The sequence below is a fragment of the Typopeltis vanoorti genome, chromosome 6 (genome assembly GCF_054136105.1).
Source record: "Typopeltis vanoorti isolate ZY-2024b chromosome 6, IOZ_Tvanoo_1.0, whole genome shotgun sequence".
Classification (NCBI taxonomy): Eukaryota; Metazoa; Arthropoda; class Arachnida; order Uropygi; family Thelyphonidae; genus Typopeltis; species Typopeltis vanoorti.
The window spans coordinates 129,433,153-129,577,331 of record NC_143554.1 but is presented as its reverse complement, the minus strand read 5'-3'; positions in this window follow the sequence as shown (position 1 = coordinate 129,577,331).

The window sequence follows — 144,179 nt, the reverse complement described above, 5'->3', positions numbered from 1 at the left end:
CACTCATTCACTACTCTAAAAGTAAAGAACCCAGCTCTAACACCTTTACTAACCACACTTTTGCCCAGTTTCCATGGATGTCCCCTAGTCCTCCCACAACCAGCCCTGTTCTCAAAAATATCTTCTGAATTAATTTTATAGAAACCCTTCAGTAATTTGAATGTCTCAATCATATCTCCCCTCCTCCGCCTATCAACCAATTTTTGCAACCCACAAATCCTCAACCTGTTCTCATACGGTTCATTCCACAGACCTGCTATCATCTTGGTCACTCGCCTCTGGATCCTCTCCACCTCCTCCCCATCAAGAAGAAACCTAGGTGACCAAATCTGAGCACAGTAGTCTAGATGGGGTCTTATCAAGGCTCGATAGAGAGGAACAATAACCTTCTTGTCTCTGCTTGTCAACGTATTCTTCACCAACCAAGTGATTTGATGAGCTGTTTTGGTCACTTTTGCAATGTGTCCCCTAAATTTCAATTCCTTATCTACCAACACTCCTAAATCTCGTGCCTCATCAATTTCCTGGAGCACGGTTCCACCAATGCAGTAAACTGCCGCCAATCTTTTCACCCCAAAATGCATAACCTTACATTTTGCCACATTAAACTGACATCCATTCTCCTTAGCCCAGACCTCCAATCTATCCAAATTATCCTGCAAAATTTTGACGTCATCTGCATTCACTATTGCCCTACGCAACTTCGCATCATCCGCAAACAAATGAACTGTTCCTCTCAGATCATTTCCTATATCATTTATGAACAAATTAAACAGCAGTGGTCCAAGAACAGATCCTTGTGGCACACCACTAGTCACAGGCCGTCTTGTGGACTCTACTCCCGAGTAAACCACTCTCTGATATCTCTCCGTCAACCACCCTCCTATCCATCTCACCAACCCTATGTCCATTCCCATATGCTGCAATTTACTGATTAGAATTCCATGTGGAATCCTGTCAAAGGCCTTGGCAAGGTCCAGTAGAATCATCGTAAACCCATTACCCTTATCCAGTTCAGCCGTCACTGTGTTATAATACGTGAGCAAGTTACTGAGGCATGACCTACCCTTCACAAAACCATGCTGTCACCGATACAGTATCCCTTTTTCTTCTATCCAATCTTGTATTTTCCTCTTGACTATTTTCTCTAAGACCTTGACAATGATTCCTGATATGCTAATCGGTCGGTAATTTACAACAGCAGTCTTGGAACCACCTTTATGCAGTGGAACTATTTTCCCCTCTTTCCACCCGCTCGGGACTAACCCAGACCCGAGACTCAAATTAAACAAAATGGTCAAGGGTACTGACAATTCTTTAGCTGCTTCTCGTACAACACGAGCTGGTATACCATCCAATCCCACAGATGTATTGACATTGAGGTTATGCAATAGACTACTCACCTCCACTTCATTAACCACAATTCCCGTATAATCTACTGGTTTATTCGTTTCTGCAATGTCACCACCTGGATAATATACTTTTGCAAAGTGCTCACTCAGTAACTCAACTATCTCAACTGATTCAGTTACCTCCCTACCATCGGCATTCTTTAAAATCAATCTGCCATGTACATTTTCCTTTTACTTGCTACATATCTAAAAAACTGTTTAGGATTCTCTTTAGCCTGCATGGCCAATGTTCTTTCGTAATCCTTTTTTGCTTTTCTTACCACACTCGTCACCCTTCTGGCCTGCGCTTTATACCGTTCATGTGCCTGCCGGTCACCCTTCTCCTTAAATTCCCTCCATAGTTGTTTCTTTTTTTGCAACTCAAGCTTAATGGTGTTATCCATCCATTTAACCCCTACTTGATTTATTATTCGGACTCTAGGTATACAGTCAGCCATTGCTTCATGCAAGCACTTCTTAACTACCTCCCATGCACTATCAACTTCTAGTCCTTGCAGTTGTACGTGCCATGGCACTGAACCAATCAAACTCCTAAGCTTGTCATACTTTCCCGCCCGATAATTCCATATGTACCCTGTCTTAATTGAAAATTCTACACCTTTAGCCAGCTCCCAAGTTAAGACCCTATGATCACTCTCACCGATTGGCGGCAATGTGGTCATATTTGTTACAGCCAAATCCTCAGATGTAATTTCTAGGTCAAGCACTCTCTGACCGCTAGTATTTTCCACTACATGCTGTCGCAGATAGTTATCCCTTAATAACCGCATAAAATCCAGTTCCTTCCTCCCGTGTGTCCTCTCCTCACTCCAATCAATGCGACCATAGTTGAAATCTCCCATAATAATCACCCTCCTTCCACCCATTTCTTCTATTTGCTTGTGCATACTGTCACCACCATCTTTTCCATCACCTGGTCTACAGCAGCACCCAATTGTATATTTAGTTCTGCTAGCCACAATCTCACACCAAATGGCCTCAAATGTGCTCTTTTCTCTATCCTGCAATTCAACTTCTATTCTCCTTGGCTGGAGCTCATCAGCTATCATCAACAATACTCCTCCCCCCATTTTATTCTCTCTGTCATTCCTGAACACACTATACCCATCACATTCAATCCCACTAGTTATATCATCTACAGTCAGCCATGTTTCACTAATACCTATAACCTGTGGTCTGGAAGTGCCAACCATGGCCAAAAACTCTTCCTTCTTGTTCCTAATACTCCTAGTATTAGTGTACATGAATTTAAGACCCCCATTAGCCCCAACCCTACCTTGATGCCTTATATTAACTATCCCACTCAAATATTCAAATACAAAAGACCAAAAGCCATTTTAATTTCCTGTAGCGATGCATAATCTCCATGCCCATTCAGGGCGAGCAAACTGCTCATAAAATTCTACCCTCACTGTAGCCGTAACAGACAGCGGGGAATACAAAAAAACTTCTTGCTTCACCCCTAAAGACATTAATGTCAATTATCAGTCAATATTGTGTTATTTCTGTTTGGAATGTAGTAATGTAAGTAAATAACACATCGTGTTTAGGTTTTAAATCTTTCGTACATTGTGGACTCCGGAAAAGTAAATAAAAATAGAACCCTTCATTTCACCTGTTCTTCAAAATTCGTTGGGACTAAGTCGCTAGCCCATTCCATCTCTGGGAATAATATAATTTTTTTCGATAAGTTTGTTAATATTACAAACTTATCGAAAGAAAAATATATATTATCAACAGTTAAAATAATAACATTTATTTTTAATACATTAATATTTATATAAATAACTTTTTTAAATATATTGTCGATTTTATTATTAGCTCCATAATGAATAAATGCGAATACAACAGAACCTTGTGTTAAATTAGGGAATTAAATGCTTGAAAAGCATCTACAGAAGTGCAATGGAACCTCAACAGGTTTGTTAACACAGAAATGAACTCCTCGAAATAACGGCAGAAATGAAAAATTCAAACAGACATTTTTAGTAGGGAGTTACACACGACACTCTAACAACAAAAAAAGTTAAGATTATAAATTAATAACTTAAATTAAAATTAAAAAGTTAAATGAAATTACAAAGGTTCAAATTACCATGAATTTAAACAAATCCTAATTTTAATCCTAAATTTAAAACAAATCCTAATTTTTGTTATGAAATAATTTTGCAAATTTAATGTTTAAGAAACTTTTATTACTATTTTTTTTTAATATTTAAGATTACGTGTTTGTTCTGGGTGAGAGTTACTAACTCCATAATCGTTTATGCATGTTGTTCTTATAAATAAATTCCAGCTTAGTGATTGGTTGGTACCTTTTTAGGACTTTCAGGGTAACAAATGTCAATGCTGTAGCTAATGAAGTTTTAACTGAGGCTCGGCTATTGCCGTTACCCAGCCATGACTAGAGCTTTTTAGCTCAACAGCATTCCATCCACACAGATTGTCTTCATTCAGATGACGGGATAAAGAGTCAAGGACTCAGTCCATCGCCCACTTCTTTTAAGAACTTAAAAAAATTATAGAAATATTGTTGTAAGGAAATTGTCCCATTCAGATGGCATCAAATCACTGCCTTGTGGTTTATTTACTTTATAATTCAGGCCTAGTTAACGTTCAGAAGGAAAGCAACAGTGAAAAAATCATCGTAGCACTTATGTTGCTCAGCCTCATAAACAAATAATAACAGATAAAACACTTCATACGTCGTTAATCTTTGGAAACGAAGCCTGCAGGACATTTCTCCACCTTCAACCCACTAAAGGGGAGAAGACTGTGTTTTGGGGTAGGGAAAGTCTCGCTTCACTTATACTCCAAATTTACTAACATGATCAGAACTACACGGATGGCAACGTGTACGAGATATTTAGGATTATTTTTCTGTCTTGTTTTGAGAAAACTGACTGCACTGGTCCACGTGCAGTGATGGTATTATTTCACACACACACACACACACACACACACACACACAAACTTGAATTTCCTTAAATACAATGTTTCAAATTAAAGTGTTCCTATTCACACCAATCTGTAGAGGGAACCAGTAGACGGAACATTTAGTGGTTACCCTAATGAGATCATGGACAACAGCATGTGCTGTGACCTTTAGCAAATATTAGGCAACTTGTTGCCTAATATTTGCTAAAGTTCCCACACCGTTGCGCAAAGTTCCCACACCGTTGTGTATGGCAAATCCAATTGCCTTGCTACGGCAAGGTCACTGATGAACTTACAGAATTCTTATTTGACTGGTCAACAACTGCAGTTAAAGCATCTTCGGAATTTCGGTTTTACGAGCTCTTCCTGGTTGGATTGTGAAACCACCTGCGTCTTCAAATCGACGAACCATGCCAAGACCTTTTCGCAAGGTCTTTAGACCAAGTTGAATGGCTGTAGCCAGTCTCACTTCTTTAATTTATATCACTTTATGACTCAAGGGTTGTATAAAATTCACTGTATTTTCTTACTCACAGCGCCATATTTCCGATATCAGTCATTTTTTGAACTTTTACCCCTTTTCTTGACGAAGTCCACGTAACATTCGCTGAATCATAGTGGAGTTTTTAAATTAATAAATGTTTTACTCGATACCGACAATGCCGTTTGTTTGGAAAGACCCTGAATTCGCATCCGGACTGCGAAACGACGAACAGTACAACATGGGTCACTCAGGTTCATACGGAGACCTTTCTGCTTAACACCCATTTCATAATACATATTAGAAGATATGAGTTAAATAAACTTATTTCATATCTGCACATTTGTTATTCGACGTATCAACCAGATACCTTACAGAATTCAAGGCGATTAACACATCTTATTAAAAGGGAACTTATTTCACTTCTGTACCCTGCTTCATTAAGAGAACTTCGGAGATAAAAAAAAAAAAAAAGAAAATGATGCCGACAATCACAAAAAAGATACACTAAAAGCATTTTATACATTAAAGCTATACGTCTCATACCAATAATAAACTTATTCTTTTTTTTTTTTATTTTTATATTTATTTCCATACTTGCTACGAACGTTATTTCTCGAAATGTCAATATTTTCAATAAATGTCGCACCAGAGTCTAGATGACTATTCGGTTTCTGCAATGACCTTTGATTCGTAAATCCTGGGTTCGAATATATATATATATATATATATATATATACACTTTTCCCCCCTTAATTTTATATATAATTATGTTATTTGTTAAAACATAAAATTATAACCACCACGTATGATAAATGATAGGTTTTATAAAGACACCATGGAAGAGCGCGGGGGTAAAATTAATAATTCTTATTTAATATTATTTATGATTTGTATCACTGTTATATAGTTCAAACATTTTAAACGAAGGGTGCTCTGTTTCCAAAAATCACTTCGCTGTTCACAGCGGTATTAGAATCTCCGTGTTCGATCACATTTAGCGTCTGCCAATGCCGATCCTCTGCAATTTGCTACGCATAGTTTGGTGAGATATGAGTCAGATGCAGCCATCATTATATGCTTCACTCAACTGCTGCAAAGAGGAATTTCTGTAAAAGCCTTCTAGACGACGGCGATCTCGTTCTTAACTGAATTAGGAACACAGTTACACCTCTTGGATAAGTAATGTTGGCTATTTATTCCACTGATTAAACACCTGGAATATCACACAATTAGAGAAACCAATCAGCTCTGCTCTTTTCAAAATCAAAGCTCAAGTCTAACGGGTATTCACAATAAGCCCTTTATCGAACCCCGAAAGATTCTTTGTTTTTCCCATTGTGGTCAACACTATTGACAAGTACTGACTCGAAGCATTCTTAAATAATTGTCTGGAACACGTGGTAACATACGGGCTCCCTTTAGTAATGTATATGTATGCATAAAGCTTTGTAATACAGTAGCAGGTACGTGAATATTCTCTATTGTGACGTCACCATATTGTGGAGATTGTGACGAAACAATCGGCTAATTTCCAACTGCTATATATAGCATCGAAAATCCTTGTGCTTTGCCTTCACTCACTGTCACAATCAGTGAGTGGATGGTCACAAGAACGATTTCCTGAAAGCTTTGCGAGTACTCGCATTCAGGATGATGAAGCAGCTTCGTTTTCGCAGTTCACCGTGCGTGGTCAATCTTTTTAATGCTATATTTTTGATCATCAGTGATCGTATTCATAACAACAGTCAGGATCAGGATTCATTTGCATCACATTTAGTCGAACAGGTTTGTTAAGAGTGCTTGAGTGGTATTAAGCCGGTATTTTTCATTAGCCTAAGGAGGATTCTAAGAACGGCATCTACAATGTAACATGAATGACAACCAAAATCCGCAAGTGCGCTTGCTGGTACAGCTGTTCTCGAGGGTTTTTATCTCTTGTTTTAATTCATTAAGGTATGGCGAGTTGGGTAGGTTTTCGTGGGGTCACGATCGGGAAAGGACAGGTCAAAGAAAATATGAACGAGTATATTCATATTAGGCAATTGCAACTTTGTTCATTTATTATCGACTTTTCCTCGTTGAATTCCATTGAGTGATCAGAAAAGACGTTTGAACGAGATAAGAGACTGTTTCGGTCAGTTCTTGGAGGTTGTTCGTTCATTGTGTCACGGTGCAATCAGAATGTCTTTCTTGGAGTCATCGGCCATGATTTCCAAAGTAGAAGAACATTCAAGCGAAGAATCTCTTATGATGCTGTCCGTGATTGTTTTCGTTGATCGGAATGTCTTTCGCACGGCCTTGACTGTTCAATTGAAAGGACGTTCAGACGAAGCCACTTACTTCTTTACAGTATGCAAGCTTCGTGGATGTTCGCATTAATTTTGGTGCGACCGGAATATCTTTCTCGAAGTCAGGGCCCTGATTTTTCAGATGAAAGTCATTCCCGTACGAAACGGCTTCTTTCATACTGTACAAGCGGTGAGTTGCTCGTGATTCACTGTTCTGGTGCAATCGGAATGCCTTTATGAAAGTGAAGGCCGTGACTGCTCAGTTTAGAAGTTCGAAATATTTTATACGACGCAAGCGTTCTTGTTATCTTTCTTTATTTTATAATGCAACCGGAATGTCTCTTGGAGTCAAGGGCCCTGATATTCCTAGCTTGTTTTTTTTATTATGCAATCGGTCTGTTCACGATCGTGATATTTTTCATTAATTTCTTCAAGTTACGTATGACAGAGTTTTCCTGATGTTTAGTTGAGAGGAGAATCAAAGAAAAACATGCCTTTTTCAAAACTGATATTTGCAATTCCATTCTTTCGTTTACAATACTCGGCCAGTATTGTATTACGGATACGGATGAGAATTACAATCTCAGTGTTGTCAAGGTACAAAACACTTCCTTAATTCTTTGTGGAGAATCCTGTACTTGGCTGTTAATTCTACAGATATCATTATGTCAGTGACATGTATGGGAGGGTTTGAGGGTTGAGGAGGGCTATTTCATTGACCAACGAGTAGGATTTACGATTACCCGTTACCGTAACATTGATAATGTAGTTAGAGTTTAAAAGGTGAATACCTCTAATAAAGCGATTAAAAATTATTTATGTGCTGAATCGTTCAAAAGTCAAAGAGTTGTTCTTTATTTGATGTTTTTAAGTGAATGATTTTATTATTATTCAAAGTAATTAAATAGAAGGTAAACCAGAGGCGGTGAGAGATTGAATTTTGTTGGAAAATTATTTACTATCTTTGAACCTCTTTATTGTGTATAATCTTTATGATTCGACGATAGTTGTCTTCAAAAAAAAAAAAGTGAAATTGTTCAAAAATAAGTATCAGTTGAATCAATCAGCAAGTCTATTCTAGAATTTGAAGGCATCAGTTTACGATATGCTGTTTTGATTCGTCGCCAGAAAAGTTACTATGCTGGTTTTCTACATACTGAGTGAAAGATTGGAATGGTCCATCTAAGTTTCCAGCATGCTCAAAGAAAGGATCCGTTTCTATTTTGTGTGCTGGTAATAAATCATAAACCAAACAAGTATTCTTTGTGACACCAGTGATGATTCTAGTAAGTTTTTGTCATATTTTATGTATTTATTTGCATATTGAGTGAAAATAACTTAATAAATAACAATAATGTATTAATAATTACCTAAATAATAATAAAAATATAATAAACAACGATAATTAAATCATATTAAGTAAAATAAGTAAATTTTAATGGTGTAAAAATTCTGTATCGTGTATAAATCTATTTGTAGATTTATACAAATAGATTTTTTTGTAGATCACTCTTAACGCTGCTACTCATCCATTTAACGCTACCTTGTTTATCTTCCTAACCATGAAAATACAGTCTTTTTTAAAACATCCGTTGACTATTACCGCACATTGCTGGCATCCCTCCCCTGCAAATTCTTATGCTATGGGACGTCTGCACGCTGCCTTCGAAGCTTGGTATAATCATCTGCACTGTATACCTCTTAAGAGAAAAATGCACAAAGTTTGCAACCTCGCAAGTCCATACCACGTGGATCATTCTCACCAATCGGAGGAAATGTGGCCACCATGCTTCCAGATCTTCTGAACCAACGACCAGACTCAACATCTTCACGCCACCCATCCATTTAGCCACATGTTGTTTCAAGTAATTATCTCTGAGGTGTGTATACATTCAATTCCCCTCTTACCACGTGATCTTTTCTCTTACTGGTCGATATCTCCATAGTTAAAATCCTCCATAATAATTACTCGACTTTCATTCATTGCGCTAATTTGCTGGTGCACGTCTTCCACATCACCCCTAGTACTATTAGAGCAACCAACTGTATATTTGGCTCATTTGACCACTATTTCACACCATATTGCCAGTGATAACCATGCTGACCTAGTTAGCCGTAGAAAATAATAAGAAAAATTCTTATTATTATCATTGAAAGAACTTAATAAATTCATAAATATTTTAAGATTTGAAAAAATTCTTATGTATAATTATTTTTTATATAATTTTTATTCGTGAATAGGTTAATGTTGCCAGTCATAAAAATAATTTGATCAATTTGAATTGCTTTAAATTCCTATGTAATAATGATGATGCGTAGTAATGATGTTGCGCAATGTGACTAACGAATAAGAACTTTTAAGAATGTTTAGAATGCATTATTTCTCTCAAGTACTGAAAACCTTTATTTAGAAATAAATTTTACATTTTAAAGATGGCCAAGAAAAACCATCCAAGTCAAATGGCGTGTGCAAAAATGTGAAAGAATAAAATTTAAACAAAAATCGAATAAAAGCGCGAGAACTGAAAGATGGCCGGTATTGTAGTTGTAAGTATTGAGTATACACGTCAATTTCATAAAATATTCTAGGAAACAGTAAATATTTTTATGACAAAATATGTATTTTTAAAACTAAATTAAAATGATTTAAAATTAATATTATAACCTAAATAATACCAATACCAACTTCTACAAACTATTTTGGTAGGAAGAATTGATGGCAAAGGAACTAGAGGAAGAAAAAGAATATCATGGTTTGACAACATCAAGACGTGGACAGGAAAGAGCAGTGCACAACTGCTCAGATTAGCACAAGGCCGCAGTTTGTTCGCCAAGATGGTCGCTGACCTTCGATAGAAGATAGCACAATAAGAAGAAGAACCTAAATAATAATCATAAACAAAAGAAATAAATTACTACACCATTAAAATTAATTAATTAGTACAGATGAAATAATGTTAGAGCGATTGCTGTCATTGTGTTCGGTTAACTTGGATTATACCAGCTGCACCAACAAAACGGAACTATCACTGCAGTCACAATAGACGAGGACACGGAGGCAGTAGATATGGAAATCAACAATGCAGAAACCACACAACAGAGGCCAGCCAGCTCTGAAGAAGTAAATATTAAAAAATCGAAACAAGGAAGTCCAGTACAAGTTGGAAATATAAAGTCAACTTCAGAACCCACAAAGTTCCCTCACGCAAAGGCCAATGCACCTATATTGCATCTCTTAAAAGATTTCCCCGAGGAGGAGGCGAGACTACGAAAAGCAATAGAAATATTCGGAGACATTCAACTGATACTCACAGGACAAAACGGGCCAAGAGTCGTCAGCGCAGAATGGAACGACGTGTTTGTCGATAATATAGATGAAATCACTCCTGAAAAGATCATTGGTCTTATCGATGCAGAGGACGACGTGGGACTAGCACTGCACAGAGGCCTCTACATGCTAAACCATGTCCGTGGAGAAGACAAATTAGCAGATCTCATCATTAAAACACACAACAATATACAGCAGGAGGATTTAAACCTCGCTTAACAAGTCAGTCGACTCCTAGTATCGATCTGCCAGAGGGGAAAAAAAAAAAAATCTGGTTTGTTTTTTCTTCTTTTTGTCCTCTTTCAGATTAGAATTTTTGTTGTAAAAAAGGTCTGTCTATTCCACACAGGAGGGGGTATCCTGAGAACCTGGGCTGCGAAGGCTTACACCGAGGCGGTGCAGCTCCTTGTGGGCTGCATCACCCAGGCCAGGCTCTGCCCCCGCTCTTCTCAGTATTAAACTGGTCATTCAGGTTGAAATTTCAGAATTTACCTAGTTTCTTACAAATTGTTATATGTAATTTTTAAAGTTATTTACTAGTTCCTCTTTTTCATGTGGTGCTTCTTTCATTTGTTTTTCCACACTTTCCTCGGGCAGGCACCTGAAGAGGTGACTGACCGGGGAAAGCTGAAAAGAACGGATGGAGGGAGATAATGTCGGAGATCTGCTTGGTGCTGACATTTAAGTCAGGCCAAGTAGATCGACTGAGGCCTCTTTTAACTATCTACTACTATCCACTCTATCTTTTCTCCTCCTCTCTCACTATCAAGCTGACTCTCAGCACAACTTTTTTTTTTAAATCTAAAGAGGCCAGTGATGAAAGGCATGAACTCCCATTCTACCTCCATGGAGCAAGGTCATGAAAATAGTTACGGAGGCCAATCAAGTAGGCCAAAATAATGACGCATTTAGCAATAAACTGATGTCGGTGGTTCACTCCCTGCCGGCGCTTACATGGTTGAAGCTGGTTTCAGTCATGTTAATTCCATTTTAACAAAACAAAGAAATAAGCTAGATATAGAATTCCAAAACTTACTAATTTTGAACTCAACATTTCTACTCTTGTCAAGAGTCACGAAGCACACCCTTCACATTGACAACATTAGTAAATTGTATACTAAGTTAATAAAAGTATTATTTTCATTATTTAAATGAAGGGGATATTAAATCCCACATTATTTCAAAGCCGAATAAGAAGCTCAAAGATCGGAATCAAAGAGTTTCATGCCGAATCTGGGATTTAATATCGCTTTCATTTAAATAATGTTACGTTGCCGAAGTGAAGCCTATTGGCTGTTTCATTTAAGTCTTATTTTCATATATATAAGGAAGATTGTATTATTGTTATTTTGTTATCTAAATTAAATTTTATATTTTATACATTATTTATCCCTCCTATCAGATATGTAATATTAAGAAGGACGTCAAAAACAAAAACGTATCCCTTTGACGTTAAGCCAACAATCTAAAAAATAAGCGTCTTTTTTTTTTGCTTGTGCTATTACAATTACGATAGTAAAATAGATGGGTCAATAAAAAGTCAAGAAACTCTTGAAGGGGTCGACGGTCAAAGAAGTTTGGCGACCCCTGCTTTAGACTCTGCCTAGTTGAATTTTATATAAGGTTTTTCGGGAAGCTCACATTGCACTGGAACGACCACAGTTCGAGACCTACTATCTCCCCCCTCTGTATGAAATATGCAGAGGTCTAATGGCCGGCAGGCGCCACCCGCAATGAGGACCAGTGGACGAATGGTATTTTAGGGAAGTAGGTCTCTGCACTGTGTCCAAGTAAGTTCCCGAAACTCTTTTTTCCTTGTTTTTAGGATAGTCACCTATAACAAACTAACTTTTTGCTGGTAGACGCTTACTCTAAGCTGTCTACAGGATTAGCTAGTAGACTCAGTCTACAGGATTACTCGGGAAACCCGAGAAACCACTATTTTCTCTCAGGTCAAACTATGGACTCTCCATACGATGAGCTCGATTTTAAGCAGCTATTGGCAATCTTCAAACATGTAGGAGGCCTACTACAAAGGAAATGGCCAGGAAAGGTGGCAATCCACCAAATAGAAGAGGTTGAAACAGAGGACTGTCAATCCCATGACCCTCTCCCCAGCACTTCTCAAGATAACACCAGAGAGATTATGTCACTGGTCAACAATCAGCCCCTAATGGACTCAGATAACTCTACAGACTATCAGGTTGTCAGCAGAAAGAAGCGTAAGAAGGGGTCGCCAGAAGCAGATCCTGAAATAATACATCAACCCTTGGAAAGAACAACTCCAATGGACTTAGCAGCACAACCTGATGAAAGAATAGAGACCGACACCAGGGCACAACCCAAAGAGAGGATTCCACTAGTAATTTTAAGAACAAAAGAAAAATGTTCTTTCATTACAGCGACGATGAAGAACGCAAACATTAAATTTCCATCAGCCAAGAGTACAGATGAAGGAATCCGGATTCAACTAGAAAGAATTTTGGACTACCGCCAGCTCACCAGACTTATAGATGAACTGAAAGTCCCATACCACACGTTTCAGCCTAAAAGTGAAAAAATTTAAAGGTGGTAATCAGAGGTCTGGCTGAGACCATACCAGCCGAAGAAATAGCTACTGACCTCAGATCACAAGGCCTTGAGCCGATTAAGATATCGCGCATGTACCGAGCAGACAAGCGCCCCATGCCTCTGGTCTTAGTCGAGATCAGTAAAGCCCATAGAGAAATTAACAACCTTAAAATAGTTTGCCGCTTAGTCATCAAGATCGAACCTCTCAGAAGAAAGGCTTCAGCTGGTCAATGCCATCACTGCCAAAAGTATGGGCATGCGCAGAAACTTTGTAGGGCGGAATACAAATGTGTGAAGTGTGGAAATAATCATCTCTTGCACACATGTGCAAAACCAAGAACCACTCTTGCTAAGTGTGCCAATTGTGCCGGCCCACATCCAGCTAATTACAAGGGCTGTTCACTCACCCATCTAACCTAACAAGGACTAGGGAGGCAGTAACCCCGCTCACTCAGAAGCGAGTCACACACCTTAAATCGGAAATTAAAGTGCAGAATATTGCTCTGTAGTTTCCTCATGCAACAAATCGGCAGAAACCACACCAAGCAGCCAAACCTTTGCTGCAATGCTTGCTGCCACTTTGGAAGAAATGCTATCAGCTTTTAGCAAATCAAATCCAAACCAGGCTGACGCAAACAGATTTCTCAAAAATACCCAAGTCATATTCTCGATGATTAATGGATAATTCGGCCATCACAATAAATTCTATACAGGTTGCATTCTGGAATGCTAATGGACTCAGAAACAACATTATATAACTCCAAGAATTTGCTACCCACTACAAAATTGATATCCTGTTAGTTAATGAGGCCCATCTGCGGCCCTGTGATAATCCCAAGCTAAGAAATTACTCGTTATTAGAAATGATAGACCTAATGCCACAGGTGGAGGTACTGCAATCTTTATCAAGAAAAGCATCCGTTATAATGAGATAAAAAAGATTCCTACAACTAATCTGGAAAAAACTGGCATAGAAATTTACACCATTAATACAGGCAACTTAAAAATATATTCTGTTTATAACCCTCCAGGCAGAACTCTGCTATCCTCTGATCTTTCTCAGCTGCTTGACCCTACGGAAGCAACAATAGTAGTAGGTGATCTAAACTCAAAACAACCCTTATGGAATAGCAGGTGTACCAATTACAATGGAAAAATCCTTTCAAATTTTGTTAAGCTGAGAAATATTATCATCGCAGGCCCGATTGAACCAACACACTATGGAACACATGGCAGGCCCGATGTATTAGATATAGCCATATTCAAAAACACATCTCATCAATTCCAGCTGCAAGTACTTAACGACCTCAGTTCGGACCACAACCCAGTACTTTTAAAAATGGGAGAGGATCCGGAACTTATTCCCAGTCAGTCATTTACTAACTTCACAAAATTCAAGGCTACAATCAACACTATCATGGATTCAGTGCCGAATATCTCCACCTGTGAAGAAATTGACGCAGCAGTCAACAACCTGGAAAGAAAAATTCAAACTAGCTTAACTGCAGCCTCTTCTATTTCCACTTAAGCTCAACTAAACCTACTTCCAGAAGAAATCCTTGCTCTAATCAAAAATAAAAATAAAATCAGATGTCGCTTTCATAACACGCTATCTCCTCAAGATCGCCAAGAGCTGAACAGAGCATCAAACTTATTTCGCTATGCACTAAAAGATCACAGAAATCTACAATGGGAAAGAAAATTTTGTTCCCTGAAAAATTGAAGATAACTCCTTGTGGAAGTTGGCAAAGGCTATCTGTACGTACCGTTCCAATATTCACTCCATTCACGGAGAAAGCGGTATAGTTTATAGAGACGATGAAAAGGCAGAAGCCCTCGCTGAAGCTCTTCAGCTTCAGTGCAGTCCTAATTATGCGCATGCGGATTTGATCTTCATAGAGAAAATTCACTGTCGAGTCCGTACTGCGTTCCAGCAGCCTAACAACTGTGAAAATATCTGTCCCACCTCACCTAAAGAGGTCTACTCAATCATTAAGAAGCTTAGCAACAAAAAAGCCCCTGGCCCAGATGAAATTAACAAGAAAGCAATCAAGGCCCTTCCGCACAAAGCTGTCATGCACTTGGTAGCAATCATAAATGCAGTACTCCGACTAAACTATTTTCCAACCGATGGAAACAAGCAGATATAATCCTCATTCATAAGCCGGAAAAGAGCCTCAGTTACCACAAATTTACAGACCCATCAGTCTCCTTTCATGCTTGGGAAAGATTGCGGAAAACATCATCCTCAATCGACTTCAGGATGTCGTGAACAATAACAACACAATACCGAAAGAGCAGTTTGGGTTTCGAACCGGTCACAGTACTATACAACAAGTTCGAATTTATCACTACTGGATTCAATTGGCGACAACATACAGGAGCTGTTTTTTCTGGATCTAGCAAAAGCCTTTGAAAGGTTTGGCACAAAGGCCTCATCTATAAATTATTTATGGCCAAAGTTCCGCTCTACCTTATCAAACTTATCGACTCCTTTCTAAAAAACCGGAAATTTCAGGTGAAGTTGAGAGGACTCAAATCCTCTTTGAAAAGAATCGCTGCAGGTGTTCCTCAAGGCTCGTTGCTCTCCCAGCTGCTTTTTAACATCTTCGTTGCTGACGCTCCTAACACGACATCAACCACCACAGTTTGCTATGCGGATGACATAGCAATTTGGAGTAGATCTCTCAGGTCGAACTTAGCTACACAGCGCTTGCAGATCGCAGCAACAAATCTAGAAAAATGGCTCAGGAAATGGAGAATAGCTGTGAATGCCTACAAAAGTACTGCCATTCTCTTCACAAGACGGAAGGCATCCCACTACGGAGAAGTCCAACTTTTCAACACAACTATTCCATGGAAATCCAGCACCAAATATTTAGGTATTCAACTAGATAACCGTCTCAACTTCAACTCTCACATCGATTATGCCTGCAGCAAGTCAAACTCCGCAATTATGCAACTTTACTCTCTTCTCAACCGAAGAAGCCGTATCAGCACTGAAAACAAACTACGAATCTATAAAGCAATCATCAGACCCACATTGACTTATGGATCACCGACTTGGGGTCACATCTTCCCTGGCAACATCAAAAAGCTACAGATCATCCAGAACAAATGTCTCCGTATGATATTCAATACCCCATGGTTTGTCAGGAATACTCTTCTCCACCGAGACGCTGCCATTCCTGATATTCAGATGTTTCTCCGTGATACTGCCATTACATATTTCACCAAAGCAGCTAGTCATCCCAATCAACTCATTCGAGAGTCATCTAACTACGATGAAAAGGATAGGTTTTCATCAAGCGTCCGAAAGCGGCTCTGCTCATCGGTACAGACGCTCCCACACTGTCCTAAAATGGGTGAGCCAGGTGCTCGATAAATTCTCATTAATTTAAGCCACTTTCATAGAGATGAAGGGATGATAATCCATGGGATTAAGGTCCATCAAGCCACAGAAGTTATCAGTTATCACATCATATTAAGGGACAGAAGAAAGTCTTTTTTAGGACTTCCAGGGTAACTAATGGCAATGCTGTAGCCAATGAAGTTTTAGCTGAGGCTCGGCTATTGCCGTTACCCAGCCATGACTCTAGCTTTTACCTCAATAACACCACATCCACACAGATTTTCTTCATTCAGATGATGGAATAAAGAGTCAAGGACTCAGTCCATCGCCCAGTTCTTTTAAGAACATCATATTACAAATTACAAACGGTTAGTGTTGCTTTTCTGAATATTAGAACAAATAATCTTTAACTAGATCAACAGCAATATGGATAAGATACGTCCTTCTCATTTATTTTACCATGAATGCGAAACGAAATGCATGTTAAATTGTAATACCGTTGATGTTGCATTAAAATATGTAATGAAAAGGAAGAGCGATAATTTCATTTCTGCCAGACGTACTTGTGGCTAGGAAATCGTTTTAAACATTCTTTTTTTTTTAGAAATTCTCCTGCTTTTTCTCATGTAGGCCATCATTGTCACTCCACAACAACCTTCTCCTACGTTGCAAATATATTTATGTTATTATCTCGAAGAACGTCTCAAAATTTCTGGATAAGAATGTCATGTGTATTTTGAATATGTAGATGAGAAAGGGACAGAAAATTACGTGTGGAATAATGGAGAGTAACGAGTTACAGTACACACGCTTCAAATTATATTAACAGGCATAGGCCTATGATCGAACTTCTCATTGAAGTCATCGCCGGTTACCAAAAAAAAGGGAATGGTAGCATGGAAATGGCTTTGCGAAGAGATGAGATGCACAGCGTTCAGATCTGACATCTATCGTTCGGATCGCTTTGCCATAAGGCTCTTCATGTTGTGTTCTGTATGGAGATTTTGACAATGTCATGCATAGTAATATCTGATATTTATGACAAACAATGCTTAAACTTATCAGCACAATAATGCTCTGAGTAATAAAGTAGACCTTGAACACGAATTTTTAGAAATGGACTCTCCTCCACAGTTTGCTGAAATGAATCCAATAGAGCATCATGTCCAGCACCCTTCAGGAAGCTAACAACATTTATTTGTTTGTATAAATTATTAAGATATACATTTTAAAACTTCGGAAAATACTCTGCATACAATACAATGAAGCATTTCATCAATGGGAGACGATTTTCACAATCATTACGGTGTAATGATTTAAAATTGAGAGAGTTATTCGAATTGGAGATGCTAAGAAAAGTGGCACTTATTATCTACCTATACAAGATGAGTAATTCGACGACACTGTCTAGTATGTTTAATTTTGTTCTAAATCATTTGTTATTCTACCGATATTGGCTGAAATTTTTATTAATAAATTTTATTTTTTATATTATTTTATTGGAATTTAAAGTCTACTTAATACTTTTTTTATTAAGACTAAATATCTCTTAAAAACACTTAATATTTATACGAATATCTAAAACACCTTGTACTATCAGAAATAATTTTATTATAAATAAGCGATCACATATTATTGGTTTACGTGCATTCCTTGAAACGTTGTACCGATACTTTATTATACGTAATAATTTGGAGTATTTTATAACCTCCATTTTTATAAGTGAACGATAGTTGGTTGATGTTATATTATATGTAACAGGTGGGTATTTTTCACTATCTGGAAATTTAGGAGTCTAAGTAATAATTTAATAAACAAAAAATCTTTATGATTTTTATTATTTTGCCCCGCCAACAAAAGTTCTTTTCCCCAGTCAACTTATAGTACATTCGTACCGTTTGTGCTGTAGATGACGAAAGTTTTGGATTTGTTTGATCTTGATCGAGAATTTTTGTGCTTCATCTGTTTAGACATTGCAAAGTGGAATTTAATTTCCACACTGCATCCTAATGTAATGACTAGTGGGTCACTCTATGAATGCAGAATATTACAACATAAAATCTCATCCATGTTTACTCTTTATTATAAACATGTCATAAATGTTATAGATCTGCGCAGAATACAGGTTAACGAACATCTTAATTAAATAAAAAATTAAAATTTAAAGAACTGCCGTCCCTGGAATCTTCTGGGCATCAGGGATCTGCTAATTTAATCAACAGCCAAAAAAAAAAAAAAAAAACGATTAATGGAAAAAATCATGACATTACTAATTACTTATTGTATATCATTTTGTCGCTGTATTGACAATAGTTCAGATATATATCACTGCGCACACACACACACACAATAAATCTCTTATATCTTTGTTCTTGTTCTGTAAACATAAGTTGAATATGGGTGTTCTAACTTTTCGAAATGGCTAGCCCACCAGTTATTCTTTTCTTTTCATCAATAGTTGAGTTCATAACCACCTACGATTTGAAGACTTAGGGGAGAAACTATGTCAAACAAATGCCGCCCGTATTATTTCAAATTCCTATAAAAAAATATACTTTTTTTAATAATAATAATAATTTTTATTTTTATTTTTTATTTAATAGTAATAGTAATTTATTGATTGCTAAAATATTTACACGTACAATAGACATCTTGAGTGACATTGCAACTTATAATTTTACAGAATTCAGCTCTAAGTGCTGCATTTTCTACATTGATCTCAACAAAAATTTTTAATAGTATTGTTTTGCCTCTATATTATGTATTTACAACACATTTTCTTCTAATGTGTTGTGAGCGAAAAGTACCACGAGATGGCGATACCTAACCCTAACACAATATTTAATGAGTTTTCCTTGCGTTTACAGGACCAAAAACCTGAGTTTCCAGGAGAAAAAAACCTGCTTTCCCGTGCCAGAGATCGACTAACTCGGGAACCAGCTGAAAAAACGCTTAGAAAAATTTCCTCTAGTCATTGACTAGGTTCGAAACAAATTCTTCCTTCATGCAGTCAAACTCCGTGGTGTGCAAACGCCACATCCACTGAGCTACACAGGCTTAAACACAATGGCAGTGGTGGAATAATAATAATAATAATAATAATAATAATAATAATAATAATAATAATAATAATAATAATAATAATAATAATAATAATAATAATAATTTTTATTTTTTTAAAATTTTTTTTATTATTTCTGAGATAAATTACATACATTATATGAAGACCATTATGCATAACAAATTCTTTCTCGTACATAAAGTTTTTTTATATAATAATAATAACAATAACTGTTTACAACATTTATTATTATAATATTCATAATGATTATTACAGATGTTTCTTTGCAATTTTACACTCTATATATACAATATCAATGGATATAATCACTCTATATTGCATACTTTTGTTACAGTTATTACATACATTTGATTACATGCGATACATTACTTACATTTGTTTACATATGACACTTACATTACATACATTTGTTTACATATAATACATACATTTACATACTTTGGTTTACATGTGATACGTCCATTGCATGCACTTGGTTACATATGATACATCTTGGATGAGAACTAATTTCTCTATTTAGTTTAGTCTAGAACTAAACCAATTATAATAATAATAATAATTTTTTTATTATTATTTCTTAGATAAATTACATGCATTATATGAAGACAATTATGCATTATACTTTCTCGCACATGAAGTTTTTTTTAAATAATAACAATAACAATAACTGTTTTACAACATATATTATTATAATATTCATAATGATGATTTTTACAGATGTTTCTTTGCAATTTTACACTCTTCAATATCATGGATATAATCACTCTATATTGCATACAGTTATTACATACATTTGTTTACATATGATACTTACTTTACATACATATAATACATACATTACATAGTTTGGCTTACATGTGATACATCTTGGATGAGAACTAATTTCTCTGCTTTCATCCTCGAAGCTTATATGTAAGCTTATCTAAGGATGACACCAGTTGGTTATTATTTATTGGTTTTGTTTTCTGTGTTGGGAAGCTATGAAATCTATGATTGATAAGTTCGCGCGCGCACACTCACACAAACACGCACGCACGCACTCTCGCACGCACACACACACAATAACTGGAATGTATTGATGCGTCGCTGAACTGGAAGCCAGAGCGAATATTTTGTGTTTCATTAATTTGTATGGTATTTTGAGTGCATGTTTCTTGTTCATAGTATGTCCTTAGAGCTCTTTTCAGGCTATTGTAGTTTGTAAGGTTTCTGTATTCAAAAAGTAATTTGTTTATCATGTCTGGGATGTAGAAGTTTCGCGTGGCCTTTCCGTAGCGATTATTGTATTTAAATGTGATATAATTAGTAGTCTGACGTCTTGTTATACGGTATGTATTTCTGACTGTCCTGTAGTTGGCATCGAAATAATGTTTCAGCAAAGCTGCATAGTGACATAGATGTTTTGCTGTCAGTATTTTGTGTTCTGACATTGCAATGTATTAAGGTCGTTATTTTCTCTTTGTTCCCAAAAGATCAGTTTTATCATTTTGTACTGTAGCGACATTAATCTATTTAATTTGTAGAGTGCACTGAAAGCATATGTTGTTATAGCGTATCTTAGTATATTTTGGCATAGTGCTTTGTATATTAGTGTTTTTAGGCGTATTGGAACTATGTCTTTTAACCTGCAGAGTTTGCCACTTATTGTTCGGAGTTTGTTGTGTAGATGGTTTATGTGGCTATTCTAGTTCATATCTGCATCGAGGTAAATTCCAAGGTATCGTATTGTTTCAACCTGAGTGATTGTGGTGGTTTTGCTGTTCTGTGTGTTTTTTTATGTTGGAAGGTGGATGGTGGATGGTTATATATTTGTTATAAACTGGTCGAGTCAGTGGATTTCTGAATATCATTAATTTTGTCTTTTCTGAGTTTAGGTGTATGGAGTTTTTCTTGAGCCAATCTATGATCAGATTTATGTCATGTTGCATATTTGTTTGGGCTATGGTTGCGTTATTATGGATAGATATTATTGCTGTATCGTCTGCGTATTGGAATATCTTACCTTTGAGTGGTAACTGATTAATATCGTGCGTGTAAATGTTGAATAGAGTTGGGGAGAGTACAGCTCCCTGTGGTATTCCACAGGTTATTGGTAGCTCTCTACTTCGGTTTGACCCGATAAGTGTGATATGCTTTCTATTTTGGAGGTAGTTTGTAAACCACCTGTGAAGAGGTCCTTCTATTCCAACATGCCTCAGCTTTTCTAACAAGGTTTGATGTGTAAGCTTTGATGTGATGTGAATGCTTTAGTTAGATCAATAAAGACTACCATGGCAATTTTGTTTTTGTTAAAGGCGGTATTAATTACGTCTGTGAAGTCTTCCAAGAGAGATATTGTTCCCTTATTTTTCTGAAAACCATATCGTGTTTTGGGGATAATATGAAACATATCAGTGTATGCTGTGAGTTTCTTCAGTATGATCCGCTCCATAATTTGATTGATAATTGTTAATGTTGCTATGGGTCTGTAATTGCTGATTAAATTTCTTTTTTCATGTTTGTATATGGGTGTGATTATGACGGTCTTTAGCATACTTGGGATCTGTCCTGCTTTAAATATTTTATTTATTAATTTTAGTAGGATAGGACTTAAACTAGTTGCATGTTGCTTTATGTCTTTAGGTCTGATACCATCAATTCCTGGGCCTTTGTTTGGTTTGATTTGATGTATTGCAGAGAGAGAGAAGTTCTGCTTCTTTTATTGTTGGGAACCATAATGTCTTTTTTGATCGCGGTCCAAGTGGAGGGTCTCGTTTTGTGATTGGGGGAATATTTCTGTGCAGTGAATGCTAGTTGTTGGATAGGTTTTGCGTCTTTCATGAAGCTGTGTTTTATGGTTTCGGAAGCGGTGGTGTTGGGAGCAAAATCTAGCATCTCATTGATCAGATGCTAGGTTTGTTTCATGTTGTTTTGTGCAGAGGTTAGTTTGTCCCTGTAGTAACTTCTTTTTGCATTTCTGATTTGTGTTGTAAGGCGATTCCTTGTCATCTTATATTCAGTTTTTAAAGCTGTGTTATTTGGATATCGCTTTGATTCTTTCCAAAAAGCGTCCTTTCTGTGTATTGTGTGTTTCTAGGATTAAGTTTTGTGTTATCCAAGGATTTTGTGTTGTTTTATATATATTTCTTATATATTTCTTCCAGTGTGAGTTTAATGTTATTGTATAAGATATCTGCTGAATCTGATGCCAGGTGTTCCCAGTCCGTTTTTCTTATTTCGTAGTTGAATATTTCTTCGTCTATTATTGTTTACTGTCGCTTTTCTTCTGTGGGACATTGCATGGATATTGTCTTGGTGTGCAGGTTTAGAGCAGTGAAGTAATGGTCTGCTACTTTGCACTTTATGACTGATGCAGTGTAACTGTTTGGTGGTGCTCGGACGTTTATATGATCTAGACAGGAGGCAGTGATATTATTTCCGAATATTTCTTCTCTAATACATGATGTTATTGTTGGTATTAGATTATACATGGATAGCGTGTCTAGGTATTGTACAGTGTTGTTCTGGTTTTCGTTTGCAATATTTATGTTTATGTCGCCAATTATCATCAGGTATTCGGTTGAGCATATTTCTTGGCTTGAAAGCCAGCAATTGAGTTCGTGCAAGAATTTTATCATGTTTAGGTTTGGTGACCTGTAATAGCATTTAGTATTATGGGATGCTGTCAATTGGTGGTATTAGTGATTTCGAGGCAAAGGGTTTCAGCATGCTCAAACTCATAGGCCATTTCTTTTGCTATTAATTTTTGTGTGATAAATATTAATATTCCACCACCTCTTTTTGTTTGACGGCATGATCTATGTTGTTGGAAGTCTGGAATTTGGAAAGCAGGTTTACAAATAATAATAATAATATTTTTTTGTATAATTTTTTATTTTTTTATTTTATTTTATTTTATTTTTTTAAGTTTCAGAAAGAATGATTATACATACAAATTTCTACATTTGCTTATAAGGATTACTTGTAGATAAGTGAGGTTATTTAATCCCATCTACTTCGAAGTTTGGGTTAGCTTTTATGAAGAGAGTGGGATTTAGCCTTCACTCTTTGTGTTGTTGCTACTGTTTATGTATAGGATGTAGGCATTGGATGCTAGTGATTTGTGATGTGTATATTAGTGTTAATGGTTTCTTAACTTTGTTGGTATATTTTCCAGAGTTCACTTTTTAATGTTCTGTAGTTATCTACGTGTTTTAACTTTCTTGATAGGTTGTTGAGTTGCGTCTGTATCTGATGTGATCTCACAAAAGAACCGTATATGTTGTTGAAGGGTGTAGGGATGTAGAGAGTTGTTGTAGGTCGTGTTATACGATATGTGTCTAAGTCAGTACAACATAAGTCGTGTTATACGATAGTTGTTTCGATAGATGATGTTTGAGTAATTCCTTGTTAATGCCATGTGGTGTTTTTTCAGGTTTTTAATGCTCAGAATTCTGTGTATCGCCATGTGCTTGTCGGATATTGGTTGTTACGTGTAAGGTGTCCAGATCACTGTTGACACGATTTTCCTGTGTAGTGTTTCTAATTTTGTTAGGTGGCTGTTTTATGTATTTGTATAGACTGTTATTCCGTATCTGAGTAGGGATTCGCATATACCGTGATATAGAAGTTCTTTTATGTTGGGTGGAATAATGTCTTTAACTTGGAAGAGTTTTGCTGCGATGATCCGGAGTTTGGTGTGCAGTATTCTATATGTTTTGTCCATTTAAGGTGGGAATCTATATAGAGAGACCAAGGCATTTTGCATGTGTTAAAAGTTTGATTTCAGAACATTGGCAGGTGTTTTTGTTGTTAATGCAGTATGTGTGACAGTGTATCGATAGTGAATCGGAGCATATGATTCTTGGGTTGTGTTTTGGTGCCGTTGATTAGAATTGTGTTTTGGTGGAAGTATGTTTTGATTTCATTTAGGTCTTGTTGTGCTTTGCAGAAAGCTGTGTTAATGTCTGTGTAGATTGCTAGTAGTGCAGTGTCATCTGTGTATCGAAATATTTGACTTCTTATGGATATGTTATGAACATCGTTAATGTATATGTTGAATAGAGTGGGTGATAATATGGCACCTTGAGGTACACCGTGTTTTACTTTTATACTCCGACTGTGACATGTACCTATTTTTGTTACTTTTGTTCTGTTTGAGAGGTAGTTCTTGAACCATGTATGCAGTGTTCCTCTTATACCTATTTAGTATAGTTTGGTGAGTAGTATGTCATGTTCAAGTGTGTCAAATGCTTTGGTTAGGTCTAGCAGTATAAAGACGGCGTACTTGTTTCTGTCGAGAGCTTTGTTTATTGTGTTGTCGATGTCTTCTAATAAAGTAATGGTACTTTTTGTTTTCTGAAAGCCGTATTGGTTTTGTGAGATGATGTTGTACTTCTGTAAATAGTTCTGTAGTCTGGTGTGTATTATTATTATTTTTTTTTTTGGATTTTTGATATGACTGGTAGTGCAACTATTAGTCTATAGTTCTGAGTATCGTTTCTTTTGCCGTGTTTGTATATTGGCGTAATTACTGCAGTTTTTAGTTGTTGTGGAATAATGCCTGTGTCGAATATTATGTTCACGAGTTTCAAAAGTATTGGATTTATTTGTTCAAAGTGTGTTATAAGGTCTGTGAGTCTTATTTTGTCTATTCCTGGAGTGGTCTTTGGTTTTAGTTTTAGGAGTGCTTCTTTCAGTTCCTGTTTTGTTATGGGTGGAAAATACATCGTTTGTTGTTGACTTTGTGTTGGTAGTTTTTTGTTGATCGTTGGTTGTTTGCCTTTTTTGAGTTGTGTGATGTTGTTTGTGAAAGCATAGTTGAATGGGTCTGCTAGTTCCTCTTGGTTTGCGTCCTGACCGAAGCTTTTTGCGATAAAATCTTGTGCTGAAGTTTTCTTTTTTCGGGTCACTAATTCGTTGAGTGTAGCCCATGTTTGCTTAATGTTGTTGTTATATTCCATGAATTTTTGGAAGTGGAAGTAGTAGCGTCTACTAGCGTCGGAAACCATTTTGGTGGAAAGCAAAATGGTTTCCACCCCAGGAAAACATTTTGTTTTCCTGGAGACCACTCCAGGAAAACAACAAAACTCAACAACGAATTTTTGTTGTTAGTTTATTTCTTGTGTTTTTGTATAAGGTTTGTAAATGTGTGTTACTGGGTGACTTTTTAAGTTTTTTTCCATTGATTTTCTTTTTCAATAATAGTATTTAGTATGTCGTCATTTATCCATGGATTGTTATCTGTTTGTCGCCTCGTTTGTGTAGGTTTTGTTGCTTTTTTGTATATTTCTGTGAACTTTAGTTTAAAATTCTCGTATAATGTTACAGGATCGTTTAATTTAAATAGGGGATTCCGGTCTGTATTTTTTACTTGGTTATCGACAATGCTCTTTAGTATGACCGAGTTTTGTCGACTTTTGTGGTGGTGGGAGAGGTGATAGGAAACGTAATAAAACGAAGTTGAGACAAAGCAGTGATCGGCAATTTTTACGTTAATTACTGATGATGTATATGTATGGATGGGAGCCCGTATATTGATATGATCAATGCATGATTGTGTTAGTGAGTTATTGAGTATTTCTTCTCTTGTTGGGGAGTTAATGGTAGAGTTTATGTTGTACTGACTTAGTATATCAAGATATGTGTTAGTGGTTGAAGAAGCGTGGTCAAGAGTGTTTATGTTAATATCTCCTATTAGGATGAGCCTGTGTCTTGTACGCGGTTCGATGCCGCTTAGCCATGTTTCTAACTCGTGAAGAAAACTGAGTGGATTATTATCTGGAGTTCTGTATATTGTGTTTATTGTGTATTTGATACTATTCTGGCTATTTGTGAGTTCCAAAATTAGTGTTTCCGCATGTTCGAAGTGAGTTGGTTTTTCTGTCACATTGTATTTTTCTTTGATAAATGCCACAATGCCACCTCCTCTTTTGTTTGGTCTGCATAAGTTGTAGGTTTGATAATTATTTATGTTGTATGCGTAAATTTCTGTGTCGTTTATTGCAACTTCGGTCAATATTAGCGCATTTATATTTATCATGGTATAATTGAGCTGTGTGATCAATGTAAGCCAGTGTTTTTTTTTATACTTCTTATGTTTATGTGTATGATTGTGTTGTAAATACATAATATAAAGGCAAAAAAAGTATTATTTAAAAAATTAATTAAAATCCAATGTAGGAATTGCAGCGCTTAGTGCTGAACCCTGTAAAATTATAAGATGCAATGTCACACAAGATATTTATTATATGTATAAATATTTTAGCAATCAATAAAATATTTATATTAATATTAGGAAAGCAAAAGGAGCTTGTGAAACAGACCGAATGGCGATGTCAACAGTCCCGTGAGAAAACGAAGAACAAAGACCAGATACCAAAGAAAAGTAGCTACATGTTCAACACACATTCTTCTAATATTAACAACGAAGATTATACAGACTTTTTTGTATAATTTTTTATTTTTTTATTTTATTTTTATTTTATTTTATTTTTTTTAAGTTTGAGAAAGAATGATTATACATACAAATTTCTGCATTTGCTTATAAGGATTACTTGTAGATGAGTGAGGCAAGTTAATCCCACCTACTTCGACGCTTGGGATAGCTTTTGTGACGAGAGTGGGATTTAGCATTCACTATTTGTGTTGTTGCTACTGTTTATGTATGGGATGTGGGCAATGGATGCTAGTGATTTGTGATGTGTATATTAGTGTTAATGGTTTCTTAACTTTGTTGGTATATTTTCCAGAGTTCGTTTTTTAATGTTCTTTAGTTATCTACGTGTTTTAACTTTTTTGGTAGATGGTTTAGTTGCGTGGGTATCTGATGTGATCTTACAAAAGATCCGTATGAGTTGTTGAAGGGTGTGGGGATGTAGAGAGTTGTTGTAGGTCGTGTTATACAATATGTGTCTCTGTTGTTTCGATAGATGATGTTGAAATAATTCCTTGTTAATGTCATGTAGTGTTTCAGGTTTTTAATGCTCAGAATTCTGTGTATCACCATGTGCTTTTCGGATATTGGTTGTTGCGTGTAAGGTGTCCAGATCACTGTTGACACGATTTTCCTGTGTAGTGTTTCTAATTTTGTTAGGTGGCTGTTTGATGTATTTATATAGATTGTAATTCCGTATCTGAGTAGGGATTCGCAGATACCGTGATATACGAGTTTTTTTTATATATTGGGTGGAATAATGTCTTTAACTTGGAAGAGTTTTGCTGCGATGATCCGGAGTTTGGTGTGTAGGTATTCTATATGTTTTGTCGACTTAAGGTGGGAATCTATATACAGACCGAGGTATTTTACATGTGTTGCATCTGTTTGATTTCGCAAAATTGGCAGGTATTTTTGTTGTTAATGCAGCGGTATGTGTGACAATGTATCGATAATGATGCGGGGCGTATGATTCTTGGGTTGTTTATTATCAACATCCGTGTTTTGGTGCCGTTGATTAGAATTGCGTTTTGTTGGAAGTATGTTGTGATTTCGTTTAGGTCATGTTGGGCCTTGCAGAAAGCTGTGTTAATGTCTGTGTGGATTGCTAGTAGTGCAGTGTCATCTGCGTATTGAAATATTTGACTTCTTATGGATATGTTATGAACATCGTTAATGTATATGTTGAATAGAGTGGGTGATAATATGGCACCTTGAGGTACACCGTGTTTTACTTTTATACTCCGACTGTGACATGTAGCTATTTTTGTTACTTGTGTTCTGTTTGAGAGGTAGTTCTTGAACCATGTATGCAGTGTTCCTCTTATACCTATTGAGTATAGTTTGGTGAGTAGTATGTCATGTTAAAGTGTGTCAAATGCTCTGGTTAGGTCCAGCAGTATAAGGACGGCGTACTTGTTTTTATCGAGAGCTTTGTTTATTGTGTCGTCGATGTCTTCTAATAAAGTAATGGTGCTTTTTGTTTTTTTAAAGCCGCATTGGTTTTGTGAGATGATGTTGTACTTCTGTAAATAGTTCTGTAGTCTGGTGTGTGTTATTTTTCTGAGTATCATTTCTTTTGCCGTGTTTGTATATTGGCGTAATTACTGCAGTTTTTAGTTGTTGTGGAATAATGCCTGTGTCGAATATTATGTTCACGAGTTTCAAAAGTATTGGATTTATTTGTTCAAAGTGTGTTATAAGGTCTGTGAGTCTTATTTTGTCTATTCCTGGAGTGGTCTTTGGTTTTAGTTTTAGGAGTGCTTCTTTCAGTTCCTGTTTTGTTATGGGTGGAAAATACATCGTTTGTTCTTGACTTTGTGTTGGTAGTTGTTTTTGGATCGTTGGTAGTTTGTCTTTTTTGTGTTGTGTGATGTTGTTTGTGAAAGCATGGTTGAATGAGTCTGCTAGTTCCTCTTGGTTTGTGTCCTGACCGAAGTTTTTTGCAATAAAATCTTGTGCTGAAGTTTTCTTTTTTCGGGTTACTAATTCGTTGAGTGTAGCCCATGTTTGCTTAATGTTGTCGTTATATTCCATGAATTTTTGGAAGTAGTAGCGTCTTTTTGCCCTACAAATTTTTGTTGTTAGTTTATTTCTTGTGTTTTTGTATAAGGTTTGTAAATGTATGTTACTGGGTGACTTTTTAAGTTTTTTCCGTGGATTTTCTTTCTCAGTAATAGTATTTAGTATGTCGTCATTTATCCACGGATTGTTGTCTGTTTGTCGCCTTGTTTGTGTAGGTTTTGTTGCTTTTTTGTATATTTCTGTGAACTTTAGTTTAAAATTCTCGTATAATGTTACAGGATCGTTTATTTTAAGTAGGGAATTCCAGTCTGTATTTTGTTACTTGGTTATCTACAATACTCTTAATATGATCGAGTTTTGTCGACTTTTGTGGTGGCGGAGGGGGTGATAGGAAACGTAATAAAACTAAGTTGAGACAAAGTAGTGATCGGCAATTTTTACGTTAATTACTGATGATGTATATGTATGGATGGGAGCCCGTATATTGATATGATCAATGCATGATTGTGTTAGTGAGTTATTGAGTATTTCTTCTCTTGTTGGGGAGTTAATGGTAGAGTTTATGTTGTACTGACTTAGTATATCAAGATATGTTAGTGGTTGAAGAAGCGTGGTCAAGAGTATTTATGTTAATGTCTCCTATTAGGATGAGCCTGTGTGTTGTAATAATAATAATAATAATAATAATTTTTTTCCACGTTTAAACATTTTATTATGTCTCAGATAAATTACAAATATGGATACAGTAATAATTATAATACATTACAATGGTGAATAACTGATACTTGCAAGTTAAAAATATTTTTAAATAAAATAATAATATTTTTTTTTCCCGTATAATGTATTATATTCTTTCTTTGGGAGGCATTTCTGATTTCTTGCTCGAAGCTTAGCAGAGCTTATCTGAGGAAGATAATAGATGATAGATGGCGGTGGTTTCATGGTTATGTTTCTATACTGGTCGCGAGTCGAGTGTTGAATTTATTGTTTGTTGGTACGTGCTTGGAAGACTTCAACTGCTATTACAGTTTAACATTTTTTTTTTTTTTTTTGCAAGTAGGGTTGGATTTAGACATGGTGTGTTTGTTTCTTTGTGTTCTTGTAGTGATGGTTTTTGAGAGGGGGGGTTGTCATAGGTGTGTGTGTGTGTGTGTGTGTGTGTGCGCGCGCGCGCGCGCGCGCGCGTGCCTGACGGAGGGAAGAGAGAGAAACAGGAGTTTCTCTAATTTTCATTCTCGCTATAATATTTATATAGCGCCTGTTTCAGCTCTCTGTATGTTCCTAGGTTTCTGTCGTCGAACGGCAGTTTTGTTTATCATGTCAGGTACGTAGAAGTTTCGGGTGTCTTTGCCGTGGTGAGTCTTGTACTTATATGTTATATAGTTTGTTGACTGTTAGTCTTGTTATTTGATATGTTGTTCTGGTTACTCTATAGGTTGGGCTGTAGTAAGGTTTTAACATGACTGTATAGTGGCATACGTGTTTCACCTTAAATATTTTATGTTTGTCCGTGCTTCCTGCATAAGTATGGGTTGTTCCCAGAATATCAGTTTTATCATTTTATCTTGCAACCATTGTAACCTGTTTAAGTCAGTAGTTTGCGCAGAATGCGTATGATGTGATTGCATATCTTAAAATGTTTTCACATCATGCTTTATAGATTGGTATTTTTATGTGTGTTGGGGCAATGTATTTAATCTGTATAGTTTGCTTGCTATTATCCTAAGGTTGGTATGCAGGCAGTTTGTATGGCTTTTCCAACTTTGATCACAATCGAAGTGAAGTCCGAGATAGCGTGTTGTTTTTACCTGTGTGATGGTTGTGGTTTTAGGTCTTGCGCTTCGTGTATAGGAGAATGAATGTCGGATAGTGAGATATTTAGTTTCTATGGTCAGGGTGTGGGGGTTTTTTGAATATCATTAGCTTTGTTTTTCCAGGGTTTATATATATGCCGTTTTCGGTTAACCAGCTAGTGATTTGATTGATGTCGTGTTGCATATTTGTGTAAGATATTTGTATTGTAAATGGATACTATGGACGTGTCTTCTGCGTACTGGAAGATTTTACTTTTTACAGGAGGGTGGTTTATGTCGTGTGTGTATATGTTAAATAGAATGGGAGATAGGACAGCTCCTTGTGGTACTCCACAAGATACACGTACCTCTTTGCTGTACGCTGATCCTATACGTGTGGTGTGCTTTCTGTTTTACATGTATGCTTTAAACCATTGGAGTATACGACTTCCAATTCCGATATACGTTAGTTTCGTTGACAAGATTTTGTGTGTTAGTGTGTCAAAAGCTTTCTTTAGGTCAATGAATACCACTAATGATGTTCTGTTTTTATCCAATGCAGCGTTTATTAGGTCTGTAAAATCTTCCAGGAGTGTTGGTGTTTCCTTTATTTTTTTTGAAAGCGATATTGTGTTTTGAGTATGATTTGAAATTTTTCAACATATGTGGAGAGTTTGTAATGCACAATGCGCTCCATGATTTGGTTGATTACAGACAACGTGGCGATGGGTCTGTAATGACTTATAATGTTTCTTTTTCAATGTTTGTGTATGAGTGTGATTAATGCAGTCTTCAGTGTTTCAGGTAGGTGTCCCGTTTCGAAGATTTTGGAAGTAGGTTGGTTGAGTGTTTCTTGATGTCTTTTGGTCTGATTCCGTCTATCCCCGGTCCTTTGTTAGGGTTAATTTGTTGAATTGTCAGTGATAGTTCTTCTTTTGTTTCTGTGGGGAACCACATTGACTGGGTTGCAGGTGGTCCTAGTGGAGAATTTTAACTTGTGTGAGGAAAGGTTGTTTCTTGTAGTTTTTGGATGTCAGGTGCCAGGTTTCCTTTACGTCATTCTGAGCTGTTGTTAATTTGTTGCTGTTGCCTTTCTAATCTGTGTTGTTAGGAAATTTTGTTTTCTTTTGTATTCAGCTTTGAATGCGATATTGTTTGGAGACTTCTTACGTTGTTTCCATAGGGCATCTTTTCTTTGTATGTCTGTTAATATGTTGTCTGTTATCCATGAATTATGTTCATTTGGTAGCATATTTTTATTTTTGTTAATGCTTTGTTATATATTTTGTTAAATGTAAGTTTAAGATTATTATATACAGCTTCGGAAGAGTCTAAAAATGCCATCTGCATCCAGTCTGTTTTTCGATTTCATCGTTTACTATTGTTTCGTTTAGAATACTATAATACTGTTCTGTAGTCTCGGTGAGTTTTGTGGATTTTGGTTCAGTGCGTAACATTATTTAACAATACTGTGAAATAATGGTCTGCCAGTTTGCTTGTTATGACGGCTGCTGTGTGGCTGTTTGGAGGGGCCCTTATATTTATATGATGAATGCAAGATGAGGTTGCTTTTTTTTTTTCGATTATCTCTTCTCGTATATCTCTTATACGACTGTATGGATGGGGTTATGTTATATGCCGATAAGAGGTCGAGGTATTGTTTTGTGTTGTTATTTATGTTCCTAATGTTTATACTCATATCGCCTTTTATTATGAAGTATTCTGATGCGCCTTCTTTCGTGGTTGAAAGCCATCTGTTTAGTTCATCTAGAAAATTTGTGGTGCTTAATTTGGGTGGTCAATATATTGCGTTTAATATCAAGGAGTTTTCTTCTTTGATGTTTATATTTCGATGCATACGTTTACTGCGTATTCTAATTTATAGTTTATTTCTGTTAGTTCTAGTTTGTTTGGTAAATATTATTATACACTGCCTCGATTTTTTGTGTTGTTGGAAGTGTGGTATTTGGTAGGTGGTTCCCTCTTCGTTTGTAGTAGATACTTCAGTCAGTATTAAAATGTGTTCTATATCTTCTTTCAGATAAGCTTTCAGGGTCAGTCAGTATTTTTGAATGCTTCTGATGTTGATGTGGAGAATAGATTGCCCTTTTTTTTTGGGTGGGGGGAGGGAGGGATAGTCACTTGTTTCCATTCTGCTATTGATTTCAGAATGTGGCCATTATCATGTTCCGGGGTGAATACGTCTGCTTGATGATCTCCATTCATGTTGGTTGGTGTGCTGTTCCTTCTTTACTAGTTGTCAATATTCCTTTCAATGTGGCAGCCTGTTGAGGTTTTCTACGGATTTTAATGCGATTGGTTTTGCGTCTTTTGTCTTTCTAAGGAATATTTTGCTGTCTCTTATCCATATAAACTGGTATTGTTTTTCTCTTTTTACTTTCTCTGCTTGGTAGAATAGTTTCTGATAATATGGTGTTAAGTATTCGGACAAGTGTATTGGGGTGTTGTCGTGGTCTCCTTTCAGATCCTTGACTACTGGTATTTTAATCCTGCTAGTTATTATCAGTGTAGTTTTTATTGGGCTGTTGGTGAGTCGCACTACGACGGGAGAATGATGGAAATTACTTTCTCTTTTCCTTTTTTGTGGTAAACGATGTACTTACTGACTGGATGTCTTTTGATTCAATGGGAGAGCCAATTTTTTGGCTTAGTTGTATTACGGTGTCTCTTATATGTTCCGTAGCAATTTCTGGGAGACCATCTATGATCAGATAATTTTTGTACTGCTGTTGGTTTAAGAGATCGTACTGTTGCTTTAAAGAGTTTAGTTCTTGTCGTAGTTCCATTGTCTCTTTAATTAAATTATGCTGTCTTTCCGTTAGCTCTTTAACGCAGTTTTTAATTTCTCTAACGGTCTGTAATACACCTTCTACCGAGTTATTATTAAATTTAATAAATTCCTCATATTGGTTGAATTTTTCTGTAATTTGTGCGGTATGTTTTTGAAATAGTTCTCCAACAAAATCGATTAAACAGTCTTTTAAATTTTGTAATCTATTTTCAAATAATGCATTTAAAGTTGGCTCACCTGGGTTTCCGTTGTTGTTTTCTTTGTTTTTAATTCCCTCAGTTGTTGATAGCTGTTTACATTGTTTTCTGCATTCGTTGTTTTCCACCTGAGATCGAAGGCGACATTCCTTTGTTATCTCTGCAATGGGGACACTTCCACTCTTCACGATTCTTGTTTGAAATTTCGCGGCCAGGTAGCCTTTGACAATCCTGAACATAGAAAAAGCATGTTTCTCTGGCAGTTTCTAGATATTATGTTGTTTTCTTCTCCCGTTAAGTCTTCATGGCATTTGTAGCACTTCATATTTCTTGTTTGACGATCTTGCTGTAATTTCTAATATGGCGACTTACTTTGTTCTTTTCTCTCGTTGTTGACCAGCTTATAATTCGAACACTTATAATTTACTCATTACTTAACAGATACTTACAGTTTTTGCATCAGTATGTTCTTCTTGAAGAACAGAATTCAATGATGTCCTTTAAATTTTAATTCACAAGAAAAAATTCTCCTTTGCAACTTAAAATATGCGAGCATCGAAATAGCGTGCTTGCGACAAATAATAATAATAATAATAATAATAATAATAATAATAATAATAATAATAATAATAATAATAATAATAATAATAATAAACCATATCATTTCTACAATGAGGGATGCTGGTCACACATCCCGCAATACCAACCTGAAGTCCATAAAAAATGTCAACTGCTTGGCTTTTGATCGACAAATCAACCACCACCTCCGGCCCCTTCATACGTCGTGTACACAGCGTGCACTTTTAATCCCCCGGAGAACCTCACCACAACCTCCAATCACCATATCTCAACGGAGATGCACGGTACCCCCTCTGCCGCCTCATTCTGCACACTTCGTATCCCAATGTGTGACCCACAACACGATGAACCACCATTGCAGATTTACTTGGTGGCCTACTACATGTCTTGCAATTCCTCAGCTGAAGCTAAGTAAAACATATAGTAGGCAATAATAATAATAATAATTTTTTTTAATTTTTTTTATTTATTTTTTTTATAATAATAATAATAATAATAATAATAATAATAATAATAATAATAATCCATATTATAGTAGGCAATAATAATAATAATAATAATAATAATAATAATAATTCATATCATTTCTACAATGAGGGATGCTGGTCACACATCCCGCAATACCAACCTGAAGTCCATAAAAATGCCAACTTCTTGGCATTTGAACGGCAAATCAGCCACCACCTGCGGCCCCTTCATACGTCGTGTACACAGCGTGCACTTTTATCCCCCGGAGAACCTCACCACAACCTCCAATCACCATATCTCAACGGAGATGCACGGTACCCCCTCTGCCGCCTCATTCTGCACACTTCGTATCCCAATGTGTGACCCACAACACGATGAACCACCATTGCAGATTTACTTGGTGGCCTACTACATGTCTTGCTATTCCTCAGCTGAAGCTAAGTAAAACATATAGTAGGCAATAATAATAATAATAATTTTTTTTAATTTTTTTTATTTATTTTTTTATAATAATAATAATAATAATAATAATAATAATAATAATAATAATAATAATAATAATAATAATCCATATTATAGTAGGCAATAATAATAATAATAATAATAATAATAATAATAATAATAATAATAATAATAATAATAATAATAATAATCCATATCATTTCTACAATGAGCGATGCTGGTCACACATCCCGCAATACCAACCTGAAGTCCATAAAAATGCCAACTTCTTGGCATTTGAACGGCAAATCAGCCACCACCTGCGGCCCCTTCATACGTCGTGTACACAGCGTGCACTTTTAATCCCCCGGAGAACCTCACCACAACCTCCAATCACCATATCTCAACGGAGATGCACGGTACCCCCTCTGCCGCCTCATTCTGCACACTTCGTATCCCAATGTGTGACCCACAACACGATGAACCACCATTGCAGATTTACTTGGTGGCCTACTACATGTCTTGCTATTCCTCAGCTGAAGCTAAGTAAAACATATAGTAGGCAATAATAATAATAATAATAATAATTATAAAAATAACAACAACAACAACAACAACAACAACAACAACAATAATAATAATAATAATCCATATTATTTCTACAATGAGGAATGCTGGTCACACATCCCGCAATACCAACCTGAAGTCCAATAAAAATGTCAACTGCTTGGCATTTGAACGACAAATCAACCACCACCTGCGGCCCCTTCATACGTCGTGTACACAGCGTGCACTTTTAATCCCCCGGAGAACCTCGCCACAACCTCCAATCACCAAATCTCAACGGAGATGCACGGTACCCCCTCTGCCGCCTCATTCTGCACACTTCCTATCCCAATGTGTGACCCACAACACGATGAACCACCATTGCAGATTTACTTGGTGGACTACTACATGTCTTGCTATTCCTCAGCTGAAGCTAAGTAAAACATATAGTAGGAAATAATAATAATAATAATTTTTTTTAATTTTTTTTATTTATTTTTTTATAATAATAATAATAATAATAATAATAATAATAATAATAATAATAATCCATATTATAGTAGGCAATAATAATAATAATAATAATAATAATAATTCATATCATTTCTACAATGAGGGATGCTGGTCACACATCCCGCAATACCAACCTGAAGTCCATAAAAATGCCAACTTCTTGGCATTTGAACGGCAAATCAGCCACCACCTGCGGCCCCTTCATACGTCGTGTACACAGCGTGCACTTTTAATCCCCCGGAGAACCTCACCACAACCTCCAATCACCATATCTCAACGGAGATGCACGGTACCCCCTCTGCCGCCTCATTCTGCACACTTCGTATCCCAATGTGTGACCCACAACACGATGAACCACCATTGCAGATTTACTTGGTGGCCTACTACATGTCTTGCTATTCCTCAGCTGAAGCTAAGTAAAACATATAGTAGGCAATAATAATAATAATAATTTTTTTTAATTTTTTTTATTTATTTTTTTATAATAATAATAATAATAATAATAATAATAATAATAATAATAATAATAATAATAATAATAATAATAATCCATATTATAGTAGGCAATAATAATAATAATAATAATAATAATAATAATAATAATAATAATCCATATCATTTCTACAATGAGCGATGCTGGTCACACATCCCGCAATACCAACCTGAAGTCCATAAAAATGCCAACTTCTTGGCATTTGAACGGCAAATCAGCCACCACCTGCGGCCCCTTCATACGTCGTGTACACAGCGTGCACTTTTAATCCCCCGGAGAACCTCACCACAACCTCCAATCACCATATCTCAACGGAGATGCACGGTACCCCCTCTGCCGCCTCATTCTGCACACTTCGTATCCCAATGTGTGACCCACAACACGATGAACCACCATTGCAGATTTACTTGGTGGCCTACTACATGTCTTGCTATTCCTCAGCTGAAGCTAAGTAAAACATATAGTAGGCAATAATAATAATAATTTTTTTTAATTTTTTTTATTTATTTTTTTTATAATAATAATAATAATAATAATAATAATAATAATAATAATAATAATAATAATAATAATAATAATAATCCATATTATAGTAGGCAATAATAATAATAATAATAATAATAATAATAATAATAATAATAATAATAATAATAATAATAATAATAATAATAATAATAATAATAATAATCCATATTATTTCTACAATGAGGAATGCTGGTCACAATTGCTAACCTAACCTAACCTAACCTAACCAACCTGAAGTCCAATAAAAATGTCAACTGCTTGGCATTTGAACGACAAATCAACCACCACCTGCGGCCCCTTCATACGTCGTGTACACAGCGTGCACTTTTAATCCCCCGGAGAACCTCGCCACAACCTCCAATCACCAAATCTCAACGGAGATGCACGGTACCCCCTCTGCCGCCTCATTCTGCACACTTCGTATCCCAATGTGTGACCCACAACACGATGAACCACCATTGCAGATTTACTTGGTGGACTACTACATGTCTTGCTATTCCTCAGCTGAAGCTAAGTAAAACATATAGTAGGCAATAATAATAATAATAATTTTTTTTAATTTTTTTTATTTATTTTTTTTATAATAATAATAATAATAATAATAATAATAATAATAATAATAATCCATATTATAGTAGGCAATAATAATAATAATAATAATAATAATAATAATAATAATAATAATAATAATAATAATAATAATAATAATAATAATAATAATAATCCATATCATTTCTACAATGAGCGATGCTGGTCACACATCCCGCAATACCAACCTGAAGTCCATAAAAATGCCAACTTCTTGGCATTTGAACGGCAAATCAGCCACCACCTGCGGCCCCTTCATACGTCGTGTACACAGCGTGCACTTTTAATCCCCCGGAGAACCTCACCACAACCTCCAATCACCATATCTCAACGGAGATGCACGGTACCCCCTCTGCCGCCTCATTCTGCACACTTCGTATCCCAATGTGTGACCCACAACACGATGAACCACCATTGCAGATTTACTTGGTGGCCTACTACATGTCTTGCTATTCCTCAGCTGAAGCTAAGTAAAACATATAGTAGGCAATAATAATAATAATTTTTTTTAATTTTTTTTATTTATTTTTTTTATAATAATAATAATAATAATAATAATAATAATAATCCATATTATAGTAGGCAATAATAATAATAATAATAATAATAATAATAATAATAATAATAATAATAATAATAATAATAATAATCCATATCATTTCTACAATGAGGAATGCTGGTCACACATCCCGCAATACCAACCTGAAGTCCAATAAAAATGTCAACTGCTTGGCATTTGAACGACAAATCAACCACCACCTGCGGCCCCTTCATACGTCGTGCACACAGCGTGCACTTTTAACCCCCCGGAGAACCTCGCCACAACCTCCAATCACCATATCTCAACGGAGATGCACGGTACCCCCTCTGCCGCCTCATTCTGCACACTTCGTATCCCAATGTGTGACCCACAACACGATGAACCACCATTGCAGATTTACTTGGTGGACTACTACATGTCTTGCTATTCCTCAGCTGAAGCTAAGTAAAACATATAGTAGGCAATAATAATAATAATAATTTTTTTTAATTTTTTTTATTTATTTTTTTTATAATAATAATAATAATAATAATAATAATAATAATAATAATAATAATAATAATAATAATAATAATAATAATAATAATAATAATAATCCATATTATAGTAGGCAATAATAATAATAATAATAATAATAATAATAATAATAATAATAATAATAATAATAATAATAATAATAATAATAATAATCCATATCATTTCTACAATGAGCGATGCTGGTCACACATCCAGCAATACCAAACTGAAGTCCATAAAAATGCCAACTTCTTGGCATTAGAACGGCAAATCAGCCACCACCTGCGGCCCCTTCATACGTCGTGTACACAGCGTGCACTTTTAATCCCCCGGAGAACCTCACCACAACCTCCAATCACCATATCTCAACGGAGATGCACGGTACCCCCTCTGCCGCCTCATTCTGCACACTTCGTATCCCAATGTGTGACCCACAACACGATGAACCACCATTGCAGATTTACTTGGTGGCCTACTACATGTCTTGCTATTCCTCAGCTGAAGCTAAGTAAAACATATAGTAGGCAATAATAATAATAATAATAATAATTATAAAAATAACAACAACAACAACAACAATAACAACAATAATAATAATAATAATAATAATCCATATTATTTCTACAATGAGGAATGCTGGTCACACATCCCGCAATACCAACCTGAAGTCCAATAAAAATGTCAACTGCTTGGCATTTGAACGACAAATCAACCACCACCTGCGGCCCCTTCATACGTCGTGTACACAGCGTGCACTTTTAATCCCCCGGAGAACCTCGCCACAACCTCCAATCACCATATCTCAACGGAGATGCACGGTACCCCCTCTGCCGCCTCATTCTGCACACTTCGTATCCCAATGTGTGACCCACAACACGATGAACCACCATTGCAGATTTACTTGGTGGACTACTACATGTCTTGCTATTCCTCAGCTGAAGCTAAGTAAAACATATAGTAGGCAATAATAATAATAATAATTTTTTTAAATTTTTTTTATTTATTTTTTTTATAATAATAATAATAATAATAATAATAATAATAATAATAATAATAATAATAATAATAATAATAATAATCCATATTATAGTAGGCAATAATAATAATAATAATAATAATAATAATAATAATAATAATAATAATAATAATAATAATAATAATAATAATAATAATCCATATCATTTCTACAATGAGCGATGCTGGTCACACATCCAGCAATACCAACCTGAAGTCCATAAAAATGCCAACTTCTTGGCATTTGAACGGCAAATCAGCCACCACCTGCGGCCCCTTCATACGTCGTGTACACAGCGTGCACTTTTAATCCCCCGGAGAACCTCACCACAACCTCCAATCACCATATCTCAACGGAGATGCACGGTACCCCCTCTGCCGCCTCATTCTGCACACTTCGTATCCCAATGTGTGACCCACAACACGATGAACCACCATTGCAGATTTACTTGGTGGCCTACTACATGTCTTGCTATTCCTCAGCTGAAGCTAAGTAAAACATATAGTAGGCAATAATAATAATAATAATAATAATTATAAAAATAACAACAACAACAACAACAATAACAACAATAATAATAATAATAATAATCCATATTATTTCTACAATGAGGAATGCTGGTCACACATCCCGCAATACCAACCTGAAGTCCAATAAAAATGTCAACTGCTTGGCATTTGAACGACAAATCAACCACCACCTGCGGCCCCTTCATACGTCGTGTACACAGCGTGCACTTTTAATCCCCCGGAGAACCTCGCCACAACCTCCAATCACCATATCTCAACGGAGATGCACGGTACCCCCTCTGCCGCCTCATTCTGCACACTTCGTATCCCAATGTGTGACCCACAACACGATGAACCACCATTGCAGATTTACTTGGTGGCCTATTACATATCTTGCTATTCCTCAGCTGAAGCTTAGTAAAACATGTTGTAGGCCAACACATTAATTTGGAATGATGATCTGAACATAGATACCGAACATATATTACATATCTTGCTATTCCTCAGCTGAAGCTTAGTAGAACATGTAGTAGGCCAACACATTAATTTGGAATGATGATCTGAACATAGATACCGAACATATATTTTTTTTATCATAGCGTATTATTTATAAGATAGATTTAGTGGCGTCACAATTATTGTTGCAATCTTTCTGTGTGCGGTGACAATTAGATTTTTAGTCTTCCATTGAAATTCTTGATTCACCAGTAATGCTAAAAATGTAAATATTTCATTATTACGCCACTTTGACTTTATTGTCAGTACAGTACAGTTCTGTCGGTTTGGAACAATTTTGCATAATAATATAAAAATTATTTTAAACTCAGTGAGCTATTCAAGCTCGTATAGTTTGCTGTATATTTCATTTTTTAATTATATATATATATATTTATTTAAACAAAATAAAGTCAGGAAAGATTAGCTGATTTAAAAAGTGCTATGTCACAGAAAGGGGATAGACGTGGATCACCGGATCTGTTTAAATTAGGACAATGTAGTAAAGCTTCACACGTTTCTTTATAAAGCTTCTATAAGGAAACGACTTTTATGAATAGCTATTGTCTTGTTCCGACGAACTGTATATTTAGTATTGATAGCATGTTCTGAAAGTTCAGGCTCAAGGCATTTGAATATAAGACGTGTTCTAGACGAATCTTTTGACTAGCATGGTGATGAAATTCAGCATGGATATAACTGTCTGTATGAGTCTTTTTCCAAAAGACTGAAAAATGTCAGTCTAGTTGACGAACAATTAAAAGATCTAAAAAGGTTAATTGCTTACATGAAGGCACACTTGCTTACCTGTATGAAGATTTAGAGAGGTCATTATATCCATGCACTCTCTCATCACCGTGGTAGTCAAAAGGTTGGAACTATGAAATCATTAGTACATCGTATCCATTCTTAATGTCCATTAGAAGAACTTTTGCGCAAAGACTTACAACATATTAATTCCACTGTTTATCTAATGGTTTTAGGGATTCTTTTTTCAAAACAGCTTGTAAGATTTATGGTATCTCTACCTCAAACATGAATGAGTGTGATATTCTCCGAGATTAAAGACTGTGTTTGAGGAAAGTATTTCACTCCAAACAATATTACGAACGTGAGTATAAGTAAAACTAGGGAAATTAAATTTTGGATAAAATTGTGTTCATTCTCGATTGCTGGGATTCGGTGAGGCTGAAGAAATATGGTTATTATTAATCGAGCAAAGATCAAAAAGCGATCTTTGCTAACAAACACTTATTAAAATTACCTCAGAGGAGTTCGAGTTAGGAGGCCAATTTTATGGCTATCAATGACGTATGTTCACGAGACCAAATGTCTGTTTATCCCAACAGAAACCTTCTATAACCATCTGAGAATGGTCAACTGAGCTTGAGTCGAAAAAAAAAACAAAAAGCCTGGAAAATATTCTTCACTTACCACAGGGAACAGGAAATAAAGGTTTCCTAAACAAAGGAAATTTAGCAGTTCGTTCGACCAGAGGACCGAGGTGTTCTTTTGAAAAGATTATTACACATCGCCGTTGCAGTAATCATGACAGTAATCACAGCCGTTATGACTAAATGTTCGCAGATCGACATCAGATTTGTCGGCATCAACTACGTAAATACAGGAAATGGAATTTTCAAGATGTTTGTTGCGCTAGTTTTATCCATGCATTTTCAGACATTTATCTTTTATTTTAGGAGAGAGAGAGAGAGAGAGAGACGGATCTGTGTAGGAATAGTTTGTGAGCTTTAAGTTCACCCTTTGGAGGATGTGGGATTAAATATAGCAGAGGATAGTAGAATTGCCTCAGATGTTTTGTCCTTGAAGTGATTAAATTCATTGTAGGCAGCAGTTATTTGGGTTCATGGCTGCATTTAAAAAGAACCTTACTGCTAGAGAGTGAAGAAAAGAAGAGAATATTGGTATATCCCAGTGAATCTGATTATTCCGGATGAACCATGGGGCATCTAGAGCATCATCCGTAAGCATTAGTTTTGTATTCGTTGTAGTCTCAGTGTGTTAGATTTAAAAGTGTGGCTCCACGTAGGCGAGGCATAAGTCTGATAAAGTAATAGTTCATGTCTTGTATTGTTTGCTACGTTGCTTTGGACACTTTCGTACAGATGAGTTTACTGTGACTGTTGAATCGTAGCCCTTTATCTAATTATATTGCAAGATATTTAGTTTCTGTTTGCCATAGGATTTTAGTAATAAAGAGTTGGATTTTAGCATTAAAGACTTACTCCAATCAGCGAACCATTTTTACAGCGTGACAATACTGTCTTCTAGTCTTCTGGTTAGCAGGTAAGGACAGAAAGAGCTTGCTTATTGCAGTATCGTCTGTCAATAGAGCTATGATGGTCGTCATATGAAATTTGTGAGATATCTGCCACGTAGACGAGAACAAAAGCGAAACCAGAATGAGCATTGTGGAACTCCAGATAAAATATTGCGTTTGGTAGAAATTATTCCACTGATCTTTACCTGCATTTTTCTGTCACAGCAGTATGATTTAATTAGACGCTTTAAATTTATTGGTATATTGGATTTGATAAGTTTGTTAAGAAATCTTTGGTGCCAGATTTGCCTTTGCAATGTTCAGTAATACGTCACCAGTGTGCTATTTCCCAGTTGTATTCTGTAGTAATATATTCAACAAGTCGATGGATGACGATTAATTTATCTGTTGATTCTTGATTGCAAGAATCAACAGATAAATTAATCTAGATAGGATGATTTTTTTTTCACCAAGTTTTCCTAGATTGAATAGTAAGCTGATGGATCGGTAGGTTTGAGGAAACTGCAGGTCTTTCTCAGGTTGGAATATTGGAATCATGTCAGCAATTTTCCACGTTGCAGGAAAATAATGCAATCTTAATATTGCGTTTATGATGTTGACAAGATGCACAATAGCTCTGCGTGGGAAGAGTTTGGTTTTGTTTGTGACGTCATCTGGATCTGGTTCTTTTTTTGTGGCTGAGATGTTTGATGATCTTAATTAATTCTGGTGGAGAAGTAGGTTCAATCAGTTCTGAGTTGTTTCGAGGTTATCTTAAAGTGCGTCTTCTACATGTTGGTGAACCTTGTAGAAGAGGATGATATTCATATTTTCATACTTGATGAGAGCTCCGGCTTTCTTTGTATCTGTGCGTGTGCTATACCGTGCTTGTCTGCACAGGGAGAGAGAGAGAGAGAGAGAGAGAGAGAGAGAGAGAGAGATTTTTTTGCCATTCTTGATTTCTGTGGTTTCTGAGAGTTTCTCTTACTTGCTTATTCAATTTGATAAGGAGTTTTTTTTTATCTTAGTGAGCATGTGTGTTGTCATATCTTTTCCTGGCTTTGTTCTTTTCCCTGATTAGATTTATATCTTCCAGGAGACGGTTGGGCTTATAAGTAGTTGTAGTCTTGGTGACTGCTGCTAATGCTTTGTTAATTTGACTTCTTAGGTTGGCTGTTGCTTCGTCTGTCTCCTCCGTTTTTTTTTTTTTTTTTTTTGTATGGTGGGTACTGGACCAATGTGTTCGGGGAATACTTTGGATAATTTTTCCCAAGCTATGAAGAAGTGGGGGGAAGATTATTTATAAGTGCCTAGTTGTCTGACGACAGCTCATTAATCGTTTGCAGCTGATACTGATATTTCGTAGGATACGAATATCTAGAACATTCGCACTGCCAAAAGGACCATGGTGAGTAGGTTCTGTCGGACCTGCTACCACAGCATAATTGAACCTCCTGTAATCGTTCAGTATACAAGCTTTTCTATTAGTCATTTTGCTGTTCCATACTAAATGTTTTACATTTCAATCCCCTCCCCTCTAATGATGGTGAAATCTATGATGGCGTCTAAATCCGCCATGAGTAACATTTTAATCGGTAAGTTATAGGCTGCATAGATTTGAAGTTTTTCTGCATTGTTGGTGTAAACTTCAATGCCTATTATCTCTAGACGTTTGGTTTGCGGATTTGTTATGACATTATGTTTAAGGTAGTTTTTAATATAGATGGTAGTACCACCATCTCTGGAAACGCGTCTATCATTTTTAATGCATAGGGTATCCCTCGTAATTTCGGATTGTTTTTTGGCCGCAGATTTGTTTCATTAATTAAAATTACATCTGGGATGTATCTGAGTGCAAATTCTTGCAATTCTAGGATATTTTTGATCAGTCGTTGGCATTGACAATTGACAATTCTGGATCTAAGGGTGAAGCTAGAGGCTTTTTATACACCCCGCTATCTCATAGGGACACAGTGAGGGAAACGTTTATGAGATATATGCTCGCCTTGGGAGGGGCATGGAGCTTACATTTCTATATTAGAAATTAAAATGGCTTTTGGTCTTTTTGTGTCTAGAGATCAGTCTCGTTGCAATTTGCAGCTTGCTGTACTAGTTCGTTGGTGTGTGTAGACGTTTCTGGCAAATACTTTGTTGCTAGAGATTGAAGGAAAGAGTTAAATAAGAGATGAAGTTGAATATCTCTGACAAACCACGGAGCATTTAGAATCACACGTAGACACTTGTTTTGTACTCATTGCAATTTGATAAATATTAGTATTGGGTTGTGACTCCAGGACCGTTGCCTTTTTTTTTTTTTTTTGAGATGGACTGAGTCCTTGACTCTTTATCCCTTCATCTGATTGAGAAAAATGTGTGGATGGGGTGTTATTGAGCTAAAAGCTCTAGTCATGGCTAGGTAGTGGCAATAGCCGAGCCTCAGTTAAAACTTCATTGACTACAGCATTGCCATTTGTTACCCTGAGAATTCATTAGCCTCCGAACCTCTTTTGGCATTCTAATAAAATCTAATAATCTAATAAGAACTGGGCGATGTACTGAGTCCATCGCCCAGTTCTGAATGAAGAATATCTGTGTGGATGGGGTGTTATTGAGCTTAAAGCTCTAGTCATGGCTGGGTAACGGCAATAGCCGAGCCTCAGTTAAAGCTTCATTGGCTACAGCATTGCTATCCGCTACCTTGGAAGTCCTAAAAAGGACTCTTTGGCATTCCAACCTTGATGATCTATAAATAAAATACTCATTGCTTTAAAAATAGTGGTGTGGTTATTTAATTTTAGAAATCAAGAATATCTTTAAAATTTTTTTAAAATTTTGGAAATATTTTGTTAGTATATTAAGATTTGAATCATATTTTATGAAAATACTGAAGTTATAGACAATTAAAATACTATACTTGAAGCGTTTTACGTCAGAATGATGGAATTATATTTTGAGAGTTATTCTCATATGGCTTTTGTCACAATGGATTGTCTTCTTGTTCTGAAGTACTGAACACGCATTTCTGCATCTCAGATGAACAGAAGCAAAGGCATATTCAGCGTTGTCAAGATGTAATTGAATAACAGTAATTGAATTAACAAAATTGAATAAACAAATTATGAGCCTTTCTTTCAAAAGATAAAACCAAGTATTTTTAAAACTGCGTTTAAAATGATTTAATAATGAAAATAGTCAATGTGAATTTCATTGTCAGATCAGAGTAATTAAGACACCTTTCAGAATATTTAATAATGTTTTTACTTCCCTTGACTGCTTCGTACTGCAATAGCATTCAGTCTGAAAACATAGGAATATTCCTAAATAACAAATAATAAAATAATATATATATTTAAAAATAAATAATAAACGAGAGAGAATTGAAAATTCTCTCTCTCGTTATTGAAAATTAAAAACATAAGCCAGGATTCAAATGATAATTCAGTTTCTATGTTATTTTCTATTTAGAAAAACCTTTAACCATCGACTTCTTAAAAAAATTAACAAGAAGTGTTGGATGTTTTCCTTCTTTTTAATATATTCTTATTTAAAAACAAGTCTCTTCATCTAATGAAAGCAATTCTTTTGTTTTGTGCTAATTGAAGTAGAGGTTGATTAGATAGTTACAGTGGTGACAAATCTTTTTATGTGTGCAGGTGCCAAAAGTTTATAAATTGAGTTGCTGTCGTGCCAGGCACTTTTTTGGTAGGGAAAAAGTTAATATAAATTTAATTAATTTATTTATTTATAATATTATATTATATTTTATAAATAATTATAATTTTATAAATAATATTTTATTTTATTTATAATATTTATATATAAATTTATAATATTATTCAGTGTAAAATTGATTATTGTATTATTAAATTGATTTCAATGATGTTGGTTTGAAAAAAAAAAAGGAAAAACGAAAACGGTAGTGAGAAAAATATTTATGCATTGCCACTCGCCATAGAAGTTAGCTGAGCAGGGGAAGCAGCAGAAGGATGTCAACTTGTCAGTGAAAAGCTTACCGTATTTATTCCAATATAAGCTAGACCTATAATGTCAAAATATTTGACATCTAGGTCTAGCTACTCACTGATGAGACCTCAAAAAAGTTTGAAACCGATCTGGGTGGTGACCTCTCCTCATAATGTAAAGCAGTATTACATCTCATAGGAGCCGTGTGGTTTTATATTATGAGAAAATATCAAAAATAGTGAGGGATCTTGCTCCACCTTTGCATCGAGTTGCCTTGGTGTGGTACTACCAAGTGGTCACTTACGCTTGGGTTCTCCGATAGTTCGTCGGCATGAAACGCTTATAGATCGTAGTTTTCGATCTTAGAGTTTCGCATACTGGCTGAAAAACAATAAGGGACTTTTATCCCCTTAATTTATCAACTTCGCCAGAAAAAAACAGCCGTTTGGCTTTTCATCTTAGGATAGTCCTTTATTTCACTGCTCTGTCTGTCCTTTACATTTTTTTTTTCTAAAATGGACATTTTGTCCTTTATTTTGTGAATTGAAATAGTAAATTGAATATTAATGCCAACATATTTCAAGATGCAATTCATAAATTTTACCCAAACCCGCATTGATTATTTAAATAACTGGGACAGTTGTTTCGTGGAAATGGAAGTATTTGAATGGGTTCTACTACGAGAAATCCCCCTTCTGTAGGCGAACTTCGAAGAAAGTGTTTCGTTCACTTCCAGTCACTGGAACTTAAACATAAATGACGGCGAACTATTTCATGAAGTTTCATGTAATAAAAGTTATGTCATCGGTGAAAAGATCGAAGAATGGCGACAAAATGACGAGTTCTGCCGACGTAGATGGGTTGAAAATTTTAAATAATTCGTAGATAAACATGTATCTTTTAAAAACATTTTAAAATCGTTTGAATTTTGCGTATATCTCCCTGGATCTAATGTCCCCATTGAACGAGTATTTTCATTAGTGAACAATATGTGGACCAGTGAAAAAAACAATTAAAAATCGAAACATTGAAAGTACGCATTTATACCACATAGAACTTTGACATGAATTGTATACAGTTTTATGAATTTTAAAACACAAACCTGGTTTATTTTAAAAAAAGATCATTCTTGTGAAAAGTATAAAAATTAAATTTTTTTTAAAATAATAATATGATCGTTTAAAATGCTACGTATACGCTTATATTTTACAATAAACGTTATAAAGTGTTTTAGTTTTAATGAATCAAATAAACGCAACCTGTTCGTTTTTTATTTATTATGAAACAATCGCTGATTTGTCCTTTATTTTCTCCAAAACAAATATGGTCACTGTACATATAATGCGTGTATGAGTTCACCTGCGAGCTCAACCCAAACAAGCAGGAATAAAATTCAACCAAGGGTGGAAGTTGAGTTGTACCCGCTGGTAATGAGAAGTTCCGTCGGAACAATAAACGACATCCCGTTGTGAATGTGTTAAAACTAAGAAATATGTAGCGATTGTTGTTATAACAGTTTCAGATGTTATGGAATTCGGTTGAAGAGAATTAGCAATGGCTGAAGAAGATCCTTCAGCTCCTCACGTCGGCGACGGGAATCGAACCCAGGACACTCCTTTCGCAGGCATATCGTTGCGAAGCGCAAAGACGCTAGGCTAACCACGCGGACTTCGGGTGATGTGATTTTGTGTTAATACCGCACCAATCATATGCACGTCTTCATAGCTGCGCTCTCGTGTAAAACAAAATTGAACTTGTACGTATTGTAATAATTTTAAAAAAGTTGATTTTATAAGCGTATAAAAGGATATCACCTGTAAATTGTTGACGTGCCAGCAAAATTCTCGACGTGCCACCTCTGGCACACGTGCCATAGGTTTGCCATCTATGAGATGGTACATGTAATAACTTTTCTGAGTGATTTATTGTTCAAACGTGAGTGGTCTGAAACGTTCTCGGCCTGGAACATAAATGACAACACTATCGTCAAGCTTTTCTTTTCTACGTTGGTACATCTGTCATAAGCATCCATGTGAAACTGTAAGTCATTCTATCAAGTAGTTTGTTTTATACAGCTGTCTGAAGCAAAAGTATTGTCTGTATCCCTTGAAATGGATAAAATTGAGAATCGTGCGGTTATAAAATTCTTTATAAAAGAAGGTTTAACGCCAAACGAAATTCATTCGAAGTGTATAAAAGTTTATGGGCACTTTTCCCCTTCGTTTTCGACAATTAAGGAATGGGGCTGCCGAGTTTATGCGTGGCTGTACCAGCCTTGAAGATGATCCACGTTGAGGACGTCCAAAAGGTGTAACAACACCAGGAATCATTGATCAAGTGGACGATATGATATTGGATGACTGGCGAGTCAACGTGCGTGAAATTGCTGAGACTAGAGGCATTTCAAAAGAACATGTAGGGTATATTTTTCATGAAGAATTGCGGATGAAAAATCTTTGCGCAAGATGGGTGCCACGCAGATCAAAAATGCACTCGCATAAAAATCTCTGAAGAGTGCTTGGACCATTTTAACAAGATTAAAACTGATTTTGTGCATCGAGTTATTACTATGGATGAGACTTGGATTCGCCATTACACACCAGAATCCAAACAGCAGTCAAAACAGTGGACAGAAGCCGGTTGTTCAGCCCCAAAGTAGACAAAGTAGGTTCCACCAGCAGGAAAGGTCATGGCATCTGTGTTGTGGGATGCTGAAGGCATTTTTCTTATTAATTATCTTGAAAAGGGTAAAACAATAATCGGGGAATATTATTCTGATCTTTTAACTAACTTTTGACTAGACGAAAAAATGAAATTCGTCAGAAAATTCCCGGTTTGCAGAAGAAGAAATCATCTTTAACAGGACAATGCACGTGCCCACAAAGGCGTTTTTAGTCAGTGGGAAAATTAAGGGATCTGCAGTATGAATTGTTGGACCAAACATCCACTCTATTCCCCATATTTGGTTCCCTCTGACGTCTATCTCTTCCCATAACTAAAATTCGTTCCACTGGTCAGCGTTTTTCTTCGAATCAAGAGGTGATTGCAGCTGTAGGGAAGGGGTAATGGCGCTGGAGCATCGCTGGAATAAATGTATTAGTCTTACGGGAGATTATGTTGAAAAATAAAAATAATTTTGAAATTATAAATTCGTCTTTTCATTGTTAGGCCGAGAACTTTTCAGATAACCCTCGTATATCGTTGTGGTTATTTAGTACTGTTTTTATGGATATAAAATGAATGAAAAAAGAAGAATTGAAAGACCAAGAAAGCGATGGCATGAGACCGGAAGAGACCAATTCGCCTAAAGTCCATCAGGAAGAAGAAGTAGAAGAACATTAAAATTAAATTCAATTAACATTACATGCAATGAATAAAATATTATCATAAGATAATTAAAGTCATAAAATAATATGACACTGATTGTTTGCGATTAATAATGTGGTCATTCCAGCTAAATCAAAATAAAAAAAGTTTACGATTTTTAATCGTCCAAAAGAAGTAATGCACTGCTTACATCAATGTTTTTGCATGTCAGCTATCGGCGTGTTTCGGTTTTGAAATCTCCGAAAATTCGTACGATTTCTAATCGAGTTTAATAGAAAAAAGCATGGCGAAACGATATGTGGGAAACTCCCACCATCTAGTGTTTCTGATCTTCAGAAGTGAGAAGTTATGTTCAAAACATTTTCTGAGTTGCGTGGTTGAAAATCGTAATGTGTTAGTGACACTACACGTTTCCATAATTTAGTGTTCAAAACAAAACACACAAAAACTCAGAAAAATATTTTGATAAATGTATTAAAATTACTCATCTTAATCAGGTTGAATTAAAGAAAAATCATGAAAACTGAAAGAGAATACCAAATACTTGAAAATCCCTTTATTTCCAATTCAAAATTGACATTTACTTCAATATATACAAATTTTAAATAGTAGACACATTTGTAATAACAGACATATTTCTTGACATAAAAATAGTTAAGTATGCAAAAAATCTTCCTTTCTATTTTCGCTTCCGTTTAGTAAAGCAACAATAATCTAATACAATTACTAAGTAGGAAAAGATTACAATATTCTGACTATGACTAGTATTAGCATTTTGATAAAGCGTGCACCTATTGGATTATTTCAGTTTTCATTGTTACGTCATTCAAATACAGTAATGTTTCAGCTACTGAAATTACTTGTGGAGAGATCAAACACATTTTTATCTTATATCATTTTCGGCTTACAATAAGAATTAGTAAAATTAACTTCAATCTTCATGAAGGGATTGAAAAGTTGAGAAGCGTAAGGAAGGAAATTATTGCAGATGAAATTGGCAAACTTATAAATAACTATCAAGAAGATAATCATACGTATTATTATGCAGAAAGATGATAATAGACTGAAAGAAAATCAGGACTATAGAAATAACTGTCAACTTCTCCCATTATGACATATTATGAATAACCGCTCGCGCGCGTGCGTGTGTGATATGTAGGGGGCTACCCCTACATAGCATTCTTATTCTTACCTGATATTTGGGCTTATAGGTATATTCCGCAACATTTCTGTCCATTTGAAAAGTAACATCCACACAGTTGATGCACTAAAAGAAAAACAAACCGTTTTTCAGTATATAAATTATAAGATAAAAGAATTTTATTTTCTGCAAGTTTACTATAGTTTTTAGATACAACAGGTATCTTTGGGAAAAAGTAGTGAATATATTCAGAAATGATTGGAAAACTGGAAAAATAATTTCCATATATATGGAAACTCGTTGGAGAAAAGCTTAGAAAAATATTTTCTATCGGCAATTGGAATCTTTTTTTTTTCAATAATTGTGAATGGAATATGTTTTATGCCTTTCTCCAACCAGTTTCCAGATTAGTTGATCTCTGACATATTCAACCAGGTTTTCCTTACTGAAATTCGAATTTTTAATCCTCTCGTTTCAAGCAAGTTGACAAAGGAACTCACACTATTATAGACAATAATACTAGCATATTATCATTATTATTATTATTATTATTATTATTATTATTATTATTATTATTATTATTATTATTATTATTATATAAAAAGAGATAAAAATATTCAAAAACATTCTAATACTTCTACGTGTTGTAGAAGAGTTTTGAATCCGATCCAGATTTGTCGGTGATTGTTCAGATAGTGCTAGTAATGTGCACTCCTTAGTTTGGTCTCGTTCGATGGACTTCAGTAATAATTATATCGCTGCTCTACTGCAGTGTTAATTTTTTGCTATCAGGCATGTGCTAATTTCCATATTTTAAATCAGTCAAGCCCGATATGTTTGTGGATACGCTTAAAGAAAATTCTATGAATAAGAAATATTTTTAAGAAGCAATCCAAGTTAAATTTATTGGCTTGAAGCATTCGTAAATCTATTGGTTTAGACGAAGCCCTTTGGTTGGAAAGATGTCGCGGTTAGAATCCCGTTTTGTGACGTGAAAGTCGTTTATCAGGACTTTTCAGTTAAAGGTGAGCTAACTGGTCTTACACGGAGTTGGAGGGGTTTCTCTTGAAGCTCAATTTTACTGAGAATACACACATCAGCTCCTTGAATACACATCTACATATATCTACAGACACAAAACTATTTGCTCTTAGAGGATGCAGCAGACGTATGGCACGCTGACTGCATTAATGTCCGAAAACAGGTAATTAGGACACTCAACCCGTCTCAGACGAGAAATGGATGGGCCCTCTCTCGAGATTATATGAAATATGAATTCCAATTCACTCCTCATTTCACATTATCAACTAATTTCAGAAGCATCAATCGGCCAAACTGAAGATTGGGCACCTCCAATTCAATTCACTCTAAAGCAAGGCTAACGCATAAAGATATGTTAGCCTTGATATCGAAACTTTATAATTCGAGCGAAGAAATTTATGAATCTTCCAAGTACGATTATGCTGTTTTAGAGATGATATCTGCTTTAGTCTGTCTGCTGATGGATGATCATAAAACTTAATATTGACTTTCGAGTATTGAAACGTAGAAGGCCCGTTTATCCCTGTGGAATTGGCGTTGCATCCATGGATCTAAGTCGTTCGAAGAAAGGCCATCCGATTCAATTTGGTGATTAGAGGAACCAAAGCCCTCCTTCAATTGGTTCAAGAAGTAGCCAATCTTTCGCAAGGGCAAGTAAGATTTAAATTTTCTCACTAGTAAAAGCGTATTTTAATCTCAAAACCAACTAGAGAAAATCGACCTTAGAACTCATATGTCAGTCAGTGTGTAGCTAACAAAACGGCGAGAGTCGCCTTGTAATATTTACAGACCTAATATTTTAATTTCTTTTCTGCAAAAAAGGGAACAAAATACGAGAAATTAAAACAAATCTTTATTAAAGAGAGAGAAGATTACTTTCCATCGCATCTTAAATGGTGCTTTACCATTAGTGCTAATACGTTCTTCGTTGTATACAGAGAATAACTGGCTCAGAAAACAATGCTTCTCGTGAGCGAATATCTCGTCGATTAAGCAAGAAAAATAACATTCCTGTAAGAAAGATACAAGCTTAAAATGAATACATTTACTCAATATATGTCTTTTAACTTGCTTTCATAGACGGAAATAAAATCAACGCAATTCCGACCAATAAGAACTAAATTTTATTTCAAAAAGTCTATACTAACAGTCGACCTACATGATCTCCGGGAGCTGCATAGAGTTCTGATAAATTTTAGATCTAACAAAATCCACTTTATATATATATATATATATATATATATATATATATATATATAAACTAATGGCACGTGATTATACTGGTAACGCATGAGATGTGATATTTTCGTGTCAGCAATTTTCTTTTATGGCATCTGTTATAGTAGCTGTTTTTATGTTGTTTTATCCGTTTTGTAATATTGTTCTTTTGAGTTTTAACTCTGTATCAACCATTATCTTAATACTCTTTATTTCCTCCACCTTCTCTAATAACGACATTGCTAATGTTATAATCATCTTTACATTGCCTAGTTCCAAAGTGCAAAAACACTACATTCATTGATGTTGAACTGCAATACTCAGCCGTCTGTTCCACAAGCCAGTCTGTTCAATTCGTTCTGAAGCAACACTCCCTTAGCATTATTTATGATATCTTTGCACAGTTTTGCTTTATTCGCAAACAGATATACAAAGAAACGTCTGCAATATCTTTACAAACATAGACGTTAAACTGCAATGGATCTAGCATAAAACCCTGTTGGAATGCAGTGGTAACTCTATTCAGAACCTTCTTATGGTCTACACAATCCTCTTTCTAACTAGTCTTTCCGAAATTTATGAGCAATTCCGGAAATACAATCTGTAATTTATTTGCTTCCACCCCTATGTAATAGAAATCGTTCCATCTTTATTCTTGAGATCTTTTTGAGATATTTCTAGACGCAAGAGATTCTCATTAAACAACCAAGTCAATGACAATGCCAGTTCCGTAGCATATTCTTAAACACTTTGTCAAACCCCATCCAGTCGAGTTTCCTTATTCACATCAAGAATACTAATTCGTCCTTAGTCACATTTACGCAAGTATGACTCAGGATGGTAGCAGAATGATCCTCCCTAACCTTTCTCTTAAAGAGAAATGAACTTTTCTTGCTAGAATCCACCTGGCCGTACTTCTCGCTTGCACTTCATACATTTCATATAGCTGTCCACCTCTCCGTAACTGCTTAATTTCTCTATTCATCTATTTGACAACTATCTGTTAACCAGTTTAGATTTAAGTGCACAGTACGTTATTGCCATCATCATATAAATCATCTCACACACAATATTTTTCTCGTTTCCTTCGAGTTTGTAACTCACATTAATCCGTTTAAAATTAACTAGTTAAAGTTTATTAATTAATCTTCAAGTAACTGATACGATACGAAATTTTGCAGAAAACAACATTTTACTCATAACAATAGCTGACATTACAGAAACAAAGCTATACACGCGAGTCATATTAACCAAATTATCCATTTTATTTATATCTTTTGAAGGATTTTAATACAGTAATTAAATATAATTTTTGCAACACTCCCCAAATAAATAATTAATAATAAGGAATTCTTATATGAATGTTTATTTGTATGAATAAAAACGTTTAAATTTGCACGAAATATCAAGAAATATTGAAGAGTTAGCTTACCTGAAAGGTCAAGGGTGTGATTCTTCCTCTGGGATTATTCAAAATAAAATAATCTGTACAGTTTGTTTCGTAAGGAGGAGGAAGAAGTTTTCGGGTCGTCTATAAAAGGATAAAATGCCTCTCAGTACACGATATAAATAAGCAAACTTTAACTAATACTAAAAAGAAATTGTCTAGGAAGTAGTCACACTCACTGGTTTAAGAAAGGCCTTGTAAATGCGGCCTGCAAGAAGAAAGTCTGTAAGTGCAAATGGATCAGGCAAACTATACAGAGAATGAACTTCCACATCAATGCTAATCCTCTTCATAAAAGATGCATGCTCATATTCAAGTTGATGTATCTTTATTTTGAAGAAATCGTTGCTCTCTACAAAATAGAAAACAGTATACTTATTATCAGATCATTGTCCATCCGTTAGCCTAGTAGCAATGTACTTCGCAACCATATGCGTGGGGAAGGAGTGTCCTAGGTTCGATTCCTGTCGACGACGCGAGGAGCTTAAGGATCTTCCTCAGCCATAGCCAAGTTAGCTGGTCTTGGGTGTGGACAGCAGGGTTTTTACCCCAGTTTATCTGGGGATTTTCATCCCGCAAGCAGGCAAACCGTCTCCTTGAACACACACGGATACAGTCAGTAAATACTTAAGACAATCCCTCCAGTTATAGCTCTGAATTGTCAGCTATGCCTATCCCGAGCCCGAATAAAAATAGGGGAGACTGAGGTGGTGCCACCACGTAAAAGGGGCTAATGAATGAATTAGATCATTGGGATGCGATCCGATAACTGTCAACATTTATTTAATAGGGAATATATGTCTCTATAATGATAATAATAATATACAATTATTACAATTAATATTATATTATATATATATACAATATATAATATATAATACAATACTTAACAGCCTCTAGGAGCATTCCAAAGTTCAAGAACTTTTACAAAGTTCAGTCTTAAAGTGCTGTGTGTATAGTCCATTTTCTACAAAGATCAGGTTTTCTTTTTTTGTTTTTTGTTTTTTTAATTTACTCTTTTTATGAATCTGATCTGTGAGTTATTTTATTTTATTTAATTAGTAATTTAGGAATTTAATCAAATGTGTCATAACATATATATCAAAGATTATCAATGATTCACAATTTCTACAATGACAAAGCTTTTGTTATCATCCATATAAAAAGCTGAAATATCTTTATCTTAGTTGGCTGTCAGCTGTTTCATCGAACATAATTAGACTTCTAATTACCGTGTAAATTAGATCATACAACATGATATGTAGGGTAGTGTCTATCATGAATACAACATTCTAGACACTACAAGTGCATGATATTAACAGTTGAGACGGAGTAATCCTACTTTGAGGCTAGAGTTAGTTTTTCTGAAAACAGTGGAATTAACATGACTTACTCATGTATTTTGTGTGTGTGTGTGTGTGTGTGTGTGTGTGTGTGTGTGTGTGTGTGTGTGTGTGTGTGTGTGTGTGTGTGTGTGTGTGTGTGTGTGTGTGTGTGTGTGTGTGTGTGTGTGTGTGTGTGTGTGTTAGCGTTTTTTGCTGTGCTTGTTGCTGTGTTTTATGTAATATGAATGTCAACCTTTGCTATAGGTTGTTACAACTTCCATTGTTTTGGTTTTAATGTTCTGAAACCGTTTCGCTGTTATAGATTATATGGCAGGCTGTCGAGTAGTGTGGGCATGAGGGCTATGTCTGTCTGTCACAGCCGTGCCGTTTGTTATAGAGCCTAATTGTGTAGAGTTGTGTTTGGTCGTATAACGCGAGAAGTATCTCTGTTCTTACAGAAAGCGTGAAATATATTATGGAAATAATGTCTTAGTAACAGTACGTAGCAACTTCGATTCTCTATGCTCAGGATTTTATATTCTGCAGCAATGGTGCCTAGTTTGTTCGGAAGGTATTCTATATACAGAGTGTTTCAAAATTCCACGTACAAACTTTGAGGGGAGGTAGAGAACATCAAAATCAACCATATTCACATAGGAAAGCATGACCGGAAACGCTACCCGAAAGTGATAGGTGGCGCTGTTCGCTAGCGTTCCATGTGAGCAATTGAGGCTTCCTCATTCAAGCTTTCGACGTCGTACGAAGAATATGCGTCGTTTTACGAACGCTGAGATGGCAGACATGCACCTCGTTTACCACATTATGTATCCAACTACTATTGAACTGTTCAGTTACGCCTAATAAAGTTTTTTTTACACTACTTACTTCCTTGTGTTATTTCTGTATCTTTGTGTCACTGATAGTACCTTCCGGTGGCGTTTCCGGTCATGCTTTCCTATGTGAATAGGGTTGATTTTGATGTTCTTTACCTCCCCTCAAAGTTTGTACGTGAAATTTTGAACCACTCTGTATATTTATTCCATTTAAAGTGACTGTCTATGTATAGACCAGGTATTAAGCATGTGTTACGGGTTGGATTTCAGAAAAGTTAATGTATGATTCTTGTTTTTTGTTTATGATTAGCATTTAAATTTTAGTGTTATTTTAGTGTTATAACTGAATTGTGGCAGAATAGGCCATTTGTAGTTTGAAGAGAGCAGTATGAATGACTTTATGGGCTGTTAGTATGAATGAGTTTTTGATCTGTATCGTATACGTATTGCTATATATTTGGCGTGTATGGCCAAGTCGTAAATATCGTTTATGTATGTTAGAGAGTGTTGGTTGATAACATTGCTGCTTGTAGGAGTGCGTTGCATCTGTATTGTGTTCTGTCTGTGAGATTAAATTAAATTAAAAAAAAAGAAATTAAAAAGTTTCGCATATACCTCGCACACGAACAAAGTTTAAAACTTTAAGGAAATAGATAATGAGTGATGTTTTGACAGTTTCATATATTTGGAATTCGGTTGAAGCATTTCAGCTTCAACAATGTTGAGGTCACAAACCGTAAGCCGAGCTTCGATCACGAGATTGATGAAGAGGAAGAGTATTTCCCTTCGTCGAAGGACAACCCTTTATCCAAAGAATGCCGAAAGATAAAGGATAAAGTGATAAAGTGATCTAGGATAAAATGATGGATTTTCATCGCTATATGATTCAACTTAGGAAGAGCAATAACTATATGTTATCACAAACAGCCAATGCCGATCAAACATTCCTCTATTTTGACATGCCTCGAACAACAATAACAGAAAAAAGTGTGAAAAAAAAAAGCTTGATAATGCGCACAACTGGAAGTGAAAAACAGCGATGCCCCATCATGCTTTCAATTACTGCAGATAGAAGAAAGTTGCCGCCTTTCGTAATATTCAAAAGGAAAACAATGCCGAAGGTGAAATTTCTCCCTGGAATTCATGTAAAAGTTCAAGAAAAACAACGGACTAACGCTACGATGGTTCAATATTGGATTACAACAGTTTGGGACAAACTGACAGGCGTTTTATTTCGACAATAAAACTATATAAAAGAAAAAATAATAATAATCGACAAATGACTGACACTTTTTTAAAAATTTTACTTTTTATGTTGAAGATTTAGCTTAATGAGATATTTGAAAAACATGAGAGACTTTTGTCGTAAAAATGATTGTCTCATTTAAGAGTTGATGGTGTTTAAATAATTCAAAATGCATTAATCCAATCGAATACCTACTGTTTCATTTTTATATAGTTCGCTGCAGTACAGAGAATCATAGTATTTGCACAAAACTTCCTTGTGTAGCATCTATCCGAATGATTGGCGCAATACAGCTGACTTGAGACTCTATAAAAATGCATTCGAATTAGCTTTAAAACCATTTTAAAGTTTACATCACAAATGCAAATCCAAATAATTACAATTCAAATTTTATGAAAATTTAATTATTCAAAATCAACCTCGATAAGTCAATGTACACATCAGCCATAATGCTATCTCGTGTAGTGACACAATTCTCATAATATCAAGCATGGTGATCACGAGGGCTAAAAAATGGGTGAACAAGGTCATGTCTGCAGGTATTAGGTTAATAAAAACTGGTTGTTACACCACTTTTCTTTGTAAGTCAAATCATATGCCCGTTTGGTCAAGAGGAATCTTTTGTGGGGGTCTCTCCATAAGCATTTGTTCACTGGGAAATTTTTCGCACGTCTCGAGACTTTCATCAGTAATTTCAATAATGGCGTTGCCATTTGGTTGAAAATATCGGTTCGAATTCCACGAGAAACTTTATTGGGGTTTTTCAAGTGAAGGTCAGTTAACCGTTGGCTTATACGTTGTTAGCAGGGTTTTTCATCCAAAGGGAAAAAAAAAAAAAAAAGACAAACCAGTCAGAACACGGATTAGTTATTTCTGCCGTAAGCCCAACCAACACTAAACCACGAAACTAACAAATAATTTCTTATTTATTAGCTACTATCTGAAAAATAAGTGCATAAAAATTTTGTAACAGATTTCCATAATGAAGCATTCTAATCCATTTGGCTGCAATTTCGATAATAGTTTTATTGTTTTAAAAGATGTAGTCATATTGCTTATTGAACAATGGTATATTAACCTATTTTATGCTGCTTTCCTATGAAATGTCACACATTATTTTAATTACATTTCATTTCTAAATTTAAAAAATGTTTTATTTTCACATTTCCATAGATAAGCGTTAATATCATTGTGAATTTTCGTATATTTAGCCAATTTCTATGTCACACATCCTCTGTTCAAAAAAGAAATCGAACTTTTCGACAATAGAAGAAACTAGTGGCGCCACCTGTTGTATCTTTTTGTTGTCGAAAGCTGCAACTCTCATTAGTGTTGTATCAACTGTTTATGACATTTGTTTCATTAGAAGCCGAGTTATAGTGACAAGTGGGACAGTGTGTTTTGACGAACGGTCGGGAAATGAGTTTCAAACAGAGAGCTACGATTAACTTTTGTGTTAAACTTGGTAAAAGTTTACCGAAACGAATTAATTGCTTCCAAAAGCATACGGTGATGAATGCTTATCCCGTGCTCAAGTTGACGAGTGGTTTAAGCGATTTCGAAGTGGTTGTGAGACGCTTGAGGACGACGAAAAGCCGGGCCGTCCAAAAACTGGACTGAGCAAAGTCCACTTTTTGGACGGACATCCAAAAGATGCGTGATTTCATCAACTCGAAATCGTCAATCAGATTGATTGAAGATGAATTGGAGATTCGAAAAGCAACTGTGCACAACATTTTGACCGAGAGTTTGGGCCTTAGTAAATTGAATTCGCGATTTGTTCTCCACAAGTTGACAGACGACCAAAAAATGTATCGAATTGAACACTGCAAGGACCTCAATTAAAACCACTCGTGAGGACTCAAACTCCCTTGAAACGATCGAAACGTGGTGTTTTGAGTATGAGCCCGAAACAAAGCTCCAGAGTGCTGAGTGGAGACCACCAAAAGAGGGGCATTCGAAAAAAAGTCCCTTGGAGAAGTCAAAAGTAAAGACAATGCTGATTTGTTTCTACGATTCCAAGGGCATTGGTGACAGAGCAGTAATAAGTTCTTCATGTGATATCTCATTCTCCTATTCCTCTCCATCCTGATCACTAGAGTGAATGTACTGTTTTATAAAACCCGGCCAGTCAGATTCAACCTTGCGTATTATGAGTTTCAGTACCTCTAGGGACTGCTCCTTATTAAGGATCTAGATCTGGTCTTTGATGTTTTCCATATCAAAATGGCAATTTACTGCCAGCAGAAATTGTGAGAGCAGTATGAATAATCCCGCAGGGCTAGGGGCCTGCCAGCAAAGTATTCTGTCGAACTAGATGGACTACTAGCAGTATATAATCCCGCAGGGTTTGAAGCCCGCCAGCAAAATTCCTGTAGACTGAGTTGGTCTACTAGCAAATTTAGTCTTGTTGCGACCTACTATGTGGGGAAAGGAGTATCAGTATCTCCATTGGCCACAGTTTGGAAACCTATAAAACCTTAAATCCACCACTGGTCCTCATTGCGGGTGGAGGGCCTGCCGGCCATTTCACCTCCTGCACGTTTCGTGCAGGGGGGAGACAGTAGGAATCAAACTGTGTCAGCGCTAGTGCAATGTGAGATTACTGAGAAACCTTGTATGCAGTGTAATCATGCTCAGTCTAATAATATAATATAATACGTCCGTTCTTATCAAAAGCCCGTCAATCCATTAATCAATCAATCATTCCCGTGTTAGCATAGTCCTTATAAGGACTGGCTTAAAGGGGCAAAGCAAGAATGCTTTTCATCTTCCCCGTTATCTGTAGCGGACAGTGTAGGGATAAGGTGTTATTAAGCAATTAAAGCTCTGATCATGGCAGGAGGGTAACAGCAATAGCCGAGCCTCACTGAGAACTTCATTAGCTATAGCATTGCCATCGATTACCCTCCAAGGGTATTAATTCTCTCTCTGAAACCCCGTGTTGGCCTTATAGTCCTTATAAGGACTGGCTTAAAGGGGCGAAGCAAGAATGCTTTTCATCTTCCCCGTTATCTGTAGAGGACAATGTAGGGATAAGGTGTTATTGAGCTATTAAAGCTCTGATCATGGCAGGAGGGTAACAGCACTAGCTGAGCCTCAGAACTTCATTGGCTAAGCCCTTATAAGGACTGGCTTAAAGGGGCGAAGCAAGAATGCTTTCATCTTCCCCGTTATCTATAGAGGACAGTGTATGCATAACGTGTTATGCATACACTGTTGATGAAAATTGATGGAATCAATCGGTCGATTGATTCCATCAATTTTCAACCTTCAATTTTCAATTTTCATTGGCTAAGCATAAAATGTTCTAAAACTTCATTAAAAATTATAGTAATTTAAAAAGGGTGTTTAAATTAATTTTAAAAATTAATTTTATTACTCAATAAATTTTAATATTTCTTCAAGAGTGATATTATTGTAATATTTTATGATATATTTTAGAATCAATAATTTGTAATTTTGAAATTCCATTATTAATTTTAATTGATATGTTTGATTTCGAACCGACGCAATTTTATCTTAAAAATCATTTTCGTTTACGATTAACTGCTCTCGGTTATTTGGTTATTGAAATGGATAATTCATGGATTAAAAGACGATAAGCTAACAACGAAGCAGTTCCATTTTAGTGTTTATTTTATTTTATTTACAATTATTTGTGTAATTATATTTAACGTAAGGAAATAAATAAACTGTAAATTGAATGCAATTTTTTATATTTAAAAAGATATCGTATGTGTAATACAAAAAACTCTTTGCATAAGTTATCCAAATTTACAAATAAAACAACCATTCTAATTAAATCGGTTGTGAGACTTTTTTATAACAATCGTGAGCCTGCTTTTGTATATTACTACAAGAAAGAAAGAAAGAAGAGGGAAGGTCGAAGACAATGCAGCTCAATGTAGAAACAACATTCATTCATACATATACAGTATATAAAAAAGACATGGTGCAGAAACGAGGAGGTTCCTGAAAAAGGGAATCATTGAAAGAGGGGATGCAGTCATCTATAAAGCTATCTTATGAATACAAAGAACGTTTTGGTGTACCACTGTTTGTAGCCGGTATAAATTGGAGGAATATGATGCTCCCAAATGAGAGCAACTGTGTGTAGGGTGGTGAAATAGATGCGAGGGGAATGACACGGTTTGAGAGAGGCGTTGTCATAGGATGCCATGTTGCAGGTCTATCGGCAAATTGGGCCATTTCAAGTGAACAGTCGGTAACACCAGACTAACATGAAAGCGCAGGGAGTCAACTTCAAGTGCTATCCGCAGTGGACGACTCACCACATTCAACGAACGTCACTGCAGGGTGCTACAAAGGATAATGTGCAAAAATCGTTTGAGGTGGATACGTTGAATGCGAAATTCCGGGTATCAACAGGAACACGAATCAGCACAAAAAAATTCAGAACTGAGACTCACAGCATGGGTATCCATGGCAGGACAGCAACATACAAGTCTCACATCACCAGAACCAACATGCATCTTCGTCTTTTGTGGTGCAAAGAGCGTGCATAGTGACACGTGGATGCTTGGTAAGCTGTGTTATGGAGCTACCAATCACATTCTGACCTCTACCAAGCAGATGGATGAGTATTGTGTGGCAGATGCCCGGCGAAAGTCCCAAAGAGACTTTCGCCGGGCATCTGTTTCTGTTGATGATGGGGGGGGGGGATGATGAGGAATTGTCCACTTATCAAAAATTTAATTTCTAACGTGATAAGCATGTATGCTACACGATGGTCGGATAGCTATGTATTACGTCACAGTGCTGAGTATGTTTCAAAGGGTTGGGAGCAAGTTCCTTAGTTGTTCGTTTTGTCAGCTGTTGGTCCAAGAACCTGTGGGAGAGCTTCCCCCCTAGACAGTTATCTTTCAAGGAAGTTGGCGTCATAGGCTATTGGGATTTTATTTCAGAATGATTATTTCCATTGGAGATATCAAGTGAGCCAGCATACCCTTTCACTTTTTATATTCCACTTATTTTTATATTTCACTTATTATATTTTTATGTTATTATTTTAGTTCGTAGTAATTCATTGTTTATTATTATTGTTATTTATTCAGTTCATCATTTTCAATATACAAATAAAAATGTGAGAAAAACGTTTCTGGTGATGAATCGAACAGCGTATCGTAAACTGTCTTCAAATTATTAGAATAGACTTTTTCGGTTGATATTTATTTACTTTTGAACCATTTCGCTTTTTTAAAGACAACTATTGTCGAATCATAAAAATAGGTAACCTGTATAAGTTAGCGGATGTGGCGTTTGCACCCCACTACGCTTGGTTTCAAATCTAGTCGAGTAGATGAAATTTTTCTAAGCATTTTTTCGAACGGTTTCCAAGTTAGTCGATCTCTGACAAGGGCAAGAGGGATTTTTCTCCCGGAAACTCGGATTTTTCGACAGTATAACCACACTATTTCAGACATTAAATATATTTTGTTAGGGACCACGAGATGGCGGTACTTGTTGAGCCGTCTCATCACTGCGTATCGCTTAATTAGAGATAGCCTTGGGACAGCTATTTCTGATTGGGTACCAGTGGAGACTGAACTGCCCACTTAGTTTCCAAAAGTTAGTAGGCAAGGCTAAAACAGCCTTGCCTACTCCCTATACAGGAATAAAGGCTAGATGATTTTTTAATAAAAAAAAAAAGGTTCAAAGATCAGTAAATAATTTTTTAACAAATTACAGTCTCTCAATTCGGATTTGCTTCCTATTTAACTACTTTGAATAATAGTGATAATAAAAAAATCAACATAAAAATCAAAAATTAAACTTTCACTATTGAAAGAGTCAGTACGGAAATAATTTTCAATCGCTTTATTAGAGGTATTAACCGTTTAAACTCATTGAACCGAGAGTAGGATTTACGATTACCTATACAGGTAATCGTAAATCCTACTCTCGGTTCAATGAAATAGCCCTCCTCAACCCTCCCATACATGTCACTGACATAATGATTTTCAATTTGTAGAATTAACAGCCAAGTAGGGATTCTCTACAAACAATTAAGTGTTTTGTCCCTTGACAGCACTGAGATTGTAACTCTCATCCGTATCCGTAATACAATACTGGCCGAGTATTGTAAACGAAAGAATGGAATTGCAAATATCAGTTTTGAAAAAGGCTTATGACACTCAAAAACATTGACCCGTAAATTCAATATAACCTGCGTGATGTTTTTCTTTGATTCTCCTCTCAACTAAACATCAGGAAAACTCTGTCATAAGTAACTTGAAGAAATGAATGAAAAATATCTCGATCGTGAACAGATCGATTGCATAATAAAAAAAAACAAGCTGGGAATATCAGGGCCCTTGACTCCAAGAGACATTCCGGTTGCATTATAAAATAAAGAAAGATAACAAGAACGCTTGCGTCGTATAAAATATTTCCAACTTCCTCTAAACTGAGAAAGATATTCCACTCCGAGAAAGATATTCCGGTCGCAACAGAATTTATGAGAACAAACGCGAAGCTTGCATAACGTAAAGAAGTAAGTTGCTTCGTCTGGAAGAACGACCTTGCGAAAGACATTCCGATCAACGAAAACAATCACGAACAGCATCATGGGGGATTCTTCGCTTGAATGTTCTTCTACATTGGAAATCATGGCCGATGACTCCAAGAAAGACATTCTGATTGCACTGACACAATGAACGAACAACCTCCAAGAACTGACCGAAACAGTCTCTTATCTCGTTCGAACGTCTTTTCTGATCACTCAATGGAATTCAAAGAAGAAAAGTCGATAATAAAAAAAAAAAAAAAATTAAGTTGCAATTGCCTAATATGAAAATACTCGTTCATATTTTCTTTGACCTGTCCTTTCCCAATCGTGACTCCACGAAAACCTACCTAATTCGTTATACCTTAATGAACTAGAACAAAAGATAAAAACATCTTACATGGTAGATGCCGTTCTAAGAATCCTCCTTAGGCTAATGAAAAGTACCGGCTTAATACCACTCAAGCACTCTTAGAACAAACCTGTTGGACTAAATGATGCAAATGATTCCTGATCCTGACTGTTGTTATGAATACGATCACTGAAGATCGAAAATATAGCATAAAAAACAAGATTGACCGCGCACGGTGAACTACGAAAACGAAGCTGCTTCAGCATCCTAAATGCGAGTACTCCCAAAAGATTCAGGAAATCGTCTTGTTCTGGTGACCATCCTCTCACTGACTGTAACAGTGAGTGAAGGCAAAGCACAAGGATTTTCGATGGCTATATATAGCAGTTGGAAATTAGCCGATTGTTTCTTCACAACCTCTACAATATGCTGACGTCACAATAGAGAATATTCACATACCAGCTACTGTATTACAAAGCTTTATGCATACGTATACATTACTAAGGGAGCGCGTATGTTACCACATGTTCTAGGCAATTAATTAAGAATGCTTGGAGTCAGTATTCGTCATGGGAAAACAATGGATCTTTCGGAGTTCGATAAAGGGTTTATTGGGGGTACGGGGACTACGATTTTATCCGTTTACATAATGTTGCAATGAAAATTTTTCAAATGTTAATCGGATGCAAACACTCTGATATTCAGACATAATCGTAAGCATTAGATTTAACACGAGAAAATTAATTAAAATTAATTAATCCTTAAAATTTTGATATCGGTCACACAGCCATCCTCTTATCCAAAATGATAATTTATATTCCAATTTCATATCGTCCACTTTTTCAACAGCCATCAATGTTTGATCGTGTCAAACACACACACACACACACACACACACACACACACACACACACACACACACACACACACACACACACACAATTAAAAAAAAAACTTTTCAATGTAGATTCAAAATGGACCAATAAATGTTAAGTTTCTCAGGTAGCGCCCATTTTCATTATCACTCTATAGAAGTCCCCCTCAAAGATAGATTGAGATCTTTGAGGAAAGAATATTTAATATGGACTAAGATCTTTGATACGTGTCTACCATTTATTGAAATTAGATCATAGGCATTTTGAATCGATTGTATACGAATTCGTTCTCATGCTGCAGCATAGACGCTACAGAACGTATTGTATAGATGCTAAAGAGCGATGCTTTACTTCACAAGTACATATTCAGTACGCTATCGTTGGGATTTACAAGGAATTGAAGTCATTTTTGATATCCAGGTTGTTCAAGATTCTTCGGATGTCTTTCTGACAGAAGGTCACAGGAGACAGGCAACACATTGTTCTGGGTAAAGAAAGAAGTGATTTGTTTTGGTGTCTTTTTTTCAGGGGTTAGATGCGTCGGAATTATTGTATTAGGAAACTGCCGCTTCATATCTCACCAATTTAGTCTTACATAAATTTCCTTTAAATATTGGCCTAGAAATATCAGTCATTATCCATATATATGTGCAATGTATCAAGATATATGAGCAATTTTGTTTTTAGCGATCACAGCAATGCTATTTCTTATTGTGGCATCTATAAAACCCATCTAATCACCATGTCTACTTAAAAGCACCACCGAACGCCATTGTACGTTTCCATTGTAATACCACAAAAAGAAAGATTAATAAAGAAATTCTAAACAATATCAAAACTGTAGCCTAATGAAATAAATTTGCATGGTTTAGAGTTAACATATCAATGTAACTTTTAAATAATACAATATCGTATGCCTATATTATATGAAAAAGATTCTAGACAATTTCTTTCATTCTGTTTGGAGAAATCGTTTAAAAAATCTTGAATTGTACATTGCTCGAAAGCGTTTTTTTTTTTTTTTGTAATATGTTTTTATTTTTTTAAATAAGCAAAAACAATATAATAATAATAATAATAATAATAATAATAATAATAATAATAATAATAATAAACACAGCATATGACAGCGGTGAAACTACACCAGCCTTACTTGTAGTAAAAATGGCCAATTTGATATTCAATTCAATGCAAAAATGACACAAAAAATTAATTTAAAAATAAATGAAATGTAATATTTCCAATTTTTTCTCAACATTTTTATAAAATTCTTATTGAATTATTTATAAAATTGAGTTAATTTTTTTTATTTACAATTTTCTTTAAATAATTTTAAAAAACTATACAAAAATAATTTTTTTTAAACAAAATTATAATCATATCTAACCAATTGTAGTCTTACATAAATTTCCTTTAAATGTTGGCCTAGAAATAAAGAGATGCGGTGATTAATACCCTTGGAGGGTAAAGGATGGCAATGCCGTAGCTAATGAAGTTCTAACTGTGACTCAGCTATTGGTGTTACCCTCCTGCCATGATCAGAGCTTTAATAGCTCAATAACACATTATCCCTACACTGTCCTCTACAGATAACGGAGAAGGTGAAAAGCATTTTTCTTCGCCCCTTTAAGCAGTCCTTATAAGGATAAGGACAGTTACATCATGGAATCCACCGTGAGATGAGGTCTGACGATCCCATACGCTCCAACCTTGTTGGAGTGTGTGCCCCTGGAGAAGAAAATGATTACTTTTACAAAAAGTTAAAAGGAATACATGAAAAATTAAATAATCAGACTTTAAATATTAAATTAAATAATAATGCTAGAAACTACACATGGAACTTGAAAAAGTTCCATGTGTAGTCTCCAGCATAGGCATTCCGGACTATGTAAAAATAAAACAAAACTTATAAAAAATCCTTAACTCCCACATTATACATCAACACATCAGCTATTTTGATATGTGAAAGGTTTACGAGGTCTCTTGGGTGAGAGACACTTAAAATGTTCCCTGATCGCAGTTATTTATAACTTAAGAAGTAAAGGTTGGTCAGATGGTAGGTTGTTGAGTAATCCACCGTGAGATGCGGTTATTAATATACCCTGGGAGGCTAATGGATGGCAATGGTGTAGCCAATAAAGTTCTAACTGAGGCTCGGCTATTGCTGTTACCCTCCTTCCATGACCAGAGCTTTAATAGCTCAATATAACACCATATCCCTACACTGTCCTCTACAGATAACGGGGAAGATGAAAAGCATTCTTGCTTCGCCCCTCTAAGCCAGTCCTTATAAGGTTGTTATGAATTTTTGGATGATTATAGAATCACATAGATATTTCCTTATCACGATAAGGAAATCTCAAATCAAATATATTAGAGTATTTTTCCAGGGTAATCTCTGTCTATTCTTTTTTTAACCTTTAACAAGGAAGGGAGACTGGCTCTTAACTGTCGACAAACAGAACCAGTTTCAAGCAATTCTCTACGAGAAATTTGGTGACTTCGGTACAATGATCTTGGAGGTTTTAGAAAATGAAGAAGGGCACCTAATTGCATTTTCGTTTGTATTAATAACTGAAAAAAATAATTAATATGGTTATAAAGATTATAATAGATATGAAAAATTTTAAAAGACCAATGAAGGAATGCTGTTTGATACCTTTTTCAGGCCGAACATCATAATACATCAGAATACGGTGATTAAGACAGGCAGTCGAACTTGAACTTCCCAGTTATGAGTTTACATTTACGATCTATAGTTATTATTGAGACTGAAAAGTGTCGCAAGTATATAATGATGACAGATAAGCCAATTGAGAGAGAGAGAAGACGCAAGGAATTTTCTGGGTCTTGATTAGACTATTTGAATTTTTAGAATTATATACATTGCAAATACATTATCATGTCTGTGATTTCTAGAAAACTTCAGTAGAATTGCCATTGGATCAAAATTCCTGTATGCTACCAAGGTATTATCTATCATTTGGTTCATCGCTGTAGTGTAGTAGTAGAGACTTATTTTAGATATCACAATGTTGCTGTGCAGTGCAGACACAGCACAGTGTCTGCCTAATCAGTGTCTGTTGCTGTGCAGACACTGATTAGGCAGGTGGTGACAAGCAATCTCCATCCAGATTTTCAGAAATATTAGCCATTGCTAACATTTTAAAAAAGTCCTGAGTGCCTCGTTGTTAGTTCTAAGTGTGTCTGGAACGGTCCACAGATAATTGAAAATTAATAGTATCACAAGTATGTGGTACGTATAGTATGCACCGTGAGCCATATCAAGTTTGCGAGCTATGGCACGAGCGCTTGGACCAGTACTGGTCCCTGTATCGTCGAACACCGCAGTAGCAACGTCTGTTACTGTCTCTTCTTGCACTGCTTTCCGTCCTCTGCCAAGTCTAACTCCAAGTGATCCAGTTTCCTCAAACTTCTTAATCATAGCTCTCAGTGCTACAGCTGGCATAGGACCTGTACGCAGGTTATGAAACCTTCTAAATTCCCGAAGGGCAGCTACGGCATTGCACTGTTTAAGGTAAAACAACTTAACAAGTAAAGCACGCTGAAGCAAGGTAGGACACACATTGAGCACAAATCGTCAGTCATTCGAATAACTGCCTGAACGTTCCCAATCCCTCTTTTAAGTGGAATTGGTGGCGTTGCTGTCATGTACGCACAGTAAAATTTACATAATCTTTTTACCTGCGTTTACTGCAAATAATAGACTGCTTTCGGCTCCGCCAACACCAAAATTTCCCCTATCGGCGACTTTTGGTACTAAATATTTTTTTCGCAGAATTCATCTCCCCATGCCTTCGAAAGTCTCAATATAAAATGTGGTCTCATTCCGTGTATTAATTTTAGCTAAAGATGCCTCCAAAGAGGGAAAGTTAATTTATGGCTACCCTGTATATTCATATATCGAGAAAAATTGGGGGTGCTGCCGTTCCACAATTCCTATGCACGAGCCACCCCTGATTAACAGTGCGTTATCAAGAAGAGTAGAATCTTCAATGAAAGCTCTCTCTCTCTCTCTCTCTCTCTCTCTCTCTCTCTCTCTCTCTCTCTCTCTCTCTCTCTCTCTCTCTCTCTCTCTCTCTCTCCTAAATGTATAGAAGGTCATACCACTTTATCTCCTTCTGGGGTGCAAATGCTGATAGTTTATTAGCAGAAAAAATATTGAAAAATATCAAAGTATTAACATACTGTCGGTGTCACGCCGATTGATGAACAAAATGCTAAAGATTTATCATTATCAGATACATTTACCACATAAATAATAGCAAAAATGGCGCGCACGCGCGTGTGTGTGTCGAAAAGTACGTTGGGATTCTGAAATTGAGAAAGTTTGTTGCCATCATTGGGATATGAAAAGATAGTCTAGCAATTAACATCATTTCTAACATTAAACGAATCTTCGGAATAGGCTAGCAGATGATGGAAAGCTGCATCAGGGAAGAAAATGATCCTCCCCGTTAAAGGAAAAAACGAAAACGCAGTTAGCCAAAGCACTCTTGTCTTCTAAGAACATCTAAATTTCAACTGAATATTGAGGAGTTTGTGTCTATCTTTAAATACAACAAGAACGTGAAGAGGATGTAATTGAGAAAGTTGTATAAGAATAAATATTCATTAATAGAATAGGAGATAATGAGATGAGATTCGAAATGTGCTTAGTTTCCATCATTTGTCCACTTATGCTGAATGCTAATGTTTAGCTAAATTCAGGAATTTGAAGGTATTTTCACTTTCTATGTAATTATCTAACTGGCTCAAACGAAGTGAGATTGCATTCATTGTTTCAATGCACAGATGGTCATTCACTTATCAGCTCAATTTATTGCCTTTAAGGAGAGGAGAAATAAGTAATTGGATTCCAGATGTATCGAGAATAATGCGGAATACCGTACCTAAAGACTAGATAGAAAGCGAATGTACTATCCATTTGGTCAATAAGGCCGACACGCTGATCATATTTAAGCATTAAGGTACATTTTTAATTAAAATCATGATATGATACCTTCAACAATAACATAATATAGGAATTATTTTGAAAAAGAAAAACATTGCTGACATGAGCTGTTAAATTTATCAAAATATCTTTATCAAGAGTCAAAATCTTGGTAATTTAATATGGAAGTACTAACTTCCGTACAAGACTTAATCAAAACTGAAAATGACAACCAATATCTAAACATGGAAATAAAGTCCTTAAAAGGACTGGCTTAAAGGGGCGAAGCAAGAATGCTTTTCATAATCCCAGTTATCTGAAGAGGAAGTGTAGGGATAAGGTGTTATTGAGCAATTAAAGCTCTGATCATGGCAGGAGGGTAACAGCAATAGCCGAGCCTCAGTTAGAACTTCATTGGCTACAGCATTGTCATCCATTACCCTCCCAGGGTAACAATTCAATTCCGTCTCTAAATTTCATCCCTAAGATCGAATAAATTAGACTTAAGACTTCAATGGCTACAGCATTGCCATTCGTTACCCTTATGTGTAAGTAAAGCCGGCTCTAAAAATTCGGACGATTCCTAGGCCACTCAATCGTGGGCGAAAGACCGTCCATCTCAGCGTTGATTCGACTCAGTGATGGCCTTCCCCCCTCCACCACCACCGAGCAGAACCGCTCAAATTACGAAGAAAAGCATTCACCGACAAAGTCCCTCACCGGGCCGTGTCGGAGAACACTTTCCCCGGAGACTCAAATTGCTCCCTTAAGGCAAAAACCTTAAGAGAGCGAACTCATAATAGCCCGCCACCGGTTTCAACCTTTTTTAAGGTTTCATGAGTGAGTAGGTAGACCTGGAAGATCCATTCGTTACCCTGAAAGTCCTAAAGAGAATACACATCCATATCCAAAAGATATAAATAAAGGAGACACACCCATATCCTAAAGACATCGAATGAATTATATTATACGAGTATATTAAATTTATTAATGAATATTATCATTTAATTTTAATGGTGTAGGGAAATTATAACCATTATAAGATGATTCTCTAATTTGATTTAATTTTTTATAAAATTATTTTATATATTATTTTATAATTTATCTTTTTTTTTAATTTTGTGCTGGTAACTCATTAAAAAAATAAAATGAACAGAAAAAATTAAACGAACAAGTCCTCGTATACCTCTTAACACGTTTCCCAATAATATCGATACTTATGCTATGAGTATATCTGCTGTACTCGTATATGTGTGAGTCCGAAATGTGAAGCTGTTATGATAGAGATTTTTTCTGCTGGTTTCTGAAGAAAATACCTACTTGATATTTCTCTCAAATGGGTATTCTACTGGGAGAAATAAGCGGTTCCTAATTCAAACAATAAATGGATGGCATTGCAGAGAAATAAGGTAGTTGCAGCCAACAGATAAAGCGTTTTACTACGAAAATTATTAACCTGAGAGAAAGACTGGTCGAATTTTACGATTGGATCACCATTGTATGTGCGAGTGTTTATTTTAATTTCTGTTGAGTTTATGAAGTGGATAACGTATTACACATATCTTTTCTACTAAGAAAAAACAGCAAGAAAAAAAAAATTCCCTAACCTGACTTGCCTAACTTGGTTGATCGGATTCTCAAAACGAATGAAAAGCTCAGCAAATTGAGCCATAATTGCCGTATCGTCTTGGTTCTAAGCAGTTCGCTTTTCTGTTGCAAATCTATCAATCATGATATACAGAAGAGAACAGAAACCGTCGTATCTATACATTCGCAACTGAAATGGCCCCCTGGTTGGCCGAGTCGTTAGCAGATCAGTTCTCCAGTCAAGAGGCTGCGGGTTCGTATCTCGCTTAGGCATGGATATTTGTTATAGTCTTCCATCTTCATACATTCATTCAACCAAGTATATGTACACTCTCCCAATATGGATTGGGTTACCATGGGTGAAGTAGACCCAACCCTCCCGCAATGGAAGAGGCCTTCATCCTGTATTGGGTAGAAAAATAGGCCGTTCATCATCATCATTACTAGATCTAAAATCTCCACCAGCACTAAATTATAGGTTAACCCTTATAGGAGAAGATGTGATCATTAATTATCTTAATAAATTTACATTTTCAGACCTATTTAATTATATAAATGTAAACTTGGTTATCTATATCCAAGTGTGAGCAAACAAAGTTTGCGCCTGAAAGTATCTTCAGGACTGGGGTAAGGTGGTACAACACCAGGACACTCCTTGCAAAGGTAGAGTAAGCTACCAACACTCCTATTTTAGTATCTCCCATAATGCAAAACACATCTCCTTGCGGATATGTCTAATGTTATGCATTAAGGGAAGGGCCACAACCCAGACTAGTTTCAACCTTTATTGAGGTCTCTTCAGTGGGAGCCAGGCCCAAGTGGAGATACCAGGCAGAAGCATTAGCAGGTCATCTCTACCTATAGGAGTTGCCAAATGGTGTGCCACCCTTTTTTAATAAATTACTCTGGATTTAGAGAAAGATGTTGAAAGTTTATTTTTCACGTGGTTAAAGTATAATCAATTTAGTTTAATCCTTTATCCAAGTGTGAGCAAACAAAGCTAATGCTAATGCTTCTGCCTGGTATCTCCACTTGGGTCTGGCTCCCACTGAAGAGACCTCAATAAAGGTTGAAACTAGTCTGGATTGTGGCCCTTCCCTTAATGCATAACATTAGACATATCCGCAAGGAGATGTGTTTTGCATTATGGGAGATACTAAGATAGGAGTGTTGGTATCTTGCTCCACCTTTGCAAGGAGTGCCCTGGTGTTGTACCACCTTACCCCAAGATACTTCCTGAAGATACTTTCAGGCGCAAACTTTGTTTGCTCACACTTGGATAAAGGATTAAACTAAATTTATTATACTCTAACCAAGTGAAAAATAAACTTTCAATAAACTTGGTTATCCTCTTCGTGTTCCATAGCATATAAAGTCAAGATCCATTTTCTTAAGTTGCCTCCGTCTTTTTGCAACTAATTATGTCACTCTATCACTCCCAACCAGCGAGTTGAATGATGAATACCATTTTGAATTCAGTAATTTCTTGCTTATCATAAAAACAGTTTCCATCATCTACTACAAGCTTCCAACAGACATTTGATACTCTGGGTGAACAAGCTTGGGGGAGCTCGTAGAAGAGAGACGTGAGCAAAAAAATAGAGTATGCCAGGATATGCATGCAACCATTTAGTAAGGAGAGAGGGGGGAGAGGGGGGGGAGAGAGGGGGGAGAGGGGGGGAGAGAGGGGGGAGAGGGGGGAGAGAGGGGGGAGGGGGAGTGAGAGAGCGATACGATTATTAAAAAGTAACAACTGCTCTCTCTACAAAGCGTTTAGGAAACATTTAGGACGTATATCCTCTGACAAGGAACATCTATAAAGCACGGGTATGGGATTTCGAAGAGATTGAACGCATTTATTTGATGAAAAACAATACCTGAAACAGGAGATATTTTTGTGTTTTATAATCTTGTAATAGTTTTGCTTCTGAATTACGATATTTTTCAAACAGAAAAAAAGAAGAAAAATCTGCTATCTTTTCAAGTGATCTGAGTTTAGAATAATTCTCCTGGTCATGTGCATTTTTTTTCAGTTTAAATCCATTGTCATCAAAAGACCACTCATCAAAAATGTCGTAGCCAGCATATACAGGGTGTTCGGGATAAATTTGACATATTTATAATTAATTATATTTTTCCGTAAATTTGACATATTTATAATTAATTATATTTTTCCGTAAGTTACATGTATTAACACACACTTCTCTTCATTTAAAAGTTTGGACCCTTCTTCATTCATATACAAGATGTCAGAAAGGATGGATAGCTGGAACCCACCTGAATCATGGAAGAGAATAACTTGTATCATGATGATTCGTGCCCGCCATCAAAATAAGGATATTACGACTGCTGCCCAATGCTCCCTGAATACAGTAAAAACAATCAGGCATGAACTAGAGACTTGCAATGGTGACTACGAGGATGTAGCAAGAAGAAAGATCCCTAGCAGACGATCTGATTGCGTTCGTACAGCAGAATTCCTCGCAAATCTGCAGGAACAGGTGTTGAAGAACCCTGGCATTGGAATTCGGGCTTTGTTCGTGGAGTTGCTAACTGTAGTCAAGCCCTGGATAACAAGGGTAGCCAATGGTAGGCCGTATGTATGGCAGCAGGATTCGGCCCCTTGCCACACCTCTGGGAAAAGTCAAAAATGGTTGTCTGAAAATTTCTACGACTTCACCAGTCCAAATGTTTGGCCTCCAAACTCCCCAGACCTTAACCCCATGGATTATTTTGTATGGGGCGCTGTTGAAAAAGACACCAATCGCACTTCCAGTAATACAAAAGCCCAGTTAATGGATAAAATTAAAACAGTTTTTGCGGCCCTTCCCAGGGAGACTGTAGCATCAGCTTGTTCGAGGTTCCGAAGCAGAATTGAAGCTGTGATCGATGCTAATGGTGGTTATTTTGAGTAAATCTTGTTGATAGTATTGTAATTAACTCTGCCTGTAATGTTTTTTTGTCAATTCATTAAATTTAATAGATACAAAGAAGATTTTCTTTTTCCTTACGAAACTGTCAAATTTATCCCGAACACCCTGTACAATTAATTCTGTGACTAATGTTCGGTAGAGAAGTGCATAACTGTTCAAAAATGAGTCAGATCTTTATTATGCAAATCAATACAATTCACTCTAATAATAGAGAATTAAAACTCAGCGAGAAAAGAGAGATGTGTTGAAATATTTGGTTGCAAAATTATTCATTTACCAATTGGTAACTAAGTATTCTACGTGATAATAATCTCTAACTGCGATGAGTATTAGCCAATCATAGTCTATGTTAAATAATTTTCATCCCAGATAAAGAGCTGTTCCATTTAATATCCATACTTTTAAATACGAATTTAATATGCGGATTCATATCTCCTCACATCTCTTTATGAATGTGCTTCGCGGCAACTCCTTTGATCCACAAGACGCACAACATCAAGTTGATCGACTGTATACACTTCGAGCACGATCGCCATTGTAGATTGTAGAAACCAGCTACAAAACATGTGTATGTGCAGCCATTACATTTACTATCGTCATCATAATCCTAAATTGTGCTGCCATCTAGTGATGCATATTAAAATCAATTCACTCCCAATTGATTTGTTCTGATGGTATATCGAGATACTTCAGATCACTAATAAACAAAATCGTGGCCTTACACTTAGATGAAATTCATCTACTCTCTATAGATTGGCTGAATCATCTTATAAATGAACAATGAAGATGTCAACCAGGATGAAGAATTACCAAAAGTAAAATAGCAAGAAAAAGTGGTTTTTGTTATTGAAGTTTAAAATTACAACTGAAGCAATTGAGGATACGAGGCTAGGGTGTATTTTAATTGTGTGCATTCTTCTAGCGCGTGTGCTTTTGCATAATAAAAACTCGATTTTTTTTATTTTATTTTTTTTATCTACGGATAAGCCAAGTTTGATTCTGGAGAAGATCAGCTTGATGGATCTCAGAAAGAAATCGAGTTCTTTTGCTTAATACGAAAATGGTCTTCAAGCAAAATTGCATCTTCATTATAGAGGACATGAAAGAATGCTAACATCGTAAGATAAGATTTTTAATCGAGATTCTTTTACAACGTAATTGGTTAAACGGGATATATGAGGGAGCCCACAGTTATTCTTTCAATCTGTGAAGAGAAGTTTTCTTGTAGTAAAAATCGACAGACTAAATACTAGGAGGTAAATTTTTGATGACTTGAAAAAAAAAAAAATATTTTTTAGCAACCACTTCGAAGTTTCATTCCAAAGAAGTTGGTAAGAAATAATGTTTAGATATGTTTTATTCGAAATCAAGGCAGCAACAACAAGGCTTTGGGGAAAGTGTATCATGCATGTTAACTGCATGTGTTCTGAGGTAAAAAATAAAAATAAAATAACTGTCACCCCTGTATGCGACTGGCTAACCCACTATCAAATGAAAGAATTCTTACATCTTAGCATCTTAGAAGGAATCTGAACTTAGGTCTTTCTAACGAAATGACCATTTCGTTGCAGAATGAGCCATGAAGAGTTATGTTGCCTCCCCCTTTTTTTTCAGCTTGGATTCATGCTACTTATTTCCTATTTGATTACGGTTGTTAGATCCTCTCCAATTTTTTAACTTCAAAATACAGTTTATGATTGCATAATTTCTACCCGTACAATAAAAAAAAATTCAATATTCAAAGACTACACACAGATACATTATGTGGAAAACTATATCTGCCTTATAAGGACTGGCTTAAAGGGGCGAAGCAAGAAGGCTTTTCATCTTCCCCGTTATCTGCAGAGGACAGTGTACGGATAAGGTGTTATTGAGCTATTAAAGCTCTGATCATGGCAGGATGGTAACAGCAATAGCCGACCCTCAGTTAGAACTTCATTGGCTACAGCATTGCCATCCATTACCCTCCAAGGGTATTGGATTGAATGAATCAATCACCGCATCTCACGGTCGATTGATTCCCCATCTCTTATCCTTATAAGGACTGGCTTAAAGGGGCGAAGCAAGAATGCTTTTCATATACTCCGTTATCTGTAGAGGACAGTGTAGGGATAAGGTGTTATTGAGCAATTAAAGCTCTGATCATGGCAGGAGGGTAACAGCAATAGCCGAGCCTCAGTTATAACTTCATTGGCTACAGCATTGCCATCATTACCCTCCAAGGGTATTGGATTGAATGAATCAATCACCGCATCTCACCTTCCCCATCTCTAATCAAACAGAAAAGTTTATATATATATATAGAAGTAAACTATTATAGGTGTGAGTGTAAACTAATTATTAAGAAAAAGAATAAAATATCTTTCTAATACTATTGCATTGAAATAAAAGAAAAATAAACATATTCATTATTATTTTATATGAAAAATTACATAAAATTTAATTAAAATAAAAAAATTTTTGCAAAAATAATTTAAAATAATTAGTTGGACTAGAATATGTGCATTTTAGTGCTCTTCATTAAAGCTTGTGCTGACATACAACAGCCGTATAAAGTCTTCAGCGGTAATTTAAAAACATAATGTCCAACGATGCCAACTCAAACAAACGAATGACAGTGTGTATTGATTTTGACTGAATGTTCAGTTTAAGAAAGAAAAAAATGCTCATACTATTCCGCCGTGCTAGATGTTCAAGAACACGTAAAGAGTAGAAAAAAGCTTGCAATCCCCAATTCTCCTCTGAGCAGAGAACATAAACCGATTCTATGTTCAACCACTAAAACCGCGTAGCTCAGTTGGTAAAGACTATGCAATAAAAGAACAATGTTCAAATGCTCTCCAGGGAGCAAAGAACATTTATAAAATTTACAAGGGAAGATGAGTCAACGGAATTCATACAGAGGCAGCAAAGTTGTCCTTCCAAGAAAACCTGCTGAAAGAACTCACACGAAATTTCGTTGGTCGTAATATATAGTAGACCAACTATATATTGTTAAATAGTTGGTCTTAAAAGCACAAAAAGACCAAGAAAGAATTAGGAAGGTACAGGAGTATCTGATCGAATCAAAAAGGACAGTAAGAAAACAGTCGGAATTGTTCCAGTCGTAAGTTCATTCAAGTTATCAATGTTCTGGCCCGATTTCAATGCGTTTGGTCAGAATTCTATGTCTAAGATTAGTGGCATTTGTTACAGATGAGGATATCCCGTCTTACGGTATGAAGAAGTCTGATGCAACGAACTAAAGCAAACGAAAGGAAAGAAGACGATGAAACACTTTATTCTATTGATATGAAGCTGTACTACAAAGGGATGAGAACAACGGCTGTTCGTCTTAATTTTATTTTGCATGGAGATTGAAAGTGGAGGAAATAGAAATAATTATATCTAGTTCAGCTTACGATGATTATGAAAATATCTATAGAAAGAAAAGAACGTCTACAAGGATGTGAAGGGAATTCGAGTGAGTCATTGGCTGGGAAGAGTGGTGATATGTGTGAGACAAAGGCGAGGTTTGCCTATGAAACACATTTACTTCTTCTGGATGTCAATAAACATATTTTAGAGAAGGTATGATGACTTATCTGAGAAAGGTATTCTAAGATAAAGATATTTCATGAACCAATATTTGATCTATTGTAAATCGTACACGGCAGCGTCAGAAACCTCTTTCATATGGACAGCCGAACAAAAAAGCGCTCTTAAGGAAATAGCATACATCAGAATCTTCTTTATTTTAACCTGATCTTTATGGAGAAAAGCTAAACCGGATGAACAGTCTTTATAGTACAACAAATTCCTAAAAGACATCGTAATGTTTTTCTAATAGCGCTAAACATCCTAAACATAAAATAAAACAAAATACCAGATGCCCATATATTGCGATCCACCGTGTTAACTAGAAAATGAAATTACAGAACAAGAAATGGAGCTTTTATGGGAACTGTAGAAGTTGAAGGAAACACTGGATTTTCCTGTTTATAGTTAGAAAGCACACAATGTGGTTGTCTGTGATCTGGAAATTTCTTTTCGGATTGTTGAAATGTACAATCTCTCGACATGTTCAAGCATTGTATGTGAAGAAATTTTATTTTTATCTAAAGAGAGAGGGGGGGGGGAATTAAGATCGAATTCATAATCCCTTTACCTTCTGTTTCACTGCGATTTCATTTTCTTCTTTTTTGATCATTTATGTGTGCTCTGCATTTTAAAGGGTTTGTAGACCTATCTATCAGTTTGTAAACTGACAGAGGATAGTAAAAGCCACGTGACTGAATTCTCAGATGATTATTTGGGGAAAGATTCTAACAATAACTTAAATTGATTAGAGAATGTGCATTTATTAATCGTGTGGGAAAAGTCCACCCTTCTTCTATTCACCCTGTCTATTCACTTATCCTTCACTGAATGCAATTCAAGGAATTATGGGTGAATGTGTGGCCACGATGTTACTTCCACAAAGAAACAGCAGGAAAATCAAAATATCTTTCTAAGTAAGATATACATCTTACTTAGAAAGATATTTAGAAAGGTATAGGAACGTATAGCGTTGACGATGACGTTTTTAGAACCACTTGCAGTGTTTATAGAAGCACAAGGACATTTTTTCCTTTAATTCAACTTGAAATTACACAGTTTCTTTTATTATGCCAAAACATGGGATATTTGGAATTACAGGATATTTATTACCTGAATTTTCGATCTGGAAAATTACCTGCAATCGCCATCTGGTGTCGAGGCTATCAGGCGAAAAGACATACTGTCAGAGTGCTCGTGAACGATTTGTGATTTCTGTTGATTTATTAAGTGTTTTCTTAGATTTAACTGTGTATTTTTAGTATATTATTGTAGTGTAGTTCTTTTGTGCAGTTATTGTACTAAAGCATCTTATAATATAATTTCAGAAATATTATTAGTTTTAACTACCTTTTAAAAATGTTGCCGAAAACTCGTCGTAACAAGGAAGTGACTAAAGCTAAAGTTGTTTCTACTCGGGAGAGCGTTTGTCCTGATGAACAAAAGTACTGCTACAGTGATGTTAATAATTTATTTGAGGATACGTTGACATCAGAAATAGATCGATTAAAAGAAATCATTAGAAAAATCGACCAGGGAATTGGAAAAGGTGAGAAAACGTTTGACTAAACTTAGGCAGGATAAGAAAAAGGATGAGAACAAGAACAAGCAGGAAAATACTGAACTTGGTAATCAAAATATTAATAACAACAAGGTAAGTCAGTTAAAATCTAAGAAAAAAGAGTTGGTATGGTATGGTGACTCAATTTTAAAATTTGCACTTGCCGAGGGTCACCACTTCTAATTTCCTGGCAGCGAAAATTAAAAATATGACAAACGTAATTGAAAACCAAAAAAGAAAAGTGAAAGAAATGGTAGTGCTGGTAGGTACTCATAATTTTAATGGTGACAAATATAGCATGAGAGAAGATATGAAAGATCTGTTGGAATAAGCGAGAAAGAAATGTGAGAGAGTAAAAATTTTAGGATTACTACCAGCATATGATACTCCTGATTTAAGAATTCGCAAGATAAGAAAGAAGAGGAATTTATTGAATTGTTGCGAGACAACTTTTCTCAAGCTGCATTTGAAAGAGGGAACTGGAAGCCAAAAGTGTAAGAAGGGATCTCTGTCCATAATATGGCTATTTTACCACCAATTGGTGACAGTGATCATGCTGTACCTTCTTGGGAAACATCTACTTGTATTGAAGGTCCGATTAAATCAGGTTACATGCTGAACTACAAACCTGGAAATTATGATCAACTTAGGAGAATACTATCTTTGGTCCACTGATATCAGTCACTGAAAGGGAAAAATATCAGCAATGGGAATCTTTGAAAAAGTTCTTGAATGAGGCGGTATTTGAATGTATCCCTAGTGTTCGAAGAATAAATAAGTTGAGAGTGAAATTGATGTACAGCCTTAAAGAACATCGTGAGAATAAGAGTAAGAGGTGTTATGAAATATATAAGGCCTGAAAAGTAACGAGTATTGTGATGAAAACTAAAACGGAGTAGAAATTGCCATGCAAGCTAAAGTCAATCCAAAAGAATTTTATCGTTATGTCGCAAGAAAAAGAAAGAAGGAATGTGGAAGAATAACTTTATTGAATGCAGACGGTACTCAAGTGTCAGTTAATTAGCGCTCACTTTGATAAGATATATCAACCAGGTGTATGTAGCATGGTGCTACTTCTTCGTTGGATGAAGAGTTAGTGGTTCATGAAAATGAGGTTGAAGAACTCTTGCATAACCTGGATAAGAATTTGTCAATAGGGACAGATGGAATATCAGCCCGTTTGTTAAAAGAATGTTCAGCTGAATTGGCTAAGCCTTTCACACATTTATGTAACTTGAGTCTCAGCTCAGGAATGATACTACAGGAATGGAAGGAATGTATGATAGTTCCATTGCACAAGGGTGGTGCAAAAACTGATGTGTCTAACTTCCGACCTATTAGTATCTCTGGTTTGATAGTGAAGATTTTAGAGAAGTTGGTAAGAACTCATAGAGAAATGGTTAGACAATCATTCTATACTCTGCATGGAACAACATGGGTTTACTAAAGGAAATCATGTTTTAACAATTTGCTCATATTTTATAACAATGTTACGGACGAGTTGAATAAAGGGAATGGATACACTATGAGAATGTTGGATTTTGTCTAAAGCATTTGATAGGATACCACACGATAGGCTGTTGCGTAAACTGGAGAATATGGGATTGGAATATAATCTATTGACTTGGATCAGGGATTGGTTGACAGACAGATATCAAAAGTGGTATACAGTGAGTGTGAATCTGCCAAATTTATGGTAACCAGTGGTGTACCTTAGTGTTCAGTCCTTGGGCCATTATTGTTCAATCTTTACATTAATGACTTCAAGCAGGGTCCATCATCAGATTTACAATTGTTTGCTGATGATGCGAAGATAGGTAGGGAAATCAGGGATGCTACTGATATTCAGCAATTACAAAATGATTTGAATAGACTGGAAATCTGGGCAAACGAAAATGGCTGTCAGTTTAATGGTAGTAAGTGTAAATTTATGCACTATGGCGTGATTAGAGTTCCAGCGGCATATTATATTAGCGGGGTTATGCTACAAGAAACTGAAGACGCAAGGGATCTTGTTGTATTGGTGGATAAGAATTTAAAGTTCAAAGGTCGCACAGCAAAAGTTGCAAATACAACACAGAGGATAATTGCGATGTTCAAGCGAACCTCGACATGTAAGGATAACAAAGTGATTTTGCCTCTTTATAAGGCTTTGATAAGACGACATCTGGATTACTGTGCGCAGATTTGTCTCCCGGCTTCCAAGTGGATAAATAAGCTGTGGAAAGGGTGCAAAGAAGAGTTACTAAGATTATTTCCAGATTATGGGATTTAGATTATGAGGACAGATTGCGAGTATCTGGAGTGCAGACTTCCGTTAACACGAGAAAGAGGGGTGATATGATAGAGGTCTATAAACTTTTGAATGGGTGTTATAGCATTTCAAATGATGAAATGTTTCGTTATATGGAAGGTGGGGATGGAACACGGGGGCATCAAGATGGAAGTTAAGTTTGTTGACAGTCAAGAAAGGGGTAAGAGCTAGGTTTTTCTTCCAGAGAAGAATGAGTGAGTGAGTGTAATAATTTGCCCTTAGGACAGTGAGTGCTTGTAGTGTGAATGAATTTAAGGGAAGGTATGAGAGCTGGATTGGCTGATTTACAGCCTCTCTCTCAATGAGTGCTTGACACCCTGCAGGTCCCAGATAATAATAATATTAATAATAATTTTATATTTACATGCAGTACGTTATGTGTTATATTAACACATTTTTAAATACTTTGCTCGTGTGTGTTGTTGAAATCCTAGTTTAAAATTGTTGCACGATCGGTGGAAGAAAACGATAGCTTTCGTGTACCGATCCAGAAGATAATCTTCTCATTTTTCGTGTAGATATTTTCCTAATAGACCGTTGTTGTGGCGCTGTGAAACATATATCGACTGTGAGAATGTCGTTTTAGCATTTATGATTCGTTGCATAGAAATATCACCATTTCAAACGGAGTTCACAACATTGAATTTCTGATTTCACCATATAACTGAGGTAGTTAAAAGTTCTCTTTAGCTTACTTTTAGACCACCCATGAAAGACCGTGAAAGAGTGTTTCATATTATTTGACTAAATGCATTTACGAATATGAAAATATGAAATATATAAAACGACTGAATTATTTCAACAAAATGTGTAAAACGAACAGCTATTATGAACATTGTACATTATATTAAGAAATGATGGCCTTAAAAATTCATTTCACTTTCATCAAAAACTAGGTGGAGCCACAATTTACCAAAAATGCATCTCTAGCGTATTGCACAGTTATAAACATGCAGAAGTATTTCTCATTTATTTAGCTAATGAACATGCGAATTAATTGATGAATTGAAGGTACGTATGGGTGTGAAATGAATGCATTAATGAACTGAAATATATGGGTCGTCAGTTACAGAAACAAACTATCTTACCCAGGCATCAATGTTACCTCGAAGTATAATAGAGTTCTTATTAGATAAAATACGTATGTTGTTTTATATAGATGGCTAGTATATACCGAGCATAATTACCCTATTTTGACGTAGCATTTTCATTTAAGTAATGGATTAATCTTTCAGATAATTTTAGTTATACACAGATTGTGCTTTATAGAAAACCTTTCAATTCGCACAGCCATTATTATGACTTTCAAATACTGCGTGTGTATGTGTGGTGAAGCTGTCAAAATGACAGCTTCAATTAATAACATAATATTCCAGTTAATAACATCAGACAACTCATGACTCGTGTATTTCTTTTGTCCTGCTATTCTAGAAGCAATTATTACATCATGTTTTCAACACATGTTTGTCTCTAGAATGCGGCAGTGATGCAGAAGATCTGTTGCGTCAGAGTGTCTCGGAAACAGGTACCAGCAATCAATGTGACAAATCTCTTTTTGGAAACCACTAAACGTTTGGTTTGATGGTTCATTACCAGGAGAAACACTATGTACACATACATAATTGGAAGCCTTTATGCACATGTACCTAAACGTCACGTAACCAGCGTATATGCAAAAGTTGGTTATGTGAGTGACCACGTGTTCTAGGCAATTATTTAAGAATATCGTTGGAGAGTAATGATCAGTAGTGTTGATCACAAAGGCAAAAAACAAAGGATCTTTCGGAGTTCGATAGAGGACTTTTTTGTGGGTACTCGTCTGGCTGGAGTCGCTGGCTTGTGGTTTCGTAACATTCTTAAGGAACAGAAGACAAGAAGGCTGGTGAGTTCAGTTCTCCAGAGTGCGTGCTAGTAAAGTAAAGTTTAGCCAGCATGGTGTAGGCCAGTCCCGATTCGCTGTGGAATTGAAACTATTGAGGAACAGGAATGCCATATCAATTATCCGATCAGCTGTAAAGGTCTGGATTCCAATCTCTTGTAAGACGCGAAAACGTTTATCTTTTATGATAAGAACTTTTCAACTGAATGTGAGTTAGCTTACCTTTGTACGATAGAGAAAGTGTTTTCTTGCAGAAATAGGTCTTCTTACCTGGAAAAATCAACTAATTGAGTCCGATGAATATCGCAGAGAGAGAGACATAATATATTGTCCTCATTCTATTACATGGTTAGTAAATTTAACTAACACACAGCTTACCAACTCTTTCAAGGGGCACGAGATCGATAGAAAAAAAGGAACACTTTCCGGTTTCTTTGTATTTAGTAGGAAAAGTTTCATTTACAGGAAAATTACTGGAAGAAGGAACCTTACACTAATCCCCATACTTACGATAATCTCATGATTTTCAGTGAAGATCAGTTTTTCTTCTTATGTTGCCTCACGTTTCTATCCTATCCTAGCACAAACAAATCACATTCATAGCTTCCTCAACCTTAAAAAAAAAAAAAAAAACATTTTTCACAACACCTAAAGAAAATAAAATCGAGTCTCACATTAGAATATCGTTTCATTCATCTTTGGATTGGTGTTCATAAACTTTCTTGAGCAGTTCATGATATCAGAAGAAGGCAATCCTAATAGTGATCGCTCTATCGCAAATTCTCCTCAGTCAATTTCTCAGACACTCTTATTGACCGGGAAGGAAGAGGAGATGAGATTTCGGGTGATAACTCCGTCGAGAAAAAAAAAACAATTAAAGAAAAATATAAAAGAAAGAAACGGCAGTTACTTCTAAGATGGACAAAGTATTGAACACAAAATTTCGAGAAAAAGAGAGAGATAAATTATTATTATTACATCACACTTCCGGGGAGTCCAAAGACTCATCGAGGGAGGGCACCTACTCTACAACTCCAAGTCTCACTACTCCACCAATCTTCATCATCTAACACCAACGCTATCTACCAACGATTACCACCACTAGTACTTTCACAGATAATCACAAATATCCATGCCCACGGCGGGATTCGAACCCGCAGCCTTCTCGCTAGAGAGCGGATACGCTAATCGCTCTGCCAACCAGGCAGAGTGGATCCAAGTTGTAATATCTGATATGGATGAAAGAAAAACAAAAAACAAGAAAAGAACAGAAAAAGATAAAAGAAAGAAACGGCAGTTACTTCTAAGATGGACGAAGTATTGAACACAAAATTTTGAGAGAAAAAAAAAGAGAAAGAGAGATTAATGAAAGTTGTAATATCTGATATGGATGAGAGAACACAGGGAAGGGGAGGTGGGAAAAATATCTCGAATCCATGCATCCATCATTCTTATTCTCAACACTTCTCCCGGGTTCAAAACTTCAGAAAAGGTATGTAGAAGGATCTGGAGAATGATTTTCTAGCTCTGTTTAATTCGATTAATAATCGTAAAGCAAACTCAAAACGGCCAACACGAAAATCAATTCGCGAGAGGGTGACTCTTCCTACTGAAAAACTTCATGGTCATAGGATATATGTTATTCGAAACGAATATAAGAACGTGTTTAAAACATAACCTTGCTACCTCTTTCTCCGATTACTGGCGATTCTCCTCGTTCATGAACTCGTTTATATCAGCTCCTTTCAAGCGCTATGATACAATAAGTTTTTCATAATGAGTTTCCGTCAACAAGTCTTCATAACCAAGTCGATGCCTCTACTTCTTAGAAGCAGCTGTTAAGTTTTATGGTGATTAGGCACATAACACGAATAAAGTGGCTGTTCGGTATAGCTGGACATAGAGATGAACTGTATGCATAGAGATAAACTGACATCTTCAAGTTACGCAATCGATATCAGTCATTATTATATGACTGAGCATGTTTACCACGGACCTGGAGTGTCTGTTCATGGAAACGGAAATAATGCATTTCGTAATTCCACATATAACTGAGGTGAAACTTCTGTTTTGCTTAGGTTTGCAAAATTTCACCCAGGATGTCCCAGTAAGAACTTTTAAACGTAAATTAAATGTAATTATTTACATGAATATAGGAAATACTATATATAGAATCGAATAGGTGGCTATAACAAAAATTGAAAAATATTGGAACAGCTTCCCCCTAGGACTGAAAACGCGTCGTTTACAAATGTACTGCGTAGTTATTCGTACTGAAAAATTCATTTAATTTTCATTAAAAAATAGGCGAGGCTTAACTTTACTAGGGATACGCCCGCTTTGACATACAGTGGCATAATATAGTTCTCATTTCTTCTGGGAATATAGTTTCGTTTATATCCAGTTTTCGTATTTAGAAGTAACACACATTTGCGAATTACAAACGTGGAACATCTCTCCGAGGCGCTTTACAGCGGGTTGGAATTCAAGAAAAGACAGTAAGTTGGCTTTGCTGTAAAATAGTTACAGAGCTTTTATGCGACATTTTAGGCAGTAGATTAATGTTGTTGTTTTTTAAATCTCTGAAGGTGTCATCTCTCTCTCTCTCTCTCTCTCTCAGTACAGTATACTTAACCGTTGTGATAATTTGAATGATCTAAACTTGTTTTGAATATGCAAAACATATTAGCAGTGAAGTTCATATGGGTAATTTAATATCACTTTTGTTTAATTAATTCAAATGATCTGCAACGTATGCAGTCTATAATTTATTCCTATTAAAATAAGTCATTATGATTTCAGAAACTTTCTTTCTTGCTGACACCATCGATTAAATATGGAGCACGAGAGTGAACATTCGAGGGTACTGCTAGGAAGTTATCTGATGACAGAAATTTTTGCAACAAAGAATTTAATGAGGCGAGTTATAAGGATATCCGTCTTGATTGCTTGCATAACTGGGTTCGTTCTACAAGCAAGAAGCTTCCTCGTTCTCTATCTTGCATACCCGTGTACCTATGATCAAAGAGATATATTTGCTAGTGAGATTGATTTACCAGGGATAACCATTTGTAATGATAATTCGTAAGTATCTTTGATGTCTTAACCAGCATTGTGTTTGGAGAGAGAGAGAGAGATAAAATAATAATAAAAATATTTATACAGAATATATTAATATATATCTTTTGTACACAGTCAGAATCAGGCGCATTTCATAAGCTCTGCCAGCACTATCTATGGATTCATTGATCACTCATTTCAAAACCATCCCTTAAACAGTTAATTCGAATATAATGGTGAAAATGTCTGTAGAATGTAATGGCTAAAGAGTCAAAAACGCACACGCACTACAACGCACACACAATATTTTTTGAAATCCTCTCATTACAGAGAAAATGATACTGAAGAAGGTTTTAAACCTTTTTATTATTTGTAAAAAGTTTAATTATTTATTTATTAATTAATAATAATAATAATAATAATAATAATAATAATAATAACTCCTGCCGCGTATTGCACTATTGTGAATTAGTTTCAAAGTATTAAATCTTTTCTATTTGCGCTATTATAAAAATAGTTTTCACGTGGTATCAGATTTCTATACTGAAATCTAAGCACACAAGTAAGATCCCAGATATATGTAATTTTTGCTCCGATGATTCTCTCTTATTCTCAAAATTCGATCTTCACTTTAACAATAATTAAATAAATTGAGTCTTCCTACTTCAATACACAAAAACTAAAATGCAAACAGTTTAATAATAATAGAATGCATTCAAAGAAATTTACAATATGAACTTTAACAACTTGAAATCTAAAAATATAATTTACTAAATCTCATTTTATCCGATATATACCATCTAAAAAAAACATCATGTCTCTTAACTGCATCTGGACCTCTCTTGAAATAAGATTGTTGATTTCTTCTATGGAAAGAGTTCTCCTCTTGAAAACTTCTTCATCTTGGGGATACCGTCGATTTCCTTTCCTTGTCGGAGATTTAAAAAATTAAGACTTCATAATAAAATTTACAAATTCATACCTGTTTACTTGTTACGGTATTCTTTACACTCGCACACGTTATTTCCGGTTCCGCTTTAGTCATAAATAAATACATGCATTTATAAGCATTCCATTTAGGCTTATATTTTTGTAGACAGAAGACGCCTTAAGCTTGCGCGGCAATAATTGAGCTTTGCGTTGTGTATCGAAGGCCGACGCTAGTCAAGCTACCTTGGCTGGCTCGGTTGTGGGAGCTTCCAGGTCCCTCGCTGCAGCACTACGATTTCATGCGAGCGCATAGCAATTTCCGCTTCCTCCACGTTCTTCTCACCCTGTTGCTTAAGCACAGTCAAAGTAGCTCTTGCCAGTGAGCTTCAGCCAGCCTTTACAAGTTTGCGTGTTGCTTGGGAAAATTAAGTTACAACCAACATTTCATGACGATATTATTGACCAGTTCATAAAGAAGAACTGTAGGGTAGAATTTGTATTCAAGTAGCTAAATTGAAAAAGATAGAATGTCATTTGTAAAATAAATGTTATTTTACAAATGATTTCATCCAGCTCTATCATTACCGAACTTTTTAAACGACCATTCCCATAATGTCATTCGATTTTATGATGTTCTACAACCGACGGCTTGTTGGCGGAAAAGTTGCGAGTTCTTTGGGCATGGATGTTTGGTCATGTTTTAAATGCGAGATGAAGTTCGTTTCTTGGTGTAAGACCACCATCCTTCTTATTGAAGTGGCTTCAAAAAAAGCCATGCTTGAACCCTAGATTAGGTTTACGATCAGTGGTAAACTATGACAATTTTAACATCGTCGAGCAAAAAAAAAAGGGGGGGGATAACTTAGCCCTTATAATACTTCTATTACTACTTTGTAGAGCTTCTGACAGATATGATAATTCCTGTAGGATATCAATCATTAATGCCAGATCTTTTAAAAATTCCAAATTGAGAAGTCGGAATTAGAAAGCTCTTATATTTATAGTTTGATGCAAAATGTTCGCATAAAGCTGGGTAATTTCTCCACACGCACAAGAGCCGTTCGTAAACTGCAAGCTGCCTAATCGTGGTCCAAACACACTGTCGATCTATAAAATTTCGATACCAAAGTCTTTTGCAATCGTATTTAATTTTCGCTGATTTTTTTGTGATTGATGATAAAAAGCATATAATTTATCCATAAATATTTGAAAATGATTTATTTCTTTAATGTTTTTTTATCGAATCGTCTAATGCTAATTGTAAACGATGAGCTACGCAATGCCAATTCACAATGTTGGGTAATCTTTGTAGAAGTTTGATTGCAACACCTGATTTGTTTCCTAACATTACACTAGCTCTATCAGAACAAAATGCAATGAGATGATTTTTTAAATAGTTATCAGAAAATCCATATGAATTTAAAGTAGCAATTATAGTAGCATGTATATATTCCGCGGTGCTATTTTCTAGTTCTACAAGATTATTAAACCAAAAGAAGAAGGGACTCGCAAATTTGAGAAAAATTTAAAAAAGGCTCGCACGAGCCTCTTTATAGCTCACCACTGGTTACGATCTTGAGTTATCCCAAACTATACTTTTCATAAACCGTCTGATTATTCAAGGGTCATCTGTATATCCTAGTAGACTGGGATAGTAAAGTAGAAATCTGTGCAAATAGCACAGATTTCTACTTTATCAACTTTCTTTAATAACTCGCTCAGCAAACTTCATAATCTTGGAAAACATTACCGCCAATCCATTTATACTCACTGATTTTGAATATAACATTAGATACATCTCTTAATTCAGACGGCACTCCATCTTTTGAAACTGATTCACTTATTCTTTGCACGTATTCAAAGACAACATTTTCAGTTGCATTTTCATATCCATATAGTCGTTTTATTTGGGGGCTGGGAAATGTATAATTTCTTTCTCTCATTTTTTTTTCTTTTGTTTAGTGTTTCAAGACAGTTGTATTGCGCGAAACATCCACATAATTGTGTTACTGGAAAGAGCTTATGCAATTCGAGCGATGCAGTTCTTAAAGACCTTTGTTCTGAAGACTACGCAAATGAGATGGTAAGTAGATATACAAATTAAACCTTTTAAATATTCATAAAGACATGCTTAAAATATCTCAAATAAGTAGTTAGAAGGAATTTTAAATAAAAGTGGCCATAGAATAAATTTTAAAGTTCACATAATTGTTTCGATTTTCAGTAATAAACGATTTAATTAAATAAATCATTTTTATATTGTATATGTCCCCTTAAAGTCTCGTCATTCATGGAAACACTTTCTGAGTAACTATTGGAAACGATAGATCATATCCTAAGAAGTGGCACTCGAATGAACTCATGAATTCTCCAAATCATTGGTTTAATCATCGTCCGCTGTGTGAATGAGCTTACACAAAAAAAAACTCTATTTTGGCGAAAATCAATAATTTATTTAAATGATCTCCAAGAACCTGGATCATGTCCCAAGCAGAGGTATTTAAAACCTTCTATCAACAGTATATGATAAAAGTCTGGTTTTAAGTAGCCACAGATGGATGGATTACAGTGGCTTATCTGTAATTACCGACAAAGGAGCTCATGTTATAAATTCCGTGTATTATATCAGTAAATTATGTGTTCTGGATGGCTTATGTGTTTTGTGGGATGCAAAAGCGGAAGTTTCCGCGAGGAAAAATCATGCCTACTCCGTATAAGACAGGCTAACTTACTGGGTGAAAAAATCTTTATAAAGTTTCTTTGCCTCATCGACAGGAATCGATTCCCCGTCTTTCCATTCAAAGTCCATTGGCAATACAAACTGAGCTACGGAGGCCCATGAATGATGGAAAACTGCATCATTGCCATTCCATTATTACTACTATATTGCGGATTTTTATGTGGTGTCTTTTTTTTTTTTCGTATTACTTTTGTATCGTTGTACTTATCACTTTTTCTTATTGCAAATCCTATTACATTTCAACGAATTAATTGACACTTAGTAATAATTTAAATTGCACTGTTAATCTAGTTTTCATACCAGTTTCTCATAATTAGAAGAAATTCATTCTGCAAAACCAGGTCATATTATTGCCTCTTTTCACTAAAGGTTAAAATAGGCGCCATCTTTTAACTAGAATTGTTCAATCACATTTCATATCATAATCAATCAACCGTAACTAAAAATAGTAGGCTGAAGTAGGGTGCTCCATAGACAAACAATCTTGCTTATATATTCTTATGTTTAAACCTAAGTGGCAACATATACATAAATTTCAGAATACCATTCAAGGAAGTAGAAAATAATCACAATCCTCTAAGATGAACTTAAATACGCTCCTTTGTTGCTGATTATCTGATGATAATTACAGATTCTGTAGACCTGTGTTTCCCAATCGTTTTCGAGTCGCGACCATTTTTGTAATACCCACGTAACCTGCAATCCCCGTCATATTTGCATAAAAGGACATTTTTAATAGAGCAAAGAAAACACATGAAAAATAGATTTTTCAGAATATAATTCTACCCTGATATTTAATTAACCTTACATTTACTGCTATCGTTTTACTTGCATCTGGACAACCAGGTTCAAAATTCTTGGCAGAATGATTGTGAAAGCCAACTTCATATGATCCTCAGCATCCAGTCCATTTTCTTACTTTTGTTTTGAAATCAAAAAGGTTGAAAATCCACTCTTGCAGAGATATGTAGAGGCAAATGGAAGTAAACCTCGAAAGCCAAGCATGGTGTGATATTTTGATATGGCTGATACATAGCATATCAGAACTGAGTCAGCAGTTTTTCATAAAACAAATTGCGTCCTAAGGAATCGTTCTACAGATGGAAGAATTCATCCTGTACTTCGTCGGGAATGCTGGCTACATTCAGGGAAGCAGAGTATGGGTTTCGTACCAGTGAAACGTCTTCTTTAAGCTCAGATAAGTACCGTTGAAATTCCTTTTCGAGGGATTGTAGGTGCCGACGTCTACGGACATATCTGAAATGCATCTCTAAATAGTGTTATTGGACAGAGATATTTGTCGGATATTTATCTCGTTGGTTTCGCGAAGAATTAATTTCGCCATTTTCAACATGCAGGGTTTGATGAGCTTTCTCCAATCATGTAAGCTTTTTTTTGTTTGTTTAAGATTTCCAATGCGACTTTATATGATGTTTGCAATTAACACAATTATAGAATAAGTTAATTTTTTACACATTTCGGCTGCATGATTTCTAACGAAGATGAAATGGACATAAATATGAATTATGTCCATTAATTAAAAACATAAAAAATCTCTAAAAATAACACATTATGTTGGCTTTTCTACTTAAAGCCAACTTGTTACAAAACAAAAGAGAAGATAAAAAATTATAATAGAATAATTTTACCATCACTACTTTTAAGAAATGAAATACTGACAATAAAAGAAACAGGAAAGATAAAAAAAAAGGAAAAATAAATATTAATAACATCAGAAATTAAATTATGAAGAAGACAGTAAAATATACTCGATTTGATCATAAAAGAATTAAACTAGTAAGAGACGAAAATTATGTAAATATATTCAGACAAATTTTTTATTATAAACCATCGGGACAAAGAAAGCATGCAGTCTATTGCAGAGACTTGCTTATGGCTTCTTCCGCTAGAATTGACCATAAGAGGCCTAGGTCCTATTAGCGATTATTAATGATTAGGATGAGAAACAGACCGCACGTCTTTCTTTCTGCTTAATCTCTTGAGAATAGAAGTTTAAGATGTGTTATGATTTTTTTGGCTTTTCTTATTAATATTAAAAAGTTGCTATTTTCACTTTCTATACAAGAGATAAAGGGCCGGCTGATTCGCATTCATTTCTACTTCGAAAGGCAATAAAGCAAATCGATTGTTCACTGAATTGAAGCAATCGATAACATTTGCTTATTTTATCTTTATGGAGAACAATTACAAACATTCCTTGTACTTATTTTGGTTATCTTATTAAAATGTTCTTTGTTGTTTGTGTTTTATTTCAGTTCCCACGCTCATCTCTAGAATTCACCTATGAAGAAGTAGAAGAGTTTGGACCCCGATTTAATGCGGAATCTGTTTGGATGAAATTTACAGATAAAGATGAAGCAGAAACTAATATCAGGTAATCTCCTTTTCTCTTGTAAGTTGAATGCAACTGCATTTGGAAGTAATTTATTTCTACCATCATCATCATCATCATCAATCTTGATATCTCGTATATCCTCAAGGAATATAGAAGACACTATGATAGTACCACGTTGAAGGTTTATCTTATTACCTACTTTCCAATGATACTTTCCCCCCCAAATTAACTTTTTATCGGTCAGGACTCCAATGCTCACAGAACTTATATCTCGGTCTTCTAATCCACTTCTGACTACATCAATCCACTTATCTTTTGTCTTACTTTGGGTCTTTTCGCTATGATTAGGTCTGCTCCACACATTCCTGAATATTATTGATGTCAAGTTTCTTCCTAATATTCTTAGTTTTAAAACGGTTCTGTCCGTTGTTCCGCTGTTCACTCCAGTAATTTTATCTTTTCTCAGGACTCTCATGTCTGTGCTCATCATTCTAAAGAATGCTTTGTATCCAACCGAGATCTCAGATTCATAAGTTAAAATTTGGTTTGAACACTGTCTTGTATACAGCGAATTTAGTGTTATCAGTAATTTCTCTCTTATTTCATACAAATTTATTCACTTGACTTCCTACCATACCAACTTTTTAAATTCTGTTTTCGATTTCAGTATTTAATTTACCACCTTCACTAAAATTTGTGCCCAAATAGCCGAAAAGTTTTTCTTGTTCTATATTTCCTGAGTCAAGATGCAGCTAATGTTTTCAATGTCCCTGCCTATTTTCATAGCATTTGTATGTTTATTATTGAATTTTATACCAAATTTACTGAAGCAATTGATCCTTTCAATTAAGCAATCCTTCAGACTTTTATTGATTTCCTTGAAACTATAACGTTATTGATTATGCCCAGTTTTGATATCAAGCCTAATGTTACTCTAATTCACATGTCATCAAGATAGATGATGAACAACAGTGGAATATGCAGTCTTCTTTCACACCTGATTTAAATTAATCTATCTTCCTGCATCTCCTTCAATTCTGACTGCTGCTTTACAATTTAAATTATATACTCCGTATCCTTCTGTATAATATCCCATTCTTGGTAATTTCTTGGTAACTAATATATTAGTTACCAAGAAAAGTTTTAAATATCTTCTCTCTTGGCTTCATCTCATGTGTCTTTTATCAGATCTGCAAATCTTAAATTCAAACCCTTAGTATATCCCCATGATTTCTCAACTATTTGTCTGAAAGAAAAGTCGATTATGACAAACGCTATTAGAAATTAATCCAGTTCTTCATCAAGTTTCCTTCCACAATTTTACTTCACCTCTTCTCAAGAATATTTAAATAAATCTTACCAAGAACTCCGTAGACTAATCTATCCTGGAATTCAATATTGTAATCATGATTTTTCTATTATGCATTCACCAATGAAACTTTTATGCCTACATATTTGATACTTCATCATCATCATCATCATCAAATTCCTGCCATGTACCCTCAAGGGGTGTACAGGATATGACAGTACTACATGAAAAAATTACATCATTACTAACTTCCTATCTACAATTTTCCTCCAAATCAGTCTGTTACTTGTCAAGACTCCAACATTATCAGATCTTATATTTCTATCGTCTAAGGCACTTTGTACCGTATCAATCCACCTATATCTAGGTCTTCCTCTGGGTCGTTTTCCTGCCAACCTGGCAGAGAATACTTGTTTTGCTAATCTTTCCTCTCCCATTCTATTTAAGTGACCATACCATCTGAGATTAGCTCTGCTAACGCATTCCTGGATGCTGACAATGTCAAGTTCTTTCCTAATATCCTCATTTTTAATATGATATTGCCATTGATGCCATCTGTTCACGCCTCTAATCTTTCTCAGGACTCTCATATCTGCGGTCTCTAGTCTTTGGTCAAGTGTTTTACTTCTGACCCAGCTCTCAGATCCATAAGTTAAAATTGGTTTGAACACAGTCTTGTATACAGCTAATTTAGTGTTCCGACTAATTTCTTTCTTATTCCATATGAATTTATTCAATTGACTTCCCACCATACCAGCTTTGCTGATTCTGTTGTCTATTTCTATATTTAGTTTACCATCTTCAGTAAAAATTGTGCCTAAGTAGCTGAAATGTTTTACTTGTTCCACAGGTTCTCCATTCACAACACAGTTGACATTTTCAATGATTCTGCCTATTTTCATTGTCTTTGTCTTTTTATTGCTGACCTTCATACCATATCTATTACAACAGCTATTCAATTTAGTCAGAGAATCTTGCAGACTTGTAGCGGATTTATTTAGAAGTATAACATCATCCGCATAAAGCAAAGAGCTGACATTAACATCTCCAATTTTGATATCAGGTTTAATACCACATTCCTTCATAATGTGATCCATATAGATAATAAATAACAGAGGGGATAATGTACATCCTTGTCTCACACCAGATTTAACATTAAACCATCTTCCTGTACTTCCTTCAATTCTAACTGCTGACTCACAACTCAAATAAAGACTAAGTATTGCTTGATATAATGCCCCATTGACACCATATAATTGCAGCGTATTGAATAGCTTCTCTCTTGGCACCTTGTCATATGCCTTTTCCAAATCGACAAAACTTAAATACAGATCTTTGTTATATTCCCATGCTTTCTCGACTATTTGTCGTAAAGTGAAGATCTGATCCTGACAGCCTCTATTTGGCCTGAATCCAGCTTGTTCTTCACCAAGCTTTTCTTCCACAATTCTTCTCAACCGTTTCTCAAGTATACTTGCATAGATCTTGCCAGGAACACTCAGTAGGGAAATACCTCTGTAATTCTCACATTCAGTTTTATTTCCCTTTTTATATATGGGTACTATGAGAGCTCTACTCCAATCATCGGGAATTCGTCCCTCTGTCCAGGCTTTCTGAACTATGCAGTGCAGCCACTGTAAGACTCTTATACCACCATACTTCAGCATTTCTGGTCGAATATCATCTACTCCTGCTGCCTTTCCACATTTCAAGCCTTTGATGGCTTGAAATGTGGAATATTTGATACTTAACTTATTATAACTAACTTAACTCATTAATTTCCAGAGTCTATTCAGATTTTTCTTTCATTGCAGGTGAATTTATCTTCACAGACAACATATCGCTCACACCAAAGCTGTCATGCCATCTCTTAACTTAATCACACATTTACACCTCCCGACCTACAAAGGCAATCTATTCCAATCATGCGCTAATTTTAACTTCAACTGAGAAAAATCTAACATTTACCTCCGTCTTATCTACATTCATTCTTGATCTACTGGTATCCTGTAAAATCCTTTCAGATGTTTGTGGGTTACTATCATATCACCCCACTTTCTCCAGTTTTCTAGTGTCTGCAGTCCAAACTTCTCATCTGGCCTCATAATCTACATTCCACTGTCCAGAATCATTTTTAACACTTTCATATGCACTCTATCTACTTTTTTCCCTGGAATTTCCGGACAAAACCCTGCTTTTAATTTTTGGAGTGAAAGATTAGAAAAATTCCTGGGAATAATTCCAATCTTTCTTGTCTCGAATCCCGAGAAAAGCAGCTCGGAATCGAAACATATCATAAATTTAAATTTACAAGTCTGAAACAGAAAAGGGTTGAATTTATAATAATTTTTATAGTTTGTAATATTTGTAAAATGAGTATCGTACCGATTAGGCAAATTAGGGGACGAAGTTTAAAATTTATTACTTATTAAAATATTTATCAACTATAATGAATACAATGTTATTCGTTATTTTATACATCTGTTGTATTTATTTTAAAATAATATCATAATATGACTAATCAAGTGCAATAAAACAGAGGCATGTAAATAGACAGTTTATTACAATAGTCGCTCCAAGTCGGTTTGAATCACATTTGATAAGTTGATAAGATAAAAATTGTTTATAATTTAAATTCTTATTAATTTTATAATTTTAATATATTTTTTTAATTTATTTAAAATCAGTATTAAGAAAGTGATTTGTATAAAATAAAATCTCATATGGATTTTCAAAAGAGAGAGATAAAGCGATTCAAATATTTTCTTTAGCGGTATTTGTGGGCTCTTCTTTTTCTAAGCAGCATAGCATGCTAAATCTGGGACAAAAAAATTTTGCTAAGAAAAGAATAGCAACGAAGATGAAATGTCAGAAACTGAAATTTCAGCACAAGTATTTCACATTGAACGTCGAAACGAAGCCGAAATGTTTGAGAAAAAAAAAAGAACTTTTGATCAAGATCGAGAAGAAATGCATTTATTTATATTAAATGAAAACAAAAAGCTGAGATCATTTGTACATTTCGTATAATAACTATTCTTCGAATTAATTCTTACTCTACGTGCAGCGTATGAAGATGCTTAAGGGTCAAAACTGGATAACTTGGAGGAGAGTTCCACATTGCATGAAAAGAAATGCGGAGAACCGACTGAGGATTCAGATCTAATGTCCAATTCTCACCTTCTCGTGGTGAATCCTGTTAGATATATATATATATATATATCTAGAAATTGAACCAGAAGCGGATGGGCTATCAGTTTGGAATTTAGCTTACCAAACTGAATTTTTATTAGCTTTAAAACAATGTAAAATGATTGTACAATGTGACAGAATTCCATGTCAGCTGCGGCGCCGTCCGGTTAAACAAGAACCCTTTCCCTTGTCTTTGTCAGGGAAACAGGACGAAAAGCGAAAGGAAAAACTGGAGCAAATCCCAGAACAGGTCCCAACTCAACATCAACAGAGTTCAAGATTAGTATTATCCTCATAAGAAACATGAATGGAAAAAGAGAACTAGCAGAAGAGCTGGAATCGAAAGACAATTCGTCGAAAATGCAGTTCATCGAAAAAACAATTCGCCGAAATCTTTAACTAAAATTTCATTAAATTGATCCACCCAAAGTGTAATTACTAATATCATTTAAAACTTTTTTTGAATGTATGATAAAAGGGATCAATTTAGAACAAAAACTGGACCGTGCCGACAGCTTCTTGTACCAACAACAACAAGCCTACTAATTCCGTATGTCAGACAGTTATTGTAATACATAATTTGGACATGTAATTTCTTTGGTTCCCCAAATGAAAACTGGAACGGTTCGACATTTTATTGTAAAAGTTTCAAATAGCGAATCTGAATCAGATTCGCTATTCGTTATTCATCCTATAATAATTCAAATAGAATTATTATAGGATGAATTTTAATCATCCCATAATAATTGTATTTAAGTCGGATGTTACTACTAGTAACAATAATAATAATAATGGAGCCTGCGTAGACTGGGCTTTTCCTCCAGGAAACAGGCAAATCAGTCTCATGAATAGACATGAAACAGTTATCGGACAAGAAAGACAATAAGAAACCATACTGCCCTATAATAATTCCTATTAAAGTAGCATTGCTTTCTCATTCTGCACTGTTCAGTATTTGATCTAAATGGATCACTTTTATCATATAACGTTTTCGAAAATTTTCGGTAAATTATTTTTTCTATGAATTGCATTTTCGACGAATTGTGATTCGATGAATTGTTCATTCGATTGATTGCCTTTTCGATGAATTGTATTTCGATTAATTGCCTTTTCGATGAACTCTCCGGATACCAAATAACCGATCGACATAATAGGCGTGACGAAAACAAAGCAGACAAAATCAGGTGAGATATTTCTAAGCGACAAATACGAAATGTTATGTTCAGGCAATAACAATCAGGGAAGAAATCGGGTAGCTATAGTATTCTGTAGTAAATATGAAGATAATTTTCTTGAATGGCAGGAAATATCAAGTAGAGTGATGTGAGCAAATATCCGAATAAGGAACTGGACAATGAGACTCATTTGTGCCTATGGTCCCGCAGAAGGTTCTACTAAGGTAGAAGTGGAGAAATGATTTGAAGCTAAAGAAAAAGCAACTGATATAATGAAAAGGAAATTTTGGTTCATTGTAGGAGATATAAACAGTAGAGTAGCAAATAATTAACAGACAAACAGAAATATGTCGGAAAAATTTGGAGAAAAGAGCTATGCTAATAACAATGACAAGTACCTGTTAGATGTCTTCTTAGAACATGGACTGGTTATTACTAACACAATGTTCCACCATACAAATGTGCACACGAATTCACATGGAGAGAAGACGTAATGAATAAGAAAAGTCTCATTGACTATGTTCTTGTTGATAGCAATGTTTTCTCCCTGGTGGAGGACCCCAGAGTGTAAACAGGATTTAAAATTGGAAGTGATCACCATTTAGTCTTGAGCAGAATAAAATTGTATTTCATATTGAAAAGAAGAGCATGTAAGATAGTTCTAAAGTGGATAAACGTAGCAGCACTCGTGTTGTTCCTTTAGTCAAAAACACACAATAATTACTCAAGAAAAAGTGAACGAGTTTGAGAACAGGAACCTTGGAGATTAGTGGCAAGCACCGAAGAAAATACTGATTGATTCAACCAGAGAGACGTGTGTTTAGGTTATCTGCAAGAATAGAAAAATGAGAACTGTATGGTGGACACCCAACGTTAAATAGGAAGTAAACGAAAAGAAAAACCTTATCGAAATTTCTTGGCCAAAAGTTGGCTTGTGCTCCTAGAAAATACAAAGACAAATTCAAGAAAGCTAAATACTGTGTAAAATTAGCTAAACAGTCATGGGAAGACTTTGAATATAGAAAATAAATATCAGGAAGGTGACAAGATATTTTGGAGGCTATTGAAAAAGGTTAGAAATGAAGGAAAGAGTATTGTAAAAGGAATAATAGATGATAAAGGTGACAGGAAAACTGGAAATAAAAATATCCTTGATTTGTGTGGTAATTACTTTGAACAATTGATAAATTAAACAAGCAGTGACAGCACTGTGGTACAAAAACACTCAACAGGCATGCAATCAGGAATGCATATCCATACATAAAGTAGAAAAATCCATCAAAAGCCTAAAATGTGAAAAGTCAGCTGGAGTAGATGATATTCGACCAGATATGCTCAGGAATGGAAAAGTAAAAGTGTTACAGTAGCTGCATTGTGATTCAAGCACAGTTTTCATAGTACCCATCCATAAAAAGGGAATAAAACTGAATGCTGAATTACAGAGGTATTTCCCTACTCAGTGTTCCTGATAAGATTTAGGCATGAATAGTTGAGAAACGGCTTAGAAAAATTCGGGAAGGGAAGTATGGTGAAGAGTAAGCTGGATTCATGACAAATAGAGGTTGCGAATATCAGATTTCACTTTACGACAAATAGTTGAAAGTCATGGGAATATAACAAAGATGTCTATTTACGTTTTGTAGATCTGCAAGAAAGCTACATGACAAAGTTCCAAGAGGGAAGATTTTCAAAACACTACAATTATATGGGATGAAAGGGACGTTATGAAGAGCAATACATAGTCTCTATGTAAGCTGTAAGTTAGTACTTAGAATCGAAGGAGGTACAGGAGATGGTTAGATGTTAAATCTGGTGTCAGACAAAGATGTACATGATCCCCTCTGGTATTCATTATCTATATGGATCACATTATGAAGGAAAGTGGTATTAAATCTGATATGAAAACTGGAGATGTTGATCTCAGCTCTTTTCTTCATCGGATGATATTATATTTCAGAATAAATCCAGTACAAGTCTGCAGTATTCCCTGGCTAAATTGAATACCTGGTGTAATAAATTTCGCATTAAACTCAGCATTAAAAACACAAAGACAGTGAAAATAGGCAAAAACATCGAAAAAATCAACTATAACCTGAATGGTGAACCTACAGAACAAGTTATACGTGTGAGCTATTTAGCTGCTGCTTCACACATCTTTAGTTGTTAGTTCCTTCTAAAATATGTTCCGTATTTCAGAAGCAGTGGAATATATCTCTATTGATTCAAATAGCATCTTCTGAGCTACGAAGGCACTTATATTTCTGTTGTATCTCAGGGTTATATTGGAGCATGTAAGTAATGCGATGATATGGAATATCATCACAATACTTTAACTACTAAAATGATCAGATTTAAAGCCAAAGAGGGATGGGAATAATAATCCCTTTAACGATATCTAGCTAAAATGGTAACGAATAATGAATCTTTTTTTTCTCCACTTAAAGAGTGCTTAACTATATCGAAAACAGCAGAAATAATTTATATAATAATATTTTGTGAATTATCACCAAAGCAAGTGTATAGTATCAGTTAATTTTTTTCCCTTGTGGATAGTCTTCCTGTTCTGTAGGATGAAAAATCCCAGTTATCTGGGGGAGAAATCCTGATAACACCATTTGAAAATGGCTAAATGACTAGTAAAAACCTTTCTAATTATTCTTCGTTACTGGGGGAGGGGATTCAAATCCGTCTTTCCTACTAAAGAGAAGGTTACTCCGTCGATTAATACATACCACCAAAGTTACGAGGTTTGTATAAAGTATTATACAAAGAAAACAACTCAAGGTTGCATCGTTTCTTACTTTGCTGATCTATTCAGAGAGTATATTTTACATTTCTGCTTTGGATTTGCATGTAATGGGACGAGTCGGATGAATATTGCATGCGACTCGTCCTAATAGTAACGATATAACATGTTTTGGATACTCCTTTTCATTGAAATTAATGTTATTTTATACCATACGCAGTTGTTTTGTATGTTATATATCACATTTTACGGAAACAAGCTATTAATTTATTGCCACTTACAGCTAGATTGATAAAAGTAATCAGGCGAGCCAAATCATGCCTCACCTGATTTTAGTCTATTTATATCCCAAACAATGTCTACTTTAAAATTCTTCTAGATATTAAATAGCTGATTTTATGTGTAGGCTGTAAAGAAACTAATTGCATTGCGTTTTCTTGTCCTCTCGTGCCCTTTCTTGATTTATTATTACTATTTGATTTTATTCTGGGATACTAATTTAGTTACGCTTGCGTTATTTTCTAGTAAACTCGTGGAAGAACGCATTCTATTTATTGGATTTAAACCCATGAAGTGCATCACGTTATTTTCTGGTCGACATTTAACCGAAGAAGAACTTTTTCGTGTCCATCTTCATGCAGGTAACAGTTACTCGAACTTCTTTTATGAATACAATAAAGAGCCAAGAGGCTTTTTTTTTTTTCGGCGACGTAAATTAAGTTAAGGGGATAATAAATCCCTCATTATTTTAACTACAAATATAAACTGCAAAGTTGATCAATTTTTTTTACCATTCTGTTTAGAGTATGTTCTCCATATATCCCGATATTATTATTAATATTCGTGTTTCCAATTCTTGCATTTAAGTCTCCTGCTAATATTACATTATCATTTTATTATATATTGTAACGTATTATATAATTCAATATTTTGATGTTCTCTTCCTTCTTCTGGTGCATATAATCCAATTATTGTTAAATAACAACAATCTATTTTATTCTAGCTTCTATTATTCTAGAATAAAAATAGATAGAGGTTACTTATAATTTATAATATTTTAACTGTTTTTAGAGGGAATTATGAATCCAAATCATAACACCTGCTTGTGCCCTTTGGTCTCTATCAACTCCACCATATATTACATTAACCTTTTCAGTTCTCATGGTTCTTTTTAATTTATTTTTTTGTTTCAGTGATTACTGCTATTTTAAAATTTCTTTCATTTAATAATTGGTCTAATTCTATTTATATGCTATTCCTCTTACATTCCAGTTTGCTATATGTATTATATTTTGTCGTTTCCATTTTCGTTTTACCTTTTCCATTCCAGGGTCGATTTCCATAGATTCATTTGAATTACCTTTTTCTGTTGGCTTTAAAGTATATTAATGTTCTCTATGTCAGGTGAACATGGAGAACATTTTCTCATTGAAGCCTGTGGATGGATAGTCTAGTGGTACGGCTGCTACCTTAAGGCTTCCAAACTAACCTTCTTACAAATTTAAACCCATAGGAGTAATAGGTATATTGAAGGGAAAAGAGTGGATTATAGAAGGGACATAGATGTAGGCCAGAAATGGAAATACCCCATAGCACTCGAGTACTCATAAAATAATCAGGGCCATAAAATAAGAAGAGTTGGCTAATAAGGCCTTATACTGTAGGAAATATTAAAGTGAGTGGATCTTTCTCAAAGTAGACGAAGAAGAGGATAGATCCAGCTATGTGCTCATGGGAGAGCCACTTCCCTTTACGATCGAGATGATTGCCCCTTTTAGCCCTGTTGGTCCACGAGCCATTATTATTTATATATTCGGACCACTCCACCAGATCTGGTGATCTCCCTTATTCGCCACCTAGTGTACGCGCTATCTAGGGGTCACAGGGTCCCCCGGAAGGTTTTATAATAAAATAATAATAATAATAATATTTTTATTGATTTCTGAAATATTTACACAATTACAATAATCATCTTTAGTGACATTCCAACTTGTAATTTTTACAAAATTCAGCGCTAAGTGCTGAATATGTGATTCATTTTCTACATTGCATTTCAAATAAAATTTTGATAATAATACTTTAGGCGTTAGTTGATTTTTTTTACTTTTTATTGCATCTATATTTACAACATGTTTTTCTGATATTAACAATGAAGATTACACGGAATTTTTGAATAATGGATAATAATAATGTTTTTTGTAAACATTTGTTATGTCTGAGATAAATTTTACATAGATGCAGTAATAATTATATATACACGTATATATAATTATTACTGTATATATATAATTATATATATATAATATTTATCATACATTACAACTATGTATAAGATATTTGCAAGTTAATAATATTTTTAAATAATAATAATTTTTAAAAAAAATTTTTTATTACATTGCATACATTTGTTACAGTTATTACATGCATTACATACATTTGATTACATATAATACATTACTTACATTTGATTACATACGATACTTACTTTACCTACATTTGTTTGCATATAATACATACATTACATATATTGGTTTGCATGTGATACGTACATTACATACATTTGGTTACATATGATGCATCTTGGATGAGAAGTAATTTCTTTACTTTCATCCTCGAAGCTTATATGTAAGCTTATCTGAGAATGACACCAGTTGGTTATTATTTATTGGTGTTTTTTTTGCTGTGTTGGGAAGCTATGAAAATTCGCGAAAATTTGTTGAAAAATTTCATAGCTATGAAAAGCTATGAAAATTTGTTGGGAAAATTCGCGCGCGCGCACACACACACACACACACACACACACACACACACACACACACATACACACACGATAACTTGGAATGTATTGATGCGTCACTGAACTGGAAGCCTGAACGAATATATTGTGTTTCATTAAGTTTGTATGGTATTTTGGTTTGGTTCCGTGTATCTTGTCATAGTATGTCCTTAGAGCTCTTTTCAGGCTATTGTAGTTTGTAAGGTTTCTGTATTTAAAAGGTAATTTGTTTATCGTGTCTATGATGTTGAAGTTTCGTGTGGCCTTTCCGTAGTGATTATTATATTTATATGTGATATAATTAGTTGTCTGAGGTCTTGTTATGCGATATGTGTTTCTGACTGTCCTGTAGTTGGCATCGAAATAATGTTTTAGCAAAGATGCATAGTGATATAAATGTTTTGCTGTTAGTATTTTGTGTTCTGACATTGCAATGTTTATAAGGTCGTGATTTTCTCTTTGTTCCAAAAAGATCAGTTTTATCATTTTGTACTGTAGCGGCATTAATCTATTTAATTTGTAGGGTGTACAGAAAGCATACGTTGTTATAGCGTATCTTAGTATATTTTGGCATAGTGCTTTGTATATTAGTGTTTTTAGGCGTATGGGAACTATGTCTTTTAACCTGTAGAGTTTGCCACTTATTGTTCGGAGTTTGTTGTGTACATGGTTGATGTGGCTATTCCAGTTCATATCTGCATCGAAGTAAATTCCAAGGTATCGTATTGTTTCAATCTGAGTGATTATAGTGGTTTCGCTGTTCTGTGTGTTTTTATGTTGGAGAGTGGATGTTGGATGGTTATATGTTTGTTATCAACTGGTCGAGTCAGTAGATTTCTGAATATCATTAATTTTGTCTTTTCTGAGTTTAGGTGTATGGAGTTTTTCGTGAGACAGTCTGTGATCAGATTTATGTCATGTTGCATATTTGTTTGGGCTATGTTTGTGTTATTATGGATGGTTATTATCGCTGTATCGTCTGCATATTGGAATATCTTGCCTTTGAGAGGTAGCTGATTAATATCGTGGGTGTAAATATTGAATAGAGTTGGGGAGAGTACAGCTCCCTGTGGCACTCCACAGGTTACTGGTAGCTCTCTACTTCGGTTTGACCCGATACGTCTGATACGCTTTCTATTTTGGAGATAGTTTGTAAGCCACCTGTGCAGAGGCCCGTCTATTCCAACATGCCTCAGTTTTTCTAATAAGGTTTGATGTGTGAGTATATCAAATGCTTTAGTTAGATCAATAAAGACTACCATAGCAATTTTGTTTTTGTCTAAGGCGGTAATAATTACGTTTGTAAAGTCTTCCAAGAGAGATGTTGTTCCCTTATTTCTCTGAAAACCATATTGTTTGGGGGATAATATGAAAGATCTCTGTATATGCTGTGAGTTTCTTCAGTATGATCCGCTCCCTAATTTGATTGATAATTGATGATGTTGCTATGGGTGTCTGTAATTGCTGATTAAATTTCTTTTTCCATGTTTGTATATAGATGTGATTATGGCGGTCTTTAACATACTTGGTATCTGTCCTGTTTTAATAATAACAATAATTTTTTAATTAAAATTTATTATTACATATTTAAATTACATGTGATACTTACATTGCGTACATATATTTGATTACGTATGATACATACATTACGTGCTTTTGATTCCATATTATTGGTTCATTACTTTACATTACATGCATTTGATTACACATGATACTCACATTGATTACATTTTTTTATTTCAATCCTTTTTTTATTATTAAAATTACGATTGTATATTCTGATTGCATATTTACAACACATAATATTACATATTTACATCAGGTTTGGTTCTTATTTTTTTTTTTTAACAATGAAATTCCGCATAGGTGGCGGTGATTTCGTGGTTATGTTTCTATACTGGTCACAAGTTTGGTGTTGATATTATTGTTTAGTGGTACGTGCTTGGAAGACTTCAACTGCTATTACACAGTTTAACTTCTTTTTTTTCCCCAGTTGGATTTGGACATGATGTGTTTGTTTTCTTGTAGTGATGGTTTTTGAGAGAGGTTTGTCATAGGTGTGGGGGGGGGGGGGAGAGAAACAAGAATTTCTCTAATTTTCATTCTCGCTATAATATTTATATAGTGCCTGTTTCAGCTCTCTGTATGTCCCTAGGTTTCTGTCGTAGAACGACAGTTTGTTTATCATGTCAGGTACGTAGATGTTTCGGATGGTTTTGCCGTAGTGATTGTTGTACTTATACGTTGTGTAGTTTATTGACTGTGGTCTTGTTTTGTGATATGTTGTTCTGGTTGCTCTATAGGTTGGGCTGTAGTAATGTTTTAACATGACTGTGTAGTGGCATAAGTGTTTCACCTTAAATATTTTGTGTTTTGTCCGTGCTGCCTGCATAACAGTGGGTTGTTCTCAGAATATCAGTTTTACCATTTTATCTTGCAACCATTGTAGCCTGTTAAGTCTGTAGTCTGCGCAGAATGCGTATGATGTGATTGAGTATCTTAAAATGTTTTCACATCATGCTTTAAAAATTAGTATTTTTATGTGGGTTGGGGCAATGTCTTTTAATCTGTATAGTTTGCTTGCTATTATCCTGAGCTTGGTATGTAGGTAGTTTGTATTGCTGTTCCAACTATGATCAGCATCGAAGTGAAGTCCGAGGTAGCGTGTTGTTTTTACCTGTGTGATTGTTGTGGTTTTAGGTTCAGAACTTTGTGTATAGGAGGATGAATGTCGGACAGTGAGATTATTAGTTTCTATGGGAAGAGTTTGGGGGTTTTTGAATATCATTTGTTTTTCCAGGATTTATATACATGCCGTTTTCGGTTAACCAGTTAATGATTTGATTGATGTCGTGTTGCATATTTGTGTAAGCGATATTTGCATTGTTGTGAATGGATACTATGGCCGTGTCGTCGCGTACTGGAAGATTTTACTTTTTAGGGGAAGATGCTTATGTCGTGTGTGTATATGTTAAATAAAATCGGAGATAGGACAGATCCGTGCGGTATTCCACAGGTTACCTTTACCTATTTGCTATAGGCTGATCCTATACGTGTGATGTGCTTCCTGTTTTACATGTATGCTTTAAGCCACTGGAGTAGACGACCTCCAATTCCGATATGGGTTAGTTTCGTTAACAAGGTTTTTGTGTTAGTGTGTCAAATGCTTTTGTTAGGTTAATGAATACCACTAATGTTATTCTCTTTTTATTCAATGCAGCGTTTATTAGGTCTGTGAAATCTTCCAGGAGTGTTGCTGTTCCTTTATTTTTTTTTTTGAAAGCCATTGTGTTTTGGGTATGATTTGAAAATTTTCAAAGTACGTGGAGAGATTGCGATGCACGATGCGCTCCATGATTTGGTTGATTACAGACAACGTGGCGATGGGTCTGTAATTACTTATAATGTTTCTTTTTCGATGTTTATGTATGGGTGTGATTAATGCAGTCTTTAGTGTTTCAGGTAGGTGTCCCGTTTCGCAGATTTTATTTAACAGTTTTTGTATAACTGAACATAGGTTGGTTGAGTTTCTTGATGTCTATTGGTTCCGTCTATCCCTGGTCCTCTGTTAGGGCCAATGTGTTGAATTTTCAGTGATAGTTCTTTTGTTTCTGTGGGGAACCACATCGACTGGGTTGCATGTGGTCCTAGTGGAGAATGTTCGCTTGTGTGAGGAAAGTTGTTTCTTGTAGTTTTTGGACAGAGTTCACGAAGTGCTGATTAAAGTTATTTGCCAACTGTTTGAGGGATTTGGGGTCGCAAGCAAAGCTGTTTATTGTTTCTGAGGCAGTGGTTCTGTGTATATTGTCCAGCATTTCATTTTTTTCTTTGGATACAAATTCATATACTTTTTTATATATCTTGTACCTTCATTATTATTATACACCTTATTGACTGTTTTGTTACATAATTTGCAGTCTTGGATTATTAGGATTACGTGTGGATGAATGAGGCAATTTTATCCAAACTACTTCGAAGCTTGGATTAGCTTTTATGAAGAGAGTGGGATTAGCCTTCACTCTTTATGTTGTTGTTACTGTTTATGGATGGGGATGTAGGCATTGGATGCTGGTGACTTGTGATGTGTATATTAGTGTTAATGGTATATTATCTTTGTTGGTATATTTTACAGAATTCGTGTTTTAATGTTCCGTAGTTGTCTATGCGTTTTAAATTACTTGGTAGGTTGTTGAGTAGCTTGGGTATCTGATGTGATCTCGCCAAAGAACCATGTGAGCTATTGATACATAATAATGATCCATGGTTTCTTTAGTCTCTAAAAGCTTGTTATTCTTTTTTTCGTTCCACAGCAGTACTTCTTTCCTACAGCTAGTTAAACTCTACAAATATGTAATCCACCTGAGCTCAAAATATTGTTCTTCCTTTTGCGGGAGAGTGAGCCTCTGTGACTTCTATCGGAATGCGTGCTTGCATTTTGACGAGAGCAATTCGCTTAATGTTTGATCGCTACATTATGCCCTTTATGGGATTTTTCATGCTTTTCCGCTACTCCACAGAACTGGCAACAACTTCCGTCCCCCATCTAATCATGTACAAATAAGAGCGACTGCTATCAACTCCCTTATGCAGTTCATTTCGAAACTCATCGTACCACTTCTCATCTTCGGCTTTCATTCCCTATTCCTCTGAAGTTCGGAACAGTCTATCCCATATTGTTTCTCACAAGTTTGTAATCATCCACTCTTCCAGAAACACATCGATTAATTCCGAACTTCTTTCTAGACTATTGACATGATTATCGTAAGATTATAACATGATTATCTTGAGACATTATCGTATAACAGATATGTTTTATCTCTGCGAGATCTGTATCATGTGTGTCAACCCGGAACATTTTTGGATGATTGCTGGGTTTGTACACACAACAGTGTTCATGGAAGCAGAAGCTGTGAGTTAAACGTATAATGATATGACTCACACCGATAGAGGGGGGAGGGGGGAGGACACTCCTTACTTCCCATTTGTAACAATCTATTTTGTGCATGCCGATGGAATGGAGATCTGATTTAAGCTTCATTTTTCTTTTTCTTCATTTTTTCCCCTCAATTTCTTTTCACCAAGACGTTTTTATATATTAATGTGGTGAGATAAAGTAAACTGTGAATTTATATTCTATAACTCTTCTGCACTAGAACTGACTGACGCCTTACATCAAAGTTTATGACAAGGCCATTTCTCTATTTAAGTTGAAAAGGCTGGGTGTGAAAAAAAAGGATACAGATACAGTATTCTTCGCTACCATTTCAATGATGTGTTTTTAAACTTTACTGGCATCATGTTACGATAACTTTATCAGACGTAAAGAATATTGGTAATGTTGGCCATGCGTTGATTTCTGATCTTTCTTAAACGCTGAAGTAGACGGTATGCTTTTATTAATATCTTTCTCATTCACAGCTTCTAACACTTTAGGATGAAAACGCTGCGGCTTTTTAAATTTGCTGTTTTAGGTGCATTTTTATCAGAACCACAAAAACAACTAATTTTCACATTGACACACACATAATGTTTCCCATCTGTTGTTATTGTAACGTGTTCAAGAACAGCGGACTCGGTTGATACTTTTTTTTTTATCATTGCGAATTTTTTCATGAGCTGCCGCTTTCACCAATATAATATATAAATTATTATGAAATATGTTTTTTTGAAATTTGCAAAAAAGAAAAAATTTGAAATTAATATAGCCTGAAAATATAACCTGAAAAAAATAGGTCAATCAAATTATTTTCTATGAAATAAGGAATTTTAACATATTATTTATATTACAATTTAAATTCATTAGGAGTCGGCGTCAGTACATTTTTATCGACTCTGACTTTGACTCCAGTAAACGAAGAATTGCTTCTGACTCCGACTCACAGCTCTGGATTATGATAAAACTAGCTGGATGCCTAGTGGTTCGAAAACAGTTCCTTCCTAACATGTACTGAACTATGCTCATGACGATAACTTCTGTTGCCCTCAGTCCTTGTTATTCCATTGTTTCTAAAGAACTTGGAATAAAAACATTGAAGGAACAAGACTGAGTTTAATGATTTATAAATCATACATTTATAAATTCATGGTTAATAAATGCTAAATGTATTTTAGGTTTCGTTCTAGCTAAAAAAACTTCTGTTTTCTTTTGTCGTTTCAGAGTTCCATGACGTCCTATCTATTAACATATCTGACTTAATGCAAGAACATTCCTTCCAAAGGAATGCAGGAGTTTACGTATACTTCCATTCCCCATATTCCTTGTATAATATGTATCAAGCTGCGGAATTTCAAAGTGCTGGAATGGGGAGAAATTTCACACTTACAAAAGTGAGTTTACATGTTTTGTACAGAAATCATTTTAGTGTCAGGTTTTGAACATTAATTGTTATTTGCGCTATGAGCAAATAAATATGAAAGAGTAAGAAGAATTTTCACTTTTACAGCAAACGAATAAACTCCTTCCATACCCGTATGAGACCAATTGTACCGACTATCTGCAGCTAAGGAAGTTCACTGGTGGCTTTGAGCCCATGAATTTCGAGGTATTCACAATTTAAATATTTTTCTTTAAAATTGATTCCTTATAAGCTGCATTTAATGTAAAAAAAAATTCTTGGACGATATCTTTTTTTTTACCTTAAATTTAATGTAAATACTGGTATCGGCATTAAATCAACTATTCAACTCCCATAGCATTGGATTAGAAAATAATATCAATCCTTCCATAAAAACTACTAAATAAATAATCTGAGAGCGATACCTTATGGGAACTCTACCCCGACTACTGAGTTAACATTACAGAATGCGTTTAATTGCTGTTTTGATGAATCCGAAATATGCACATGACTTGTTTAATTTTTTGTTGAAGGAATGCTATTACAGTTGTCAAGCGGAGGAGATGCTGGATGGTTCCAAAGACTGCGATTTGCCGGAAGGTATTAAAGTTTACCTTTCACGAGGCCGCAGAAGACGTAGAAATGGAAATTGTAAGTTACCTTTTCAAGCAGTTTGAATTGAAATAATTTTGTACATGAGTCATCCTCAAATATTCCCTGTTTTTGAGAGGAGTTAGATATGTGCTTTCCCTTCTTTTGTCCTTTTCATTCTTCCTCTTTTCCTTTGCTTTTCATCCCGTATTTTTCGCTTTTCTTCCCCTGAGTGTTTTCTTACTGTCCTTTCTTCCAAAGCACTATCACATGAATCTAACGATGCAGCCTTGTCTGCCATGATGTGCCAATCATGGACATCCAGAAAGTGGTATCGCGGTAGTATTTTGGCTGTTGTTTCAGCAAGATAGGAGGTTCTGGATAGCCCCGCCACTAGCTGATATTAATTGGCTAGTGGTCTTGCTTTCAAGGGTGTTGCAGTAAGTTTCTCATCCGTAGTCCAGGGTTGGGACCCAAAGCTTCCTGCGGTGCCCTATAACATCTGGGTAGCCCTGGCGTTCCACTCCCAAGCACGGTCATTGCTTGCTACTCAGTGGGCGTCTGTGTTTGTCTCCCTACTTCATCCTCATATTTCAGGGAGCACCAACAAGATCCCAACCTAATACAGATGCTGGAGATTCATCATTTGATAACAGAAATAATAAACAAACGATATGTGATATCAGTACAAGATGACCAGTGTTTCTGATCATCCACGCAACTTGGATGATCCCCTGGATGCAACATGGAAAATTCAATAATCCTTCTAAATCCTTTTGATTAAAAGGGTTCAGGGCTCGAAGGACCTTCCAAAATTATCAAGAAACTACATTTTGGTGATATCCTTGTGGAAACATCAAGTTTTTCAGAATGGCAACATTCTGAAAAACTGTGACAAACATCAATGGAAGGGGATACAAGTCACACTAACATCTCATAAAACAGTCAATTCTTGTAGAGGAGTAATATCAGAATAGGAACTCCTTGATGTTTCTGATGAAGAGATATGTTCAAAGCCTAAAGATCAGAGAGTGACAAGTATGAAAGGCGTCCTGATACCTATGGATGGTCACCTGGTTACAACCAGGAACATCGTCCTTAATTTTGATATACCTAAGCCTTTAAAACTTAGTTTAAAACTTAGCCCCTAACATCTGCCAATTTAGAGCATGTTAATTGTCCTGTTAGACAGTCAGTACAGTCGTAATCCGCTAAGATACTTGAAACGTTGGAAATATGGTAATGCCGAAACTGCCTGTCGTGGCCCTACCAGCTACGCCCGGTGTAGTAGTAGAGATTATGACAATTCTTACTCTGCAAAGAAAGTAAAATGTCACCTCACAGAGATCATCCAGTTTACTCCGGTGCATATTGAGAAGTGGAAAGATGGACAAAATGCAAACGGTTTAAAACAGAACAAAATATATTGTATCAGGATGTATAAAGGGTGTTAACCACCATGAAGTGCTGTTATGCTCAGAAGGTGCTATCTAAGAAAATGTCAACAGCAACTCAAACTTATGTCTACTTCACCATCTGATAATTTCACCATACCCGAACTTTATGAAGATATTCAAGGTGAGAGATCTCTGTTGGTTCTGAAGCTGTGTTACAGTAATTACAGCACTCTTACATACCATTCAGCTTGCGCTTGTGCATATAAAAGAAAGCCTCTACCAAAAGTGTGTAATTTATATAGACTTGTTAACGTCTTTACAAGTCATCTCCTCTCCTGCGCGTAATCCACATCCAAGGTTTTACAGCTGTTGTACAAAAGGAAAACCCTCAATTTTGATGTTTGATGGTGCTTCATTCCCAGCCATACTGAAATTACAGGAAATAATAAATCTTATGTGTTGCAAATTTGCAACACGTAAATTTCCAACAATTTACGTGTTGCAAATTTCACACCTATTGTACCCAATAGGTGTGAAAATTGCAACACGTATCTCGCCATTTGTCATATTCTGGTGGAGTGCCAGCACCACGACCGAGATAGGAGTGAAATGGCAGAGTGTATGGAGTGTATATGAAAATCACATACACTCAATCAGATTTATCAAACCCAGATAAATTGCAAGAATTTTAATATTTTTTAAAAATAATTAATTTTTACAAATATATTTAAATATAAAGTCGATTTATATTTAGATACTAGACTGCTGATCTGATCTTAATTTTGTAATTAATAATAAATATTTTTACCGTGCATAATATAATATTTACTAAATTAGTTCTTTATGGCTATTTATGTGTGCTGCTGTAACATCTGATATGGAGCAATATGATCTTTACCAATTATTTGGATGAAATAATAGCAGAATTTAGGAAACAGAAATTACATATTTAGGAATGGTACCAGATGGAAGTTAATGTTAGCAACATTCATCAGCTAACACCTTTTATTCCTATTTAGGGAGCAGGCGAGGCCATTTTAGCCCTATCTAATTTTTGTAGACTGGGTGGGCAGTTCAATCCCCACTGGTAGCCAATCAGAGGTAGCTGGCCAAAAGGCTATCAGGAATTTAACAGGCAAGCAGTGAAGAGACGGCAAACAACTGCAGCCATCTCTTAGACCCTAGACTTAACACAATATTTTTAATGTCTGTAAATAGTCTGGATTCCACGGTCGATTTTCTTGAGTTTCCGGGAAAAAATACCTGCTCGCCCGTGCAGAGATGGATTAACTCGGGAACCAGTCGACAAAAAGGCTTAGAAAATGTTCTTCTAATCGGCGACTAGATTCGAACCCATGTCTTCCTTAGTGCGGCCAAGCGCTGTGGAGTGCAAGCGCTACTTCCACTGAGCTACACAGTTTTACGGCATTGTAATAAACCTGAAAAAAAGAGCAAGAAAGTAAGTATATAAGGAATATGTGGACATAGAAGAAAATGAAATGTCATCAGATGTCTCAGAATAATAATTAAAAAAACTCAATTAATGCATTTTATGTTCATACAGGAGGTCGGAGACCCTGTCTTACCCCTGTCTAACTTTTGAAGACTAAGTGATCAGTCCAAGCTCTCTACTGGTAGCTCAAGAGATAGCTGGCCCAAGACTATGACTAATTTTAAGTACCGCCATCTTGTGGTCCTTAACCCTAACATAATTTTTTTAAATATCTGAAATTGTGTAGTTACGACAGTCGATTTTCTTGAGTTTCTGTGAGAAAAAAACACTCTTGCCCGTGCCAGAGATCGACTAACTCGGGAACCGGTCGAAGAAAGGCTTAGAAAAAGTACCTCTAGATTTAGGACTAGTATCGAACCTAGGTCACTCTTTATGTAGCCCAGTGCTGAGAGGGGCAAAAGCTATTGTAATCAACTACACAAGCTTTTAAAATCTAAGAGATGGACGCTTATTAATATCACCTGTAAATCAATAGTGCGTTTTATTTTTCATAAAAAAATAAAATAAAATAAATTAGAAGGTGTAAAATTGATATGAGAAAGAATCTGTCAAATCACAATAGATCTAAAAAAATGTGTATCTTTTAAAAACTTAATTTTAATTCACACACCATAGTTAAGTGTTTCTTGTCACAAATTGTCTTCAAGTAACTGACCATTTCTTGATGTCCCTGATGTTAATGTGAAACTCAAGACTTCACGATATCTAATGTGTTGAAGCATGCTACTTTTAATAGCAATCCTTAATAACCAAGTACAGATTTCTTTCTTAACATCTGCACTGTTTGTGCTTTGCAAACAAATGCCTACTCTTCATTGTTCCTCGATACCTTCTACTTAGGTCTTACACATGCAACAACACCTCGCGTGCGACTATCGCTGTATGTATCCATGTACTTTCGCCAATTTATACATAGAAACAACCCTAGTGCTTTTTTCAACCTTTCTCCCTTTTTGAATTAATAATTTAAAACAAAATGTATATTCTAAGTTATTTTACACACAATGTGCATTTTTATGTTTTCGTATTTTTTCTAAACTTGTTAATGCTGAATAGTTCGAAAAGTGACAGTTAACATTTCAAACTAATTTCAAGCTAAAACCAATAGCAAAAAATTGAAACGAGGATCCATAACGAATAACCGTTTATTGTAAAACTTAATAAAGACATGGCACTATCTCTGCCGTCAAAAATTGCTTGAGTAAGTCTCTTCTATGTTCCACTAATTTCTGATAAAATGTTGGTGGGATTTTGTCCACAGCCGGTTTAATTTTTATCAAGTGAACATTGTTTAATTCAACGTTCCAGTCGCACAGGTTTTAAGTTCACTTCAGACCTCGCGACCGATCACTGCAATTTGCTGATGTTATCTTCTTCAAAAATCACGTTTTGGCAATCATCACTTTACTACATGGACTCAGGCACAAGTTGTTATCATAAAATATTCGCATTGTAGAACAAGCTAATTGTCCAGGAATATCAATTCACGATGATATGGAATCATGTTTCCATGAGAAATGACCTAATACATAGCCTAAGAAACATCATTACATTGTCACTTTCCAACGTCATTATTCGAATAACATGTTTGTTACAAATTGTAACAGCAATCCTCCAATACAAAAGTCATTTATATTCCATAGGATTAACTTGCTCCATGGTATAAGTATCTTGTGCTTTTGCCTATGCTGTAGGCATAGGCAAAAGTGTATGTGGGCAAAAGTAAATGAGTGTATGTCCACCGATGGATTTTCGAACCCTGAGCTGACGTTTCTTCAGCACGTTGCGACCTGTGATAGATGAGGAATTTTCTCCAATTGATATTCGATTATCATTGACCTCCTGAATTCTGATAATTCTTGCTGCGTACTAGTCGCTCGACAAGCGAGATAGAAATCCATTTGAAATCTGAACGAGACGATCTCTTTCACGGTCTGGATAATTTGCATATTGTGTAGTTGCATCTATATTCATACTATAAGAGCAGTGTGCCATAACGTTTAATAAGAAGCATTATTTTGTAGTTAAAATATTTTATCACTGATTTCCGTCCGTGTTTTTTTTTCTCAGGCACTAAAGCGTGCACAGAAGAAGCCCATGCTCGGACAAAATGTGCCAACAGATGCGGTCCTGAATGTGAGTAAGTACAGCTGTTTTTTTTTTGGTTCTCTCTCTCTCTCACACACACTATAATTTCCTATCTGTCACCAGTTTTGCCTTTAACACGTGCGTATTTTATTTTATGCAGGTTTTAAGCATTCTTCAATTTTTTTCTTCATATATTCGGTGCTCAAGTTTATACGTTGATTGCTCAATTTTGTTGGTCATGAAAATGAAAACGTAGAAGATATAATAAATAATATATAATTATTACTAACATAAAAATAAATAATATTTATTATTAGATCCAATATTTTGTCAACGTTAAACTGGAACACTAATAGACCTGCAGTACAAAACTGAGCTCGACCAGTGTTCTTAGTAGCTGCTGATTGTCTGTGCTGGAAATTTCCCAGATGAACAGCAATTTGATACAACCATATTTGTCACAGTTTAGATAGTTTGCAAATTCTGAAGCAGATTCACCAAAAAAAGTGTTTGAGATTTATATTTGCTTCGGTGGATATCCAAGGCGTTGTCGGCTAATCTTGAGCGGTCATAGTTTCGGTGCTCCAAGATCCTGCTATTGATCCTATTTGTCTTATTGTCCTGATTCGCCAGAGTAAGAAACGTAGTGGCTGCAGGGTACCTGATAAATCCCATCAGAGGTGATAAGGCGGTCATGAGATTGTATTTCCGGCAGGGGCGAGGCATGATAGGTGTGCGGTGCACATCCACGGATTAGCAATATTACCGATATTATATTTTTGCATTTATTCCCGTTAAAGACACCGTAATTGTTTCTTGGCTTCGCGTGGTTCCTAAAAATAAACACAACATACTATTCACATGGCATATTCCGGTAATTGGACCACATTTTTTAATAAGCTATATAAAACACAATCAATTAATAAAAGACCCAACAAGTTTCTTAAGTTGTTTAACTTACATCTTCAGGGGTAAAAGATAACTTAAAGTTTAAAACACAAAGAAAAGAGAAATTATTAGTAATAGTTCATACTATACAGTTGTAACCGTCTGACTATTCATAAAATTAAAACTCAGAATGCAGATTCAAAGCAGTGCTTAGTTTAAACAATGCTGGATGATGCCAAGTTCTGTTGTTCACGTTCATAATATCCAAGGATTACTTCTCCACCATACTTGGTGGAGAATTAATCCTTGATTTTTATTCCATTATGTTGCTATTTTAAGCATGTTTGCAGCTTCTTTAAATTTCGTTATGTAACAGTTTTTTTTCTATGTACGACATGTTTGTTTTCTGTCAGAGTACATTGTGGCCAGTGGAAATGGTATGGAAAGCTAGACCTGATTTTCTGGCATGCCGGCTGGGGCGTCGCCCGGTTAAACAAGGCCCCCGTTGTTTTCGCCAGGGAACCAGGGCGAACAGCGAAAAGTCAGCTACTGGAACAAATCTGAAAACAAACCCCAACTCATCATCAAGAGAGTTAAAGATCTTTGCCATTCAGGCTTCTTACTATCAACGTAAGAAGCCTGAATGGCAAAGAAATGAAGTTAGCCGAGGAATTAGGTAAGTACCAGATCGACATAATAGGGGTGACTGAAACAAAAAAGACCAAAACTGGTGAGATCTTTCTGAGCAATAAATACAAAACGTTATATTCAGGCAATGACAGTCAAGGAAAAGAAGGAGTAGCCATAGTATTCAACACAAAATACGAGGCGAATCTTCTTCAATGGCAGTCAGTCTCAAGTAGAGTCATGTGGGCAAATATGAGAATGGGGAACTGGACAATGAGACTTATTTGTGCCTATGGTCTCACAGAAGGTTCTACTAAGGTAGAAGTGGAGGAATTTTTTGATGCTTTAGAAAAAGCAACTGACACAATGAAAAAGGAAAAGTTGGACCTTGTTGGGGATCTAAATAGCAGAGTAGGAAATGATTGTAAGACATACAAAAATATTTTGGGAAAATTTGGAGAAAAGAGCAAAGCTAATAATAATGGGAAATATCTGTTGGATTTCTGCTCAGGACATGGACTGGTTATTACTAACACCATGTTCCAACATAAAAATGTGCACAAATTCACATGGAGAGAAGAAGCAAGGAATAAGAAAAGTCTCATTGACTATGTTATTGTTGATAGTGATGTTTTCTCCCTGGTGCAGGACACCAGAGTGTACAGAGGATTTGAAATTGGAAGTGATCACTATTTAGTCTTGAGCAGGATAAAATTGAATTTCATATTGAAAAGAATAACATGTAAGAAAGTTTTAAAGCGAATAAAAGTTGAGCAGCTCTCAGATGTGAACTGTAGACTAAAATACAGAAAGATTATTGAAAAGAAAATGAAAGAGTGTGAGAACAGGAATCAAACCTTGGAGATTCAGTGGCAAACCCTGAAGAAAACATTGATTGATTCTGCCAGAGAGGCATGTGGTGAGGTTGTGTGCAAGGATAAAAAAATCAGAACTCCCTGGTGGACACAGGAAGTTAAAGAGGCAGTGAAGAGAAAAGAAGGAAGCATATCACACGTTCCTGGCAAATAAGTCAGCTTTTACTCTTACAGAATACAGAGACAAATGTAAGAAAGCTAAACAGTGTGTAAAACTAGCTAAACAAAATCATAGGAGGACTTTGGCAAGAATATAGAAAATAAATATCAAGAAGGTTGGAAAATATTCTGGAGGTTGTTGAAGAAGCTTAGGAATGGAGGAAAGAGTGCTGTAAAAGGAGTTAGAGATGATAAAGGTGACATGAAAATGGGAGAAAAAGATATCCTTGAAGTATGGAGTAAATACTTTGAAAAACTGCTATATGGAACAAGCAGTGATGACAGCACAGTGATAAAAAACATTGACCAGGCATGCAGTCAGGAATACATATCCATACTTGAAGTAGAAAAAGCCATCAAAGGCTTGAAATGTGGAAAGGCAGCAGGAGTAGATGATATTCGACCAGAAATGCTGAAGTATGGTGGTATGAAAGTCTTATAGTGGCTGCCTTGCATAGTTCAGAAAGTCTGGACAGAGGGACGAATTCCCGATGATTGGAGTAGAGCTCTCATAGAACCCATATATAAAAAGGGAAATAAAACTGAATGTGAGAATTACAGAGGTATTTCCCTACTGAGAGTTCCTGGCAAGATCTATGCAAGTATACCTGAGAAACGGCTGAGAAGAATTGTGGAAGAAAAGCTTGGTGAAGAACAAGCTGGATTCAGGCCAAATAGAGGCTGTCAGGATTCGATCTTCACTTTACGACAAATAGACGAGAAAGCATGGGAATATAACAAAGATCTGAATTTAAGTTTTGTCGATTTGGAAAAGGCATATGACAAGGTGCCAAGAGAGAAGCTATTCAATACGCTACAGTTATATGGTGTCAATGGGGCATTATATCAAGCAATACTCAGTCTTTATTTGAGTTGTAAGTCAGCAGTTAGAATTGAAGTACAGGAAGATGGTTTAATGTTAAATCTGGTGTGAGACAAGGATGTACATTATCCCCTCTGTTATTCATTATCTATATGGATCACATTATGAAGGAAAGTGGTATTAAACCTGATATCAAAATTGGAGATGTTAATGTCAGCTCTCTGCTTTATGCGGATGATGTTATACTTCTAAATAAATCCGCTACAAGTCTGCAAGATTCTCTGACTAAATTTAATAGCTTTTGTAATAGATATGATATGAAGGTCAGCAATAAAAAGACAAAGACAATGAAAATAGGCAGAATTATTGAAAATATCAACTGTGTTGTGAATGGAGAACCTGTGGAACAAGTAAAACATTTCAGCTACTTAGGCACGATTTTTAGTAAAGATGGTATGGTAGGAAGTCAACTGAATAAATTCATATGGAATAAGAGGGAAATTAGTCGGAACACTAAATTAGCTGTATACAAGACAGTGTTCAAACCAGTTTTAACTTATGGATCTGAGAGCTGGGTCAGAAGTAAAACACTTGACCAAAGACTAGATACCGCAGATATGAGAGTCCTGAGAAAGATTAGAGGCATGAACAGATGGCATCAATGGCAATATCATATTAAAAATGAGAATATTAGGAAAGAACTTGACATTGTCAGCATCCAGGAATGCGTTAGCAGAGCTAATCTCAGGTGGTATGGTCACTTAAATAGAATGGGAGAGGAAAGATTATCAAAACAAGTGTTCTCTGCCAGGTTGGCAGGAAAACGACCCAGAGGAAGACCAAGATATAGGTGGATTGATACGGTACAAAGTGCCTTAGAGGACAGAAATATAAGATCTGATAATGTTGGAGTCTTGACAAGTAACAGACTGATTTGGAGGAAAATTGTAGATAGGAAGTTAGTAATGATGTAATTTTTTCATGTAGTACTGTCATATCCTGTACACCCCTTGAGGGTACATGGCAGGAATTTGATGATGATGATGATGTACGACATGTTTTGTTTTCTGCCAGAGTACATTGTGGCCAGTGGAAATGGTATGGAAAGCTAGACCTGATTTGTGTTCTCTTCTGTTTTTCACATCCTTTTGTTGTTCGTTCATGCGAATTTCCCTAGATCTTCCTGTCTGTTCTACGTACAGATGCCGCAAGAACAATAAATTTTGTAAACACTTGGTTTTTTAAAGGATGATGAGGAGGTTTCGGGGAATGTAGAAATCTCGAAATTATTTCCAGCGGTAGAAAGGCTACTTTGATGTTATATTTGTTAAGTAATTTAGCCATCTTGTCTGTAACATTTTTCATATATGGAAGCGTAATAGCGTTTTTGAAATCTTGTTTCTGTGAGATGCTTGTAGGAGGTGTGTGGAGGATTTCGTTTGATAGTCTTGGTTTCATAACAATTCTTTTGAAAGATCTGTGTTAAATATTCTAATTATTCATTTCTCTGTTTTTCTGTGCTGGAAATGTTATACGCTCTGTCCCTTGGGGTTTTTATTAGACCTATTTTTTGTGAAGGATATTGTAAATTTTTGGGAAGGATATTGTGATATATTGAAGGATATTTTTGTGAAGGATATTAGACCTATTTTTTGTGAAGGATATTGTCTCAGCGCTGTGACAATATTACCAAACAATCAGTGGCTGTGATCAGTTATTCTGTCAACCAATCAAATTGAACGTTGTCATGAGTTGCTGTTTTTGTTTTCTGAGTTTCATCTGTTTTGTGTGCGTGATTTGTGCACTGACTGGTAGGCAACTCTTATTATATAATTTCAAATAAATTTATAACTGTTTTGCTCATATTTACAATGGGAAACACTGTTGACGATCTAAGAATGTCCCGTTTTCTGCCAGAACAATTGCAGATTGTATGACTAGGAGAAGGAGGTAAGCCTCGTCCTCATCTTCCAAATTTACTCAACAAGCACAAAGATGCAAAAACTAAGTACATGAGACACTTCTGTATTTCACAATACAATGCAGTAGAGTGGTTAACTGGATGTTAAGTGCCGTCAAGACTTTTTTTGTTGGCCTTGTTTATTATTCTCCAGAGAAAAAGGCCTTTGTAATAAGCATGGATATTCCGACTATAATCATTTAGCAGTAGCAGCAGTAAAAAAACCCTAAGAGCTCCCAGTCACATGTACAGTCATTTTTAAATCTTACGATGTTTGGAAAACAAAGAATTGACAATCTCATTGACAAACAAAGAGAAATTGAAGTTATCGTGATCATGAACCAGGTAAAGAAAAATAGAGACTTTGTTAGATATATTAATTGATGCTGCATGCTATTTGGCTAAGCAAAAGCTTCCTCTGAAAGGTCATGATGAGTCTGAAGATTCAACGAATCAAGGAAATTATGTACAATTTTTAAATGTGCTCTCTGAATATGATCCTCTTTTAGCGGATTTAAAGGATTCTACTGAATTTCAAGGAACTTCTCTCACAGTACAAAATGATATCATTAGCGTTATCATATGTGGTTAAAGATGCTATAAAAAGCAAGTTGCTGCCGCTACATTTGGCCATTATTCTGGATGAAAGTTCTGATGTCCTGTCAAAGTCACAGCTACAACTGTTTTCTGTTTCTAATGGACAAATACACGAAAATGTCATCATATTTACAGACGTAAGGGATGATAGAACGTCTCGTGGTCTTTTTAAAAGTGTTGTAAACATAGTTGAGGGATTTAATATTAACGACAGTTAATCGGCCAAACTTGAGATGGTGCCTTTGAAATGAGAGGGCGTATTAATGGCTTAGAGAGGAAAGTTATTGAGGCATATCCTTTAGGAAGATTTACGCATTACTATGTTCACATTTCGAATTTAGTTCTGAAGCGAAGCCTCTCGAATATCAAGGAATGTGGATTGTTTTCCCAAACTATCCATGCATTGTTGACATTTTTTTTCTAAATCATCGAAAAGAATAACTGCTTTGCAAGATTTCGTTGCAAAAAGATTACCCTCCCTTCGCACACACACCAGATGGAATTTTACTTCTGGTTTAGTGAGACGTCTAACTCATTGAATTTTTGAACACGTAGTGGAGAATTCTGCAGACTGGGACGTGGATGCTGTAATCATAGCTCGCGGATTATTACATTTCTTGCAAGATTTTCAAACACTTTTGTTGGCAGAAGATTTTTTCTCTCCTATTTGGTTATAATGAGGCATTGAAACATGTACTGCAAACTTCATCCTATGATGTACTGCGGTATTGTAAAAAAGTGCGTGATATTATGTAGCAGCTTAGGAATGACGAGGAACATGGATTTGATGATATTTAAGTTTCTGTATCAAAGGAAAAGCATGCAGTTGATGAGTGGAGACCTAATAGACGAAAAAAGCCTGAAGAGATGTAGAAAAACTAATAAAGGAAAGGGAGGGTGGTGTAAGCTTAATCGCTATTGAAAATACTTGTAATGATGATGGAACAGAAGGTAAAAACCTTCATTTTATGATGATATGCTAACACAATTCTTAAAGAAAAATAGGAGATTAGAACTTGTGTATAAATAAGCAAGTTAAACGAGTTATTTCAGCCATTCTTTGGTACAATCCGGAAAAATAATACTTTCCCGAGTGAATACTTTTTGATTTCTGTGTATATTATATGACCGTATTTAAAACTCGTATCAAAATTCAAATATCCATGTCATGCATAACAAATTTTACAAATGATTTCCTGCTCCATCACACCAAATCTATTTCACCACACCTGATCAACATTATTAGTTCATTTGATTAGCTCCGCCCTATAGTTTTTAACTGGACTGCTAAATGTATTATTATTATTATTATTATTAAGAGAGACCTCCAATGAGTCAGAGACTCATTGAGGGAGGCCACACACACACACATGCACCAACTATCATACTTATTCTTGAATTCATTCACACTGCTTGCACTCACAGCATCCAGTGGCAATCCATTCCAATCACACACCACCCCCGAGAGGAAAATTTAACCCTCACACCCTTCTTGGCGGCCTTCATTCCGAGCTTTCAAGGATGCCCTCTCATCCATTCCCCTCCCTCATTAAATTGAAAAATTCCATCAATTGAAATCCTGCATGACCCTTTCATAAGTTTGTATGTCTCAATCATCTCACCCCTCTTTCTCCTGTTTATTAGTGTCTACTAGTGTCTACAAATTCTCAATCTGTCTTCAAAATCAGTATTGCACAATCTGATATCACTTTTGACGCTCTCCTTTGTACTCTTTCCAATATATCAGAATCACAACGCAAACCAGGAGACCAGACCTGCACACAATAGTCCAAGTGAGGTCTTATCAAGGCCTTGTAAAGAGACAAAATAACATCCTTATTTTTGTATGTGAACGTTCGTTTCAGCATTGCAATTATCGTTTGAGTTGTATTGCAATCTTTGCCACATGGCCCTTAAACTTCAACTTCTTATCTATTAACACTCCAAGATTCTTAGCCTCATCAGTTTCTTCTAGCCTAATCCCAGCAATATAATACGACATTGGCTATCTAACCATGCCGAAGTGAATGACTTTAAATTTACTGACATTGAACTGACACCCATTTTACAATGCCACAATTCCAGCCTATTCAAATCACTCTGCAAAGACTGCATATCACCAGCTTTCATGATTACCCTACCTATCTTTGCATCATCAGCAAATAACTGTATGTCGCTTGTCAAATCCTTTCCAATACCATTACTATACATATTGAATAACAGTCGACGAAGCACTGATCCTTGTGGTACACCACTTCTTACCTTAAACCTTGCAGACTCGATCCCTATATAGCACTTTTTCTTATCTGTCAGTTAGCCATCCTCTTATTGATGCTAATATTGTATAACCCAAACACATTTTCTCCAATTTATGTAGCAATCTGCCATGCTGTATTCTGTCAAAGGCCTTTGCAAAATCAAACAATATCATGGCGAATCCATTCCCCTTGTCTAGTTCAATGGTGACATTGTTATAGAATGTGAGCAAGTTGCAAAAACATAACCTTCCCTTAGTAAATCCATGTTGCTCATTGCAAAGTTGAGATTCACTGTCAACCCATTTCTGAATGCTGGCCCTACCCAATTTTTCCAACATCTTCACCATCACTCCTGAGATACTAATTGGTCGATAGTTGGATACATCGGTCTTTGCAAAATCCATGTGCAATGGAATTACAATACATTCCTTCCATTCCTGCGGAATATTCCCTGTTTTGGGACTCCTATTAAATATCCTGGTCAAAGGAATGGCCAGTTCAGCTGGACACTCTTTTAGCACACGTGCTTATATTCCCTCAGTCCCTATTGCTGAATTCTTTTCAGTTTGTGCAACAGCTGTAATACCTCGGCCTCACACACCTGCGTTTCTTCATCTAGTGAAGACGTAACAGTGAATTCAGTGTTGCGTTCACCAGGTTGATTGCTTTTAACAAAATGGGCACTCATTATTTGAACAACCACTTCTGCATCTGTTACCCTCATGCCATTAGCGGCTTCTCATTATTTAGTTATTTATACATTAAAGAAATCTCTTTTCATTTGCTCGTAATTTTTTCTTTTAATTATGCCATCCTAAATTCATTTATTCATGTCTAGACTTTGTAGATCGCACGCTATTCGCTCTACTCTGCATCTTATAGGACATACATATCACATAGGTAAATTATTAATAATTCGTTTGCCAATTAATTAAAGTTTTCTAATAACTCTTATTCTTTCTTTTAAATTTTCCATTCTCACATGGCTCATTATTGATGGTTGACATATTTACAGCACTGAGTAATTCACATATATCAAAAAAATATAGCATTCTCCTTCAATATTGTTTTCTAATATATCTTAAAACAAGCACAGCGTATCCCTCGTTACGCAGATTTGGTTACAATTAATTGATAAATTAAAGTATTCAAAGTTATCATACAATTAATTGCATTGAATCAATTAAGATGAGCACTGATCCGCAATGCACTATTAAACTTTCTTGCATCATTAAAAAATACAACCATGCGGTCAAATCAAACTAACATGAATTTGTAGCAGGAGTTACATAACCTCACGGCAGCATACATAACCGAAACTGGAACGCGACACGACACCTTCTTTGCCATCAGAGGTGCCACAAACATATGAAATGGTGATGGATTTATTATAGTTTATATTTGGAGAGAGTGAACGGTGTGTGGGTAGGAATGTTTATTTTATTTATTTGTGTTTTATCTGGCGTGGAGTTCAGATTAGAGTTCAATTAGAGCAAATTACTTTCTTGTTGATTAGGGTTTTTATTTGTACTAGTGCAAGGTTATCTTGCACTAGTCCATAAAGAGGACGTAAAGGAAAGAAGACAACAGACACTCCCCATGGGCAAGGTGCATCGTGGAATGTAACGAGTCGCGTATTTGTAGGAGATTTAAATTAAAAGAATTTGATGCTTCCAAGTCAGTGCAACTGTATCCAAGTGAAATGGAATTGCTGCGATCAAGGAACCGACGGAGTATCAAACATGCACTGCGATAGGATGCCATGTTGTAGGCTTATCTGTTTGCCAAATTGTTATCAAACAAAAGTCCGATGTGAAACCAGGAAAAACGACCATACCATCACACCGTCACTTCCAACTTTCAGAGGTTACACACTCTGGTAAGGGACGTTCACTATAGTTGCGACATCCACCTGCTCGGTAGAGCATATAACGTGATTCATCTCAATAATACAGCTTTCCAAGGTTTCCACGTCACGCCGTACACGCTCGTTGCACCACTCTAGACAACGTTGCATGTTGGTTCAGGTAATGTGATACTTGTACATTGCGATCCTATCATGGAAATCCGTGTCCTCAATTCTGAATGTTTTTATGCATATTCATGTTCCAATCGACGCCCAAAACTCCGTGTTCATCGTGTTGGCCGAACGAATGTCGGTTTTTACATATTATCCTTCGTAGCACTCTAAGGTCAGGTTTGGTGATTGTTGGTTGTCACCTGCAGGTAGTACTAGTAGTTGACTCTCTCGTTTCCATCACAATATGGTATTGCTGATTATGAACCTCCAAAGGTCCAATTCCTCAATAATTTGCAGATAAGCCTGAACGTGGCATCCTATCAACTCAACATTCAAAGTTCCTTTCTCGTAACCATTTCACCTGGACAACGTTGTTTTAACTTTATACTGGCTACAAACACATGACTCGTTACATGGTATAATGCATCTTACCCATGGGGGTGGTTCGTTGACTTCTTTCCAAGCAGTGTGTGTGGGTGTGTGGGTGCGAACAGTAGCAAACAAATTAATTTGAGCACTCACATGTTAAAGAAAAAGTTTAATTTCGCAATAAAATATGTAAAAAATTTAACTCCGAATTTACTTAATTTATATGTGCTTCTCTGTTCCTAATAAGTTCATTAATTCGCTTAGGCATAGATCTACCAATGTAGAATACATTTTCTTATTTCTGCATCTCAAAACATACTCTTATAACGTGGATTGCATTAAATTATCCTTTGTTTCACAATTTAATTTTCCAAGTCTCCTTTTAACAATGGGGTGCACATTTTCTATTGGTTTAATGTCAGGAGAGTTACCTGGCCACCGAAACAGTTGGATGTTGTGAATTTCGAGGGAACTCTTTCATTATTTTGAAGTGTGGAATAGCGCGAGATCCTGTTGGAAGATGAGTGATTTGTCTTTCTTGGATCACTCTTTTCTTCAATATTTTTATGTATTAGTTATTTTCATCATACCGTCAACAGAGATAAGTGATTCTGGAAAAGTCATCTTTTAAGCTGGGTGTTTAGGAGCTTGTTGAAGGTGGGCGGGAGAAATCTTCTTAGCTGTGATTTGCGAACATAGGGTACTCGATCTTCTTGGAGAAAGAAATGGATCTCATCTGAGAATATGACCTTCTTCCAATTCTCAAGTCCAGTCTTGGTACTTTTGCTCACATGCTCTTTCTGCATAGAGCTTTCGTTAGCAGCTGTTTCCTATTTTGGTCTGCGGGCAACTTCTCCTTGTTTCCAACAATCTTCGACAGATTGTCAAGTCAGAAACATCAATCCTACTAGCTACGAAATCTCTATATAAGTCTACAACAGACAATCGTGGATTCATTTTGTGTTTCATAACTAGTAAACGATCTTGAGTAAATTTAGTTTTCCTTTTTCTCCTGCATTTTCCTTTTCTGTCAGGAGCAAAAGTACATGCTCCCTAAACCTCTTTAAAATTGCATTAACAGTATCCATGTATTATACGAAAATTCAGCTTCCTCGAAATAATTTGTTCATGTGTGTGTGTGTGTGTGTGTGTGTGTGTGTGTGTGTGTGTGTGTGTGTGAGATGATATCTTTTATTCCCCATTGGGGTTAAGCGAGGCTGTTTTAGCAACATCTAACTTTCAGAAACTGAAGGGAATTTCAATCTCCACCAATAGCCAATCAGAGATAGCTGGCCCAAGACTATCACTAATATACATGATATCCGGTGAAGAAAGGACGATGACAATTGCCGCCATCTCGTGTCCCTTATTTTAACATAATGTTTATTGTCTGAAAATAATGTGGGTTCTCCAGTCGATTTTCTTGCGGTTACTGGACGAAAATCCGGAGTGTCCTGGAGAAGAAAGACTCGCTGGAGAGATCGAATAATTCGGGAACCGGTTGAAAAAACGGCTTAGTAAAAGTTCCTCTAGTCAGTGACTTGAATTCTACTTACGAAGTTCTTTCTTCGGGTGGTTTAGCACCATGGATGGCACACTTCACTTATATTGCGCTACCCAGGCGACACACACACACATACATATATATACTGTATATATATATATAGTTTTGCGAGTGAAATATATTCACGTCTCAGATACTTCTATATATATAGAGAGAGAGCCTAATGACTTAATATCACCTGTCGTAGTATGTATCACATAATGCAAAGCGCACCCTCTTTCAGGCGTGTATAATGCAATCATAATTCAGTGATCTCTTCAGTAAGAACGAGACCCAGGAGAGATACCAATGTCCTTAAGTCCTTAAAATGACTGGCTTAAAGGGGCGAAGCAAGAATGCTTTTCATATTCCCCGTTATCTGTAAAGGACAGTGTAAGGATAATGTATTATTCAGCTATATAAAGCTCTGATCATGGCAGGAGGGTAACGAGCCTCAGTTAGACTTCATTGGCTACAGCATTGCCATCCATTACCCTCCAAGGGTATTAATCACCGCATCTCACAGTCGATTCTGTCAACTCCACCCAGATACCAAGGTTGAAGTTTTGCAGTAATCATATATATCTAATATACAAGTGGACAAAAGTTCTCCTTGCACTTCATATTAAAAATTCTCTGGTTGTGAGAAAGATGTAGAAAGTTTTTTACCTTGGGTGTAATATACGTTAAAGATACCAAGAAATTTTATACTTGGTTTCAATCCTTTTCCCAAGTAAGCAATCCAAAGTTTAGCGCATGAAATATATTCACGCCTGAGCTACTTGTATATAGAAGCTAAGGACTTCATATCACTTGCCTTAGTATGTACCCCATAATGCAAAGCACCCCCTTTCAGGCGTAAACTCAGACGTGAATATATTTCACGTGCAAACCTTTGGTTTGCTTATTTGGGAAAAGGATCGAAACCAAGTATAAAATTTCTTGGTATCTTTAACGTATATTACACCCAAGGTAAAAATCTTTCTACATCGTTCTCTTCTTAAAAATATCTCTATCCAGAGATTTTCCAAGGAAGTGCTATATATATATATATTCCAAGAAAGTTATATATGTGTGGGATCACCTGGACTTGCAATACTTGCAGGAGCAAACTTGACTTACTTGTCTGTTTGCTTACTTGGGAAATGGAGTAAAACCAGGTTTAAAATAGCTTGGTATCTTTAACATATAATATATATATATATATATATATATTATATGTTAAAGATACCAAAGATATTATATATATATATATATATAATTTTTTTTACTTTGGGTAATGTATATTAGGATTACCAAGTAATTTTATAAACTTGGTTATTTTAACTCCTAATCCCAAGTAAGCAAACAGTTAAGTTTGCACCTGAACGTAGTTCAAGTCTAAAGGTGGTGCAACACCAGGGCAACTCACTGTAAAGGTGGGTAAAGCTCTGATCACTATTCTTAGTATTTTCCATAATGTAAAGCACATCTCACTAAGAGATGTATACTGCAATACATTATGGGTGGGGTCAGTACCCAGACCGGTTTCAAACTTTTTTGAATGTAAAAGTGAAACGGGCTCTAAAAATAAGACGATAACGAAAGCTCGCCCAACTCTGAGTTGTTCCACTCAATGAGAGGCTCACCCCGTCACCGAGAACTTCTCAGTATTGAGAAGTTCTCGGTGACGGGGTGAGACACTTCCAAAGATCCGTTTCTTAATAAGCCACCCCAAACCTTGTCATCATCAACTCAAATATCCTGGTGTATATAAAATGTTGTGTGATTGTGATATTCCTTATTTTGGGCAGACAGACAAATCTGTTGAATTGCGTATGGAAGAACACATGAGGGACATTACTTACAAGAGACAGCGAGCCACTGCATTATCAAATCATATCCTTTTCTCGGCTAATCCTAATGATGAAAACCAATAATGATGCTAACATCTTCCGTTGCAATGATGAACTAGAGAGAAAAATCGTGGAATCTAGAGAAATTATCTTCAATCCTGTTCATCTAAATAATAACTTGAGCTACAACCTCCCAGACAGTCATTCAGCTGTAATCATGTACTGGCGTTCAAGTGATGCTGCAAGCACGCACGCTCCCAACAATGCAACAAACGAAAGAACAGCTTTAAATACAACTACAACGTTCTCATGCTAAGTATGTATAGAGACCCTCTATGTTGTTCATAGTCTTTTAACCTTCAGTGTTTAGTGATTTTTCTTTTTTCTTTCTTAAGTCACCTGATGAAGGCTGTTCAGGCCGAAACTAGTAGTGTTTTTATATTAAAACCTTTTTACTTAAATCTCGGTTTTAGTCATTCAATTCTTCATAAAAATATGTATGTTAACTGAGTTAATGATCATTCTTTTATATATATATATATATATATATATATATATATATATAAATAAAGAAACTATTTTACACAATCTTGTATGAAAATTTCCCATACTTTAGGAACAGTAAGAACGTCGTTGCGGTTTAAATTTGGTCTGTGCACTAGTGTTTCAGCACTTTCTTGATATAGACGTTCATGTTTAAATAAATATTTATGTAAAAGTTTCGACTTTTCTCAATGGATCCTACTGTTTGGGTTTACAACTCCGTGTTGAGAGAGAGACCAGATTTCTGCGGTTTGAAAAGATGAATGTGGTCTTGATGTTCCGAAATTCATTTCTGAACAAATCTACCTATCTGTCTAAAGTAAGACAAACTGCAGGAGCATGGGATCTGATAAACGCTAGATAACATCAAAGGTGAGCGTTTTTCCTTAGGAGAAGGTAATAAGTTATTGATCTGTTTGATGGGTTTGTAAGTAGTGGCAAAATTGTATTTCTTCATAATTTTTGAAAGACGTTCGGAGATGCCTTTGACATAAGGTATGGGAATCCTATGGGATTGCTCTTGTCTAGGTTGATGTGTGGGGAAGTGACTGATGATTTTTTGAGTTGTTTTAAGATTATATCTATTTAGTATGTATGTATTTGTGACTATTTCTAGTTCTTGGTTTACAGATTCTTCAGAGGAGCAGAATTTATGTGCTCTGGTAACTAGTGATTTAATGATGACAAATTTCTGAGATGGACGATGAGCGGAAGAATTGTGAATATAGCTACCTGAAAATGTAGGCTTATGATAGACAGACGTGGCGATGGAACCATCTTCTTCTCTTTGAATGTGTAAATTCAGAAAGGAGATACCCTGTGGAGATTCTTTTTCTATCGTAAAGTTAATGCGAGGGTGAAGAAGGTTTGTTTTGTCTAGAAACAGGTGCAATTCATGTTCGGGATGATCCCAGACTGCAAAGACGTCGTCGAGATATCGTAACTAAATTTTTGGTTTGGGTTCAAAAGTGAAAATCTTTCCTTCCAGGTGTTCTAGAAACAGGTTTGCTAAGTTTGGGATTAAAGGAGGCCCATTGCTGTTCCTTCTTGCTTGTAGATTTGACCTTTCCATGTGAAGTAACCTGATGCAATAACAAATTTGAATAATTCAACTATATTAGACGAAACTTTTTGAGTTAATGATTCTACTGTTTCTTTATGGGGAATGTTGGTGAAAAGGGAGACAATGTCGAAGCTAATTAACAAGTCACTTTTTAACAGTTGAATGTTTTTTATTTTGATGAAACGATAAACGATTTGGTTACGATATGTCGACGATGTCTTTGCAGTCTGGGATCATCACGAACATGAATTACACCTGTTTCTAGACAAAATAAACCTTCTTCACCCTCGCATCAACTTCAGGCTAAAAAGGGAATCTCCATACGGAATCCCCTTTCTGCATTTACACATTCAAAGAAAAGAAGATAGTTTCATCGCCACGTCTGTCTGTCGTAAGCGTACATTTTCAGGTCGCTATATTCACTATTCTTCCGCTCATCGTCCATCTCAGAAATTTGGCATCATTAAATCACTAGTTACCAGAGCACACAAATTCTGCTCCTCTGAAGAATCTCTAAACCAAGAACTAGAAATAATCAAAAATATAGTCATAGTAAATGGATATACTCTTCAAACAACTCAAAAAATCATCAGTCACTTCCCCACATATCAACCTAGACAAGAAGAATCCCACAGGATTCCCATACCTTATGTCAAAGGCATCTCCGAACGTCTTTCAAAAATTATGAAGAAATACAATTTTGCCACTACTTACAAACCCATCAAACAGATCAATAACTTGTTACCTTCTCCTAAGGACGCTAACCTCTGATGTTATCTAGCGTTTATGAGATCCCATGCTCCTGCAGTTTGTCTTACTTTAGACAGATAGGTAGATTTGTTCAGTAACGAATCTCGGAACATCAAGACCACATTCGTCTTTTCAAACGGCAGAAATCTGGTCTCGCTCAACACGGTGTTGAAACCCAAATCGTAGGATCCATTGGGAAAAGTCAAAACTTTTACATAGACCTTTATATAAACATGAACATTTATATCAAGAAAGTGCTGAAGCCCTACTACACACACCAAATTTAAACCGCAAGACGTTCTTACTATTCCTCGAGTATGGAAAATTGTCATACAAAATTGTGTAAAATAGTCTCTTTATGTATGTTTTTTTTTTCAGTTATATTTTAATTGACTTCTATAACACGTTACTGCACGCATATTGAGATTCCATTGTAATCATGCGCCCTAACTGTATGTTATTCCTAGTATTGTTTGAATTACTGTACTGATGATGTCCCAAGAAATGTGGGATGAAATATTTACGTATTAGAACTTATCACTGTGATTAGTACGTGTGTTTTTAGTGATGAATTCGCAACATTTTTCATTATATAAAAATGTATACATTTACCGTATATACAATGCATGTAGGAGTCAATGCAGCACCGGTTGTAGCTTCATTGTCTGGCCGAATGAATCGGAAAGAAAGTGCTACTCATAGCTCTATTGACGTTTTAACCAGCCATTCATAGATGCAAAATTAAGTGATAGTTGTTTGTCTTTCACTGAAATGGATTTTCTCGATCACCGAGAGGTCTGTCTGGTATATAACTAGTATGTAACTTTTTTCTTTTAGGATTTTATTTTCTTTCGATTGTACTATGCATGTAATTGAACGTATACATGTACAAACTAAAAGCAGTGTAATTTTGTCCTTCCATATTTCAGGACTATACAGTATTCTTTCGAATCCTCTTTTCTAGAAGAGGACATCTATGGAGTAAGTATTATAGAACATAAATATGAGATGTTAATGGGAAAAAAGAGACATTTTAAGTTATAATTTTGTGAACAAGAATCGACAAGAATGATATTCGAATTGTAAATTAAAAATTAGAGTCTTGGAAATGATTCAAGAAGATAATTGGAAATTGTATGCTTTGAAATACACTTTTTCCCCATAAATTAAGGAACAAAGAGAAAAATCGCGATAATTTGCGATGAATAGAGAAAACACATATGAAAGTCGGTACCTTAAATAAAAACGTAACCAGACGCTGAGTCTTAATGCCGTACACAAATAAGGTGCGTTTGAGCAGTATATGCAAATGAGGCACGAAATGAAAGCGGGATTTTTTGCAGGGTGTTTTCTATTTACGGAGAATTATTGCAAAATTCTTGGATTTGACTGATAGTCATCATTCAACCGAAGAATTCAGATGGGGAGCCATCATAAGACCAGAGAGTGCCGAAAGTCATGTGGAGATAGTCAGATGGTTGCATGTGGGTGACCCATAACTTCGATAATGTGCTCGCTGAAACAACAGTGCTACCTCAAGACAAATCGGAATCTGTATTGTTTACAGACGTGTCCCGATTTTCTCTACAGCTCTACAAAGCATTTCCAGGCGTGGTCTAATCTGCAGAGAACCAGGGACACGTTATTATCCCTCTGATATCCTTGAAATGGACAGTTGTTCTGGTTTGGGGGACACCGATCTGTATGTGCTTCGAGCGGAACCATAAATTCGGCCATTTACAGTGAAGAGGTCCTGAAATCCTGTGTTCGTTTGTATATGTTCGTGCAATAGGCGAGGTATTTATCCTATAAGGCAATGCTTATTTTCATCGAGAGAAGCTCCTGGACCAGTATCTTAAAGAAGAGACTGTCGTACGTATGAACGGGTAAGCCAAGTCTTCTGACCGTAATCCTATTAAGCATGTCTAGGAGGCTGTAGGTAGACGTGTTGCTGCTTGCAATTCCCCATTCCAAAAATCTTGAGGAATTTAGCAAAGCTTCGCAAGAGCAGTAGTTTTTATTACCAGCCGATTTCCTGGTCACCATGAAGAACATTATAAAACAATCTTGGTAGTTCTGTATTGCGGTGAGATGTGAAAACGTTCCGTACTGAGACATTTTGACAAATTTTAACCTGTGTTTTTGATATATTCATGTACCATTTCTTAGTGAATTTAATCATTCCTTTACAATTTTGGTGGGTGTTTCTTTCACATCTCATAACTTACTGCTTTTCTCATAATCGCATAAAATTTCTTCATACAGTTTTTGAGTTATCGCGATTTGTATCTTTGATCTTTAATTTGTGGAAACCAATGCTGCAGTCTTGCAAGGAAGATGCTGTTAATTATCATATCTGATCCGAATATACTGATTTTGTTAAATATGATATGCGTCATTTGTAGCGTTTTGAATTGCGTTACCAAACCTGACGCCTAAAAGTGGTCCGGTTTTAACAGAATTGTATCAACAATAGTAGAGTTTCCGAACGACAATTTTATTTAAAATCAGTTATCTACTGCCTTCTAATGCGTACAGAGAGAAACTCTATGTATAAAATATTTTCGCATTGAGGCCTGCACAAGCACTAATATGCTTTACGAGTTAGTTTATCAAGCAAATACCGGTATGATTCGGTTTACGCCGCTGATTTGCATCTCTCATAGACCAATGAGACAGAACCTTTAGGTTAAGTCTGATTGGACTTACTCCCATCCTTGATGGCTAGTCCTAATGATTCGCATAGAATAATAATTTTGTGTTACATGTAAATACAACATAAAACGCAAGATAACATCAAACATCTTATGTTATTCTTGATAAAAAGTATTGTATCATATCATTTATTCTTTTCATTTATCCTGATAAAATATATTTTAACCATATCATTTAAGGCTAACACCTTGTGTAACCATGGAGAAATGCCGTTATTTTCATAGGCTAGATAGCCAGAAGAATATCGTTATTCGTTCGATTCTAGTCCCTGTTTAGAAGAACCTTTTCCTCTGCTCGTGCCAGCGATCGACTAAGTTGAAATTTGTCACGAGCAATTGGAGAATGGAATTCTTTCCCGAACGTACGGATTTTAATCACTCATTTAAAAAATTTATATAAAACTAAAACTCACAATATTTCTCCCATAATATATGTGTGTACACCTGCAGGATATCTGCACTTATCTCACGCAATCTCTCTCCCCCCTCTCCTAAAATCCTTGATTAATATACCTCGAGCTGCTAATGACGGCCAAAACATGGAGAACGAAAGCCCACCGATCTTCAAGAATGTTAAGGCTAAAGAAACTCCGACTATTCTCCTTGGGAATCTAGGCGCTTCAGGATTTAATTGTTTTAATATTACATCGTTTTTTACCCGAAGAGAGAGAGAGAGAGAGAGAGAGAGAGAATTAACTGTCTTTCAAATTAGAATATTCTATTAACACGCTATAAATGTATGATACATAGACCGTGTCAGTTGTCTTGAGGACGCCTCTATGTAAGTTGCAGCAACTTCCTTCTTCCTCAGTATTTGGTTTCCATTTTTCAACATAAAAATGTTTTAATGTAACATTGTTTTTTTTTTCAGATGAGAGGATTTCTGGTAGAAATCAACTGAATATCTGCGACGTTTTCATGTCTTCTTTATCCTTTGTTACTTCCGCTCTCAATTTTCGTTCGAAATTGTCCGGTTGTATCAAAAAATTGGAAAATATTTACATTCCAAATCGGCATGAGCATACAATGTGGAGAAAGAGGAACCTACGTCAAACAAGGATGCATTTTGGCGGTTTTGCACTATTTTCAGTGTGCGCATCCTTTCTTTACCTGAACTTTAATGCAGAATGAATCCAGTTAAATACCTTTACCATAGAATAACAATGGAAGAAATGATAATATTCCATTGGGTCCGCTGTTACAGAAGGTCAAGCCTTCTCGTAATGTAAACGAAGGATTACATTACTTGACTGACTTCAGAGTGATGATTTTTTGATTTTTGATATTCAAATTATAAAGAATACTATCCTTCTATTAATCGATCGAATGAGATTCTATTGCTTGGTTAAAAAGGGGCAAATTCTGTTTTATGTATTTATTTTTTTGTTTCAGTGTGCTCACTGTGCAAAGTTATCAGTAAGTATGAAACGAAATGTGCTGGAACGTTTCTATAATCCAAAGTATGAGGTAAGATATTTTATTTGTTCGTTGTGATGCATCTACAACTTTACAATTTATTTGCTAATAATTTTTACGAATTGTCAAAATAAACAGAATCGCTTGTGCTTTGTCAGCGGACTGTACACGAAGTGTCTAATTTTATATTAACTGTCATACACCTATAAAAGGATAGTTTGTTGCCTCGAATATTTGTATTAGTGTTATATGTTAGAAAGGTGCACTTCTGTAATATGTCTATTTAGCAGTTATATAGTTTCGTATACAATTGTACTTACACACAGATATTAAAATTGGAAATTTCATCAGTTGAGAATCCTTTCTGAATATTACCAACCAAAAATTTAATATTTTATGATTTGTTTATTACGAAAATCATTCCCAGGAGGGACTTTATCTTCATTGATCCTAGCCTCTGTCTTCCGTTCATATCAAAAGATATTAAAGACAATAGATACCAGATAGCGCAATGTAGACTGCTTGGCAAGATGTCAATGGACACCCCCCACATGGGCAAGGAGCATCATGCCAGATAACGAGTCACTTGTTTGTAGCCACTATAAAGTGAAGGAATATGATGCTCCCAAGTTAGCGCAACTGCATCTGGGTGACGTAAATAGTCTGGAATTAAGTTAATCCGGTTTACATTTGGATGCCCACATATTGGAACTTTTAAATAATCATTGAACGCACTCAAAATATGAAAGAAAGAAATTTTTGATAGAAAGTTTTAGAAAATAACATAAGACTATAAAACAAGGGTATTTTAAATGAGTAACTCATTTCACAAATGCTAATCCCAAGATTTCGTTTGCTAAAATATATGAAAGAAGGGAAAATGGTAAATAAGAAAAAAATGCTATTTAAAACATGTAAGGAATCATAGACTCAACGGACATTACCTCTAATCAGGAAGTTTATTATGAAGATGGAAATTCTTTCTGAATTTTTATGATAGATATCAAAGAGTGTTGTTGGACAATTAATAACGGTTGGTATTTGGATTTCTGCTAAGACCGTTTAAGATTAAGATAGAACTGCATTGTCTTTACAAGTTGCAACTGTTTATAATCTTTTGTTAATGATATTTGAATTCTACAACAAATGTCAAATACTCTAAGGAAAAGAGTTTGTCTGATGTTTGTGAAAAATATTTAAAAAAAACCAAGAATGAATCTTTAAATAAGTTTTTGTCTTCTCTTAGTCGAAATAGAATAATTCGAGATGCATACATATAATATTCTTCCTTTCTTCATACGAGAAATTAAATTTACTATCAGAAAAAACAACATTATATCTGATCATAAAGATGGATGCGAACAGATACGGAAAGAAACTGATGCTGTGAACGTTCTTAGGATTCAGCTGAGAGACGTTGCACCTCCCACTCTGCTCTGACAGTCACTCTTAGTGTTAAACGATTGTTTAGATCCACCTTTTGGTTTTCAGTGGAGTACAGTGACTCTGACAATCGGATTTCCAATCTCATATATCATACAAATATCGGAGTTTGATATCTTTGTTTCCTACGGTAGAGTGAGTTGGTTTCTCCAAGTGTAAATGTTTATTTCTATAACCGCCAACGAAACGCAATAAAATTGGCTACGTTCACCATCTTTATTGCATTTTGATCATATTACATATCATGAATAAACAATGATATATGTTTTATGAATAATCCCTAAGCTACATATATTCCATTTAATTTTCTAAACAGTTAGACTTGTTTAGTTGTTGCATATTCACTATAATTCACTTCATGATAAAATATAAAGTATTTGCTGCAATCTGTTTGCTTTCCGGTTTCGTGCCCTAACTATTGAAAACAGAATGCAATTTTATTAATAAGAGTGCTTCTAAGCTCATAAATCGAATTCATATTTTTGGTACTCATAAATCCCTCCTAAAAGAAAGGAAAAGAATCTCAATGTGAAAATTTAATATACATATTCACTAGACTGGTAATATCCAGTAGTACTAAGTGGATTAGAAATAGTTTCACCATTACTTTACTAAACGATGTGCTTTAATAAACATGAAAGAATCTGTTCCATATTTTATTGTAAAGATCTAAACTGTTATGTTGTTGATAACAGTTTAGATCTAATGCTCTCATCTATCTGAATTCATGTAGGGTAATTTGAATTATGGAAAACTGAAATGATTTTATTTGTACCTTTCCTTGGATTTTTTCTGCAAATTCATAAATAATAAATATTCATTAGGTCATACGATATTTTTATGCTTTGCTGTGTGTTTTGTTTCATATTCCTTTCTTTGTTTTCCATTCTCAAAATGTATCATCATAATCCTAATAGAATAATATTTTATGTATGTGGTTTGTGTAGCTCAGTGGATGTGGCGTTTGCACACCACCGCGCTTGGCCGCACGAAGGAAGTCTTGGTTTCGAGTCTAGTCGGCGACTAGAGGAAATTTTTCTAAGCCTTTTTTCGACCGGTTCCCGAGTTAGTCGATCTCTGGCACGGGCAAGCAGGTTTTTCCTCCCGGAAACTCGGGTTTTTCGTCCTGTAAACTCAAGAAAATCGACCGTAGAACCCACACTATTTCAGACATTAAATATATTGTGTTAGGGTTAGGCACCACGAGATGGCGGCACATTTGAGTCGTCTCTCTTCACTGCGTACCGCTTAATTAGTGATAGCCTTGGGCCATCTGTCTCTGATTGGGTACCAGTGGAGATTGAACTGCCCACTCAGTCTCCAAAAGTTAGATAGGGCTAAATGGCCTCGCCTACTCCCGTATATACGGGAATAAAAAGGCGTTAGCTGATTTTTTTTTTTTTTTTTTTTTTTTTTTTTTTTTATGTGGTTTGTAGCCTTGAATTCTCTGGTCTCAGTTATTTTGATATTAATTAGTTTGACCTCCACCACAAACTGATTAATAATTGCTGTATATCAATTATAATTGAAAAAATCCAATTTTCCAAACGAATACAGCTCTCATTTACAACTATTGTAAATGAGATTTGTAAATAATTATTGCTAAAAGGAATGGAGTCAGTTTAACTAGTTCCATGAAGCGATGGACTCTCCTAAAGGTAGACTAAAGCTGCTTTTAACAGATTGTCAACTGTATACGCGAAACTGAACAGTTTGTAGTCTTTTTTTAAAAATGGATCTGATACTTGTGGGAGATTTCAAGAGAAATATTTTCTTATATGATATTTTCTAATCCGTTGTTCTCTACAAGGCGATATTCTAGGAAATACAAATATGATGAAAAGAAAGCTGAACATTATTTTTTTATGTTCACCCATACAAAAGAGGTGGTTTGATCAAGCTATCGTACATTATTGCCGTGTTTTGGTGGTGGGTTGCGAAAGAAGGTACATGTTCACATTTGATTTCAATGACTGTATATCGCATTCCCTGGGGAAACACAACAAGGGGAAGACTTTTCCACAACACAGCAGTATGCAGGGATGAAGAAGGAGTAGGAGAAGAAACTTGTTCTGTGGGTTTCAAGGTGCACTGAGAAGGGATCTTGAGCAGCAGCCGCACGTGTTCCAACGAGCTTAGTAGTAAGTTGGGGAATTATTGATGCTATTTCAGATGAACATTTTCCATGGAAATATTTGTAGAATACACGTAGAGCGGCTACCGATAGTCTATGCGAAAGCGGGGGGGGGGAGTTAATTGTTAAGAGATGGGTCATTAATTAGTCCGATTGCTCTCCTCTGTGTTGAGTCGAGCATTTTGAGGGCGCTTTTAGGGGTCCCACCCCATACGTGAGAGAAGTACTCGATGGTCAGGTGGATTTATAATTTGTATAAGGTTAACAGCTGTTCACGGGTTAAGCGAATGAGAAATCGTAGTTTTATAGAAGCTGAGGATGGAATCGTTTGGGATCTGTTATGACAGGAGATGCTTGATGTGGGTAATTCCAAGAAGAGAATGTCATCTTATCTGGAAATTTGTGTGTTGTCAAAAATAATACTGGGAGAAGATGGTTCTTTTTTTATGAGAAATAAGACAGGACTGGGACTTATTAGGATTGAAATTGACTAGATTATCTGAACCCCATTGGAGGATGGCCTGGAGATCAAAATTAACGGCAGTGATGGTTGATGTTTTGTAGGTTGAGGTGACTAGTGTGGAAGTGACTTTGTGCTGTCGTCTGCAAAACTTTGTATTGGGTTGGAGGTAAGGTGAAGTAGTTCATCGAAATATAGTATGAAGAGAGTTTTTGAGAGGAACAGAATCTTGTGGAACCCCGGCATTAGTTGAATTGTGAGAGGATAAGGAACTATCCACCATCGCACATAGTGTGCGTCCAGACAGAAAGCTGGCAATCCAACTACAGAAGTCTTGAGATAGACTAAAAGTTGGTTGCTTGATTAACAAGTCCTTGTGCCAGAACCGGTGAAACACCTTGGAGATATAAACATTTGCCAATAACTGATTAAAATGTATTTTGAGTTTCATTTTAATTAATTTTATTAATGTTAAGGTTATTACTCAATGTAAAGCAGCAAAGATAATCATGTCTGGAAATTGTTAAAGATGAACGAAATGTGAATTAGATCCATTTACAATATTCCAGTTTCGAGTTCCACTGAGGAAAGCATTTTTAATCGTTTTCTCTTTTAAGTCTGTTCAAGGTTGCCTTTAATAAATTACTTTCTTAGCATAAAATGCCCCATATTTAACTATCAATAATGGTTCAAGTATATGGACCATTATCGATTCTTAGACCATTATTGGTTAAGCAAGATATTCATGATAAAACTTTGGTGAAAGCAATTACATAAGGAACATTTGAAACCATCGAGAGTTATGCAATACAAGTAGATAGAGGATGTGAATCGTTATTTGTATTTAGTTACTTTGATTGTTTGGTTTTATTTTTATTATTTGATTATTTCTCATCGACGTTAAAATTTCAAGATACCTTTTTAGGTCAATTAATTATCATTTTGTTTCTCGTTCTAGCCAGTGGAACTGTTAAGTATTATCGGAGGATACATTGGAATATGGATGGGTGTGTCATTAGTTACAATCTACAACTTCGTAGAAACGCTGATTGTGTCAGCAACATCCTGGTGCAGTCGACTTCGAAAAGCAAGAAGAAACGTTGAGTTAGCAGACATTCCAAATTCTCTTATGACCGTCTCAGTTGAATCTCCGAAATCTATAACAGAGCATTCCAACGATATGAACGAAGAAGTTGATTCTGTGAAATCAGTAACATTGCGATCTAAAGAGGAAGTTGATTCCATGGAATATCACACTTCTGTAAAATTATCAGACAAAGCTACTTCTGACTAAGAGGTTCACAGAGTACACATAACATCTACAAGTGTTAAACTGTGTCCAGTGATGCTATTTCTGCTTATTGTTTCTCCTTCAAATTTATCTAAACATTTTGACATTTTTTCGAAACTTTTTTTTGTATTTATTTAAGACTAACAACGAGGGCCGTCGCCAGATTAGATTGCGCCCTGAAGCAAACAATCAAATATCGTCCCGGATGGATTATAAGACAAAAATATGAGAAAATCTCCAATTGCTATTTTGTTTTTATTATAACAGAAACATTAATGCAAAACAATTACATAATAATATTAATTAAATATTTGCTCTACCGGGATATCGCACAATAAAACTGTTTATACGCTCTTCTAAATTTAAATTATAAGCAACGTCCGCCTCTATCGATACAGCTGCTAGTTAATTTTTATGTTAAATATATATACATATATATATATATGATAAAATTTGGTGAGGACCACTTTTTGTTGTATTATTTTTTGAGATAATTTTTAATTCTTCAAATAAATCATAGCACATAAACTAAACTAGACGACGTATATTTGTAAAATATATTGTTGCAGTATATTGTTGCAGTAAAATATATAAAATATATATATATATATATAGATATAGATATAGATATATAGATATATAGATATAGATATATATAGATATAGATATAGATATATATATATATTTTTTTTTTTTTTTTTTTTTTTTTTTATTTAACTTGTTAAAATAAACATTACACGATAGGCAACAATGACTATTTACATATTATAAGTATATATTTACAGAGAAAGAAAAACATTTTCCTTTCGGGTGTACAATAGAGATATAAATGAATATTCAAAATTAACAGTTCAGTTTCAGTCTGAGTTATCATTCAGATGAAGCACATTGTCGTCG